The 144,179-nt window shown below is 46.3% G+C and overlaps 1 long non-coding RNA gene across 1 annotated transcript; it reads right to left on the reverse strand.

Annotated features, from left to right (window-relative positions):
• Positions 1–7,174: 7,174 nt before the first annotated feature.
• LOC138567323 (uncharacterized) lies at positions 7,175–120,580 on the reverse strand. Its single transcript, XR_011302168.1, has 3 exons — positions 120,500–120,580; positions 12,968–13,034; positions 7,175–12,328 (listed from the first exon to the last, which is right to left on the reverse strand). It is a non-coding gene; the product is annotated as an uncharacterized lncRNA (long non-coding RNA).
• Between the last annotated feature and the right edge of the window lie 23,599 nt (positions 120,581–144,179).

Consider the following 144,179-nt stretch of genomic DNA (forward strand, 5'->3'; position numbering starts at 1 on the left):
AGGACAGTTGGTGTTGCCTTGTTAATATTTGGTCCAGCGACTGTTGGTATTTTTGGGCATGGGATGATGCCATTGGCGCGTTCATTGGGCTCCTCCCCTCCTCCACACCTTCCACTGGGCATGGAGTGGCTGGCCAGGAGTCATCAGGGGATAGCCCCTGTGTGTTATCAGCATGCAGGCTACTTGGGGACAGGTAGGGGGAATGAGGGTGGGCAGTGGGGAGACATTCTATGACAACATCATCATTCCCCACATCACTATCAGAGCAAGCTGCAATGGCAGCAGTCTCCCCAATCGTACTGCGTCCTGCAGACACAGTCCCTTCAGTGGCCACCAGTTGTTGGATGTCTGTTGCTGGTGGTACCATGCTGCTTGCCTTGGTGCTTATCGTTGCCCTGGCCTGTGTTGTCGCAGTCGATTTTGGCTGCTTTGGGGTTTTTTTTGGTCCAGCAAAGGTGGAGGGTTGGTGTGGTGTTGCCTCGGGCCTGGCCTTCTTGGCAGGTGTGGTGCCAGTCTCGTCCTCGCCTGGGTACGAATGGGAGCCTGTGCTGGAGCAAAGGAGGGAAAGTGTTATTGATGGGTCTGCGGACATTGAGCAGGCATTGTGATGACTGCCATGATTTTGATGACTAGATGGTGCACTTTGGAGGCAGTGACATACAGGTTGTCTCCCTTTTGGGTGGGAGAAGCATGCAGGAATGTGGGTGCCTACAGTGAGAGTGTGCATACTGCATGTGTACAGGGTGTAGGTCAATGATGCCTGTTGGCAGTCTTCTGCTGATGTGTTGCGTTAACCCTATTAGGCAACATTGTGCTTCCCATGAAACTGGACTTCAGGAAGTTTAGCATGGCTTAATTTGAAGCACCTACCTGCGTCACCTGATGTCGGGGCTCCTCTCTCCATTTCACCGACCCCCTCGATGCTCTCGATGCCAATGGATGTGGCACATATCTCCTCCCACGGCTCCATTTTAATCAGTGAGTCTGCTCCTCCACCATTTGCCATGCCCAGGTTTCTGTTGGCAGACAGTATGCTCCTTACACGGAGCCGGAGGTCATCCCACCTTTTCCGGCACTGTTTTGTGGTGCGGGGTGTTGTTCCTACTGCACTGACCCGCTGTGCGACTAGGTCCCATATGGCCTTCTTCCGTGCTATTGCCGGTCTGGTCATTTCAGTGGAGAATACGATGTCCGCGTTTTCCTGTAGGGTTTCCGCCAACATGGTGAGCTCTTCCCTACTGAAGCGCTCCGGCCGCAGCCGATCGCAAGATTTTTTGACAACTTTCGGCATTCTGATGATGGGTGGATGTGGGTGAAGGTTTGTGGCGGGTCTCAGGGTCAGATGTGCACTGGTTGTGGAGGATTGCAATGGATTGTGTTTTTAAAGATGGCCGCCATGCTCTTTCCCGTTCCGGTGCGATGGCGTAACTTCCGGATCCGCTTCTTTACGGTCACCGCTAATAGCGGTCACCGCTATTTGCAGTGATCGCTAATATCGGTGGGTAGGGTGGCGGTGGTGCAGCTTGCATGGCATACGATGCCGGTAGGTGACGTTTTTGGGACGTTACCGGCATGGCGCAGATTACATTACCGGTATGGCGCAATGCTCGTGCCCGAGAGGTCGTAATTTACCGCTTTTAACGATTTCAGGCCAGCACAGACACATTAGTTGCGCCATGCCGGTAATGTCCATTACTTACCGCCGGGGTCGTAATGAGGGCCAATGTGTCTGTTGTGGGTTAAGTGAGCGATACCACCCCTGAGCTGTGGAATGAGGGAGTTCATGAAGGGGTGTAATTGAATGTGGGTACATGCCACAAGAAGAAGGGTCAGTGGGCCACGGTAACTGTGAATGATGTACAAATGCAGATGATGATTGACACTGGGTCACCCTACACCATTATTTCCCCTGAATTATATGCAGCAAGTTACCATAAGGAGGTGGATAACCTATTGCCGTCTGATATCAACCCATATGCATATGGGCGCATTCCAGTCAAGGTGTTGGGATACGAATGTACCACAATTGAGTTTGGGGGGCGCTCCACCTGAGGGAAATTTTATGTGGCCCACAAGGGAGACTCAGTGGCGGGGTGGGACGAGCAGGCCGCCGGGAAAGCCTGTTCCCATTTTGAGTGTGAGTATGGGGGGAAAGTGTACCCAGTCAAGGAACGCTAACTGCGGAATATTTGAAGGAGGCCTTTCCTGATGTGTTTTCCTCAAACCTAGCAATGTTGAAGGGTTTTTCCCATAAGATTGTACTCAAGAAGGGTGCAGTGCCATGTGTGCACAAAGTGAGGAGAGTATCCATGTTGGTTCGAGAGGGACTCAAGAATGAGTTAGTGAAACTTCAGGATGCCGGAATAATAGAGGAAGTGGAATGTTCAGAATGGGTGGCTCCTGTGGTGTTGGTTCACAAAGCGGAAGGCGAAATGAGAATGTGTGTGGACGTAAGGGACCTGAATGCTAAGATATGAGTGGACAGACACCCTTTGCCCAACATAAATGAATTATTAGCGCTGGTGGGATTGGCCATGTGTTTTTCTACTCTCAATCTATCCTCAGCCTACCACCAAATAGACCTCCATGTCGAGTCACGTCCTTTAACATTATTCGTAACCCCTTTTGGAGCTTTCCGTTTTTGTCGAATGCCGTTTGGTTTGGCCTCGGCATCAGCAGTTTTCCAGAGGTTAATGCAAAGGTTATTTGGGGGAATGCCTGGTGTTGAATACTTTCAGGACGACATCCTAGTATGAGGAAGAGACCGTAAAGAGCATGACGGAAGGGTATTGAAAGTGATGGAATGTTGAAGGAAACTGGCATGACAGTGAAGTGGCCCAAGTGCCATGTGGGGGTGCCTAGTGTGACCTATTTGCGGCATACCTTGGATGAGACTGGTTTTCATTCAAGGGAAGGTCTGGTAAGAGTGTTGAAGGAAGCACCTTCCCCCATTAACAAGGAACAGCTCAGGTCCTTCATGGGCCTGACCGAGTATTATGGTAATTTCATTGTCTCCTATGCTGAAAAGACAGTTAGTATGAGGGCCCTATTAAAGAAGGGTGTCCGTTTTGTATGGTCTGATAATTGCCAGGATGAATTTGAAGGGTTGAAGGAGGAAGTTGATCGTGCCCCATTATTGGGTTCATTTTCATCAAAAAGTAAGACAGTATTGACTGTTGATGCCAGCGAAGTAGGCATCGGGGCGGTGCTCGAGCAGTGGGATGATGGAGGTTATCGTCCTGTAGCGTTTGCTTCAAGAGTTTTGAGAGACACTGAGCAGAGATATGCAGTGATTGAAAGAGAAGCGTTGGCTGCAGTTTGGGTTTCAAAGCATTTTAGGACCTTTTTATGGAGTGTCCCGTACATTTTACGGACTGATCATAAGACCCTTGTGCATGTCTTAACTACCAACGGTTTGTCTAATTCTTCTCCCAGAATATCTAGGTGGATGGTAGACATGCAGGAATTTAACTTTAAGGTGGAGTATATTCCGGGAACGAAAAATGCTGTGGCTGACTATCTTTCTTGCCTTCCTAGTCCTATTAACGGACTGAAAGGCGACCAAGTGAATGTGGAGGAGCGCACCATGATTGCAAGTATAATTCCTGCCATTAATAAGGAGGAGTGGGATAAGGAAAGCGCCACTGACCCTACTCTGATGAAAATTAGAGATGCACTTAGGAATGGTGGCATGGATAAGGATTTCAAGAGTAATTATGGTCATGTGTGGAACTAATTGTCAGAAGGTCCATGGGGCATTGCCAGAGGTCAGAGGTTGGTGCCTCCCCTGTATCTAAGGAGCAGGTTAGTTGGTTTGGCTCATGAAGGACATTTGGCTAGCTCTTTAACTAAAAGAAGGTTAAGAGAATCCTACTGGTAGCCTAAAATGGACAGTGATGTGGAGGTGGAGGTGAAAGAATGTGTGGCGTGTGCCATCAGTGACAAGACTAAGGCGCCTAAACCTCAATGGGTGTGTCCGGTGGAGGTAACCGGGGAGGTATGGGCGAAGGTTGCCATTGACGTCATGGGTCCCATGGGCATTTTAAGTGGTGATCTGAGATTTATTGTGGTTCTTGTAGATTATACCTCGAGGTGGGTAGAGGCAACCGTTTTGGAGACTGTGACTGCAGAGAAGGTGGTAGCATTCCTTAAAAAGGTGTTTGATAGAGAGGGTGTACCGGCGGGCATTGTCACTGACAACGGTGTGCAGTTTGTGTCGGGACATATGCAAGAGTTCATGAAGAGCATGGGGATACGTCATCATAAAACCGCTTTGTACAACCCTGCGGCAAATAGATTAGTTGAAAGAATGAATAGGTTTGTAAAGGGCGCTATTCAATTGGCTGTGGCAAATGGTCTATGTTGGAAGAGTGTTCTGTCAGAGGCTCTCAAGACTCTCATATGCACATCTTCTGTGTTGATGGGGTGTTCACCATTTGAGCTGATGCGTGGTAGGAAGCCGGGTACTAAGCTAAGGGTGCTTGCTTTGGGTGGTGGTGCACATTTTAGTGTAAACATGCAGGAGGTACTGGAGCAGGTTCATGTGATGCCGGAGATGGTCAGGGAGCGTTATGGATGCAGGAAACCTTTGTCTGTGTCGGTAGGCGAAAATGTGCAAATAAAGAATCCTGACGTGTGCCCAAGGGTAGCAGTGTTTATATTCAACCCCGCCTAGTTGTGAAGGTCAGACAAGGTTATGTGAAATTGGACGATGGATCCAGGTGGAGTATGAGGCGAGCTGTTGTGGTTGAGAAGGGTTGTGCCGGGAGCTTGTGTGACAGAGCAATTGAAAGATGCATTCGGTATATGTTTGTGTGTGGGGGAGAAAGGAGTGTTGACGGTTTCAGAGAAAGTTCAAGCAGTTTAAGTGAGCCAGTGAGGGACCTCGTTGAGGTGCCGATGCCCGTGTATGAGAGAGAGAGGTCAGTGGTGCCTGTGTGAGGGAGAGAAGGGTCAGGGAGTGAAAATGGCTATCCGGTGCGGGAGAGGAGGATGCCAGCCAAGTTCATGGACTATGTATCAGAGACTGGTGTAAATTAAAGCTTTTGCTTTTGTGTCTGTATGTGAGAGGTGGGTGCGTAGTGTATGTGTGTGTCAGTGCTGGTGTGTGTTGGAAGTCCAGGGGGGAAGAAGTGTTATAATGCGAGTTGGAATTCTTACCTTGGAATTCCATGCACAGCGGGTGCTGTATTCTTGTTAACTTGTGTTGGGGGTTCCAGATTCCAGGAGGAACAGTTGAGGTTGCTGCTGGGTGAGTCCTGCTGGGCCCAGGGTTTATACTGACAATAAATCATTCTTAACCTCTATGAGTGTCCTTCAATCTGTACACAGTTCCCTTGCAGCTTGAGTCAAGGACGGTACCACAATGGCAACCTCGTCTCTGCGCCCTGGCTATCGGTGCGGGAGGGTGCCATGTACCTCTAACATCCGTCACACCACCTATCAGCTGTGATTCCCGGTCTTATGTTCCTTTCATTGGAGGCTTTGTAGGTCTGGGTTGAAAAGGGCAAGGGCAACTCCCTCCTTGACATCCTTTCAGGTCTCGTCGCCTTTCTCCTCCATTTGAACTGCTGTCCTGGAATGGCTGCTTCCTCGTGCGCACTGCCTTTCTTGGAGTGTGCTCTTGTGCTCCACCTTTTATCCCTATGGGGAAGGGAAAGGGTAGTCAGGTGCGTGTATTTGGCGGTACTCTGCCTGACCCTTGTGTTGGGACATGTCAGGTAAATGGGCCGGGTATTAGTCCATTGTCATTCACGCTGTGAGAAAGCGTTCGTATTGGAAAAGGGGGGTAGAGTTACTATGTATCCTACTAGTCAGGATGGGGAAAAGGTGTCCCAAGGGAGGGATACCGTGTCTCAACCTTCAGTGTCCCACTTCCACTCCATGAGGACCCCTCATCAAGGTGATCCTCCCATACTGGTCCATCCCCAGGAACTGGATCCAATAGCGATGGCCATGTCCTGGCCACCTTGAATTCAGATACCCGGGGACTAATCAGTGAGGCACCTTCAGGTTTCTCACATACCCCTTCACCTTTGCTTAAGACAATACAGGCCAAATAGGTCCAGAAGGAGAGAAAGAAGTACTAGAAGGAATCGAGTGGAAGGTATTACGTCCCTAGCCTTGGAGTCCTACATTTGTGAACAATCTTTCACCAGTTTTGATTACCTGAGAGACTGGGAACTTTTCTGTTGGTTGGATCTACAAAGAACACTTTACTTTGGGAAGAGCTTTTTCATGCACAGTTGGTTTAAGTCATTAGTGTTAGGGACAAAGGTAGGCTTTTTGAGACACGACAGTGACATACTTTATAGTTTTGCACATTCTGCCAATTTCCTTCGTTTTCTTTGAGGCAGGGCACCCCTCCTAGTTTTAGGGATAGAGAGGCATTTTTCCTACCCGTTCTTGAATAATAGAAGTTTCTGCCCAAAAACATGCCACCAGTGTGTCTGAGCCTTACCTCTGCACCCTCACACAAGCCTCCCAGGGGAAGGGAGCCATTCCCCCTGGACACAATTGGAACTTTGTTGCTACTAAGACCCAGGGGAAGGCAGTCATTCCCCCTGGATCCAGCTTGAACATTACCAGAGAAGCCAGAGGAAGGGAGTAATTCCTCCCGGCCACATCTGGAAATGTGTGCAAATCAAGACCAGGAGAAGGAAGTCATTCCACCTGGCATCGATTGGAGTCCAGAAGAGACTTTCTTTTTAAAACACCAGGAGAAGGAAGTAATTCTCCTGGTGAGAGAATTTAACTTTTGATTAAGACTCTTTAGTTGTATTCTAAGGGACACAGGTAAGGGTTTGACTCAGGCCAGTGCTTTCTTTAGTTAGGGACATTCTGACAGACCCTTTCATTGTTAGTTTGAGACAGCAAACCCTCTCTTAGAGTTAGGGATACCTAGGTTTTTGAATTCAATAAAAATCTTTGCCAACCACCATGACACATCCTGGTCAGTTACCTTCTTCTGCTCCCTTACAATCATGGAGGCTTAGGAACAGTAAGAAGAAATGATTCTGGGAACAAACTGATTGAGTAGTGGAGTAAAATGAGACCAGTGAGGAAAAAGAAGGGGGAGCGAGGCCATGGATATACTTAAAGACAATCAAAATAAAATGATAAAGAAGACGGGAGTGTGAGTCAGGCATGGTATCAAGAGATGACACAAGAGACGTAGATTTCCAAAACCTTTATTTTCAATAGTCAGGATGGGAAAAACCTGATTTGCCTTAAATCTAAGGTGGGTATGTTCCCTAATGATAAGAAAACTAAGGCAAGGGTCTAAGTCTGTCAGTCAAAAGAAAAATACTGTCTGTATCAAAATCTATGCTTGCCCTCACCTCTCCAAAGTACCAGGGTGTATGAGATTTGGCCAACTCAATAGTATTCAAAGTAAAGTTAATGTGACAATGGACCTCTTCTGCAGCTCCCTTCCCCAAGTACAAGACACTTAGATTTAGAACGTTCAGCAGGTTTTCAGGGTTCACTTGGCACCCTGAGGCCTACGGGCATGTGGCACAACACAAGAAATGCAATCAATAAATAAATAATAAACGCAGGTATTCACTTGACAAAAGTTCACAGTACATTTTCCTTGTCAGTATTCACCTCTTCAACCGGTCTCTCAGGCTTGCCTCGACCCAAGTTAGACCCTCTTAGTTGTTCTCCAATTTACACATATTCAACTGCTTCAATGTTGCTTCCTTAAAAGGTCAACCTCCAAAGGTTTGATTGGAAAAATTTCACTGTTCACTTGGTTTCTTGCGGGAGTCCCTTACCCACTCTAAACCAAGTCAGTTTGACTTTCATCTTCAGTATATCAGGCATCTTATTTCCACAGTTAGGGCTCCCCTGGTCGTGGTGCAGGTGACAGGCCGCACGTCCATCCATTACAGGTCACAAAACTAGGTGCCTTGCTTTGCTTGAGCCTTTTTTGTCCTTATTGTGGGGTTTCTGCAGCCCTCCTGGATCAGCGTCCTGTCTGGGGGGCACACCAATGCTTTTCTTTAACACTCTTTGTTTAGTTACAATTTTTTTGTATCAGTTTGGGGAATGTTTCCCCCACTTTGGTTTTTGTACAGTTTCCCTGCTGTCGTGGAGCTTCTAATAATTTCTATTTTGCTTATATTTCAGTCACGCACAGATCCCCTGCCGTCACGCTGCTTCCTTTCCTTCACAGAGACTTTCGAATGCGTATAACGTTATACGGAACCACTCTGTTACTTCATATCCTTCAACAATCTCTTTAGCATTGTTTGATTGTTAATAGTGGCTGGGAGGCTTTCGGTAACAAGTGTTCTTTCAATTGTAATCACTCCGATACAATGTATACAGTCTTTCTCACTTGCCGACAGGTTTCTTCTCATTTAGAAACTCACCGGTCATGGATTTCACCGCTACTTCTCTTTCGTCCTGTTAGCAGGTTTCCCATCTGGGGTCAGGGTCTCTCCACCGGCCCCTCAGACCCGCCTGGGCTTCCTACTTTAGACATGGAAACAAGCACCTCTTTGGCCATACGAGCTAAGGGAGTAGCGTGCCCCACATCACCCTTCTGTCAATTCCTCCAGCTCTCTGGAGACATGGCCTCCTCACCATGCTTTCTCATACTCCACCTGCCAGCTTTGCAGTGTCTTGGCCTCCCACTCTCTGTTGCCTTGTTCTGGGCAGTTTTGGCTCAGATACCCCTCCTTCTCGCCATCCGGCTCATTCCATCTCCTGAGTTTGAGTGTCCTTTTTATATTCACTTGAGTACTTGATAGGCTGCAGGTGGGCATGGTTGATGTCAATTGTCTGGCCTTATTAGTGGGACATGGCCAATAAGTATGTTGATGCACCTTGATCTGCATCTTCTTTATCTTAGTACTGTAATGGTGTTTCTCATAGGAAGTCTGCACTCCTCTTGACTTCCTTTTCTTCGTCACAGTACTTAAGTGATATTGGGGGGGAAGAGGAGTGTGTGCCTGAATATATCCTATAAAGGCTGATGGGGTGGGGGGTTTAGTAGATCACTATCAAAGAAGGGGGCATAACATGTCTCACCCTCAGGTATTCCCTCCCCAATCCCTGAGGGCCCTCTACCCAGGTGATCCTCCCTTGCTTGTCCGCCCCGAGGTTGGGATCTAAAAGCGATGGCCCTCCCCCGGCCACCTGTGTAGAAGATTGCCAGGGAGTAGTTTGGGAAAGACCCCTAGGTTTTTCACAGGACTCAAATGGGAGAAGCGATATAGAAAGGTGTGATCGAGGAGCAAGGAGAAAGAGGAACAAAGATGATGAACAGAGGAATTATAAATCGCACAAAGAGAAAGGAGATGAGAAGCAGGAAGACCAAGAAGGAGAGCTGAACAGTAGTCAATACAAGGAAAAACCAAGCAGAAAAGAAGAAGCTTAGTGGCATGGAAGAAAAGGTAGGGTCGAGCACAATGAATATTAAACGGAGCATAATGACAGGAATGGGCAGTAGAGGCAATATGTAAGGAGAAGGAAAGAGATAGGTCAAAGAGTACACCCCAAATTACGAGCAGAAGATTAAAATGGTAGAAAGGAAGGGGACGAGAAAGAGAAGGGGGATGAGTAGGAAGGATCGTAGTAGCAGGAAAACGAGAACCTCAGTCTTCAAGGGATTAAGGTGAAGAAAGTGGAAGACATCCAGTTTTGAACTGCACAAAGACAGTTAGAAACAGTACAGTGCAAAGTCGTATCAAAGGATGAGAAAAAAAGAAGAGTTAAGTATCATCCACATAGAGATGAAAACAATGATTAAAAGACAAGATAAGAGCAGAAAGTGGGGCAGCATACCGTGAGAAAAGAAGGGTATCAAGAACAAACCCTTGGGGTCTAGTAGGGCTAGCTATCGATACATTGTCATTTTCAATGGGTATGGGCAGGGTAAAATCTGTGTTATGGTTTTCGAACTGACAGGGTCCCTCATAAAATAATATGCTATGTTCGAGTGTAGTTGGCTTGGCAGTTCTTGGAGGCCATACAAGGTCCCACCGCTAAGGCTGTAGTTCCATCAACCAGCTGTTTTATTATTGTAAAAACGACCTACCTGCTCCATACATTCAAAAGAATCCTTGATAACAGGTTTCACCAGTTTACGTTTATAATAGGGCTCCAAAGTTTTGACCATGGCCAACATTTTTTTATAGCTCTGTTTAAAAGCAGGGGTGTTTACATGTTTTTTCTGTTCTTTTTCACTGAAGTTTTGAGTTTTTTCACTCTACTAGGGTCTTCTCGGTTATTTTTCACTGAAGATTTGGGGTTTTGCACTCTACTGGGGCCCAAATGTATAGCCACATACATCAGTGATGCCATCTATACTGATGATACTACCAATGGGGTCATTTTGAATATTAACAGGGTCCACCTGACTCTTCTCACACACCCGCCCCTCGCCACTTCCCTTCCGAGTGTGATCAATGCATGCATTTGTGTCAATTCCAAAGGTAATACTGATGGCCCCACCATTTTGGATGTCAAGTGGGACAGCCTAGGGGCTATCAAACAAATAATCTGAAATATCACAACGATTATCAGTTGCAACATTGCGGTCAATATGCATGCTTGTACATAGGTAATCGGCAAATGTTTCAGGGATCATTAGGAACAGGTTGTAAGCCATTGCACAAACCTCCTGAGTGGACATATTAATACATGGTTGTAACTCATCAGCCCTCAGCGCATCCAACACTGCTTCTATACAGGGAAGATTCAAATTCTCAATAACAAGCCTATCACAAGCCCCCACAAATACATCTTCGTCCTCCCACTGGCGAATGTTTTCATACTGAGGGAAATCAGGGTCATACTGCCGAATACATTCCTATATGTGCTCATTTTTTCTAAGGCTCAAATGTGCCCCTCTTGACCTTATCCTAGTTCAATAACATGTTCATTTATAGCATAATTTTGTACATGTGCTTGAAAAGTGCTAATAGTTTTGGAAAGAAATCCAGAGGATACAATTTTTGAAGACAAGGGACCTCATTACGAGTCCATCAGTAACTGTGCCTAAAATTCCAGCAGGTTACACCCGGACTCGTATTATTATTCTGCCTCCGTGATTGCCGGAATCACCGGGGCATTACAAACCCGGTGACCCGGTAATTCCGGAGGCGGAAATCAGTTAATCCCCATTCCCATGGAATCCCACATGACTCTACGGGTATGGGGACCATGGAAACACCGGCTCTGTCTATGGCACAGCCGGTGTTTCCATGTCCGCCTGCAGGCAGGTGGTGTTAAACCCGCCAGGTCAGACCTGGCGGGAGTGACACCTCCCGCCTGCAGGACTCTTAATCAACCGGTCCGGAAAGAACGGTGGTGGCGGATTTACCACCACCGTTCTTTCCGGACCGGCAGGGTCGTAATGAGGCCCAAGGTATCAAAGGAATTTATTATACCTGATACATTATTTTAATATACAAAGTGAATCATGATTTAATCAGCACTAGAATTAAAATTTACATAGAAGGAAAATTAAGAGAATACAAGTTAAATACAATTCATCCAAAAACCAAACCATTCCATCGTTTATTCATTAATCCACATGCGTCCATCATGCATCCATACACTCATACCAAAAAAAGCTAACATTTAGATCCACACATCCCAACTCATTCTTCAACTCTACTCTTGCCTCAGGTTATTGAAAGCTTTCAAGGTAGCATGTTAACCCCAAACGATCCCCTGTCACGCATGTCGGGGAAGGCATTACAAACTGTTCCAACCCTATCTGAGGTCGGGTTCCAGGACTCATTGGTAAAACAAGGCCCCTTGATGAAACATTCCCACGGTGCAAATCAGTCCCTGCTGCAGGGCCCTCTGATCTGTTGGCTGAGGCCAAAATACATGCCCCTTGATGAAACATTTCCCTGGTGCAAATCAGTTCCCATGACAGGGGGCCTCTGATCTGTTGGCCCGGGACTCAAATCCACACCCCCTTGGTGAAACAAGGCACCTTGATGAAACAATTGACAAAGCAAATCAGCCCCATGACAAGGGCCATCTGATCCGTTGACCGGTGCCCAAATCCACATCCTTTGATGAAACATTCCTATAACGCAAATAAGTCCCCATGACAAGGGCCATTTTATCTGCTGGCTGGAGCCAGGCTCCAAGGTCCATTAGTGCAGCAAAAAACAATTCTTATCCAGTGTCGCATTCCCCACACTGCCAGTGTAGTCAAGAGGCGTCCGAGCCACCCTGCAGTTTCATTTAAAGGATCTAGGGTTGCTATCCATGGGCGGACAACTCTTCATATTCCCAGTGCCAGTCAGTAGATCCTCCATTGATGGCTGTGCAGTCCCACTAATGGAATCCATTGGACCTTTAAAGAGAATACAAGAAATGGATTTAAAATACGATCTCCACATGGCAATTTAGTGTACATACATTTTTTGGGGGTTCATATGAACAATTTTGGGATTTGATTACATTCTTAAATTACATTTTTATATAAAATGTATTTGAAATTTATATAAAATGTATATAAAAACATTTTGGGGTTCCATACATTTTTTGGGGGGGGGGTCCAATTATATTATTCAATTGAATTCAATGAGGATCAAAGATTCTACTGAAGGAAATATGCAGTCTAGTTATTTGCAGGCAAGGCACCTGAGCGGGGCATTTAAACCTGAAAATAGACCACAGCTGAGGAGAAGGAAAGGAGCAGCAGAGTAGTCAAGAATGACACCGAAGCAGTTGGAGCTCCAGCAAGAGTGTGAACGCCAGCAGAAGCCGGCATGGGAAGAGGAGAAGGCATGTGGTTTTGCAGAGTACGCGCAGCATGAAGCGTAGCCATGGTCAGCTGCAGGAAGATAAGCCCAGTGCCCAGCTATATGGGAGACTTGCTCCCGACCCAAGATGAATTCCAGAGGATGTGGCGATCTAGCAGGGCCGATGGGGCTCAAGAGAGTAACCGTGCAGGTGGTAGCAGGTATGGAAGAGCTGTCAATCAGATTACCAGTCTGCTGAGGGTCCGCAGCAGCAGGGAACAACACAGAGATGCCAAAGGAAGCCGGTGAGTTGACCTGCAAGAGATGGTAAGGCTCAGAATGGAACTTTTGCTAAAATCAGACTATTTTGTATATTGAGCAAGTAGAATAAGAAGACAAAAAGGGAGCAATTCTCCATTTGTGAAACATCAACTTGGGGATATCTGTAACCCACACTTCCAACATCACAGACTATAACAAAGAGATAAAAGGGCAACAAGGGGGCAATTCTCCTTTCCTGAGACACCAGTTTGGGGAAATCTGTAACCCATATTGCCACTAACAGAAGAGACCAACTGTAGTAGTAGGTGCTTTTCTTCCTGGCAGGAGAGTGAACCAGTGAAGGCACCCCTTGTAGTTAGTCCTGGTAGGCAAGTAGAACAGGAAAGAAACTGTAGATTTGAAGAAATGTGGTTGTGGTAAAAAGGTGTTGTGGAAAGACATTTGTAACTTTATTATTTTGACAAACTGTTGCATCAACAAAGGTAGTTGCTGTGCTACCCTGACAAAAGCATTCCATTGAAAGAATAATTGTGATATGCTAATATTTGCTTTGAATCCTGAGAAAGACATTTGCCTTACCATTTGCCTTACCAGGAAGGATACTGTGGAGCAAAACAATTGCTTTGGTTTTTGAACAATTTGTGAAAGTCTCATTTACTTTACCAAGTGGAAGAACACAGTGGGTGGAAAAGATATTTTGTGATGAACTGAACAGAACTTTGTTAAATCAGAACTTTTCCAGGGGTATTCCGGAATTGATCCAAACTATACGTTTGAACTTTTTTACTGTTTTGTTAAACTGAGAACAGACAAATATTCCTTGTACATTTCGTTGTATATATTAGTGTGAGAGTCAAAGGCTGTTGGACACTAGGTCATCTTTCTTTAGTTTTAGTTTGCTAGGTAGAGATATTCTCATTAGGATAGGGAAAGATAGGCATTTTTCTCACCCCCTTTTTATTTTAATAAATGTCAAACATTGAGAAAACTATACCTTTGTGTCCGTCTCACATTTCCGACTCCTCATAGGTTCAATTACATTTTTATATATAAAATGTATATGCAAGTTATATCAGATAAATATAAAATGTATATAAACTAATATGAAAAAATGTTGGGGTCAGTTTTTGGGGTGTAATTAAATGCATATTGGTTCAGGGGCATGGGAAAAGGGTGGGGTCCTAAAATGTATCTCTTCAACGACCCCCAGCAGCTATCTCACTATGACATTAGCAAGGCCTAAACAGACACTGAAGTTTTGCATTTTAAAACTACCATTTCCACAAGACAAATCAAAGGTGCCATTTAATTATCTAGCGCAACGTGGCTAGCTGTTGAAAGACTGCTCGCTGCACTTTGTCGAGGCTACAGGCCTAGTGAAGAATTGCTATCTCTTCAAAAAACCCAACCACCCGCTATCTCGCTGTGACATTAGCAAGGCCTAAACACAACACAGAAGTTTTGCATTTTATAACTACCAGCTCCACATGATAATCAAATGCGTTGTTTAATTATCTACCGCAACGTGGCTAGCCGTTGAAAGGCTGTTGGTACACTTGCTCAAGGCTACAGGCACACCAAAAACTTGCTATCTCTTAAAAAAAAAAAACAACTGGCTGCTATCTGACTATGGAATTAGCGAGGCTCAAACAGACAGAGAAGTTTAGAATTGTAAAACTACCCTCTCCACAAGAAAATAAAACACAGTTTAAAACAAATATATCTTTTTTTTTATTTTTATTTTTTACTTTTTTATTGGTTCATACAAATCTTCTAAAGAGACAAACAAAACAACATACATTTCTTCTCAATTTCCACATTCCATAATTTCACCCTTTCACAATTTCATATCTTCATCATCTAATCAAATCAGTCTCTGTTTGGTACACAAATTTCAAAACCAACATACAAGAGATAAACCACATTGAACTTTAACTAAGGACTAAGGTTTGACTTCTAGATTAGGGTCGCAGCGTCTAAACTGTCCTTTATGATAAGAAGAAACGTCACTAGAGCATAAAGGACAGATCGGTCAGCGCCGACAAATAGTACTCTCCACCAATCTTCAACCATCAAAGTTTGTTATTTACAGGTTATAGGGCCAAAGATTCGTAATATCTGATGAACGAACCCAGAGCATGCCAATATCAAGTGTTTTAGGGTCTCAATGTTGGTGTCACAAAAGCAACACTTTAAGTCCAGATCAGCGTATTGTGGCCAGAGGCTAAAACGTTCCTTTGTTGCAAATATGTTAAGCCTAAAGTACATGTACAACGCTCTGGCATGTTGATTAGGAAAGCAATTTAGGTAACTTTGCAACTGCCCATATGCTCTGTTTTCTACAGGTACATCTTTCATTGTTTTCGGGTCGGATCTTAAAGTACAAGTATGAATCCAGTCTGATCTCCACATCATCTTCTTAGCCTGCTCAGGGTTGTCCATCAGAATCTGCATCGGAATATCGTACATTTCTAATACATCAATACATAGCTTATTCCATTGAACTAATATTGTTTCAGATTTTTCAGTTTCTGAGGATTGTAGTATACGAAGTTGAGGGGGCAGATTTTTTTGCCTTGTTTTCCTGAACAAACTTACTCGATTCCAAGCTACTCGTGCCTGAATCGAAATGTAGCCCAGTTCGAATCTTATACAGGCTGTGGAGGTACCCTTTGGTAAGCGCAACACTTTAGTCCAAAAAATGTTTTCCAATGAATTCCACAGCTCGTGTCCCCATCCAAAGGCATATTCTCCGCCATATATCAGTGCAGGTACCACTTTTTGTTGAAAGAAGGTAATAGTTGGTTTCAAAGAAAATTTACCAAATTTTTTGTTGATCTGCGAAGCTTGACAGGCCAACTGGCGACATTTGTTTTTAATTATCTCGACCCAAGGTGCATCATTTCTGCTCGCACTGATTTTCATGCCCAGATAAGTAGTGCTCTTCACAATCTTAATCGGTTCTTTGTCGAGGTACCAGTTGAATTTTTTCACATTCCCATTGTTGCCTCCTAGTTTTTCAAGGACCAAAATCTCACACTTTTGTTTATTTACTAATAGTCCATTTGCCAATAAGTACTTTTCAAGAATGGTGAGTTTGCGCTGAAGCCCTATTGGCGTGGCATCTATGAGAACAAGATCATCCCCATAGACAAGATAGTTGAGATGCGTGCCATTAATTTTAGGTGGGAGGATAGCCAGATCTTTGAAGAGCTCCTTAATGTCCGATATGAACAGGTTGAAGATGATGGCAGCAAGAGGGCATCCTTGTTTTACCCCTCTATGTGTATTTATTGGAGCTGTTAGGGAGCCTTTTAGATATAGTCTGATTTGGATTGAAGTGTTTGTATGTAGCTTGCGGATAGCAGCTAGCAAGCTAGGTGGACAATTCCACGCACTTAGCTTTTTTCCAAAGCTGATCTCTATTTATGCTATCAAAGGCGTGGGATAGATCTATTAAGGCCAGATACACTTTCGAGGTAGATCGGTGCGCTTCCATCTTCAGCAGATTTATCAGCAGAAGGTTCACTCCACAACCCACCCCCTTGACAAACCCTGTTTGTCTAGGGTCTATACGATTAGAGTCGATGGACCATTTCAGTAATTTCTGTTGCAAAAGGGTAGCGTAGATTTTTCCCAACACGTCCAATAATGCAATAGGTCGGTAGTTTTTAGGATTGCGTCTATCACCCTTCTTAAAAATGGGAACGATCACAGCAGACTTCCATGATTTCGGTGTACAGCGGCGTTGGATGATCCTATAGAACAAAATTGTACAAAAGTCTGTTCATTCCTGCGGATGCTGTTTGATGGAAAAAAATTTCAAACCATCTGGGCCCGGTGCTCTGGAATCGTGTACATTCTTAATTGCTTGTAAGATATCTTCTTTGGGAAACACAATCTCCCAGTGGGTAAGAACTGGAGCAACCCATTTTGTGGTTGTCACATCATTACAAAATAGGTCGGTACAGAAGGATATCCACTCTGTTTCTGAGACCAGATTTGCTTGCATAGCGTGTTGAGGGGCTAAGTTGGTATTTATTAGCCTCCAATATTCTCTGTAGTTTTTACTCATCATTTTGGACAGCATAAGCTCCGCGTCATTTTGTAACATATGAGCCTTATGGGACTTAATCCAATTCTTATATGCTTGTTTTATTGCTCTTTTTCATTATTAGCATTAGCATTGTTTCCCCTTATGGCTTTACGAAGATCACGACGTAGAGCTCTGCTGCGTTGGAGAATTTCAAGATCAAATCTAAGTTTAGGAGAAAAGTCGACATGTTTTAATTTATGTTTACGTTCTTCAAATTGTGACAACAACTGATGGTATTCAAGTATCTCACAGTTCTTATGAAATTCAGAAGTGATCTGGGTTAGCTCCTCAGTCTCAAGGTATAAACGAATTCTGCACGCTCCAGTTCTCACGGCATGCGGCCATATTCTATTGTCACGCTGAAAGGTGTTATTAAAACTTGCGGTCACCATATCATGATCACTGTGGGTCATTTTAATGATCTTCAAACATGTAGACCTCATGTGTAAGTTCTCAGAAGCGAAAATGTAGTCAAGAGTCGAACTCTGACTTTCTCTTCTCCAGGTCGGTTGGGCAGGTATATCACCTGCTGTTTGACCGTTTAACATAGTCATCCCACATAAGTTCATTTCCACGCACCATTGGTTTATTATGTTCTCTTGGCGGGTGTTAGATGTCTTTTTGCCGCCAAGTAGATTTAAGTGTGTGATGCAATCGATGTTAAGGTCACCACAGATGATTAATTCGAACGAGTTCTCCTTTTCTTTTAACTCATCAATTAAAGTTGTGACTTGGTCAACGAAGGTCTCAGCACCGGTGGCCAAATGGTTCCAATATAAGTTTATAATGTATAGGTTAGATGCCTGCACATTTTTACGCCCTGTGGAACCAATCATAGCTATTTGAATAAATGGAGATGGATTAAAAGATTCATAAATCTTAAACCCAGACTCTCTCTTTGCCGCCAATAAAAGCCCAGCCATAGGTCTACCCTTGAGTTGTTTAATGGCCGGGCTAAATCCAATCTCAAAACCTTCAAGGATAGCAATTTCATAGAGCCATGTTTCCTGTAAACAGACGATGTCCAGATCAAGGGCCCAAGAAGTCGAAAACAAATGCGTAAAACCTCTTGTGTTCCATGATCCCAAGGTGCAGGTTTGATGTTCTCCTTGCACCTGGCGTTACTTCCCCACTCCATTGTTTAGGGTACTTGCAAGCCAAGACCAGTCATTAACTTTATCAGTTGGATTATCCGCTCTTTCTATATCATTGTCAATGCTTGGTCCACTTACGGTCCCTTGAATTGTAATCCTTATGTGATCATTCATTGCAATTTTATCCAACGGATCAAGTTGTGGGGCGCTCATTTGTAAATGCGCCATTTGGGGTTGAGCCAAAGTTGTAGCTTGGGCATCTAATTGGATAGCTCTACTGACATCCGCTCTGCAAGGATCGTTTTCCAAGGATCGAAGATCAAAATGATTTGCTACTACGGATACGTCAAACCCTAGAGAGATCAACACCGGGCCTGCTTCCAGTATAGTGTCCACTATGAATTTTGATTGTAAATGGAGTATGACTGCATCATTTTTATCTTCGTCAAAGAAGTCAACAATTGATCTTCAGATTCAATTATTCTGAGACTTGGCACAAGATGGCACAGCATTAGCACGTTGTGACGATTTAGGATTAAATCGTCTGAAGAGTCTATGCGCTCCAAAAGTACTTGATGCAGAGCCTGTGATTTCAATGCAGTGTTTTTAGCTTCTTTCTCTTTTATATATTGAATGGGGTTCATGCTATTTGCTGGCATGTTTTGTTTGCTTTTTCTCATGTCCACTGCAGTGTGCAACTGCCTCCCATCAGATATGCGTTCAATTTGTATATTCTTCTGCTCATTGAAACTTGAGGAGACCACAGGTTGAGTCACGTAGTGACTAACCGCGTTCTTTCGCGTCTCTGGTGCTCTCCAAGAGTCATCTGTGGTGCGTGACAAGGCCACCAATTTCAGACGCTTCTCATCCAATGTTATAAAGATAGGCTTTGAATTTAAAGAACCATCTTGGGGAGAGATCGATAGTTGCAGGACTTGACAGCTTCTTGTAGCTTTATTGCATTGAGTTAAGCTTTTTTCAGTATTTGAAAAAAACATTCTGAACATTTTAGAAGCCGTCTGTACTTTTACTGCAGGTTCTGTCGTAGCAGGCATTGGTTTTAAACAGCCATCTTGAGAAGAAATAGCTGATTGCAAAACTTGACAGTTTCTTGGTGCCTTGTCACAGAGAGTTGCGCTTTTTTCTACACTTGGGATGATATTTCCAATCAAATTCGAGTCTGTATGTACATGTACTACAGGTTCCGACCTAGCAGGCAGCTCAGCTGATTGAAGGGATTTTTGAGTTATTTTCGACTCACACAATTCTTTAGGATATTTGTCCATCACACAACTAGATGCCATAAGAGCAGCGTGATCGTCAGCCGATGCCGCATCGACCTGCGGGCTCAATTCCTGAATGTCCACTTCCTCATAGATGGACATATTCAGTAGATCTTCAGACACAGCACTGATACCTGCAATTGATTCTTGAGGCTCATCCAGGATATTGTTATTGCAACTTTTGCGTTAATTTTTATTTCGTCGCCTTTTTCTTTAACAATAGTTCTGTTTACCGTCACATTGACGGTTTTGATGTTTCTTAGAAACTTACGTGAGCTGTTCACTCGTTGCGTCTTTTTAATAGATTGATTTTTCGGGGTTTTTTTCGCTAATATTCTTTGGTTTGATCTTATTTATAAGTGCACCTTGCGTATTTCTAGGTTTCTTAAATATATCATAGGGTTCTGGAGCATTACTGTGGACGTCAGTGCTTACCAGTATAACGTCCTCACAGATCGATTGACACTGATTTCCCAAGTTGGACGTGGAAGCCGTTTGAGGATCTAGAAGAGCCAAATTTCTTGGTGATTGACTTTCAGTAAGGATGTCAACAAACTGGATAGGCAAAACCTTCTCTTTGGAATGGGTAGAGTCTGCTTGTGACAATCCACTCGCACCCACTTCTCTATCAAGAGATACTTCTGAAAGCTCACCTCCAGAGATCCGTGCACTTAGATTAGATTTAGTCTTCGTGACCAAGGTAGCTCTGTGTTGTTCAACATCAATTGGAACAGTATTTGTAGTTAAAATGTCCAATTTCTCTAAAGTGTTTTCAGTTGAGAATGGGTACCTGGAACAGCTCACGGCGGTCTCACAATCAGTTACCACTTCAACGGTGCACCTTTCAAACTTTTGGTTCTTCACAACCTGTGTTTCATTTCTTTTTTGAAAGATGTTTAAGGCTTCTTTCGCCACCCCGGCTAGGAGTTTATTGTCCAGGTTGGCATTTTTAGCGCATTCAGTCATCGAGTCAAACGCCTGCTCAGTCCTCTTTTGGGTGTCACGTAGTGACTCTTTATAAGAGCTATAAACGTTCTCGATATTTCCAAGCTTGGAGTTCATTGTGGCTACCAGACTAAAGAGGTCTTTCGTGCTGTCGTTCAGATGCTCATACATTTTAAAAAAGGGGAGATTACCAATGTCATTGAAGACATTATAGTGGCTTGAAGATCTTTCATATTTTGCACCTGTACCCCTACCTTGTCCTCAGCAACTTCCTATCATACACAACGCCTTCAACGGTATGGCAACCGTCTAATTCTTGGAAAAGGGCGTTCCAGTAGGGAAGAGTTAGAAACAGACACATCTGATGCAAAGTCCGCTGATAGGCAGTACGAGTCTGGCGCTTCTCCGTTTAAAGGCAATTCATCATTTGTACCGTCTGTGTCGGTTTTAGACATATTTTTTAATATGTTAAGTTTCTTCATCTGAGAACATCTGATGCTTGGTGAAATGCTTGAATCAGCTCTTCTACGTTTAGAGAGACTCCTCATGAGAGTGGATTGGCTAGTTTGTTTTTTGAAACAAGAAGGACTGGGATTATTAGAGGGCTCAAAAGATGAGCTCAGTTCCTCAGATAACGTATTGCTCATTAATTTATTTGTTCTTTCTTTATTCAACTGAGTCAGATCCATAAGCAGCTTGTTAGCAATAGCCAAGGAGTCCCATCGATTTTCCCGATGGGGTGGAGCATTCATTTCAGCCGTGCGGATTATTGAGCTATCCTGAACTGACAGGCCGCCCACTTCTGTGTCGTCAAATGTAAAAGAAAAGACATTGTTTCCATTATTTTCATTGGCAATGACTGCCGCTGACTCCAAGCCAAGCGGCGGGGAGGGACCCAGTCTCTCAAGGGCACTGTAAAATCTGGAGCGAGGTGACCTCACACCGGGCACGTCGTCACCACTCAAACCTCCAGTGGGGTGACCCGTCACCAAGACCCCGCCGTGGCCGCATCGATGCACGTCGAGTGCGCCTCCAAGCAGGAGCCAACAGCGGGCAGCTGCCCGTGCTCATGCAGCACCCGCAGCGCCAGCTCTCGCAAGGAGGCAACCGCTACAGGCAGGGAGAGCACAGCTGTGGACCCGGTACACAACTCGCCCACCCGAGCTCTACCGCCCGACGTCAGATGCACCACGTCCGGCGTTTCCAGCAGGTGAGTCGCACTCAGCTTTGAACATATTTCGGAAGGTTGAAAACGAATTGAAGAGTTTACGTTATTCATTTGTGTCACAGCAGGATTAGTACATTCGCAGGCTCTTGTGTTTGTAACGCAGAGCGTATTTGCACTTACTTGAGGTGTAGGCAGCCAGATAGTTGCAGACGTCGGTCCCACCGACGAAACAGGTACTGAGATTGAAACAGGCACGTCCAAGTGGCTGCACAACGCGGATTCCAACTTCCATTGAGCGCGGGTCTTCGCAAAGGAGGCAGATTTTTTAACATCGCGCATGGCTCCAGTTACGGGGCACCGGGGAGGCAGACAGAAGAGGGGACGGGGATAGTCCAGGACTCCACGGACTTCCTCGGACTCCTCAGACTCTGCCAGACTCTGCGCCCGCTCTGCGGGGGAGAACAGTTTTTGTAGTTTAGACACTCTCAGCAGCAATGGAGTCAGTACAGCCACTAACACAGTAGCAGAAGCAGGGAAAGCAGACTCACTCCTTCCACTCCTCAGACTCTGCCAGACTCCGCGCCCGCTCCGCGGGGAGAGCAGTTTTTGTAGTTTAGACACTCTCAGCAGCAATGGAGACAGTAGAGCCACTAACACAGTAGCAGCAGCAGGGAAAGCAGACTTACTCCTTTCACTCCTCAGGCTCTGCCAGACTCCGTGCTCGCTCCGCGGGGGAGAACAGTTTTTGTAGTTTACACACTCCCAGCAGCAATGGAGGCAGTAGAGCCACTAACACAGTAGCAGCAGCAGGGAAAGCAGACTCACTCCTTCCACTCCTCAGACTCTGCCAGACTGCGCCACAGGTGAATATCCCCACAGGTCATATTTACAAAGCATGTCATTTGGCTAATTTTGAAAAGGAATATTCGCTTACCTTATTGTCAATGAAAGGTTTAAAGCCAGGACAGGTTCTGTGCAAGTCCTGCTGTGTCGTCCTGTGAAGAATCAGTTTTATCTCCACACTGGCTCAGCCGGTGGCCTGACCTGCGTTTGGGCAAAGTTTTTCGCTTCAAAGGGTGCAATTATACCAGCGCTGGGCTGTGCAGTGTAACAGCCAATGGTCCCATGACCTCTTTTTAAATAAGTTAATGCCCTGCTGAGTCTTATCAGATTGTGTCCACATGTCCTGCAGGGGGTTGAAATTCTGTGCTGTCATGCTGACCCACCACCACTGAATCTGAACCTCTGGCTTGAGCATTGTTCTTTTTAAGTGCACCCCACCTTGTCTGCAAAAAACATAAAGATCCCGTGCTCTGTTGATTAAACAGACATTTAAATGCACTTCTTACACAATCCTATAACCACTAGTGTTGTACTCTAAACATTGTTAGACCAACACATTTATTCACAGCTAAACTCTATATTGACAGTCATAAAAGTTATGTATCGCTCTAAAAAAAAAGGTATTTATCTGTTGTAAAATACATAAATACAGCTGTGTGCTATTCTATCATGTCGGGCCTCATTACGAGATTGGTGGCAGTCATGGCGCAACAGTCATGGCGCTATTTGCGCCATGACTGCCACCAATAACGTGTCCGGCATCAGTCTCGTTCAATGGGGACTTACCGGTGTAGTCCGACCTTTGCGGGACCGGTAAGTCCCCATTGAAAAAGCCATTCCCCATTCCCATTTGAGCCCCCATAGAGCTCAATGGGAATGGGGAAGGCGCTAGTAACGATTGCGGTACCGTTATTGGCTCTGAATTCCCTTAACGGGTCCCGTCCATAACGCCTGGTCAGACCAGGCGTTAAAGGAGGGACCCGCTAAGGGAACTCGTAGTAGGGCGGTAAGGGATTACCGGCACCGGTCTCCTTACCTGTGCCCGGTATCCCTTACCGCCCCACTCGGAGTGAGGCCCATAGTGTTTTCTCTCTTTGCATCATCACATCCGCTGTCCCAGCCGAAATCCCTAGTAAATCGTGGCTTATAAGTGCTAAGAGGACTCAGGCCATTCCATGCACTGCCCCTGCTTTCAATGGATTGACACCTCCTTCAGCCCTGCCACACTACCCATGAGTTTCTTCTGCACTACCCCGTAATATACCTTGAAGCGGAAAGTAACATGGTAGGGGGAATTAAGTGTTCTTATTAAGATCCCATGCACTATAACAATGTGAGAAAGAGAGGGAGCAGGCAAGAGAAAGAGAGACACAACACACTCAGTTAGAGATGTCCCTGTAGAGCTCTCAGCCAGCTAGCCCTGTGTGCAGGCAGAGGAGGCAAACATATGGCTCAGACCCTTGCAGGTGTGTGGGGTTAGCCACCTCTCGCCTCCGAAACCTGCTTCCACAATATAATGCTGAAGAGTTTGAGATACTGACTGGGGGCTTCTGTGCAATGCAAGTGTACTGCAGTACAGTTTAATGCAGGGCAGCATATAAAAACAGCAATGAAATGCAGGCCTGTGTTGCGTACATTATGCATTGCAGTGCATCATATAATGCATGTAGCAGCCAGAGATGAAATGATCAGCCAAGGCCGGGAAGCGCTTAGGGAACATTAAGCAACGAAAATAACCCTAGTCAGCCTGACCCGCCTTATTCTTGGGGAGTAACTGATAGAAGTTTAACTCATTTTCCAGACAATGTTTTGGGCCTTGTGAGAGTGATTCTTCCTTGACAGAGAGAGGTCACTTAGGGTGCCCAATCAGGGATGGCATGTGCTCACAGGTGCTTCATTTAGGCAAGCCTATCCCCACACCTCTGATGGATAGTTCCATCTTGAGCTTGAAGGCTGTGGTATTGCAGCATTTGTATTGGGAGGCACTGTACATTCTCACAATGTATCCTTCAACCTATTGGCTCCCCTCGCTATAATAAACGAATGCATTATTTATCTATTTCTCTTATTACTATTTATTTATAATTATAATTTTTTTTCTTCAGAATTTTGGGGGTTCGTCAAATGTATAAGGGTGTGATAAAATGTATATACAATTAATATAAAATGTATATTTAAAAAATGGGGGTTCTATTACAAAAATATTCAATTGTTTAGAAATACAATATGTATGAAATTTATATAAAATTAATATAAAATGTATATTAAATTTGTTGCGGTGTAATTACATTTATAGGGGTTCACACACACCTTTATCTATGCCCTACTTCAGGTTTCTTATTAATTTTATATAAAATGTATATTAAAATGTTGAGGGTCAATTACATTTTTTGTGGTGCAATTGCATTTGTAGGGATTTGGCGGCATGGAAAAGAGGCGGGACAACCTCTCAACTGAAAGGTTTGATGAAAGGTATCTCACCCTACTACTGTCTGGCTAATGGACAGCAGTTAAAGGGCTGCAGCCAAACCTCCCCATTCGGGCAGTTGGTGAAGGGATCTGCTCAGATTCACAGCTGTCACCAGCAGAACAAAATGCTGATGAGAAAAGGCATCTTTACAGAGTCATCGCAATTACTGCTGATAAACTTAACAGTGCCTTTCTTAAGCATTTAGGCAGTTGGCACAGTGATGATACATTTCCAAGTAAAAGACCCCCCACACACCATCTAGTTACCTACCAAATCTGTCTGCTACCTATACAATTTAAGTGAGAAATGAAATAGAGCTCCTTTTAAAGGTTCATTTTTATCATTATGTATACTAACTTGACATGCAAAAAAGTTGTTGCTTTTATGCGGCTAGTCAAATATTCTTAATATCATGTAATAGCAAGGTGTCCTTAGTACAAACATTAGTTGAGTGTGTGCCTTAAAGTGCTAAAATTACAGTGATGTGAAACAGGAAATATTTGAACTTATTCTGGAACTTGTAGTTTTCCATTCAGGATATGGAAATAAAGCCACAATTATATTCATTTGCCTTAACAACCTGTCTCCCTAAAGATATATACTTTTGATCCAAAGGAAAATAACAAGTTGATACCTTAATTAGGCTAACAAAGGGCCTCATTACGACTGAGGCGGTAAGGGGTTTACGGCGGCGTAAACAGCGCCGACCCTTACCGCCTGATTCCGAGGTCCCTTAGCGCCATGGAGGTTTTAACACCTGCTTTTAGCAGGTGTTAAAATCCATGGCGCTAAGGGACCATGGAGTTAATTACGCCACCGTAATTTACAGTGGCGTAATTAACGCCTTCCCTACTCCCATTATGCCCTATGGGGCAAAAATGGGAATGGGGAAGGGTAAATGGGGATTGGGGATTTACCGCCCCGCCAACCTCGGAATGGGGCGGTAAGTCCGCCAACCACCATGGCGTAAACATAGTTTACGCCATGGTGGTAAAGGTACGACCCAGGCGGTAACTTACCGCCTGGGTCGTAATGAGGCCCAAAGTCATGTTTTGCCTATTTGCAAGCTTTCGTGGTATTTCAACACTTCCACAGGGAGGGATGGAATGAAGCATTTGAAAAACATGAGTGTTACAGCTTAAATAGCCCCCTAGACATCTTTTTTTCTTACTCGTGCCTGTCTGTGTACATGATTTGTAGTTTCACCCAGAGAGGCATGCATTAGATGTTGAGCTCCCTCACACATTGCAGTCTTCAAGGTCTAAATGGGTCACTGTGTTAAGCGGGGCCTGGGTCAATGGAATTGAAGAGAATGGAAAGAAAGAAATTCAGCCCACCCTGTTAAAGTGTTCTCAGGAAGGCTGGAGGGGATTTATTTATTTTTCCATTTATAAAGCGCACCGAACCCGGGGGCATCAGGGCACTGTTGCACAACATATTAAACATAGGAGTCGTCATGTGAGAGAGTTCACAGTCGGGGCACCTATGCAAAGAGCCAGGTGTTCAAGCCTCTCTTGAAGGCCCATATGATTGTTCAGCTCGCAGAGCATGTAGCAGAGAGTTCCAATGTTTTGCAGCAAGCGTAGGGAATCTTGAGCCTCCGTCTTTTGTCCTTTTGAATTTAGGCTGGATAAGTAGGTTCCCATAGGCTGACCTCATAGGTCTGGAGGATTGTGCTTCCGGATTTTCTCTGACATTCTCAATCAGGTACGGTGGTACAGCATTCGACAGGCATCTATGAGTAATTGACAGGGTTTTCAACATGATACGTTCTTGTATCGGGAGCCAATGAACGTTGTTTTGAATCACCTGCATCTTCAGCATGTTGTGGGACAAGGTGCCGGCAAAGAGTGCATTACAGTAGTCCACCCTGGATCCAATGACTGACCGGGCAATGGCGAGACAGCTCTTAGGGGATAGGAAGGGTCTGGCTGCATTAATCAGTTTTGTAGTGTGGGCAGCAAAGGCGGCAATGGCATTCACTTGCTGTGTCAAAGAGAGCATAGCATCCAGGTAGATATAGGACAGGATATTGTCAGTCATGGTAGGTGCAGATGGCAAAAACTTGGTGTGGCAGTCTGCTCCCTTTGCAAGATCAGTAGTGGCACAATAATCTGCATATCAGGCATGTGGCACTTTAAGGCTGAAAGAGGGAAGGCACAACCAGTCATATGCTAGACCTATGACTCATGGAGCCCAATGTAGTAAGTTTGTGTCAAATACTAAACTGCAGGGCGTGGCCAGCCGGCGTGCTATGAACAGATAGATCTTTGGAGCTCCCGCACCACTGGGCCTATCCTGCGGAAATCCTGCGGCATAACCCACATGCAACAACCATAAATCGACAGTGACTAAAGGGGAAGAGATACATGCAGAGTAAGTCACAGAAAACCAAATTGAAAGTGGCAGCCGGTCCGAAACGAGAAGTGCTTCCAAGATGGCCGCTGGACCACAGTAAAGAGGAGTGAAGAAGACCAACGGACACCCAGACGTGGTACTGTGGAGCGTCCACATCTAGACACCAAGAGAGGGCTGCAGACACCCCCGTCCCGAACAGGAGAAGCAGTGAAAGCCCCCGTGTGACAGCGGGACCTCCCGCCTTTGAACTGGTGGTCCCGGGCTGGTGCAGAGAACGGGGAAGATGACACTGTTCCCCAGCTGAGTACATTGGGGCCATAGACTGGGAGAGTGCCGTGAGATCAGAAAACACACAGGCTGGACAACTGAAGTGCATGAAGCAGTGAACTAGCCGATGAGGAAACACAGATGAGGGGCAACTGTGGGTGTCACCGAGACCAGCAAAGGGACGACAAGGAGATCCGGAACACTGACAGTAACACAAGATCAGAAGGTGAGCAAACAACGCTAGGATCGGAACCTAGTGAGCCGCCCCCCATTACGGGGGTAACGGCCCAGCTGATAAGGGACGCAACCACGGGGCTGTAATAAGTGGCTCACATAACACTAGGGAAGGACTTAGTGGCAGCGGGAGACCTTGCAGCCTCACAAATAGCCCAGGGGCCCCACAACTGGTAACGCTGCAGTGTCTGGGTTCCACTGGGACTCAGCACAATGCCACCGACCCCCGGAGGCCGGGACTCTGGTGAAGCTCACAAAGTGACTTGGAACAACATCGGGGTAAGGGGGAAGAGGGATAGCAGCGTGCCAGAGCACTATAACAGGACCATTGAGGAAAATCACGGCAACGGATCCTCCCCGTCAGACCACGGTACGTCCGGCGGGATAAGGGGTGCAAAGCAAGATCTTAGGGGTGAGACCCGATCAGGGGTGACAACAGAGATAAATACACTTAGGTGGCGATTTAAAGGACCAACAGTGAAATTTCTGCAAATACATGTGCTAAACACTAACAGATCTGAAGTGGCACTACACTATCGGACACTTTGATCAACAGACAGCACAGTGGGAACTGGTCCGGAGTTGCCTATTATACGGACACAAGAGACACGTAGATGGGGAGGCACCGCAGGGCAAGCGGGGATCGAGGGGCTAGATCCATAATCCCAACACAGGGGAACCTGCGCTCAACATGGTCAAGGGCCAGCAACACATGGAGAAGTACACAGAGGCAAAGGACAAATTGCAAAGGCAGGATGGACCAGAACGGCAGGCGGAGGAGAGAACATCAGGAGGAGGGGGAGCGGAGTGACACTGGACTCACTAATGGAGGTGATACAGGCCACCAGACCCACCCTGCAGGAGAGCATCAAGGAAGTGGGGGTGGATGTCACCCTGGTGAGAGCTGACCGCCAGAAAGTATGCGAGAGGGTCACCTAATGGAACAGAGGGTCAGCACAGTGGAGGACGACATCCAACTCCTTAAAAACCAAGTTGCAAGCCTGGTGGGGGCGACCAGAACCCTGAAAAGAAGATCAGAGGATGTGGAGGGCTGCTCCAGGTGCTGCAACATCCGCCTGGTCGGAGTGCCGGAGAGGGAAGAAGGCCCCAGTGCTGAGCTATTCGTGGAGAACCTGGGGAATAAAGGCCTATCCAAGTTCTTTACAGTAGAAGGGGCACATAGGGTGCCGGGTAGAGCTCCACCACCTGGCACCACTCCGAGAGTGTTGGTGGCCAAAATTATGAATTTCCGAGAGAGGGATGCTATCCTACAAGGAGCCTGCAGAGTAGGCTTCTATGAAATAGGAAATGCAAATCTGCGTATCTTCCCAAATTTCACACTGGAAGAACAATGCCAAAGGAGGACAGACGACACAGTGAGGCGTCGACTTCGGGGACTCAACCTAAAATACATGATGTTCTTCCCCGTTAGACCAGAAACAACCCTATAGTATGTATAGTATGTTGGCCAGAAACCAATCGCATCATGTGACAAACATCGCAATCCTAGAATCGTCAGTGTAACCAGAGGGCGTCCATTTTGTGAAATGTCGGCCATTTGTTCTTTTTCCTTTCTGTCAAAAAGCTTTGTAAATGTATTGTATGCTTCGAATTCGCACACAGTGCGAGGCCACGGCCTGAATGCTGAAATACTAACACAGACAGGAATGTCAAACTGTGCAGAAATACATTGTTTTTCTCTCTCACTAAGTCCTTGAAGTAGAGCAGAAGCCGCATCTAATCAGTAGTCCAGGTGCCGGCTTGTCTTGCAAACGCTGTAGTAAAGGCAGTTAAACCATGAATTATATTCTCCTAGCGGTGCTCCTTCACCGAGAGTGGTATTTTCTGCTTCAGAACTGTCAGACCCTTAACTCGTGAACCGAGACACACAGATAACGTAGTAAGGAATGTTTCTCTTCTAAGAACATGATATCTTTGCCGAGCTAAGAGATCCATGTTCCTCATAACAGAAAGCTGTCTCTGCTGGCTTTGCTAGAATAACTATATTTAGACTGAATGAAGACTTGTCACAACATGTCATAATTGTCATAATTGTCAATCACTGAACTCTAGCCTGTACGGCATGTTTGTAGGCGGATCGAATTGCCTACGTAAAGATTATGTCTAATGTATATATATTGCTGCTTGAGCATTGCTCGCTCCCTCGCATCTCACAAGGTCTGGGAACACATGTCATGAGGCGTTGGGACCCAGTCAGCCTCACGACGTGTGTTTTGACAGAAAGGAAAAAGAACACATGCCGACATTTCACAAAATGGACGCCCTCTGGTTACATTGACGATTCTAGGATTGCGATGTTGGTCACATGATGCGATTGGTTTCTGGCCAACATACTATACATACTAGAAGGTCGTTTCTGGTCTAACAAACCCTCCTTTTGGCTGTAAGCCAAGAGCATCATCCATACATTGTGTCTTGATCGGACCACGTGTCCAATTCCAAACTACCCATACTGCTGTAATCGGCATCAGAAATATTAATTGTCATAAATTCTTTCATTATTTCATTTTTGTGTTGTGCACCTTCACTTAGCATGCGAGGAGGTTTCGTTTTGATCACATGTACACACTCATTTGTAATTTGGGAGCAAAGGCCTGGCAGGCATTGGGCCTCATTCCGAGTAGGGCGCAAAGGGATACCGGGCACCGTTAAGGACATCGGTGCCGGTAATCCCTTTGCGCCCTATTCCGAGGTCCCTTTGCCGGTCCCGCTAAGGCCGCCTGGTTTAACCAGCTATTAGCGCCATGGCTGCCTCCAATCTCGGAATTAGGCCCATTGTGTCTTTACCTACATTGTTCACAGTGTATATGTTTTAACAGATGAATATGTTTTCAAAAAAGTGGGTCAGCAATCAGTAATAAAATGACTTCACCAACTAACTATATTGAGTGCTTAACTACATTTTTGGTACACAGCCAGGCAGCACATGACAGTAAATGATATGCTGCCAGCTAGCCTTATATGAAAATAAAATTGCATCTGAATAATGTGCAAAGGAATAGTAAGCTTATAGGCAGTACCCCTCTTTTTGTATACAGCTTTAGCTAGCCCACAGTCATGTTCCTATTCTGGGCTCTCCCTCCCGTGTCCTTTATTCTAGATATACCAACTGCTATAATAGGGATATTTTGATTCAAATGTTTTCGAATTTATTTCATACTATGTCGATCCTATTTATTTAGGAGTTAGAAAGCACCTTTACTATTGTTCCTATTCCCGCCCACCGACCTCACTTTACTGGCTACCATCTTCATTCACTCCCTCAAGCCTAAGATGGAACATACTTTAAGCTTCTCGGAAGAACAAATTCAGGAGATCATACAAGGCCCAACCCTGTTCAACATGGAAGGCGCTCAGCAACACTTAGCCTCAACAGCCACCAGCGATGACCTCCTTAATCTTAAGAAAAAATGTTTCCGAACAGAGGTACATGGCCATTTCCTTAAAGAGTACCTGAGAGCCAACTTAGTCCCTCTGGGTTTAACTGTCCGCAATGAACCTGCATTATTCCTTGATGACAAAATATACATGCAAGGGTTCAGCAGGATAGTGACAAAATGTAGCAGAGACCTTATGGTGCTCACTATTACATCGGCCCAAAGAATCCACCAACAGATTTCCATAGAACTCAAAACTGAAGAAGCTAAATTCCTGAATGATGAAACGATAGAAAATGCCTGTGAAAAAATAAAGGAAATTGATAAAACTCTGGACACATTCATGTCCAGCACCCTGGAGAAGAAGCATAAAAAACTTGCCAAAGACATTAAAAACTTTAAACTAGAAGTAGCTTACCCTTACTTGGGTGATGATTACAAAGAAAACAAAGAAAAAGAAAGACAGCAGAACCAATCAGGACCACCCAGAAACAGACGTAAAACCTTGTCCTTCTGGGACACTTCCAGTTCCAATTCCTCAGGAGATGATCAAGCCATAACCAGAGGCAGTCACGCCACTCGTGGGCAATTTCAACAATAACCACTGATGATGCCTTTTTTAGGGCAAGGGGGTCCCAGAGGAGGCTTCTGGGGCCCACCACCATTTCAACAAATGCCTTACTACAACTTCCCTCAATGGAGGGCTCCCAATCGCGGCAGGAGATGGAGGAGATCATAAAAGAAATCCCGATCTTCAACTTATCTAGGATTACCCTTACCCAGGCAGAGAACAATCGCCTTGCTAAAGGCCTATCCTTCATACCTACTAATCATACGGACTGGTTCAAACTAGACCAAGAACTGGCCAACTTTTACAGGACTATTCGGAGAAAAATCTACTTCCAAGACCAAGACAAACCGACACAGCAAGAGGATTCTGGTCTCAGGGTTAAATCTGACTTTAACCCGAAAGACAGTGGGCCTCATTACGAGGTTGGAGGTAATGGAAAAAACGATGCCGGTAAAGGATTACCGGCATCGCTTACCGCTCCGGTGTATTCTGATCCGGCAACCCGCTAATAGCGGCACCGTAAATAACAGTGCCTCTAATAGCGGCATGGGCGCGTACACGCACCCCTTCGGGGAGCAAATACCGGCATGCTGGTAATAGGAGGATATCACAACCCATGCGGACATGCAAATACCGCCATCCAGAAGCCGGTACTCACGGCCTGCACGATGCCGGCCATACAGGCATCGCGGACCACCCGCAAACAGCAATCAGCAATCAAGCCAACTGCCACAGGTGCACACAATCACCACAGGTGGAGTCAATAGAGGCTGGGCCAGTATTAAATGAGCACACCCACACACCACACCCCTTCCAACACCAAAATAATACCACTAGCTGTTGCAATCATGGCGCTGGAGGACATGCCTATACTGCTACAACTACAGCAACAACAACAACTACAACAACAACTACAGCAGCAACAACAGGCAGCACAGAGGAGACGCAGGAGGAGAAGGAGGGTGAGACAGGCCCAGCAATTACCACCAGTGCAGCCAGCAGTGCCCCGTAGGCAGCCACCAATCCCACGCACCTGACCCAGGCCATTCAACCTAACCCCTGAGCAGATCCACACCCTGTACCGGTTGGACTGGGACACCAGCACCACCATAATGGACATGATACACACCGACATTGCCTGCCTCATAGAAATACGCACTGCCATCCCCCCGCTATTAAAGATGGTGTCTGTGCTCCACTTCCTGGCCAAAGGCACCTATCAACACACAGTGGGCCAGCTGCATGGCATTGCAAACCACTATTTTCACGCATGTTGAACCAAGTGCTGGATGCCCTCCTGAAGCACGCAAGCACCCACATATCCCTACCACGGACTGCCCAGGAGATAGCCGACACCAAAGTAGGCTTCCATGCACTGGCAGGCATGCCCAATTGTGTTGGTTCCCTGAACTGCACCCATGTGGAATTGGTAGTCCCCCATGCCATAGAGGCGGTGTACCGCAATCGCATGCAATTCCACTCCATCAATGTGCAAATGGTATGTGACTCCAGCAAGATAATCACACATTGCTGCGCCCGATTTCCCGGATCAACACATGATGCCATGGAGCTGCGCAACTCCACGCTACCCTGTCACATGGAGCGACATGCTGGACCACGTGCCTAGCTGCTTGGTAAGTTGCCCAACTGGCCCATGGCAGTGCTTTGGGGTACTGATGTGAAGGGAGGCATACTCCACCTGGGTGGGAAGGGGGGGGTGCATACTCCACCTAGGTGGGAAAGGGGGGGATGCATACTCGACCTGGGTGGGAAAGGGGGGGATGCATACTCCAACTGGGTGGGAAAGGGGGGGATGCATACTCCACCTGGTTGGAAGGGGGGTGCATACTCCACCTGGGTGGGAAAGGGGGAGGATGCATACTCCACCTGGGTGGGAAAGGGGGGTGCATACTCCACCTGGGTGGGAAAGGGGGGATGCATACTTCACCTGGGTGGGAAAGGGGGAGATGCATACTCCACCTGGGTGGGAAAGGGGGGATGCATACTCCACCTGGGTGGGAAAGGGGGGATGCATACTCCACCTGGGCGGCAATTGTTGGTGACTGGAGAATGCATGCAGAGCTAAACACTCCTGACCTGAACCTACGAAACGGAACATGACACATCACTGGCACACATTTTACCAATTATGCATATCGATGACAACAGGTAAGAGGCCACCATGGTGATAGCAAGCAATGCATGACTGAACAGCATTGCAACTGTGCCAATGTGGCTAGTGTGACCATGCATAGTGTAGAATACACAGCATGAATGGGAGGCTAAACATTGTCGTACTACCACAGTACATCCGCCTCAGCATGCATTATCACACCCTGCGCCATCTATTGAACGCCATCCAGACTACCACACCACATAACAGTATAGTATGCATCTAGGTAACAATTTTGCATACGTACAGGGACATGTGAATGCCCACACCAAATAGCTGCGGACATGACTGTGCTTCCTGAAGGTGGCAGCTCAGAGTGACACACACCTATTTGTATTTGCTTGCAGGTGATGGTGGATATCCCTTGAGGCAGTGGCTACTTACCCCTGTGCGGAACCCGCAGAACAGCTATGAAGAGGAGTACAATCGTGTGCACACCGGTACCCGTGTTGCGATTGAGCAGACCTTTGGACAATTGAAGGCGCGTTTCCGCTGCCTAAGCAGGTCTGGCGGGGCACTCCTATATAGTCCTGAGTAGGTGGCAAAGATCACCATGGCATGTGTCATGCTGCACAACATGTGCGTCTGGAGAAATTTACCACTGCCACCTGACATTGACATGCATGCCCCGGGTGAGGATGATGAGGATGGAGACGGAGATGAAGTAGCCCCCCTGCCAGTACGTGATGCACGGGATGGCCATGCTGTACACCAAGCACTGATTCACAAATACTTCTGAACCACAGGGACTATGATAGACATGTGTCAGTGCCACACTGGCTCCATGTGCACATGCACACTTGGATTGTTGGGAGTTGGCCACTGAAGACCATCACCCATTAAATGGATATGCATAAAATGAACAATGTCCAGCCATTGAATTTTTTGGCAAACAACGGGTGTATTTTTTCAAACAGGGAAAAATGTGCACACTCCATTCCCCCCCCCAACGAACTCCCTAACCCTCCCCACAAACCCCAAAAACCCCCAGTGAACTCCCTAACCCACCCTACAAACCCCTAAAAACCCCAGTGAACTCCCTAACCTACCCTACAAACTCCAAAAAACCCCAGTGAACTCCCTCTGCGACCCTACAAACCCCAGAAACCCCCAGTGAACTCCCTAACCCACCCTACAAACCCCAAAAAACCCCACTCCATTTAATGGTTCCCTTCACCCACAACCATGTGTCCCATTGTCTGGGCACTCTACTTCCTGGACTTTTTGTTGCCTGGGGGTGGCATCTCCGAGTGCCGTGCACTCCTCCGGGTCATCCGCACAGGGCTTGAGGGGACTGAGGATGCAGGTGTTGTGGCAGTGGATGTGTCCGAGGCAGGTTCCACGCCTGCTCCAAGGCGTGGCCACTGCATATGGAGCAGGATGGAAGTTAGGACTTGGGTTACTGCCCCCAGGCAGTCCCTCATGAGCACAGCCGACGCATTCACGGCAGCTGTGTTCGATGCTATGGCCACTGTGGTCCCCGCAATGGCTGTTGCAATGGCCCTCCTAGTGTCCTCCCCATCGGCAATATACTGCCACATGAGATCCAGCATTGCCTCCTGTTGTGCCTCCACCCTCGACAGGCGTGACTCCAGGGTGTTGGTGGGAGCTGGAGTGATGGGAGCTGGAGTGGTGGATGGTGCATGCACGGGGCCTACATCCTGGGTGCTGTCCTCCACAAAGGGGCACACGTCCGAATCCCTGAGGTCGGATTCATGGAGGCAGGGATCATCACTGCTGTAAGCCATCCATATTGGGTGGGGCCATATATTCAGGGGGCTTGGGGTGGGTGTAGAAGTCACAACTGTGACACCCTTGGGGTCCACATTGGCATCCACAACGTCCTCGGTGGTTGGTGGCGCAGGAAGGGATTCCCCTCTGACTGAAGGGATTCCCCTCTGACTGTTGTGGGTGTGTACTGCTGATCCTGATGTGTGTCGGCCACACTGGCAGCAGGTGTTGTTGTCTGGCTTTCCACCTGGTCAGGCACATTGCCTGTGGGTCTGGCCTGTTTGTCTGGCTGGGGAGTGGTGGTGGCGGTGGCCCTTGTCATATGGCGTGATGTGGATGCCCTTGCACTCCCCTCCTGACTGGCATCTTCCTCATCGGTGCCTGGGGTTTAGCAGAGATGCAGGTCATCAGTGATGGTGTCACATGCCAGCGACATACAATTGTGCTGTTCAATTTTCATCCATTCATGCATCCATGTCTTACAGGTGTGTGGCACTTGGTGTTCTGAGGGGGCATTTTGGCAATCAGTGCATGGCAGGTGGCATGCCGTTGATATGGGGTTTGTGTGTTGGGTTACATGGGCACGGTCCGGTATGTTGCCGCTGTGGTTATGGGATTGGCACTCAGCATGCATTTCTGTGTGGCAGGGTTTGGGCCGCAATCTTGACTTGGATATGTTGATGTGGGTGTAGGGACATGCATTGCATTGCCTAGTCTCACTTCCACGTCACTTGTGCTACGACATGGTTTCCCCTACAGGGATGTGCAGGGTCACTCACCTCCTTCTCGGGATGATGTGGCACCCATCTCCATCTCTCCAAATCCCTCAATTGACTCAGGATCGATAAATGTGCTGGCAGTCTCCTCCCAGGGCATCAGCTTTGCAGGTGAGTGGGGACCCCCGCCTGTCGCCCTGGCCGCCCTCCTGTTGCTTGACAGGATGTTTCTCACCTTCAAGCGGAGGTTATCCCACCTCTTGCGGCAGTCACGCACAGTACGTGGGGTGGTCCCCACGGCCGACACATTCCGGGCAACCTCCTGCCAGATTTCCTTTTTCCTCATCTGGGCATCACGCTTCATGTCATTGGCTTTCATTATGTCTGCATGTGCAGCCAGAGTGTCCGCCAGCATATTTAGCTCTGCGTCTGAGAAACGCTGTTTCCGCTGCCGGGGGGTCATCTTCCGGGTGGCTTTGGACATCCTCAGGATTTTCCAACACAACACAACACGAATAGATTGGTGGTTAGGGAGGATGGCAATGGATTGTGTTTTTAAAGATTTAATTTCCCATTCCTGCGCGATGACGTTATTTCCAGGTCTGGTTTTACAAACCCGGTATTAGCATGGTGGTATTACCGGGTCGGTATTTAGGGGTTTCTCCTAAGCGGTGCCGGTATCGGCGGGTCCTGTGATGCCGCTATCGGGGGTGGGAGGACCTTTAGCGGCATGCCGGTAATGACCCTGTTTTTACCGGGCTACTCGTAATGAGGCCCAGTGAGATGCCACCTACAGTTTTAGCATTTGAAAAATGCATCAAAGAGGAGATGAAAAAAGAACAAATGACCTCCACATCCAAGAGACAAAATTTGACCCTAAGCGAGCAGAAAGCTCTCAAAAGCTTGGCCGATAACAAATCCATCGTTATCAAGTCTGCCGACAAGGGGGGAAGCATTGTAGTCCAAAACAAAGAACAATACAAAGAAATGGTCATGACCCTTCTGACTGATGAAAACAATTATAAAAAACTTTAAAAAGACCATTCAGATGCCATCAAAAGCAAAATCCAGGAGATCACTCAGTTTGCAGCTTGTAAAAACTGGATCTCTGATAAAGAGGAAGTTTTCCTTAACACTTTGGAAGGCAGGACCCTGGCATTTTATGCATTACCCAAGCTACATAAAAATCAGACATCAACCCCAGGCAGGCCCATTGTTTCGGGCTGTGGTACTATTTCAGAACCCATCTGCAAATGTATTTACTTTTTTCTGAAGCCCCTCATTCAGGAAAACCCTACATACCTCAGGGACACCACAGCAACGATTCTGAAGTTTGAAAACCAACCATTCAACCCCACGGAAGACCTATTGGTGACTATGGATATCAGCAGCTTATATACCAGCATACCACAAGGCATGGCGGTTGGATGCATCAGAATGCACTTAACCCATCATATGTAACAAAAGAGAGTGCCCACTAATTTCAAAGTGGAATTGCTGGAATTAGCTCTCACACATAACTTCTTTGAATTTGATGGTACATTTTACATGCAGATTTGTGGCACCGCTATGGGGGCAGCATTTGCACCCAGCATGGCCATTATTTTTATGACCGAATATGGGCACAACTTTGTTCTGAATATTGCCAACCCATTCCTTGACAACATCATACTTTGGCACAGGTACATAGATGATGTTATTTTCCTCTGGAAAGGAGAAAATAAAAATCTGGCTGAGTTCTTCAATTGGATCAATAACTGCACTGAAGAAATTAAATTCACCATGCATCACAACAATTCAGAAATACATTTTCTGGACCTGACCATCAGGCACCAGAATAACAAACTGGAGTGCACCCTTTTTAGAAAAGAAACCAACCGTAATACCATCTTACACTATCAAAGTCATCACCCACAAAATCTCAGTAACAATCTACCTTACGGTCAATTTCTACGGATTCGCAGAAATTGCACGGACATCAATGAATTCAAGACACATGCATCCTTTCTACACAATAAACTATCAGCTATGGGCTACCCTAAAAAACATTTGCACAATACTCAAAAAAGAGCAAGATACACTCCGAGAGAATCCCTACTTACCACCAGAGAGAAAGACCACTCTGGAGAGGACAACATCACCTTTGTGACTACGTTCTGTCCCAACACAACCAAACTGAAAGGGGTCATAAAGAAATTCTGGCCACTCATTCAATTGAGCCTACCGGGTGAACCACCACCAAGAATGGCTCCTAAAAGACCCAGGAATCTCAAGGACCTATTGACTCATGCCAGAGTAAACAAAACCAGTACCAGATCCTCCCTATGGAACCTTAGAGAGATAGTAGGGCATCATCCATGTGGGAGCTGCATGGCATGTAAATTTACCCGCAAAATAACCTCTTTCCCCATAGGGAACACACCTGCACCACTTCTCTAATTGCAAATCGTTAAATGGTATCTATGTAATTGAATGCCCATGTGGGCTGAGATATGTGGGGCAAACTTCCAGGCCAATTCACAAAAGGATCAGTGAACATAGGTCCAGAATATGGTGTAAGAATATGTCTGCACCGCTGGTTCCACATTTTTCAGAACTCCGCCATGGCCCAGACAACTTCCTCTGGTGTATAGTGGACAAAGTACCACAAACAAACAATCCAGCCAACTCACTCAACTACAAAGAAGCTTGGTGGATGTTCAAGCTAAAATCAATAGCATTGGGACTCAATGAGGCACAACCATTAGGCCCGCCAACATGAAACAAACATCTAGATCATGGACTGCATTACAATATTTGGCACTACACCTCAGATATGTCATTACATTGATGTTCTATGTTAGCCGTCATGCTAATCTTACCACACTCCCTGTGCTCCAACCACTTGCAATTGGCAAAGCCCTTACCCACGGGCTTGTGGCCACAGCATTTATCCAGTATACCCACTGGTCTAGGGCTTGACTTAGTTTTTCCCTCATCCTTCCTCCACCAACCCCTGTAGTATACAGGGGCATACCCTCCAACACACCAGTCATTAGTTATTTCATCTTGGCTGCTGCGTGCCACTGAATGGCATTGCCTAGAGCTATAACAGGCTCATGCAAGATGTCCACATACAGCTACCCCAACTTCCCATCAGTTGAAGTTGAAGGGTTGGCAGAACAGCACCTGCGCGCATGGGTATAACCGCAATGGATAGTGCCCTTATACCTAAAGAGGATCGCTTGAGCACACCCAGATGCGAACCTCTCCTTCGACACTCATATGTCATCTTCATTCTTTATTATTTTCTCCCTTCCGCATACCTCAGAAGTTTTGTACAACAGTGAACATCGGTACTCGCTATGTTCCATAGGCTCTCGCGCAGGTGCCGACTGCTTCTCAGAGACACTATCTCTTTGAGTCCCAGTAACTGCGCATGCGCACGGAAGCAGCATCTCGCTCCAGATGCATGCGCAGTCCCTTATTTCCACACAGCTCCACCAGTAACTGCAGACTGCACACAACAGTCCTTTACCGGGGGAGCTGTTCCATGTCGTACTATTGCGGCCTGGCACCCTTGTGTCCCGCATCTCGTGGTGGTGAGTCCTGGGCTGATTTATTTTTGGCCCTCCACCCGGTGTTCTGCTACCTTAGGAGCACAACCTGAACAACAGTCCTGACAGTTTTTTCTGTCTTTCTCCTCTTTGTCTACTCTTACTTTCTTAGACACATAGCTGAACGTATCCACCTTCGTGCTGCACCTCCACCATTGGGGAGTAAGAAGATTCAACCACCCCCCATTACTTACCCCACTCCAGAACACTGAGGTACATTACTACTATTAGTCTTAAACTAGATGTTTGTAATTAGAACTTTTGCCCTCCTCTTTCCCGACTTTACACAACAATTTTTGTGCACTATTGTGTGTTTTTTATTACCCTCCGTCCCATTTCAAATTACCAAGACAGAAAGGCAACTACACCTGTTACTATTATTGTTAAGGTCAGTACGAGAATGGAATTGTGCTTTCTATTAACTAAGTTTTTTACTCAGTGTTTTAAGTCTGTGTACATAATGTTGTGACACTCAAGCAGTTAGTTACACACACTAGCCCAATCGTATGTATTACTCCTTTTCACTCACGGTCCCCTCTGCTTCTTGCAGGGGAGCCTGTGCCTTGGCTCCGGAAGAAGGCTTTTGACATCACAAGCCGAAACATCTATGAACCTTAGTGCAACCCTTAGGTGCTCTTGGGTTCACCCCATCTGGGGCTTGATTTAACTTCCAGACGTCGACTCTTTACAAGGTCACCCTCTAGCCTGGCTCTAAATAAGACTTTTGGTGAAGAAATAGACCTCTCCAAGGTCTTATCTCCTAGATGTAATATGCTGAAAACATTTCCACCTAAGGAAAACACAAAACAACATAACATCTTTTTCTTTAGATATGGAGCTTCTAAATGACAAATCTGCATGAAGCAATGCTTTTGTTTGTTTTTTGTGGAAACTCCTTGTTTGTGAAAATAACTAACACTGTTGGGACTACATTGGTATCTGTACGACTCTCAAATCATGAGATAAGTTGCATTGGCATGAAGTAATGCCTTGGTTCTGTTTTGATATTTGTATGAGCATGAAGTAAATGCCTTTTGTTTGTTTGTTTTACCCTGTTGGGACCACACAATTTGTAAATGTCTCTAATTATAAAATAACCTGTATTGTACCCTGTGAACTTGAGTTGTGTCTTTACCTACATTGTTCACAGTGTATATGTTTTAACAAATTAATATGTTTTGTATACAATTGTATGCAGCAACAGCAGAAAATGAGGATTTCAAATATCATAACCAAAATTACAATTCGTTTCCATCCCCATGATCGCAGCAGTTCCCAGAACCATGAACTTATATTCAGATTCCAACCACCTGTAGGAACATGAATTTCAGAACTTTTTTTTTCTTGCTTTAAATATCGTGAGGGAGGAGTCACTTATGAATACACAGCACGCTGACCCCACCAAATTGCATACCCCACCACAATCAGCCAAAATTATATCAAGGACCATTCTGTTTTGAAGTGCAATTAATCTGATTGCTTTTTGTTCCAATGTCATATTATAGAGTATATCTCTAATTCCATTTATCATTTTTTCTAACACCCTGGACAGTTTCCGTATATTCCGCGAATGTATTGCTTGTCCCCAAAATGGTATAAATGATTTCGCTATATCCCCTACGATTTGTCCTGCGGTATCATCTCAATGTGGTCGAGATCTAGATAATTTTGCTATCTCAGAAGTTTTGGAATGAAATACACCAGGCAGAAGTATACCTAAATAACAGGTCCCTTAATGAGTTCTATGGGTAGGCCTGATCTCCACATATAAAATAGACAGAACCTCCTATATATAATGGTTTTTCTTCTTGCTCAAGCACAGCAATATTCATGTATCTAGTGAATGTTCCCACTGGGTAGGAACCCTTTTTCCGTAAGCAAAATGGGATAGAACGTGGACTATGATTAATAGTATAAGAGGGAGGCACAGCATTGTTATTTCCTACCGGAGCCATTTTAAAAGTGATTAGGGACTTGTAAGGCCTTGAGAGCCTATCTACTGGACTTGTTGTTACCGGGTTTATTTCGCCTCCACTTGTAAATACGGAACAACCCAACGGTTCCAATACCAATCTTTCAAATTCATTTATGTTTGTTCCATCAAACTGACCAGAAAAAATAGCACTCTTAATGATGCATAACAGGCTTTATCAATTGGACCTATTCAAGATAGCATGGGTCATATTCATAATCAGTAGCAATGTATTATTGTCATACCCTTGTCTATGTTTCACTTCTTGTGAGGGGAGAGTATAAGAGAGCACATGCACTGGGCTGCTTGTAATAGGAGCATTGGTAGCAGTCACAAGAGAGTTCAAAAGATGTACAGTTTCTAGATACCAAAATATTGGGATCAGTGTAATCAAAATGCAGAGCGGTATCATAATCATTAGCATATTATTCTTTCCGAACCAAGTCTTTCTAGGAACAGGCTTTGGGGCTCATTCCGACCCTGGCGGTAGTGGGTTAATGGCACCCGTAAGGATGCTGGTGCCGTTAACCCCCTACCGCCCTATTACGAGGTCCCTTTGCGGGTCCCACCAGGGCCGGCTGGTTTTACCAGCCGGCCTTAGCGGGAACCGTTAAGGGACCATGGAGCTAATAACGGGCCCGCAATTTGCGGGCCTGTTATTAGCTCCTTTCCCATTCCCATTGAGCCCTATGAGGGCTCAAATGGGAATGGGGAATGGTTTCCGAAATGGGGACTTACCGGGTCCGCATACGTGAGAATTTCCCGGTAAGTCCCCATTCTGACACCACGGACCCGGACCCGAGTTTGGAGGCAGCCATGGTGCTAACCGCACCATGGCTGCCTCCAAACTCACAATGTCCCCCTTAGTCTCTATTTCTATATCATTAACAGCATTGGTGCAGGAGGGAGCAGGAGCGAATATAGGTATTGTCTGTAATGTTTATTTCAGGAAAAGTTTTTCAATGTCCGTCGAGGAAAGTTCTCCACAGCAACACAGGTTAGCAGCAAAGCATTCAGGCCAGTTCAGGCTAGCCTTCTTAACAGATGACAGCAAGCTGATGTGAATTTGCACAGAGCTCCAAAAAGGCAGGAGCAAGTATCAATTTGATAGTGTCGGTACCATATGCCCCTGCTTGTCCGTGCTAGGTTGCAATGGTCCTTCACTTCTCAATGGTAGCACCGGGAAACCGCGTGTCAGAGCTTCAATGGATACAGCTTGATACAGCTCATACGCTCCTTTTCCCTAGGTCTCCGTTCCCACTTCATCCATGCTGGGAACAAAGGCAAGACAAAAGCTGATCACTTCTGATTTTGTGAACGTAGATTGCACCTCAGAGCTCCAGGTACAGTATGATCGATGAACAATGCACTCTCATTTCCAGATGCAAGATCAGTGCCAGCTTGCGATAGCTTGCGATGCAATGAGTGACGATGAGGCAGCAGTCAGACAAAGTTGAGGCACCTTTGGCCTTTTGATCTTTGTTGCAATGTCCCCATGGCCCTTTTGCGGGTTTAGGAAGCACTTCTGACAGTGAACTGGCAATTATATTTTTGTGATCAAGTGCAGCTGTCTTTCTTGCGATGTCAGGATCATCAAGCTCTTTCTCATGTGGCAAAGAAAACGGAACTCTTTTCGTGTGTGTTGCGTGGATCCAGTGCTTGCATCCATTCACTCGGACTGCAGTCTGCGTAGCCAGTAGCACCTGGAAAGGCCCCTTCCAGCGTGGTGCAAGTGAAGATTTTCTTTCAAAATTCTTGATCAACGTCCAGTCCCAAGGCTGCAGACAATGTCCTGGGCCGGTGTATCTGACAGGATGAGCCTCCTGCACCTGCTTATGAATCAAACGCAAGTTTTGAGTCAACTGTCTGCAGTAATCAATAAGTAATGGGTACTCTATATCCCTCAGCTGTTTCGGCGGAGGGGGATTCCAAACATTCGCTGGTCTCCCCGTCACAATTTCGTAAGGGGAGAGACTAGTCCTTGCCTGTACAGTTCTCATAGAAAGTGAAGCTAGTTGTAATGCATCGGGCCATTTCAAATTGCTCCCTGCACATACTTTACTGATTTTGTTTTTGAAGATACCGTTCTGACGTTCCACCAAACCGGCACTCATCGGGTGTCTGGCCGAATGGAATCCTTTATCAATCTGGAGACCTGCACAAATTTGCAATATCACGGCCGCAATAAAGTGCGGGCTGTTATCTGACCATATGACTCGGGGTAGCCCGAAACGGGGAAAGTATTCTTTTAGCATGGCTTTAGCTGTGGACATAGCTGTACAATCTTTCAGGGGATTTTCTAAATGTGCAAACCACCACGAGAACATACTTATAGTTTTGGCATCTCGCCATTTCTATGAAATCAAAATGGATGACTTCAAACGGCATAGACAGTGGGCCAAAACTTCTTACTGGTGTCACTGTTCCCTTTCCAATGTTATGTTGTAAACAGGTCATACAATTCTGAACCAATCTTTCAGCAGTTTTTCTAATGTGTGGATTCTGCCATACAGAATCCAGATGTTGAATCATTTTTCTAGCACACATGTGTGTTGGACTGTGGGCCATAGTGACCATTGCCATTACATAGGCATTTGGCAACATCCATCTGTTATTTTGTTTGTCTACCCAGCAACCTTCAGAATCTATTTCTGCTGGACTCTCAGACCGGTTTTTTATTTCATCTACAGTAACTTCTGCTTGCATTACCTTAACTCTGGCAGTTCCATTTTGTGTCATGCAGGGTACTTCTTCTACATTTTCAACATACATTTTTGTGTGTAAATCAGTGGTAGTTTGTTTCGCAATTTTGCCTGCAAATGCATTTCCCTTTCCAATGTTACATGTTACTTTTTTATGTGCTTCACATTTCATTATTGCTAATCGCTTGGGAAGCGCAAGTGCTGACAACAGTCTCACTATCAAAGTGCCATGTTGGATTTTGGTTCCGTGTGATGTCAGGAAACCCCTTTCAGCCCATAATCAACCAAAATTGTGTACCACCCCAACGGCATACTGACTGTCAGTGTATATGTTTACATTGAGGTTTGCAGAGATTGCACATGATCTTGTTAACGCTATTATTTCTGCAGCTTTTGCTGAGTTATATGGGATTCTTTTGCTTTCTACAATACTTTTCAGTGTCGTGATGGCATAAGCAGCAGTTGATGTGCCATCTGGTAATTAAAAACAAGAACCGTCACAAAACAGTTCTCCATTAGGCTCTTTCTGTGGGGTGTCAGTTAGGTAAATTCTTCCTTTTGTCTCTTGTTCAGTAACCATTAAACAATCATGGTGGAATTGTTTTTCACCCCCTTTCTCATTTGGAGGGGGCATTAACTCGGCAGGATTTAAAGCGCAACACCTCATAATTTGGATATGTGGTGCAAATAGAACTATTTCATACCTTGTTAATGTGGCTGGTGTAAGGTGTTGCGTCTGCGTTCTATTTAAAAGAATGTCCACAGAGTGAGGTACCATGACGGTTAAAGACGGACCTAAAACCATTCCCTCGGTTTGTTTTACTGACGCAGCGGCTGCAGCAACAGCTCGTAAGCAGCGCGGCAAAGCACATGCAACAGGATCCAACGTGGAAGAGAAGTAGCCACATGGTCTATTTCTCCCTCCTTGTTCCGGAGTCAAAACAGCCAAAGTACATCCAATATTTTCATGCACAAATAATTTAAAACTCTTGTCATAATTTGGCGTGCCCAAAACTGGAGCCGAACATAATGCAGCTTTGAGCAGGTCAAATGCTTCATGACATTCCATGTTCCTTGGCAAAGGTAAAGTAACATCTTTCCTTGTCAATGCCACTATTGGTGTCACGATCACAGAATAATTAGCGATCCACTGCCTACAATATGAAGCCATGCTAGGTAAAGCACTGACTACTTTCTGCGTTTTTGGAATAGGCATATCAGAGATGCTTTCTATTCTTTCTGGTGTCAATCTTCTTCCCTCCTTCGAAAGGAGGTAGCCCAAGTAGGCCACTTCCTTTCCACAATACTGGAATTTTTTCAACGATGCTTTGTGTCCATGTGCTGCTGGATGTGTGTTACGCTCACCTGATTCCCACGGGGGCGTCGATCTGGACTGGCCCGCTGTTGCTTCCACCAGAGTAACACGTAGAGCCGAGATGACGGACTGGACAGACCCACTTAGCTTTGTTTGTTGGACTCGTACGAATATCTTTCTGCAATGGTGAAGGGGAATTAACCTCCCGTAATCTGAGCGTTAACCCGCCTTCCCACTCCCCTTGTCAGCCCACAGAACACTCCTGAAGTTCCCTCTTAATCTCACCTGATGATTTGGAAAGATGAGCTCTCCATCCTGCGTCGAGCGCAGGGGCGCGTAGACGACCAGTTACTTCACTGGCATGGAGGAATTGGCGAGTTCCAGTATTGACTCTAAGTCCAATCGTTCGTAAGAGTTCAAAAGTCTGATCTTCACTCTGCCAGATTCCTTGCAGGTTGCAGATTTAAACCACTAGAAGAGTTCCAAGTGGCAATTGGTAAAATCCTGGTAAGTCTATTGTAGTTCTCCCCTTTGGGGCCGGGGTACAGCGATGATGCAGAATTAACTGCGCCGACCCGAAATGAGGTGAGTACCCCCCTTTGGTAAATCAGGTAAGTCTTTGGGGTTAGGTTGTATTGTCCTTGTTTTCCTCTTAGGGGCCGGGGTGCGGCGGTGATGCAGAATTGACTGCGCCGACCCGAGATGAGGTGAGTACCCCCTGTGGTAATCAGGTAAGTCTTTGGGGGTAGGTTGTATTGTCCTTGTTTTCCCCTTAGGGGCCGGGGTGCGGCGGTGATGCAGGATTGACTGCGCCGACCCGAGATGAGATGAGTACCCCGCTGTGGTAATCAGGTAAGTCTTTGGGGGTGGTTTGTATTGCCCTTGCTCACCTATTTGTTCTTGTCTCCCCCAGGTGTTGAAGAATGGCCTGGAGATGCTGGGTTCGCGATGGAGTAAAGGAATGCAGCCCCGGATGGTGAGTTCAGCGCGGCGCTGCGAGGCATTGTGAAGGCTTCTCTCTTCCAGATCGACGATGTGCTGGATCAAGGATTCAGGTAAGGGTTTTGTTCTGATCTCTTCTACTTCTCCTTTTCTTGTTCCAGGTGTTCAAGGGCTGAAGCGGGCGTGGCTGAAGACTGGAGCTGCTGAAGACACGGTGAGCGTTACGCTGCAGCACGCAGAATAACGCGAAGCACGTGTGGCTGTCCGGGTGTGGCTTAAGTAGCCTTGGAAGAAGTTCCAGGTAAGTATTCTTCCACAGCCCCACCCGAGAGGAAAGGAGTCCCTGAGGTAAAATAGTCCCTCTAAGCCTCATTTGGCTTGTGGCTTCGTGCAGCATGGTCTGCATCAGTTAGGTATGCAGCATGGTCTGCATCAGGTAAGTTTTCTGTAATGAGCCTGGCGCCCATGGTGCCAGGACTGACTTTATTCTTATGAGCCTGGCACCATAGGCGCCAGGACTGTAGCCAAATAGCCCCTAACTGGGGTTTTTGGGCATGCTTCAAGTGGCATGATGCCTGCTTCTGGGGTTGCTGGGCCTGGTCTGGCTTTCCGGGGGCAGGCATCGTGACAATGTGTCAATAATGCAACTGTACTTTCTTTACAAATTTCTTCTGTGTTTGCTGCTATTAATAAATCGTCAATGTACTGTAATAAAACACAACCTGTCAGTAGTTATAGCATATCTAACTGTTCATTTAATGCTCGACTGTAAATACTTGGACTTTCAGTGTAGCCCTGCGGAATTCCTGTGAATGTAAATGAATGGCCTCCTAGAGTAAAAGCAAATAAATATCTGTTATCTGGATGCACTGGGATACTAAAAAACGCATTCTTCAAATCTACAACACTAAAATATGAATCAGAAGCTGGAATCATAGTCAAAATCGGAGTCACATCCGGGACTAATGGAAATTGCGTATCAACCACTTTATATACTCCACGTAAATCAATTATAAAACGGTATGGTATGTCATTACCTCCTTTCCTGTAAACCAGAAGAATCGGACTATTGCAAGTACTACCAGAAGTTTCTTCAATAACGTTTCTTTTAATCAAATCTAATACAATGCATTTGAACACTTTTTCTCCCTCAGCCGAAATTTTATATTGTGGAATACAATGTAATTTCTTCTTTCAAAACAATCTGTACTGGCCCTACTTTCAAACAACCAACATCATTTTCGTTCACTGCCCATATACAAGCCGGTACTTTACTCAATTCAGTCGGTAGTGGCTTAGATAAAAATTGCGATACAGTAGTCTTTTATAGTGACATTGTCAAATAAACTCCATCAGGAGAACAATAAATGACTGCATTCAATTTCTTCAACAAATTTAATCCCAACAAATTCTCACCGCAATTTTTAAGAAATAGGCAAGACTATGGACCTAGTGTTATAGGTACTGGTTGTGACACTAGACTAATTACTGGTGTACCTGAGAACCCTACTGAGACATTCTTATGCCCTGACAGTGGTATATATGGAACCCGCTGATGGTGAATTGAACATTTTTGTGCACCTGTGTCCACTAAAAAATGTGCTCCCTATTCCCAACCTTCATTTCTACGTAGGGCCCTTTCTGGTCTACGGGGATAGATACTTGTTCCAACCCCTGTCTCGGGCTATCCTAGTAGAACAGTACATCGTCAGATGTAAAGTCGCTAGAGTAATATGCATTGGACTGATTGTCAAAAATATTCCCACCATTTGTATTGTTTCGCTGTTGGTTCTGATTCTGATTCTCCTGGTTATCCTGAAATTGTGACGCTCTTTGGTTTCTATTCTGTCCTTGTATTCTGGAGGATCTCTATTCTGTCTTCTGTCTTCTCGGTAAAATGCCATTTCTATTCTGGATATGCGGCCACTGTGCTCGCCAATGGCTTTCTTGTCTACAATAGGCACATTGATTAATCCCTATTGGACCACTTTACACGTTGGACGTTAATACAAATTGCACTGTGGACGGTGCGTTCCCACCACCTCTATTATTGTTCGCTACTTGCTGTAACAGTACTTTTGTTTTAAAATTTCCTTTGTCCCTCAGTTCCTTTTCCGAATTTACTCTGTTCTCATATTACTGGGCCATATTTAATACTTCGCTTTGTGTTTTTGCTTGCCATGCACTTTCAGATGTCATTATTAAACTTTGAATTTTCGGTAGCAACCCTTGCACAAACTTATCAACAAACAATCTCTTCCCAGGTTCAGTACTTAGATCTTGACCACTAAAATCTGCAAATACTTCTTCAAATCGACTAAAATAATCCGTAGCTCCTTCCTCTTTGCCCTGCAAACAAGCAGTCAATTTCTCCCAAACTATTTGCTTTTCGGGTACCAAAGTTTTCAATTTCTCTACTATTCGCGATGGTAAAGCCAACATTACTTGCTGTGGCTTCTCTCCAGCCTTTCTCTCACTATCAATTCTAGTCAAATTCTCCCATGTGTCACCTAATATCGGCGCATCATTTTTATTTCTAACCTGTTTCCATATGTCTACAGGAAGAATCATGGGAAACAATAAATCAATGTCACTCAATATAAAAACAGACGAATTCAAAACAGATTCAATTTCCTTATAGAATCCTGACGGGTTCTTCCTAATATCAGGGATCGTCTGCTTTATAGTATTTACCTCTTGCCTCAAAAAGGGGAAATGTAAAACTGTGCGATATAATGATCTTCTATCATTCGCGCTGGAGACACTCCAGAGGCAGCAACTTCTACTTTTGGGACAAAGGTGGGAGGCACTTCCCTCATGGGTAATTGCAAACTAGGAGATTCTACATTTGTTTGTCTATTAAGCAAGAAAGCTAAATCAAGAGAAAAAACAGTCATTCCAGTTTCAGGCAAAAATGCTCTTTTGTAAATGGTAATTAAATCAGCGGGACAACATATATTATTCTTCATGCATTCATCTTGTAGGTACTCTACCATGACCTGTAATACCTTTCTCTGCATTTCTGGTGTATACTGACTAAACGTATCATGCACTTCAATTGGGGAAATGGAGACATCCGTAAACCATCTAAGCCGCATTTCGCGTACAAATTCGCATTTCTTCACTAACAGGTTTCAATGGCGGAAAAAAACATTGCTGGACATACGACATATGCGGTTTATCTTTTTTCATTCATTCTTTACGCAATCGATCAAGTTCTCTCTTAAACACAAATACTCGGCCTACATGTTCTCGTACTTTCGTCGCATTATCTCGCAAATTCGAAAGGACAACCAAATCACGCATCTCTTGCAGTACCACTATATCGGTAAAATCACTCCATATTTTCACAAGATAACTCCCCTGGATTCTAACGATACCTATTGTTCACCAAGGCCTCTATGATCAGATATGGAACTTTGCACAGCCACTTCATTGCCATCATCAATATACGTTTCTGGCCATTCTTTTAGTTCTGCTTTCCTTTCTTTGCTAATCGTACTACGAGTCAGTCTAATGCTTCCTTGCGCAGGCCCCATCTCTGTAGAACTGCCTGCTAACGCGGCTAACTCATGCCCTGAGGGCGGTGGAGGAAAGGATGTCACAGGCGCAGGGGGAGAAGAACTGCTTACTGCAGGTGCACATGGAATAACGGGAATGGGAGGTACATAAGGAGGAGGTGCAACTAGGTCAGTACTTTGGTGTTAATTTCTTCGCTCATTCAATATTTTGTTTATTAGTTCATCTGATGTTTGCAAGTCTTGCTGAGGATATATTTTCTGTATATCTAATTGGAAAGCCCTGTCCATGTTCCTAATGGCTTCTGTCTGCTGATGTTGGTCATGCTCTAGCAATTTTTTACCTTCGTTTTATGTCTGTGCGCGTGTTTCTCTCTACTTGTCAATCGGAGATTAGCTTCCTTCCTCCAGTATCTTACAACGTCGAACGCTGCTGGTCAGGCCTTTTTGCGTAGCAATACTGATTCTAGGTGTTCTATACGTGCTAATTCAAAGCTCCCATTATTAGGCCACTGAAGGTCTGATACATGTCTGGTCTGCCTATGCCAAATCGCATTAAACACTATTGCCCCTATACCATACTTTATGTACATTTCATGTGACGCAACCCTTCCAGTGGCACGACCTGCCCAGTTTCCAAAGATTGTCTACCGCAGTGAAAAAAACTCACTAAACAGGAAGACAATTTCTCAGGCATGGTTAATTCTTACCCTTTTCTTACCCTGGGCGTTTGATGTTGCAAGAGCAACACTCAACCAATAACAGGACTTTTAAGAATCGGGGCACGACTCACCTGATCAACCAATTTGTCACTCAGGATGCAATTCGTCTGTATACAGACGCAACCAAGAATCACTGTGACTGCGTGTCTGGCTCAATCTGCCTCATTCCAGGACCCTCGCCTTGATGCTCTCTGGGAACTGCTCGTCGATCAGGGATCGGCTGTGTACAGATCTGCGGCGGAGTCTCTCATCACTTCTACCGGGGCGCCCCGAACACCTCCCGATCCCGGCTCAACGGCTTTGTCCTCAACTCATTTTTACTTTCTTCAATTTCAACGTATACGATGGAGCATTAGTCCTATTCGGGCGACACACGTCGTGAGACGTTGAGACACAGTCGGCCGACTGAGAATACTTTGAAATAAACCAGACTTGTTTGGAAAACGAACCTCGTGTCTGACGTGTCACTTGGATATATGGTTATTTTGCCTTAGTTTCCATATGCGGTCTTTATGGCCTAGCAAAGTTGGTGGAGGTCCTATCAGGATGAAAGTCATGGTTCTTCACGTCCCCGAAAGAAGTGTGGGATTGGCTGGATACTTCATCACACAGCAGAGATCCCCAAAATGGAGGGGATGCAGCAACGATGCAGGCCACTATAAGGGAATGAAAAGGGCATGGATGGAGGCTTGAATATGAGACAGCCATTGAGAACTAGTCACCTGAAAATGGAGGAGAGTGAAGTACGAAGAGGAGCTGCATCGAAGGGGTGGTGATGGGGGGAGAGTGGAAGCCCCCCACACCAATACGACACCATTGACTGCTCTGGAGCCCTTAGCAGAGTTTCTACGGCAGGAGATGGCAGAGGCAGGGATAGGGGTTGGAGCGATCCAACACAAGTTGCGGGGAAAAGGTGGGTGTCATGATCTCTGCTTCCAAAAGGTCAGGGTTTTCCCAACTCCCTTGGAAGCAGATCCATAACCCAGGTTCCGAGTGCCAACCAGTCCCAATTGGGACCTTTTGGACCCAGTCCTGGCGCCAGTGGCACCAGGCTCATGAATATGCCCAGTCCCAGCGCTGGATGCGCCGGGCTCATAATGCTTGGGTGGACTTACCTGCAGCAGACCATGCTGCTTACTTGCCTGCCAGTTGAGCCTCTGATCCTCTTCTGTTTGGAACTACTTTTCCTGTTGGGTGGGGCAGGAGCCACTCCCTAGGTTCAGAACACTGGAACTCTTCTGGAAAGCAGGAACTCTTTTCTTACCTAGGCGTGGCTATGGAAGGAGACACCTAAGCACTACAGGAGGCTATTTAAACCACACCCGATGGATGAATCTTGCTTTGCGTTATTCTGCATCCTCTGCAGCAGAACGCTCATCGTGTCTTCTGCATCTGAACCTGGGCCTAAGGAAAAAGGCTTACCATCCTGAATCCAGTCTTCAGCAACACCTATAAAGACAAGAAAGAACAGGTTAACATTACGGTCTTCAGTGACAGCTCTTCACTTACCTGGTCCATCGGCTGTCACCAACGCCTCGCGCTGCATGCCGACATCTGAAAGACAAAGGCTTACCTACTCTTCGTGCGCTCCGGAGGTCTTCACACTGCATTCCGGCATCTGAAAGACAAAAGCTTACCAACTCTTCGCACGCTCCGGAGGCCTTCGGCGCTGCATCCCGCATCTGAAAGACAAAACAAGGTGCGTTTAAAGACATTGGGGAACTTTAATACTCACGTGCCATTACTCCTTTCCACATCTAACCCAGTGGGTATTCCGGCACCCTGCAGCCGCTCCGAACTTGTACCTGCAAAATAAAAAGACAGTTAGAGCGCATCGTGAAGCAGGCAACAAGCGCTTACTTACGTGCTTCCAGGCGCTTCTATTCATCACACGGGCTCCATCTTCAACTCACTTCAGCCCGTCATCCACCATCGCCGGAACCCTGCAAAACAAGAGACATCATTACTAAAGACTTTAAAGACATTAGAATTACTCGAAACTTACCGTCCGTGCAGTAAACGACGGACAGCAGTCCTCTGAAGTCAAGAGGCCTGCTCCCCTTATCCAGTGAAGAAACTGGTTACAGCACCCTGCCCCGAGGCAGATGGAGAGCACGGCGTTCACTTACCTAAGGTGAGAGCGTTAACCTTTGGGGTTCTACAGGAGAAGAGAAAGGGAAGAAGAGAGAGACATTCAATAACCCAGTTCATTAATCCCATATTTTCTATCTGCAGACATCTTACCCTTCGAGTCAGACATACAGTGCACAAAGGTCCAGCCCAAAGAGCCAGCCGTGTGTTACACATCACCTTTGAAGATACGGTATACGCCCAGTCAAGACCGGCGCCTCTACGGGAATCAGGTGAGCGTTACAGAACGCAAAGCCTACCACAAAACTCCCGTCCAGGCGCTATGGAAACCTCGGATACCGACCAACTAGCCCAGTTACTTGGGGAACTAAGGGCAGAAGTGCATGCAGCCCGTCAGGAAACGAACGCTCTAAGAAGGGAACTGATTATTTCCAAGGAGCGAACAGATGATCTCGCTAGACAATTGCTACAGTCACAAGCCGGACAGACCCTGTTACCCGCATCTGGGGGAAATCTTCCTTCTACATCCTCTATGAATCCAGTGCAGATCAACCTACCTGGGAATGTACCTCTGGCTCCGCCCGAACGATTTTCTGGTGACCCAAAGAGGTTTGCAGTATTTATCAATCAGTGCCGGTTGCATTTCTTATGCCGGCCAGCAGCCTTTCCAACTGATCAAGCTAAAGTAGCTTTCGTGCTTTCGTACCTTAGTGGCAATGCGGCAGACTGGTCGATCCCTCTAGTAAATCAAGATGATCCGGTCCGCCATGATTTTCAAGCTTTTCAGCTCAGTATGGAAAAACTGTTCGCAAGACATTCACAGGGGCAGGCCTTGGACAATGAGCTTCTTTCGTTGCGACAAGGTAATCAAGACCTTTTGGCTTATATTGCGTCTTTCAACAGACTGATAGTGGAAACTCAATGGCCTGAGGACAAAAGGATTACGCTGTTTTATAGAGGTCTACGTGGAGAGCTCAAAGATGTGTTAGCCCAAGTAGTGAATCCCCCACAAGATTGTTCGGACTATATAGACTTAGTCGTTCAAATAGATCACAGACTGCAGAACAGGAAGGCCGATCGTTCCAAGTTTGATGCTCGAGTATTTTCCAAACCGCCAACTCCTTCCAAAGGAGTAGACTCCGGGGAACCCATGCAAATAGGGGGTCTGAAAGGTCCTCTAACACAAAAGGAGCGGGAAAGGAGAAAACAGTTGCAATTATGCCTCTATTGCGGAAACTCAGAGCACTTTCTTCGAGACTGTCCGGTGAAACCTGCCAAGAAGGCAGTAGGAGCTGCAGTTACCAAAGTTACAAACTCTGAGCAGGGAAACGACCTCGCCCGACATGAATAGAGGTCCTCTTGCCGAGCGTGAAAACCAATTCTGTGACCTCGCATTTCGTGATACCTATGGTCCTCATTAGCCCTGATAATCCGGATCGATTACATGCAATTGAAGCTTACGTCGACAGCGGTGCCATCGGCAATTATGTGGATCATGAAATGGTTTTGAGGATGAATCTAACTCTTTGTCCCAAGGCTGTAAAGGACGTCATTACTACGGTGGATGGTACGGAGATAGCCTCCGGGCCAGTAACGCATACCACTCAAGAAGTGACGCTAGTAAGTCAAGATGGAGACCATGAGAAGATCGTGTTCGATGTGATCAAAGCCCCTCAGTTTCAGATTATTCTAGGAATACCTTGGTTAGAGAAACACAATCCTCTGATCGATTGGCGAGCAAGAACGGTCCAGTTTCCAGAATGTGTCTCTACTTGTCATCCTCCACCTGGTGTTGCACTGGCAGCAATTTCTTCAGAGACTCCCCAGTTACCTCCCGAATACCTAGAATATCAAGATGTTTTCCGGAAGGATCAGGCTAACTCTCTACCTCCTCATAGGTCTTATGACTGCCAGATAGACCTGATACCTGGATCTACTCCTCCTTGTAGTAGAATTTATGCCCTCACCGAGCCTGAGAACCTTCACCTTCGACAATACCTGGATCAATACCTGGCAAATGGGTTTATTCGTCCTTCCAAGTCCCCTGCTTCTTCAGCTTTGTTCTTCGTTCCAAAAAAGGAAGGAGACCTTAGAACTTGTATAGATTATCGCTCCCTGAACCAGATCACCGTTAAGAATAGATATCCGTTACCTTTGATCCCTGAACTCCTGGACCAAGTCAGAAAAGCATGCATATATACAAAGCTGGATCTTAGAGGAGCTTACCACTTGGTACGAGTAAAAGAGGGCGATGAATGGAAGACGGCCTTCCGCACCAAGTATGGGCTATTTGAATATCAGGTCATGCCCTTCGGACTTTGCAATGCCCCGGCCGCCTTTCAATATTTTATGAACGATGTCCTCAGAGAGCTCATAGATGTGTGTGTTGTTGTTTACATTGACGACATCCTCGTTTATTCTTCATCGGAATCTGAACATCGGAAACACGTGAAAATGGTCCTCGAAAGATTGCGTCAACACAAACTTTTCGCTAAGTTGGAAAAATGTGTTTTCAACGTGACTGAAGTTGAATTCTTGGGATTCATATTATCACCTGGCGGAGTGCGTATGGATTCAAAGAAGGTTGATGCAGTTCTCAAATGGCCATCACCATCCTCCGTAAAAGGTGTGCAAAGCATGTTAGGCTTCGCTAACTTTTACCGCAGGTTTATCCCCGAATTCTCTCGAATAGTCCAGCCCATCACTGCCTTGTTAAAGAAAAACAAACGTTTTGAATGGTCTACCGAGGCGGAACAAGCTTTCCAGGATTTGAAGACTAAATTTATCTCTGCACCAATCTTAAAACACCCTCGCCCCGAACTCCCCTACATCGTGGAAACTGATGCTTCAAGCCTTGCCATGGGGGCTGTTCTATCACAAAAGGACCCGGTAACCAATCAGTTGCATCCCGTGGCATTTTGGTCCCGCAAATTCTCGCCTCCTGAAATCAATTACACGGTTACTGACAAGGAACTTCTGGCTATCAAGTCTGCCTTTAAGGCTTGGCGGCATTATCTGCTGGGGGCCCGACACACCGTTACTGTGGTTACGGATCACCGAAACCTGCAATATTTGAAAACCGCAAAAGCCCAATCCTCTAGACAACTCCGTTGGGCATTATTCTTTGCCGAGTTTGACTTCATAATTACCTATCGACCTGGTACAAAAAACGGTAAAGCTGATGCCCTTTCTCGGATGGGAGTGGAAGAACACTTGATCAACCCTAAACCTGTACCAATCATTCCCGAACAAAGAATTCTGGGTGTAATCGCCACACAATCCATAGAGGAAGTTAAGGATAAAGCCAGGCAACTTGTAACTCCAGCAGACATACAGAATTGGCATCTACAGGGAAAGGACTTTGCAGTAAAGGACAATTTATTTTATTTCCAAGAACGATTATACCTACCCAGCACAGATTTACAGAAAAAAGTAATCTCTTGTTATCACGATTCTTTAATGGAAGGACATCCCGGTATAGCCAAGACCTCAGAAAAGATCAAGCGCTACTTCTGGTGGCCGTCTTAGAAAAAAGAAATCAGAGACTTTATAATGTCCTGTGGAGTATGCGCCCAAAACAAGAGTCAAAAGGAAAGACCAGCAGGCCTCTTACGCCCTATTGACATCCCACCTCGCCCTTGGCATACGCTTTCTATGGACTTCATCACCGATCTACCTCCATGCTCCGGATACAATACGATTCTAGTAATCGTGGACTTATTCTCCAAGATGGCGCATTTCATTCCGCTCAAAGGCTTGCCAACAGCAGCAACTCTGGCCCGAGAATTTCTCGAAAACATCGTCCGACTGCACGGTTTTCCTTCGGTTCTAATTTCGGATCGAGGTAGTCAATTTATTTCTCATTTTTGGCGAAGTTGCTGTCGGTCGGCTCAAATTGATGTGAGACTATCGACCAGTCACCACCCTCAGACCGACGGACAAACCGAGAGGACCAATCAAACTCTGGAACAGTATTTACGCTGCATGCTGCAACAAACTGAAAAAACTTGGAAAGACATCCTTTGGATAGCCGAATAAGCCTACAATAACTCTGTCCATTCGGGAACTGGGAAACCCCCGTTTTTTCTTTTGTACGGCAGTCACCCTCGAACCTCGGAGTTGGATCCCCTCCAAGATCTTGAAACACCAGCAGTAGACTACCTGCATTCTACAATCACCCAAGCCTTTAAGGAAGCTGTTTCTCACCTTCAAAGTGCTAAAGAACAATACAAGAAAGGAGCAGATCAACATCGGAAGGAAGCCCCTCAATATCAAGTAGGGGATCAAGTCTGGTTATCCACCAAATATCTACCTCTAAAAGGACCACGCACATTCAACCCAAGATACCTTGGTCCCTATTCCATCACTACCATAGTAAACCCAGTAGCGGTCAAGTTGGACTTGCCCCCGCACATGAAGATACATCCGGTCTTCCACGTCTCTCTATTAAAACCCGTGCAACCTCAAACCCGACTAACTAAATCTCCAAAACCTATCCTAGTTGATGGAGAACTTGAGTTTGAAGTCAAAAGCATTCTGGACTCCAAGATCTCCAAATCTAAACTATTTTACCTAATTGACTGGAAAGGCTACGGCCCCCAAGAGAGATCCTGGGAACCTGCTGAATATGTCCACGCTCCTCGCCTAATCAAAAGATTTCACCGAACATTTCCTGACAAGCCAAAACCCCCGGAGAAGCCCAGTTTGGGAGGGGCCTTGAGGGGGGGTACTGTCATGATCTCTGCTTCCAAAAGGTCAGGGTTTTCCCATCTCCCTTGGAAGCAGATCCATAACCCAGGTTCCGAGTGCCAACCAGTCCCAATTGGGACCTTTTGGACCCAGTCCTGGCGCCAGTGGCACCAGGCTCATAAATATGCCCAGTCCCAGCGCTGGAAGCGCCGGGCTCATAATGCTTGGGTGGACTTACCTGTAGCAGACCATGCTGCTTACTTGCCTGCCAGTTGAGCCTCTGATCCTCTTCTGTTTGGAACTACTTTTCCTGTTGGGTGGGGCAGGAGCCACTCCCTAGGTTCAGAACACTGGAACTCTTCTGGAAAGCAGGAACTCTTTTCTTACCTAGGCGTGGCTGTGGAAGGAGACACCTAAGCACTACAGGAGGCTATTTAAACCACATCCGATGGATGAATCTTGCTTTGCGTTATTCTGCATCCTCTGCAGCAGAACGCTCATCGTGTCTTCTGCATCTGATCCTGGGCCTAAGGAAAAAGGCTTACCATCCTGAATCCAGTCTTCAGCAACACCTATAAAGACAAGAAAGAACAGGTTAACATTACGGTCTTCAGTGACAGCTCTTCACTTACCTGGTCCATCGGCTGTCACCAACGCCTCGCGCTGCATGCCGACATCTGAAAGACAAAGGCTTACCTACTCTTCGTGCGCTCCGGAGGTCTTCACACTGCATTCTGGCATCTGAAAGACAAAAGCTTACCAACTCTTCGCACGCTCCGGAGGCCTTCGGCGCTGCATCCCGCATCGGAAAGACAAAACAAGGTGCGTTTAAAGACATTGGGGAACTTTAATACTCACGTGCCATTACTCCTTTCCACATCTAACCCAGTGGGTATTCCGGCACCCTGCAGCCGCTCCGAACTTGTACCTGCAAAATAAAAAGACAGTTAGAGCGCATCGTGAAGCAGGCAACAAGCGCTTACTTACGTGCTTCCAGGCGCTTCTATTCATCACACGGGCTCCATCTTCAACTCACTTCAGCCCGTCATCCACCATCGCCGGAACCCTGCAAAACAAGAGACATCATTACTAAAGACTTTAAAGACATTAGAATTACTCGAAACTTACCGTCCGTGCAGTAAACGACGGACAGCAGTCCTCTGAAGTCAAGAGGCCTGCTCCCCTTATCCAGTGAAGAAACTGGTTACAGCACCCTGCCCCGAGGCAGATGGAGAGCACGGCGTTCACTTACTTAAGGTGAGAGCGTTAACCTTCGGGGTTCTACAGGAGAAGAGAAAGGGAAGAAGAGAGAGACATTCAATAACCCAGTTCATTAATCCCATATTTTCTATCTGCAGACATCTTACCCTTCGAGTCAGACATACAGTGGACAGAGGTCCAGCCCAAAGAGCCAGCCGTGTGTTACACATCACCTTTGAAGATACGGTATACGCCCAGTCAAGACCGGCGCCTCTACGGGAATCAGGTGAGCGTTACAGTGGGATAGGCAAGTCAAAGGGTCTACGATTGGGGAGAAGAGAGTCAGAACCCAGATGGGAGTCACCCACACACCACAGTTGGGGAGTTTGAGGGAAGGAAGGAGGGGGCGGGGGTGGTGGGTAGAAGGGGGCAAGGGATGAGGGAGGGGGAGTTGGGGCAGACGATACCAAGTTGGGGTTGGGTATCACTCGGGGTACTGAAGTAGGACTGGGATGGAATAAAATGATTGGGGCAATGGCCAAATACGGGAAGGAACGTCTTTGGAAGAGGGTCAATGGGAGGGGAATAAGGCAACAAACTGAAGAGATAATACCTTGGTATAGAGGGTTGGGATATATCTCCTGCTTAATAACACGGGGGAACGGGGAGGATTGAAAGTTGGTTCCTGGAATGTTCGGGGGCTGGGCTCTAGACAAAAAAAACAGAGGGTGGGGGAATTTCTGAAACGCCATGGAATACAAGTGGCTTTGATACAGGAAGCACAGATGGGAAAAGGGTATTTAGTGACCCTGAGGAAACTATGGGGTGGACAGCTATTTGGGACGTCCTACTCAACCCAAGCGAGAGGAGTGCTGATCTGGGTGGCAAGGGGTGGAAAAGGTCCTGGAAGACAAGGTGGGGCGAACAGCGATGGTGGAGGGTATATGGGAAGAAACCCGGCTATGTCTAGTGAACTCCTACGCACCCAATGTGGATGTTAAGAAATACTTTCTGTTGGTCCTGCACATGGTTGGGGCTTACAGAGGGGAAATGATCTTGTGGGAGGGGACTTAAAGTGTCACCTAGACCCGCACCTGGATGGAATAGGACGGAGAGGTCAGAGCAAGAAAAATATGACGAGGTCCCTCCACAGGGTAATAGAGGACCTCGACCTGGTAGAGATATGGAGGGAGAAACACAGTGAGGAGAAAGGGTTCTCATACTACTCAGGGGTGCATGCATCGTACTCACGTCTAGATTACCTCCTGACGGGGAGGGAATACTACCAGCAATTTGAGGACCCGGAATACCTAGGACGTACCCTTTCAGATCACTCACCTTTGGTGGTCAAACTAATAGGGAGAGGTGGGAGACCCCTGCGTCAGTTGTGGCGAATGCATGGAGCTGCTTTGAAGGATGGGGCGTTCACCTGTGAGATACGTAGGGGGATTGGGACTTATTTTAAACTAAACGAGGAGTTGGTGGATTAAATGGAAATGCTCTGGGAGGCTTTCAAGGCAAATATAAGGGGAGTGTGCCTCCCCACAATGGTGGGGGATGAGGAAAAGGTTACAGGAGACATTTGCGCCAATTGGAGAGACAGGTGGTGGAACTGAATAGGGAAGCAGGGGATGGCACCCAGGTGGCAGATAGATTGGCACCATGTCTGGAGCGCTACCACAACACACTGGCGGACCTGGCACATTTCGACATTAGTAAACGGGACACCCGGCTACATGGAGAGGGGGATAAGGCCAGGAAGTAATTGGCATGGTTGATAAACAGGGAGAGCCCAAGGAGGGGGATAACCCAAATCAAAACCAAGTCAGGGGGAACAGTGGGCACCCAGGACAGGATTAACGAGGCATTTAGGGAGGTTTATGAGGACTTGTATATGAGCTACAGTAGGTATGTAGAAATAGGTGCGGAAGACCTGATGGACATGGTCCGATTGCCAAAACTAGGAGAAGATGGAACTACAAGCCCCAATAGAGGAAGGTGACATTTATGGGCAGCAAGCTCTATAAGGAAGGGCACATCCCCAGGCAGTGATGGATTCCCCATCGAATTTTACTCAGAATATATAGATCTCCTAGCCCCAAAACTCAAAGTGTACAACTAGGCATTTGAGGAGGGGATCCTCCCAGAATCTATGAGGGAGGACATAACAACAGTGATTCTGAAGGAGGGGAAGGACCCACTAGACAGCATATCGTATTGACCCATATCTTTATGGAACGCTGATGGGAAAATCCTGGGTAAAATACTAGTAGCCAAACTGGCGACAGTGGCTCCACAGCTGGTCCATTTGGATCAATGTGGGTTTATTGGGGGCAGAAACACGACTGCCAACATAACCCGTCTCCATCATGTCATGGACCGTGTCAAGTCCCGTTCACAGGCCCTGGCAGTGGCCTCCTTTGACGCTATGAAAGCATTTGACTCCCTAGAATGGAAGTGGCTGTTTCGAGTTTTGAGGAAGTTTAGATTTGGCTAAAGTATGTGTAGATGGCTGGCCCTACTGTACAACAAACCAATGGCAATGGTCAGAATGAATAATTGGATATCTGGGAAATGGGAACGGGGCAGGGGGGGCCGTCAGGGCTGTGCAGTGTCTCCAATACTCTTTGCCCTCGCTCTGGAGCCCTTAGCAGAGTTTCTACGGCAGGAGATGGCAGAGGCAGGGATAGGGGTTGGAGGGATCCAACAGCTAGTGTCATTATATCCGGATGATCTTCTTTTATACGTCTCCAACCCGCATGATAATTTACTAGCATTACTGGAGATCTTGAAGAACTTTCACCACATGTCGGGATTCTGCATTATCGAGGGGAAATCAGTCTTGTTCCCTTTGGAAGGGCTTCGGGAATCTACCATACAAGACCTCCCAATGGTAGGGATAAAATGGAAGATGGAGTTGTTTAAATACCTAGGAATACAAATATTTCACGACATGGAGGATACTTTTACATACAACACAGGCAGGGCACTCTCGAAGATGGGAGACTCAATACAATTCTGGAAAGACCTCCCACTTTCCCTCATTGGTTGGAGTGGCGCTATGTAAGATGGTGATTTTACAAAGATTGCTTTACTTCTTCGCCAATATACCATATGTGGTGAAAAAGATATTTTTCAAAATGCTAGATAGTAAAGTGGGGGAACTGTTATGGAATACGGGGAGGAGGAGGGTGTCCCTCTCAATGCTACGCAGAGCTAGAATTGAAGGTGGCCTAGGCCTACCCGACTACGAGAAATATTATATAGCAGCACACCTACAGGAGGTGTTGTATTGGGGACAATCGGGGGGAAACCCTGAGGGGCCTGTTAGGGCAGCTACCCCTGCATAGGAAGGGAGTTGAGCTACTGTGGAATCCAGTGGGGAACAAGGAAACTTCGATCATATTCGAGGCAATAAGGGAAACGTGGAAGAAATATGTTCGGAAGAATGGGCTGCAAGGTCTTTATGATGGATACTTGTCTTGGGGGGTTAACCGGAAACTACGATTGGTAATAGAGAGGGCAGGGGTACAGCGCCTTCAAGGGAAGGGATGTGAGAAGGTGGGAGACCTGTTTGAGGGGGGCAAACTACTGACCTTTGTGGAATTGTCCACAAAGTATGACCTGCCAAAGGGCTTGTTTTTGGCAGATGGGGCTGTAGTCCATAGAGTGGCAGAACTGTGGGATGGAATTCCGGAAGAACCGGAAATGAGTCCGCTACTACGGGTACTGGTAGAACAAACGGGGGGCACAGCTAGGATCTCACGCATTTACAAAACCCTACGAGAAGGGGAACCTTCTGATAGCATTGAAGGTGAAGGAGAAGGAGAAATGATAGCATGACATAGGGTACCAGATCCCGAAAAGGAATGGGAGGCAGTTTGGGAATCAGTCTGGAAAGTCTCACGAAATGCTTGATTCCAGCTGATTCAGTTTAATGTGTTTCACAGGACATATGTGACCCTGTCCAAACTAAAGGCAATGAACAACAGCTTCTCAGACGAATGCCCCAGATGTGGTAGGGCCCAGCGGGATTCTGGCACATGATCTAGGACTGTGGGGTCATTACACTCTACTAGGATAAAGTTCTGGAGGAGGTGAACGGGATAATGGGGTCAAAACTAGAGTGTAATTCGAAAATATGCATTTGGGGGATGCTCCCAGGAGGGAAAAAACACAAAACACACAATAAAATGATAAAGTTTCTACTATTACTGGCTAAACGATGAATGGATATTGCATGGAAACACCCCCAGGGTCCGGTACTATCTAGGTGGGTAGTGGATACCCGCAGATGGGGGATAGCCGAAACAATGATACTACAGGGACTGGGCACCGCCACAGAGGGGTCAGAGGTTACAGTACAGTGGAGCCAATTACTGAATGACCAGCTGTCCAATGACCTGAAACCACCTTGAAATACTCGATACAAGGGGAACGACGGACAGGGGAAAGAAGAAGGATACATGACCCGACTGGGGCATGGTCCCGGAGGGACTGGAAGATCAGAAATGCTGATGCCCGCAAGCAGGGGAAGAGATGGAAAGAGACCAGGCCGGACTACTTTTCGAATACGAACATGTGGTGGGGAGTGGGGGAGGGAGGGAAATGTTGAATACCTAACGTCTGTTGTTTGTTATTATGAAAATGCAAATAAAAAATGTTTAAAAAAAAATACTAAACTGCGATTATGTTACACCACAATCATGAGGAAAGGGTGGTGTTTGACTTGAGACAGGGGCCCTGACAAGTCTCTATGAAGCTTTTGGGCGGGGGCGTTTTGAGGGCAGATGGAGCTGGGTTGGAGGGAGTCTGGCAACAAGTCATTGCCTTAGGGAGGCTGGTGGGGCTGGTGAAGTGTATTTCGCAAGTAATCACTGTACAACAATATTGTTGCAGTCCTTGAAAGCCAAAACTTAAATATGTGTACCAAGTAAAGCTCAGAAAGTATGTGATCAAGGCCTGAATTGCACAGTGTCCTAAAATCCTTGCTTCCTTGCTTAACCAAAGTGGGTGATCCTAGACAAATAATGTAATTGCACTGTGGCTTAAGAGCCAAAATTGGATTCCTTGAGAGTTATAAAATTCCCATTATAAATCAAAAAATCTTCCTTATAAAAGGTCAGATTGAATGATTTTAGGGACACAATGGTGTCCCCTCATGCTTCTGTGTGTGGCCCAATCTAGAATTGTGTAATTTTTGTATTGGCTCTCCCTCTCACCCATAACAATTTATTTGACAGGCAGATATATAGGCTCACCAGCCAGTCAGTGCAAAAGAGATTCTAGTATAGTGGACTGGCTGTGGTAGAATCTACATTAATTTCCTTCTCTGTTGCTGCCAATCACCAAAGTTGCTTGGGCTGTCGAGAGTACTTCCCCACAGTCAACTAAGTGAAACTCTTTAATCTGCCCTGTAATGTTATGCTCTTTGGTCTTGCATTGCACACCTTTCAATGTTTCCATAGGCTCTTGCTGTTTTATGATCCGTAAGAGGTGGAGTAGGGGACTGCTTAGGAGTAGGGGAACAGGAGAAGATTGATTTAGAGCAATGATGATACGTGCAGATCTGAAAGTCTAGAGTTTACTGTGGTGTACAAGTTTAAATTATTTTGTGAGTTGCCTGGCGCAATGGTTAATGTACGCTCCAAGTTGTTAATGTAAATTGTTTGTGTGTTTATCTGTGATGTCTGTCATAGTGTTGCTTAAATAGTCTGGAGAGATACAATGGTCAATCTGTGGCGAGTTAGTGTGTGTATATAGGGACATTTAGTGTGGACACACGTCTTCAGGTGGCGTACATTCCTTTGTGCAACCTGTGTTTTTTTGGTGCTGGAGTTGTGTTGTTTGTCACAGTGGGAGGTAGAATGATTTTGATATGGGTATTGTTATCATGTTTTGCCTAACAAACCAACCAATTTCTGGGGAAACCTTTTTCACTTTGAAAGCATCACATTTTGGCACATTTCTTTATTGATATCCTGGCAAAACATTAATTCTCCAGCTTATATGCCTTATTTTGCAATATTGTATGATTTTAGGCTAAGTGATGCTACGTTAGGTGACACTATGCCATAGCACAAATTCAGGGTCCATAGTTTCTCTTGAGTTATCGAGGAGCTCCCTTCTGAGTACCCATTGACACCGCAAATATACTCCAACTGTAGTGTCACTCAGGTTTACATGTGTTATGCGAAACTGCAGATGGACATGCACCATTAACTAGCAATTGACAAAGACACTATTTGAAGCATTAGTCTATCCCCACCCCTGGAAGTTTTGGTGTAGTCGTAGCACTGGCAGCAGGCATGGCAAACAATACATGCATAGCTCTTTCCTCTAAAAAAATCACAGCTCTCGTCTGAAGTGACACAGATGATTGTTTGATGTGCAAAGGTTGGGTTTATGATGCATACCTTTGTTGAATGATGACTACAAGCAGATGGGTTTACCACAAAGATTTTTCTTGGGGGGTATAAGTCTTGAACTTTGTAAGACATGTAGGACAGTTTAAGGTGGGCTTTGCAACATTTAGCTCTCCAGATGTTTTGGACTACAACATTATCAGCCCTTGCTAGCATAATCAATGATGAGGAATCCTGGGAATCATAGAACAAAATATCTGGAGAGCCACAGGTTGCAGATCCCTGGTTTAAGGGCATCGCCAGTTTTCCAATGTCAGTTGTGAAATAATTAACCATTCCTGGCGTTTGGGCTCATAAAAAAGAAAATAACATTTAAAAAAATGTTTGTTTACATGTGGTTGTGTGTATCAATGTATGCACTTGATTGTGTATGTGTTTGGCGCAAAAATTAAGTTTATGTGCACTGACAGCCACATAATGCACACCCTGCGGCAATGGTGCCATGTATTGAGACAGACTGCAGGATCTTATTTAGGCACTAGAATGAAGTTGGGCAGTGCAGGCATACCCTTTTGAGCCAGGCCTTATTTTTGGGCACTAGCGGCATGAGAATGTGTTTCACAGTGTGAATGCTGGCATATATTTATTCAAGACCAGCCTAATTACATTGTTTGGACACAAAAAGCCTGAAAAGGGGACATAGCTCATAATCTGGTTTGGATAGAAGCTGCTTGAAAGTGGGGAAAAACTGACATATGTTGTTGAGAGAAGCCTGTTTTGTCTTTAGGGATAGCCAGCCTCAACGCATGTTACAAAACGTTCATGTGTATTGTTGTAGTGTTTCATGTGTTGCCCTGCAGAACTGAGCTTAAATCCTACATTGTTTCCCAATTTTTCAGAATATTTTGATGTGAAATGCATGATTGCAGCACATTATTTTATAAAATCTCGAAGGGGAAGCACCAGCCCAAATCTTACTGAGTTAAGCTTAGGCATTCTTGTGACTGGTGTATCAGGTGAACTAACAGTCCTTCTTCCCTATGGACCAGCCAGAAAATATAATACAATAATTCCTGGTCAATCAATAGAGCAAAAGGTCAGGAGGAAGAAGGTGCTGCCAGGTACATGGTAGAGTTGCAACCAACAACCAGGCTGCAGAGTGGAGAGGGAACTGTACCTCTAGGGAGCCAAACCAGGGGCAGCTGGGGGTTGCCTGACGGTGCCCACACCAGAGCTCCTACCCTGGGCAAAGCAGGAAAGCCCAGGCCTTTGAGGGGCAGGTGGCGAGACCCTGACCTCAACAAGTATCCCCTTGAACTCCTGCAGCTCCCAAAACCGCCAGATTGCCAAAAAGGGGAGCTAGTGAAGTGGGAGCAACATCAGAGTGAAGGATTATGGGACTTGGAGTCCAAAGACATTTTGGTAAGAAAATCTGAGCAAGGTGAAACACGAGTAAGAGCATAACTTCCAAGGTGAAGGCAAACCTACTGGAGCAGAGCAACGGACCGAGGAACAAGAATAACGAGTGGAGAAGCCCAAGAGTGCCCTGCAGGAGGTTGTTGCCCCCAAAAAGCTGTGAAAGACACGTGGAGAAGGCCGAGCCCCAAACAAGAAGGCTGTATTTTGTTTCAAGGATGCCAAAAACCCCTGCAAGTGTTTTGTTGAACTGCTTGCTTTAAAAGGTCCGAGCCCTAATGAGGGAGACCAATGTGAACTTGCGCTGTGAAAGGATTGAGCCCGATTAAGGGAGACTGATGTGAATTTGTGCTGTGAAAGGTCCGAGCCCGATTGAGGGAGACCGATGTGAACTTTTGCTTTGAGAGGTCTGACCCCAACAGAGGGGGGCCGACGTGAACTTTTTGGTGAACCGTGTTTTGGAAATTGGAAAGTAAAACTTTAACGTGGAAGGCCAGGCGGACCTCGATCCACGTCTTGAACTGCCTTTGTGTTAAGAGCCTGCGCCAGAGTGTGTCATCTTGTGTACAGGGAACGCCTTACCCCATGCTGTCCAACGTGGGGAGGAGAGCTGACTCGGCGATCTTTATTCTTCATATTTGAACACTGACTTTCCTTTGCTTACATATTCTCCTTTTCACACTTTTGTACAAGATATAGGGCAGGCATTAGGTTTTTGTTAGTATAGGCCATTTTGATTTGACGGACTGAATTAGGAATGTGTTATTTATTATTTGATGTTCGAGCGTGCTCCCCTCCTAGACATAGGGCAAGATAGGCATTCTTCCAACCCCTTTTCCGAGAACAATAAAGGTTTTACAAACTTATCTTTTGTGTCTGTCTTTCTTTTGATACCATGCCTCCCTTGCAGTAGCGAGCTAACCCCGAGTGGCACGAGGGCGCAACTAGGGCTATTGTCTTCTTTCAAAGGTACAATTCCAGGGAGAGTTCCACAAAGCCAAGGTCAAAAGTCACCAGAGTTCCAAGAAGAATATCCGAGTTACCAAGTCCAAGTAGCATCCAAAGCTAGGGGTCCCAATGATCTAAGGTATCCAATAATCAAGGCAGCGCTACTTGTGAAACATGTGAGGAGCAGTGAAGCAGGGAACAGGAGGCATTTATATATCCCAGCATTGCAGCACTACCTGCTATGTCGTATAGCATCATGTGACCACTGGATGAGAATTACTATGGCGGGTGAGGAAGCCTTGTTCGTTGCAGTCTCTCCATGAGCCACCACCAGAGCTGCCAAGTCGCTGACTCGTTGCCGTGCCCCGGCACGGGAACACTGCTGCAGTGCCACACATCTGCGAACACATTGAGTGGGTTGCGCCTGAGAGGTGTGCATATTTTGTTAAAGGCGGAGAAACCCTTTACACCACGCAATTTTACAAATTCACCAGCTGCAATTACGCTAGACTGTAGTGAAATTATCGGTTTGTGTCATGGAATCTCATGAATATGGCTAGTTAGTTCTTGCTACCTTTTTTAACCACTGTGGCGGGTCGGAAGAAGAAGGCAGACATTTGAGGGACAATTTGACTGTTGTTTATTAAAATAATAAGGATAAGGCCTATCTGTCTCCATTGCTAGATGGGTATCCGTGCCTATGTAAATAACAAAAGGTGCTTGTCATTCATCAGGAAGTCCCAAAGGAATATGTCCACAGTTCAAAACTAGTTCTAAGTGACCCTACCTCTATCTTTACTAACTATGTAATTGGTTATTTATAACGTGCTTAATACCCAGAGGTTTCTAAGTGCGGACCCGGGGATCAAACCTGTGTTGCTGCACGTGGTCTTGCTTCCAAGGCGAGTGTGTTGCCCCTGAGCTATCCTCCCGAGTACTTAAATTAGATCACTGAAGAGGCGGTCCTGGCAAACTGTCAGATACTGATCGATACCATTACCCGGATCTCTGCCCACAAAGGAGACAAAAGAAAGTACATTAAGGTCCAGATCTTGAGTAAGGAGCCGCTTGGATGAGAGGTTAGAGCAGGAGCATTTAGAAATAAGGCGGGACCGCACCTTTCCGGATATGGAGCAACGCATGCAAGTGTTACAGTTCTGCTTCACGTGAAAAACCAGCCCACTCTGGTGACTGCGGATGCTTGGAATATTTTCAAAATACAAAGCCATGTAATAGGTATAAATAAAGAGGTCAAATGGATGTAAATATCTTTACCAGGTCTAGTATATCATGCTGAGGCTTTTTTCAGAAATACAGATTTTGGACAATCCCTTATGCATACCTCTTTAACAATAGGTGATATCATGATTGATTCAACTCCCTATTGTATGGACCCTTCTGTCACTATTGTGAACAACTAAGATTCGTGTTTTTGAGAATGTATATACATTCGTCCATGAATGTTTTTTAATAATTGAGGCATGTTGAACAACCATGTTCCTTTCAATAGTCTGTTTATACACACGTGAAATGAATATTACTTTTTTCCATTTGTAATTTCACTTTTTCCTTAAATTGTTTTTTTATGGAACTAAGTATAATTCAGTCACACTTATTCATAAGGTAAGATCTAATTTAAAATGTAAGTACAATTTCCCTTCGCAGTGTCTCAGGTCCACTGCACATACCCCCTCCAATATGGCGGCCTTCTCTGTTCTCGAGCGTTAGGAGGAAGTTTATTTATCTGTTATTTCTTTAGTTTTATGAAACTCTTGATAGAACAGGTAATTTGAGCAGATCATGTGGTTGATGAATATCCATCAAATATGACGCCTAACGTGAGACAGTGAGGCATTCTTTTCTAAAGTGGCTCTAATTTGTCTGCCTCCATATTTGGAGACTATAGAAAAATGCAATCCGTTTGAAGGTATGTTTTCTTTTCTAAATAAAATAGGAAATATAAACATCACCACATTGTATGTGGTGAATCTTACATTGTTATGCTTAGTGGAATCTGCTGTATTTTTTACGGACATAAAATGAAGAGTAATATCCTTATTATGAGTTAATAATTACTGAATGGGGATGATTGAGATGAAGGCAGAATTTTTACCATACACCACATTGGACTACTATCAAAAAGAAATCAAGGAAACCTACTTGTCTTTTCATCATCATGAGGTTAGTTTTAATGTTCCATAGCAGTTTTCTTATGCCAGATACTCCGAGTGCTAATGAAGGGATTTAAGCACCTTTGTCTAAGTCGCCCCATTGTTGCACCATTCACATTGTCGAACGCTGAAGAGTAGTTCAAATAAGTCCAGAAAATGCTGGTTTTGAACCAAAAAACTAAGGGTAAAAGTTGTGACTCACTCCTGTTTAACCTAATACACAATATAACTAACTCCACTAATGAAACCTATTTTAGTTATTCTGTTACCCCTACAAAATGAACATTCAGACAGGTGCCACAACAAACAGATTTTCCCAGAAGGACCCATGATGTTGTGTGAAGCACCAAAACATGTTCATGTCGGAATAAATAGTTCTCCATTGTCTATTTAGAACTTTTATGTGGGGCTCATTTTGTATATACATATACAAATTGTTGAATCTACTTAATGTCATAAGATTAAGTTTATGTTTTCAGCAGGTCGATGTTGTTAGTTTTCTTGTATTTTAAGTTTATGAATCTTTGAAAACTGATAACCATACTTCTATGAGGCACAACAAACAAACCCTGTTTTAGTCAGTCTGTTATAATGGTGTTTGGAACCAAATATTTCTGGAGGAGCTTGAGAATACATATTTGTGTTTAAGCAACACTGTTGTTTACTTGTCACCCGAACCACTTTTATTTGTTGTGCATGACATTAAGGGCATTTTTATATGTACATTGGCTGTTTGACTGGGATTGGATAACATGTCAATTCCCTGAACGGGTCAACCGATCCTGCAATTGCCCCACTGTCAAGGGGCAAATGGAGGCCCTTCTGGGAGTGCAAGGTCCTCAGGGAAGCTGGAGGGTTCTCTGCAGCCTCATCTGATTCAAAGTCAGAGACTGAACCCAAACTTAGCATGTCCTCCTTGTTTCCTGGGGAAGAATAAGGAGCAAGAGGCACAATCCTTTTACCACCAGGGTGGAAACCACAGGCATGGAAAACCTGACTGTGGCTAAGTACAGTGCCTCCATGTCATCTGCCCCAGAACCGACTAAGTTCCTCCATGTGTCCCCACTTCTGCTAGCAGTTTTGCCCCAGCATGGAATGGTCCTCTTGGGTCTGATGACCACACTCCTTGTTGACCATACAATGGTAGAAATTGTGCAGGCCTGCATGCAAAGCCTAGCAACGGAAGATGTGAGAAGAGATGGTGGCATCGAGCGTACCAAAGGTTTCTTCCAGGGCTTGAATGATCGCCCCCTGAAGGCCAAACACCTTTCAAGCAATAGTTCATCATGGTGAGGCATTGAGGGGGTCTCTGCTTCCATGAAGGTAGGGTAGTGTGATGCTGGAAATGCATTGGAGGGACAGGGCCTCCATGTCCCTGTCCTGTACTCCTTTTACATGTGTGTTCTGTGTTGTTTTCTGCACAGGAGTCCATGTGGGACTCCCGGCAGTGCAGCTGTTCCTCTTTCTGGTTGTGGTGAACAGACCCTTGGGATACCCTTATGGTAACCATGGGTGGGGGTCCAACCCTGTACCCCTAGTGTATGTTTTTGGGCACCTGTGTGTGGCCCACAGAGCAGGCTATGGGCTGGTGGCAGCTTCATGCTGAATTTGACAGGTGCTCTGAGTATCCTCCATTTTGGGATACCCAGGCCCCGCCATTGTAATCAGTTGATTCCTGATGGGAGACAAGATGGCCCCTGTGGCCCCTTGCGTTCCATTGCCTGTTGCCTTGTTTCACAAAGTCCTGGGAAGCCCTGACTTTGTTCCTTCCCTTGATTGGCTATTGGGTGGAAGTTCCATATATGGTATTGTGGGGAAGTCCAGGCCAGACTGGCTGGAGCCTTCCCAATGACTGTATGTTGTCGGTACACCCTTGGGGTGGGACCTGGGTGAATGGCGTGTGTGACCAATATACATTACATATTATGGGTATCTGGTTTCTGCTGTGTGACACAATGACTGAGACAGCCCTGCCGGAAACTGGTATGAATGCAGTGTGGAGTGCTGAATGGCTGGGTGCTTGCCCCAATCCACATTCCTTGTTGTGAGGGTCTGGATGGAGAAGAATGGCCTGAATGCACCGTGAGCCTGATTGGCTGCCTGCCTGCTGAATGCCCTTCTGAATGATTGGCTACCTGAGCCTGGCTCAGCAGTGTGAATGAGAGACAGAACAGTATATCTTGGGACCTCTCACTTACTGGAATTGTTCAGAAGCTGAAGTCGCAACTTGATGCTTATTCTTGAAGCACAGCTGGAAGAAGAAGGCTTTGCTGTTGCTTTCCTTCAACGCAATCTGAGAGCTGTCGTGTCTCCAAGTACTGATCCAAGAGAGGACTTGGCTAGGAAACCTCTTCCCGAGCTATGAGGGAACATCGTGCACCAGCTAACCTTCACCAAGGCTCCCTGGAAGGCAGTCCTCGAAAGGTTGCCGACCAGAGATGGGGACCGCCGAGGAATCTGAAGTGAAGTGCCAGGACATTGAGGCCGTCGACGACCATCACCATCGACCGAGGTTCAGAGGACCGCTGTAACCTCGTCGACTGGAGCTGCAACGCTCGATTGCCTAAGACACTTTGAATCAAGGACTCCCTTGCTCATCACCATCGACCGCTTTGTCCCGCCAGAGAAAGTCAAAGTCGCTGACAAACCGAGGAGAATTCGCTGGTGGGTTTCCCACCACCCGAAGTCCACAAAGACAATGCCTAAAATCTGAAAGCCAGCCATAGTCGAATCCCGATCACCGACGCGACTGGCTCTGTTTGGCTCCTGCTGACTTGCAGTCTGGCAGATAGCTCTGACACCTGCTAAAGACAACTCCTTCCTCAAGGTAGATCCATCTGTTTCGCCCTGTGGAGCATAAGGCCTCCTAGAAGGGACATTGGCATTGATAACAGTGCAACCAGGTTGTTATTGTAAATTGAAATTGTATGTGGACAATTCAGCGAGCCGCGGCTGTCCAGTAGCATCCAGCTTCACCGACTTTACCACATGTTAGGGGGTTGTTATCCATCCTCACTGTAAAAGTGGCACCATAGAGGTAATCCTGGAACTTCTCTTTTTTTTATTTTTTATTTAAAACATTTGGTTAAACTAAAATATTTTGTGCTATAAAACAACCAGTCACTATTCCTTACTAAATTCATATACAAAGAAATAATGCAAATCCATATCAACAGACACATCCAAATAAAATCTAAAAGATAAAATCTTTAAATAATCGATATACAAACAAAATTGCCGGATTCATTTGTCTAATTACATTAAAATAAAACACAATATCAACATATGCTAAACCGCGGCATCGAAAAGAGCTAAAACTTCTATCCATATATAATAAGCTGCAGCCACAATCACCAATGGATCTGCTCCAAAGATGGAACTCCTAAACTGGTGGGACCATCCTCACTGTTTACAAATTTCAAATAACCCTTTTGGCATTTACTTCGCAACACTGGGCTTTGTGTCCGTATGTGTCGACTTGTTTCTATTTCCAGGTGACACAATCTGCACAGTCATTTGAGGTAACCCTTGGACTTCTCTATAACTGCCAATCTCAGATTGTTCTGAATCAGTTTCAAAGGATCCCTCCTCCTCCTCCTCACCTGAACTGCTTGAACTTGGAGTAGGCAACTTCTTCCCTCCTCGGCACCGGTAATCCTTTTTCTTTTTTTGGAGGTACGGTCTACCTCGGCAGGAAGCCAAAGTGACATGATACCGTACTGGCAGGCCTGTGACCATTCTCCCGGGATAACCAAAGTAGGGGAAAAAGCCTCCTGTGGCGTATAAAAACCCTAGTTGCAGATGATGGAAGCAGGAGAGTATGTTCCAAAAGGATATCGGTAGGTGATGTAGTCACGAAAAGGTCCAGAGACGGGGAAGTGTCCGAGTCAGATCCTGGAGAAAGGAATCCCTGGAGGTAGAGGACTTTAGAAGAAAAGTTCCCGAGAGTAGCAGAGACAGGAGTTCTACCAGCGGCAAAAGATGCCGGAGAATCAGAACAAGTAGCCTGAGTCAAAGGATAAGGTAAGCAATCCAGCAGACCACAGCAGAGAGAATGCGGGAGCGCCGGCACACAATAACAAGGAGGGAGACGCCAAAGAAGCGAAAGCAGGCAAGGAGAGAGCACCGGCCACGAGCAGCAGAGAGGGGAGAGAGACACTGCAGGCAGCGGTGGAGAGAGAGAAAGCCAGTCGCGAAGGCGGACGGGTTATACAAGGGGAAGCAAAGACAGAAAGAAACACAGAGAAAGCAAGGAGGAAACAGCAAAGCCGTAAGGGGAGAAAACAAAGCGCAGCAGCACCCAAAAGAGAAAATCACCTGGCAGCCATCTTGGGAAAGATTAGACCGCGGATGCGGACAAGTTGTGATGGCACATTCAATGGAGGCGTGTCCTCCAGTGATTCCACAAATGCCAGTAGCCTCGGCGCGTGACAGTATGGCCCCTCTTACTTCTGGGACTTCCTGGTTTCCCCAGGTGTGCTTTGAAGTAACTTTGGACTAATTTGGGGGCAGGAACAAAGGACCAAGGTTCCCATGAATTCTCTGATGTGGAGAAACCTTTCCAATTGATCAGATACTCCAATCTCCCCCTGCGATACGGGGAATCACAACTTTGGGAAACCTTGTACTCCTCAGCTGTCAAAGTGGGTTTGGTGGGAGAGCGAGGAATAGGACGATCCATAATGCCAGGAGTGGAATACAGGATGAATGTGTCGTAAACTCCTGGGTAGACTGAGGCGATATGCCACAGGGTTGATCTTAGACAGGATCGTGTAAGGTCCAAGGAAGCGAGGTGCCAGCTTTGAAGGACGTACCCAGCGCGGAAGGAATTTGGTAGATAACCAGACCCGGGAACCTGCACTCCACTCAGGTCCTTCAGAACAAGATCGGTCAGCCTGTCTTTTATAGGTGAGTTTGCTGTTTTGGAGGCTTGTAGAGCGGTCTTGTGGGCATCTGAATCTGACATGAGTGCCAAAGAGTCCTCCAGCGAAGGTATGTTGGAAAACCGAGAGGTATCAGGAGAGATGCTGCAAGAGTGTTGACCGTAGGTACAAAAGAATGGGCTCATGCCTATAGCGGCATGTATGGCATTATTATATGCAAATTCTGCAGTGGGCAAAAGGGAAAACCAGTTGTCTTGCTGTTGGTTGATAAAGCAGCATAAATACTGTTCAAGGGTGCTGATGAGCCGCTCAGTTTGTCACTTGGTCTGGGGGTGAAACCTAGAGGATATAGCCCTTTCCATCCCTAGTCTCATACACAGGGCCTTCCAAAACTTCAATGTGTATTGGCTGCCTCTATCAGACACAATCTTATCTGGCAACCCATGGAGACGAAACACGTCTCTGATGAACACTGACGTAATCTTGGAAGCCGAAGGTACGCCAGCAAGAGGAAAAAAATGGGCGATTTTGGAGAAAGAGTTGATGGTCACCATGATACAAGTACAACCCTGAGATGGAGGGGGATCCACGACGAAGTCAGTGGAAACGTGACTCCAGGGAGGTGAAGGAAGAGAGCCCTGCTCTACAAGGCCAAGAAGTCTTTGAGTATGATGCTTGCTCCGGTCACAGACAGGGTAAGCCTTGACGTAATCCTCAGAATCAGCGGACATACCAGGCCAGAAAAAGGAACACCTTATCAAATCCAAAGTACATCTCTTTCCCTTATGTCCAGCCATACAACTGTCATGACACCAGGTTAAGACAGACCGATGATGTCCCTTGTCTGGAATGTACAAGTGGTTATCGAACACAACAATCCATCCTTTTCTCATAGCGTATCCTTGGGAAGTTTCGTCTTGTGTTTGGGCAGCGTATGGTAGCCTCTCTAACTTGGCTGGAGAAAAGACGACACTAAGGAAAAAATCCTATTCCTGGGAAACAGAAGTTCTGTGGGGTGATCTGCTGACTTGTCCTGGGTTAGGCAACGTGAGAGCACATCTGCCAAGGTGTTGAGACTTCCAAGTAGGTAGGTTATGTTGAAGTCATATTGGGCAAAAAAATGCACCCATCTTGCCTGCTGAGAATTCACACACTCCATCTGTTGGAGTACCTTTAAATTCTTGTGGTCTGTGCTTATGGTAAAAGGGTGGACCCCTCCTTGTAGCAGGTCACACCACTCTTCGCAGGCTAGTTTCATGGCTAGTAGCTCCTTTTTGATAACCGAGTCATTTTTTTGCTGTCGGTAAGGGTCTTTGAAAGGTAAGCTACTGGATGTTCTACTCCTTGATGTTCTTGGAGTAGCGCTGCTCCTACGGCAGAGTAAGACGCATCAGCTTCCACAATGAATGGTCTTGTTTGGTCAGGTTGACGTAGTATGGGAGCAGAGAAAAAAAGGCCTTTAAGGTGACTCAGTGCCTTCTCCGCTGCCTCTGTCCAGCGAAAAGGGGTCGGTGTCTTCTTGAGGAGACTGTTAATGGGCAACACAATGTTGGAGAAATCAGGGATGAACTTTAGGTAGAAATTTGCCAGTCCCAAAAACATTTGAACTTCCATTACCGAAGTCGGAACGGGCCATTCTAGGATGGCTGTGACCTTCTTGGGGTCCATCATGATACCTTGGTTGGATAGGATGAAGCCCAGAAATGGGATTGTGGAAACCCCAAACATAAACTTCTTGGGTTTGACCAGGAGTTTGTTGGACTGAAGCCGGTGAAGAACCTCCTTCAGGTGATCTTGATGGTCCTGTGGAGAGGTGGAAAATACCAGGATATAGTCCAGGTAGATTATCATGAAGTGGAACAAGATATCAGAGAAAAGACGGTCCATGAACCGTTGAAAAACGGGGGCACTGATGAGCCCAAACAGCATTACCTTGTCCTCATAATGCCCGAATGGGGTCTGAAAAGCTGTTTTCCATTCTTCTCCTGCGCGGATGCGAAGAAGATGGTACGCGCTCCTAAGATTTAGTTTGGAAAAGACAACTGCCCCTTCGACTGCCTCTAGGATGTCAGAAATGAGAGGCATGGGTATTGATCTCTGACTGTAACTTTGTTGAGACCCCTAAAGACAATGCTAGGCCTTAACTCTGCGGAATCCCTCTTGGGGATAAAGAAGAGTGAGGCTCCCGCCGGGGAGCGGGATGGTTGGATCTATCCGTTTACAAGATTGGCAGCCAGGTATTCCCGTACAACCTTCTTTTCCTTGAGTGATAGGTGATACATCCACCCAAAGGGGACCAAAGCCCCAGAAATCAGGTCAATGGTGCAGTCTTCGGGACGGTGAGTAGGCAGGTCTTGGGGAACCTTGAATGCAAACACTTCCTGGAATTCTGTGAGTTCCACAGGCAAACAATGCACTCCTATGGAGGAGTCGGCAGTAGCCACCGGCTTGACAGTCTTATAACCGGTCTTTTGAAGGCAGTTCTGTTTGCAATAAGCTGAATGGAATCCCAGCAGGTTGTGAGTTCAATCGATTGTCGGAATCACTGGGAAATGGGCTGCTCTGATGATGTCGAACTGAAACCTTTCTGTGCGTAAGAGAACAGATACCAGAAGGTCTTCAGTGGTATAGGTGATCAATTCAGAACTCAAGGGCTTTCCATCGACTCCTTCCACCTTTTGGTTTTCTTTCAACTTGATTCGTGGAGTCCGACCTTTTCACTCGTATGGTGTTGACAAAGTTGCCAGCAGCACCACAGTCAATGAGTGCTAAAGAGTCCATCTTGCGTTCACCGACCTTGAATTGGATAGCCACCACCATAACCCGAGAGTCTTCAGGTGTGCCTGGAGAAGAAACAGTGAGAGTGACGTAGGGACTTGCACTTGTACCTTAGTAACTCGTCCCTCCTAGGACCGAGGTCGCCCATTTCCTGAGTGTCTGGGTGGCACTTCGGGACAATCCCTGAGGAGATGGGTCTCTGAGCCACAGTACATACACAGGCTCTTTTCACGCCTGCATGTCCGTTCTTCAGAGGTCAGGGGGGTTTGGGCAGTACCTATTTGCATGGGTTCTTCTCTACTCTGGTGAGAGGTGGACTGATGAGCTGTAGGTACATTGTGTTCTTGTGCACTCTATGGGCCTGGGCCCTTCCTTCTTTCCATCCTCCGTTCAGAAAGATGGTAGTCAATTTGGAGGACGGCCGATAGTAGGTCTGGGAATGAGGGTGGCTGCGTTGTTCTGGCAAGCTCGTCCTTAATTTCTTCTTTCAGGCCTCGTCGGAATATGGTGTATTGTGCCTGTTCTGGCCAGCCGGCTTCGGAGGCTAATTGCTTGAAAGTAGTTATATATCTGAGCAACTCATCAGATATGATGGATGTCCAGTAGCTCTTCAGAGGCGACGAAGGAGGTCTGGGGTCTCTCAAAGGTTTGTTTCAGCAGAGTGAGAAATCCCATGTAGTCAGGGAGAACAGGATGTTCGCCAGTTAACAGTGGAGTTGCCCAGGCTAGAGCGTTCCTAACCATATTGGAGATCATATAGCCAACACGCGCGTGTCCAGAGGCATACGTACTTGCACTGAAGGTTAAGTGTACCAAACAAGCTTCTATGAACTCCTTGACTTTTTTAGGCCATCCATCTAACTTCCCAGATAGAAGTGACATGGTAGGATGGTGTTCACGAGCCGTAACCATTTGGCGGAGAACAGTGTTTTCTGTCTTATGGTTCTGTACTTGTTGAGAGAGTCCTTGCACGGCTGCTACTAACACTTGGATTTGCTCAGCTGTTGCCATCTCAATCTGTTGGCGTTGCAAACTGTCAATCTCAGATTATTCTGAATCAGTTTCAAAGGATCCCTCCTCCTCCTCACCTGAACTGCTTGAACTTGTAGTAGGCAACTTCTTCCCTCCTCGGATCTGGTAATCTTTCTTTTTTTTTGTGGAGGTACGGTCTACCTCGGGAGGAAGCCACAGTGACCTGATACCATACTGGCAGGCCTGTGACTACTCTCCTGAGATAACCGAAGTAGGGGGAAAAGCCTTCTGTGGCGTACAAAAACCCTAGTTGCAGATGATGGAAGCAGGAGAGTATGATTCAAAAGGATATTGGTAGGTGATGTAGTCACGAAAAGGTCTGGGGACGGGTAAGTGTCCGAGTCAGATCCTGAAGAACGGAATCCCGGAGGTAGAGGACTTCAGAAGAAAAGTTTCCCCGGGACCCTTTGAGAGTAGCAGAGACAGGAGTCCTACCAGCGGCAAACGATGCTGGAGAATCAGAACAAGTAGCCTGAGTCAAACAATAAGGTAAGCGATCCAGCGGACCACAGCAGAGAGAATGCGGGAGTGCCGGAGCGCAATAACAAGGAGGGAGAAGCCAAAGAAGCAAAAGCAGGCAAGCAGAGAGCGCCGGCCATGCACAGCAGAGAGGGGAGAGAGACACTGCAGGTAGCGGTGGAGAGAGAGGAAGCCAGTCGCGAAGGCCGACGGGCTATCAAGGGGAAGCAAAGACAGAAAGAAACACAGAGAAATCAAGGAGGAAACGGCAAAGCCGCAAGGGGAGAAAACAAAGTGTAGTAGCACCAAAAAGAGAAAATCGCCTGAGTTGCAATGTGCCAGCAGCGGCCATCTTGGGAAAGACTAGACCGTGGATGCGGACAAATCGTGATGGCACATTCAATGGAGCCGCGTCCACAAGCGCCAGTAGCCTCAGTGCGTGACAATAACAGACCACTTCAATGCCAGAAATTCCAGCTTGTGGACTGGGTAGTTATTTTCTGCAGCATTCAGGCCTTGGCTGGAAAAAGCAACTGATCTCATCTCACCGTTGGTCTCCTGCTAAAGGACAGCTCCCAATCCATCCAGACTCGCTGCCATGTGCAAGATGTAAGGCAACTGAGGATCCACATAGGTCAGGACTGATGCTATGGTGAGGGTCCCTTTCAGCTCCTCGAAGGCCTACTGGCATTGGTCAGTCCATCTCTCACCAAAGGGCACCCGTGGATAGTATAAATAGTCCATAGGGTTGATGGCAGTCCTCCGGCTCCTCTGGGTAGGTGGCTATCCTTTGGTGAGGTCCACATGTGGCTGGGCGATACTGGCATATCCCATAATGAACCTACATTAGTAGTTACAAAATCCCAGAAAATTCTGTAACTCCTTCAAGGTCTGAGGTCTTGGTCAGGTGAGGAGGGCATCCATCTTTATAGCATCACACTCCGATGCCATTTATGGAGACTATGAGCCTCATGGGACCGACACCCTTCATTACGGGACGCCCTATTACGAGTAAATCCAGGCATCCTTAGCTGGTCCCGCGAGGGGACCAGGGAGCTAATAACGGGCCCGTTATTAATAGGCCCAATATTAGCTCCCTCCCCATTCCCATTCAGCGCTATGGGGGCACAAATGGGAATGGGGATGGGTTTTTCCAATGAGGACTTACCAGGTCCTCCATGGTTGGAATAGCCCGGTAAGTCCTCATTGTAGGAACCCGGTATGGAACCTGGTATGGAGGCAGCCACGCCCTTATTAAGGGCATGGCTACCTCCATACTCGTAATAAGGCCCTATGTGACCAATGTATTTTACACTCATGTAGCAAAAACGGCACTTATCCACACTAACATTTAGCCCTTGCTCCCATAACAGATCCAGTACCTTCATGAGCCTCCTGTTGTGTTCCTCGAGGGTCCTGTGAACACAATGATGTCATCTAGCGAAACCAACTAGGTAAACCAACACCTCTAGAAGGTTCATGTCACTGACCACTTCTCCATAAGTCGTTGGAACATGGATAACCCCTGTGGCATCTGGACGAACTCGTAGAATCTGAGCGGGAATATAAAAGCTGTCTTCTCATAATCCGCTGGATGTATCGGTACATGATAGTACCCACTTCGCAAATTGGGGACCCGAAAACCACGCCATCTCTGTCAGGCAGTCTATGCCCCTTCCACCCCGGGCATGGTGTAGTTCAGGTGTTAATGTTGACAATAGTAAATGCACATCCGGATATCCCCATTCTTCTTTCGGGTGATGTCAATGATAAGCGTAAGGGATTCTGGACTCCTTGATGATCCCTGTCTGCAGAAGATCATCTAAGTGGCAGCAGACATCCTTCACGTCTCCTGGGGACAGGTGTCATAACCGCTCCCTGGGGGGCATCTTGTCACTCACACGGATCCAGCATTCCACTTTGTGGGCCTTGGCAATGTCCCAGGGGTTGGTGGAGAATGTCTGGGCATGCAAGGCAAACTATTCCCTCAGATGGTCCTTGTCCCTTTCCAAGATTGGGGAATCTCCAAAGTCCAGGGTCTTCGGATCCAGCACCATCTTGGATGGGCTGGTGGCAACACTCGCTGGGGCTACATAAGTGGTCAGATGGAACTGTGCAATGATGGTGAATCCTGGTAAGTGGATGGTCCTATTGGTCACAGTGATGACCGGTACCTTGATGGTATTCAGGTCCGCGTCATACGTTGTCACAAATTTTCGCTATACCCGTAAACCCCTCATGAGCTCCCCACGTTCTGGTGCCTCCATCACCAGATGTCTTGGGCCTGCACCCTGCTGAGTCGCAGTCTCTGCTAGGAACCATTACTGTGGTGTGTGCCGGAAAAGTGATTTGTACAGGTTCAACAGGTGAAGCTCTGGATGGGACCTCTTTCTGCAAGTACACCTGCTAGCGCATGGGGTGCATGGACATTGTGCTGTCATATCATGGTCCAGCTACCTCCAGACATAATTAATTCCACCAGTGCGTTGACACCATCGGTGTTGCAGGTCCTTTACTTTGACTGCTTCTGTTTCTGTCGGTTTAATGAACCTTGAATGTCCTGCTTGCTTAAGTGGCAAATTAGTGCTCTTGGGCTCAAACTCTTGTCTTGGCTGATAAAAGATTGAAATAGGTAAGTATTTGCTTATGTGGGACACACTTTTTGTTAATTTTTTTGTGAAAAAGTCATGCTACATAAATTCTGTTAGTCCTGAAAGCGGTCACTCTGTCTCCACTCTGGTTTTGTTTAAAACGAACATGCTGTAATTTCCATTCTAGTCTTCCCCTCAAAACCTTCAGTCTGAGTACTCTTTAATCCCTTCTTTCTTCTACTAGAGGCAGAAATATATTCTATACCTGTTCGAGCCCCACCTTTCAATCCATGTTATGGCCCCTGAGCTTCCTTCCTGAAAGGCCGTTGCTGCCGCCCGCGTTCTAACTGAATGGGGCAACCACCCTGGCACATGGTCTTGGCTGAGATCAGCCACAAAACCAAGATTGCAGAACTGTTAGTTCCCTGTTCAACCTAAATGCGCCCTGTGGATATTTATAACCACCAGAGGGTAACCCAGCCGGCCTCCTCCCTCCTGCCCCAGGCATCCCTAACTCTCAGGGCCTGATTCTGACCTTCTGATGAGAAGTGGAAAGGCCCAGTGCCTTTAGTTGGCCCAGGGCTAGCCGGGCAGGCTCAGAAATAGCGTTATCTGCCGGGGTCCACTAATGTCCCTGGCAGCCGTGTCCGCTAGAGGACAAGGCTTTTTTTATAAAGCCTGAAGCTCTCGCGAGAGCTTCAGGCTTCAGAAAAAAAATCCTTTAATACATAATGGTGGCACTGGCATTTGCGAGGCATCCCTTCAATCAAGAGATGCCCATGGGTCGGCGCCACCATTATCGAAGCTGGGAGCCGAGGCCTTTTTTTCTAAAGCGTTAGGAAAAAAAGACCTCTGCTTCCAGAGGCTTCACCTTTTCAGCCTTAATGGTGCTCCTGTCCCTCCCCAGGCATGATGCCTATGCAGAGATCAGCACCCTCTCCCACAGAGGGGAGAGGATGCTGATCTCTACAAAGGGCTGCCTGGCAGGGGTGCCTGTAACCCATTAAACCGGGGCTCGTCAAGGTGGTGTGGCCTAATGAGCCAGCAGGTAAACCCCCACCCACTGTTAGGTCACACCCCCTGGGTGAGCCCCAGCTCATTTTCCAGTGCCACTTAAGGCACTGGAAAAGCCAACAATCTACCTGCCTGCTCCCAGGGCCTGATTCTGAAGTGCATGTAAAATAAGAAAACGCCACTTGTTTTGTCGCTGACAACGGAAAACCAAAAAAATAAATGGAGGAGGCAGCATTTTAACCGCTGCAGGGTCATGGCCCCTGCAACTTGTTACCCTCCCCTCGGAGAAAGGGGAGGGCAGGGGGCGGAACGGCGCCAAGGCGCCAAAACAACCCAAAAGCCTGCGAAGGGCTGAACAAAGGAAGTGGGCGGGGCGAGCCGCCTTATAAGCAGCAAGGGTCCGACTGCAGAACATCTCGCTCTGGCAGTGGGACCATGCTGACTGGCCGTGAAGAAGGATTTCGTTTCCCACCCACCCACGAAAGGGCAGGGAAGGAGGGTGACACCTGGACGTCACTGTCGCAGGACGGTCAGGATGATGTACGGTGTTATTGGCGGTGTTTGGGCAACCAAGCACAAAGGATAGACTCCGGATGAGCCAGAAGGAAACCGGAATGGGTCTTCGCTCTTCCGGACCAGCGCCTCTTGGGGGCCTAAACTGCGGGGGCGTCTGGTGGTAATGAATAAGGCTCAGCTTCCCCCAAAAAACGGCGCTCTCCCCACCCACGACACCTGCACGGGCAGGATAGGCTCAGGTACAAAGGGTCGGGGGGTTGGGGTCTTACTATACAAAAGTATAGGGGGAAGCAAGGGAAATCCGGCAAGGAGCAAGCGCCACACTTGCAGACGGAAGTTCACAAAATGTGTACAATAATTCTGTTGTGATGGAAATAAAACTGTGGCCACGTTTGCCATATGAAATACTGTGTCATGCCAATTAATTGTGGGGAAGTAAGAAAGCGCAGCTGGGGGCATGTGCAAAGGAATAATTGGCAATAAAGGCTAAATGGACAAATGCAGTGGTTAATGAGAAGTACACTTTTCTAAATTGCATCGTATTCGTCTTAAACCCGAAAGTTCCGGATTGGAATACAATCCACCACTTTTGGGCACTGTGTGAACTCCTCGTTTTACCGCTTAGCAACCCCATTACCAACCACAGCGGTGGTTACAAAGGTATTCTCCTGCCTTTACGCCCTCTTAGAACCAATTTTAAAAAAGTGCTAATGGCCCACACACTGGGGGTGTCGTTAAAAAAAAAATGTTGTATTGGCGGCATTAAACGTTGTTTTTTTTAAACGACTATTAAATGCCACAAACTGGCAGAGGGAGGCATCACGAAGCAGGTGCTTTAAAGTAATTTGAAGCAACAGGATTTTAAACCTGGTGGAATTTCAAAGGCATTCGTACCACAGGGCAGACAAGTGTAATCAATATAAGGGACAGTCTCTACAATAGAGGAATGCCGTGATTTCTACTTTACAGAAACTAAACTTGGATTTGCACGCACTGTGATACATTTCTTAATGTAGAAAGATATGTGTTTGCTGTTCCCAGTTGCTCTGCACACGGTAACTCTGTAGTGCTTCTTCTGCGCCCACTTTACATTTATCTGGCATTTATCTGGCAGCCATCTGCCACACAACTCCCCGCCACTCCTTTCATCCTTCGAATGGCGGTTTAGGGCCCGATTGTGTGGTGCATGTGTAGCTAGGAAAGTGTTCTTCCATGAAGGAGGAACAATTGCCTTAAAAGCACCTTATTCCAACAAAGAAAGAATGGGGTGCAGGGACATGAAAGCCTCGGCGTTTGCATGTGCTGGATTTACGGCCGCACTATGGCCCAGGCATGCAAGGCAGGGACTGCGAGGGGATTCTCCTGGCAGAGGCCTGCGTTTGCATGTCAAAAAATAAGTTAAAACTCGACTCCTGTTAGGTGCCGCTCACTTCCACTGCACACGTTTTTCCTTACTACAAATTAAATTTCCCAGTCTGCAGCACCCCTTTTCTAAATTACTGACATCTTAAAGAAATGTTTGCAAATTGAAAAAGTAGCAATATGTAAAGAAATGCTTGTAGTGCCACTGGAGCACACGTTTCTCCCACAGTGAGATGTTGTAACAGCTTTTGCTGCACAAAAGCACAACATCTCCCCTCCAGTCCTTCCACCCACTGAATGTCTATTTCTCTGTGGCATTTATCACGTCTTCAGAATCAGGCCCCCAGTGCTACCATTCTGGGTTGGGTGGAAGGAGTGGAGGGGAGATCTGCTGTGGAGCAGGTACAAGCAGTAGAGAGAGGCCTGTGGCCATTCCTGGGGCACTGCAACTCTTTCCTTGAATAAAGCGGTGTTCCTTATTTTATGTAAGTGCTGCCCTGCTATGGCAGGAAAAAGAACGAACGGAAAAGCTTCCTGCTGCAGTTCCAATGGAGTTTGGGCCTCATTCAGATGTCCATGTAAAAATAGAAATGTGTTGTTCCAAGCCAGAACAACACCTTTCTTACATGAACCTTAGTCTGACAGGGAAAGAATGTGGTGCAGGGACATGAAAGCCTGGGCTTCTGCATGAGCCTGATTTACGGCTTGACAACAGCCCTAGCAACCATGAGGAATGCAGGGCAGCCACGTGGAGGGGATTCTCCTCCTAGCAGCATTTCGGGTACAATTTTATAATACAATCAAACATGTATGGCTTCCTTGGTAAACCCAACTCTATGGGTCATGATGCGGATTGTAAAACGATGGCCTGTTGGACCAAAAACGCACCCGTCTGTCAGCTTCATTGGCCAGATAACAAACGCTAGCCATATGGGAATAGTTCTAGGGCCATTACATTTTTGTCCTGCCTTTATTATGCCAAGACAACTCTCTGCAGACCACTGCTGGCTCAGAACGGCCCAGAACCATGTTCACCTGATGCTTCTGTGTGGATCGGAATTTCTCATTAGGGTGCCAAAGGAGCCCCCACAGCTGCAACTCATTAAAGCCTTTCAAAAAAGATCGCCACATGCAGAGGTCCCACTGAAGACCAGCTCTGGGTCTAATTAAATGTTGCCTCTTGGCAGAGGTCTTAGCTAAATGCAGGGACGTCATTTCACCAAAATACCAGGGACAGCGGAAGTGACATCACATGACCCTTCACCTCTGATGCCATCATAGGAAGTGATGTCATTTGACCCCACCCCAAAGTGACATCATGGGAAGCGATGAAACAACCTTTCACCCCTTGACAAAATAGAAAGTGGCATCACATAGCATTATTCCTAAGTACAGTAGAAAAAATATGGTTGCAATAACACTATAATGTGACATACATTTCATACAAGAATGGATCACCATATGTATCATTAATATCGTTGTGTATAGGCCCATGTTACTATGAATGCAAGCAGACATTCAAGGCCAAATGATAATTATGTGTTATTATATAGCACTTATGCTAACACGCTTTATACAGAACAAATATACAGACACTATCACCCAACCAGTGTTGGTACTTATTTATCAACCTCAGAAGGAGTTGAGGTGTTTAAGAACAGACTAAATCAGTCACTCACCCCCTGAAGTGTGCCTGAAATAAACCTTTAATAAGTCTAGCAATTATCGTATAGAATTACTGAAAGACAAATTATTTGTTATTCCAACTCTTTCTTATTTAGGGTCACTGCTCAAAGTGTTAGACTTGTGGAACCCCCTATTTTGTCTAAGAGGCCTGAACAAGAAAGCCAGCCACTATAGAAATAAATAGCCACATAGTGCTGGCCACAGCCCAGGAGCATAGACCTAAAAAATGCCCCAGGCCCCGGGCCGTACGAAGTACGGCACGATGTAGGGCCTGGGGGGTTAGGCGCAGGGTGGGGGAGAAACGGAGCGAAAGCCGAGGGGATGGGCGGCCAGATGGCGCCCTCACCCCAGCATTGCCAGGAAATGGCACAACGACGCCAAGGAAAGGTGTGAGGAGAAACAACAGGGGGGCCGGGGGAAGTCCAGCCCCCCAAGGGAAGAACAAAGGAGCCTGGGGGTATAAGTAGTCCCCAGAGAGAAGGAAGGAGCACAAACCAGGTAAGGAGCTCACCTCATTCGGGTAAACTCCTAGGGCCTGGAAAAGGGGGATGAAAAACGTTTACTCTTGCGGGTTCACTGTTTTTATTTCTCTTTTACGTGCAGGCTCAAAGGCAGGCATTACTTAAACCTACCGTTGGTTGGGATCGTCCGTCGGGTCGAGCCGTGAGGAGAAGACCGCCGGGAGCGGCAGGACCGCCAGGAGCTGCAAGCGCGTGGAGGAACAGGCAGCCGGTTTCAGAGGTGCCTTGCGGAGCAGTGAGGAGAAGACCACTGAAGCTGAAGTCGTCGTCCGGTGCAGGATGCCAGGTTTGAAGTCGGAGGCCGGCGGAGCAGGCGTCGAAGAAAATAGCAGCCGAGGCACGGAAAATCGCCCAGAATAGCACGAAGCAGGTCGAGGACGGCCGGGAAGACTCGGGAGGAGATCTGAAGTGCATTGCAGCATACCGCGGACCGAAAATAGGGACTGCCCCGCCCACAAAGGGAGAAACAGGGAGGAATCCTGCGAACCTACAATTTTAGGTAGGCGCGGCAAAAAAAAAGGGGGCGGGGCATAGGAGAGCGGCAACTTTCGAACAACAGTGGGCCAAACAAGAAAGCGTTAAAGAGACACGCACAAGTTTCGTTTCGCGTTGTCAAGCGGCAACGGGGGAAAGGCCGGCCCGAAGCGGAAGCAGCATATTTAAAGGGGCAGAAGTACAGTGGAAAGGACAAGCGAGCAGCAAAAGCTGGACCTAAGGAGACACACACACAGCAGTCTCTATGGCACAGTCAGTAAGGGTTGAGACTGATGTCTGAAGGGTTGGGGGTTCGAGCCACTGCGCCAACTGCAAAATTCTGAAGGGGGTGTTAAAAGAAATTACAATTTTGAGGAGTCACAGGGAAACAGGAGAAACACGAAAAGGCAGTCCAAGGAGAAGAACAAGTGTGGTAACAGCAAACTGGGCAAAAGGAAAGCAACAGAGCAGAAAGGAAGAATTGAAACAAGAAGGATGGCAGTAGAAAGAGAAGAAGGGCCCAAGAATTCAGCGAATGGGCAAAGAAGGAGGAGAAGGAATATGGGGCACAGTGGGTGCTGGAGGTAATGCAAAAGGAGGAGAGGGCAAAGGCAATGTCACCTTTGTTGTTTATAGAGCCCAGCAGGAGCAAGGAGAAGAAGTGCCGCAAGGACAATAGAGGAGGAGAGAAGAGCCAAGGAGATCGCAGGACCAGCCAGAGGCACTCAGGAATAAGAAGAAGAAGGAGAAAAACAAAGGTACTGTGAATAATGATGTGGGGAGGAAAACTTGTGTCACTGGTACGGGTAAGTCACCCAGAACCAATGGCAGAAGGGGCAGAGGCAATAGGGGACCCAGGGAGGAGCCGGGGGGTTCTTCATCAGAGGGCAAAAGCAGCGAGGATGAAGAAAGGGATCACCTAAGGGCTTGGATAAAATGGAGAGGGGTAGTGAACAAGGAGAGGCAAGGAGGGGCAGGGTGAGCGGGGGGCAGGACCCAGAGAAACCCCGGTCCCAGCACCGCAGGGGGAACTGGTAGTACCAATACCAGGGGGGTACCGCAATGTACCATCCCACAACCGGTAACACCAGTAGGTGCAACAGCAGTACCAGTGGCAGGGAACCCACCTCAGGGGGTGGCATCACCATTGGCACCAGTAGTACCAAATCCAGGGGGGGGTACAGCAAGGTACCAATCCACAACCGGTAGCACCAGTAGGAGCAACAGCAGTACCAGTGGCAGGGAACCCACCGCAGGGGGTGGCACCACCAGTGGTAACAGCTACAGGCACAGAAGGGGGACCAATCATGACGAAGTATGGTAGACCAACAATGGGGAAGGACGCCCAGGGCAGGTCCGTGAAGGCAATGGCTTGGTATATAAATGACAAAGTAAAGGAAAAAATATGGAGAAAGGAATTGATCGACATTTATATGCTGCTAGATTGTCAAAAAAGGGGGATGAATGCGGCATTGGAGGACATAAGGGAGGATGAGCAAGACCTACTGAGGAGGGGAGCAGTGGTAAGAAGTTTTGACAACGGGATGGCAGCCTTCCAGATAATGTCCACAATTATATTGCAGAAATTCCCAGAGGACGGGGTAGCATTTGTCGCGTATCAGCAGAGGGTGTTAAAAGTATACAAGGCATTCGGGGGGGATGCATTGCAGGAATATGACCACGAGTTCAGAAAGGAGATGGGCTGCTTTCAAGATATGGGATGGGGCAAAGAGCAATGGCATGGTATAAGAACGACAAGGTGAAAGAAAAATCTGGAGGAAGGAGTTCTTAGACATTTTTCCCCTTTTTAAGAATGTCAAAAGAAAGGAATGAATGTGTCAATAGAAGACACAAAGGAGGATGAGAAAGGCTTAATAAGGAGGGTGACAGTAGTAAAGAGCTTTGAGAACTGGGTAGCAGCCTTGCGGATAATATTCACCATTATATTGCATAAATACCCAGATGACGGGGAAGCATTAGTAAAGTATAAACAAAGGGGGTTGAAAGTGTACAAAGGATTTGGGGGGGGGATGCTTGGAGAGAATACGACCACGGATATGGGGTCGGGACGAGGAAAACTTTAACCTATACATATTTAACACATTGAAGGAGAAATGGGACCCCAGGGAACAGAATTCAGGTGGGCAACAGAGAAGGCACTATTGGCAGAACGAATATAGGGGCAAGGACAGGTATAATAGCAGAAGGTACGGAAGTAGCTATGATAGATCCAGGGAGCAGAATTTCGGGATAGGCAATAGGGGTCACAGAGAGGGTGGCAGCTGGGGCTGGAAGTGCAAGTTCAGCCGCAAGTGCGAGAAATGTAGAGGAGACCATAGCAGCACCAGGTGCACCAGGGCAAAAAGCACCCAGCAACAGAAGCAATGTGAAACGGAACTAGGGGCTGGGGCGAGAAGGGGGCCACACCGGTCAACATTCCAAGAAGCTGTGGGGCTAGGCAGGCAAAGGGGTATGGATGGCGAGGGAAGATATATAATCAGCCATCCGACTGTTACTGAGTTTCCCGCTGGCAGGGGAAAAGAAGAGGGGCCCAACGCAGACAATCCAAGGTTTGGGGATTGAAATTGACTAAGGCAGGGGATAATGCCGGATTCCAGAAGTAAAAATGGCAGATCTGCTGGAAACAATAAACAACCAAAAGGGAGAAGCAAGGTAAGAGAATGGCAGTCATTAGCAGGGAAACTAAACTTTGCTGAAAGGGTCATGCCACAAGGAAAGGTTTTTCAAAGAAGCATTGAGCTAAGGACAAGAGGGGCCAAGATGGGGCACCACAGAGCCAGGATAGGAGGGGGAATCAAGAGAGACATATAAGTTTGGGGAGAATTCCTAAGGGCATTTAATGGGTCGATCATCGGCGCTCGCCCGCCAACGAAGAGGGAAAAAGAGTGTTGTTCACGGATGCAGCAGGAGGTTTTGGGGCAATACTAGGGAGAGAGTGGTGCGCGGAGAAATGGCCAAAGCCATGGCAGGAGGCAGCATGGAATAGGAATATCACGTTGATGGAACTTTTTCCAAGCTGGGTAGCATTGCGTGCAGGGGGAAAGGAGCTAAATAGCAAAGAAATGGCGGGTTGGTCGGTAACATGGCAGTGATGCACGTGTTGAATAAAGGGAGTGCATTGTGCCCAGTGGTATTGGAATTAATGAGAGCCATCACGCTGGAATGCCTAAGAAAAAATACATGCATAAGGGCGAGGCACATCTCTGGAGAAACAAATGTGGTGGCCGACGCCTTGTCTCGGTTTCAGGGGGAAAAGGTTCAGGGAGCTGAGGCCGGACGACAAATGGGAGAAAACGCCCACGCCAAAGAGGGCATGGGTCCCATTGAAAGCACTGGAAAGCAAAGGACGGTTGACTACAAGGTTAACTCAAAAGGAAAAGGAAAACCACAGGAAACAGAACGGGCCACAGAAAAGCTGGCCAGGAACGCCCCAACGTACAAAACGGGGGGAAAGGCTCAGGGAGCGGAGGCCGGATGCAAAAAGGGTGAAAAAATGTGGAAATAGTGGAAACAGGAGTGCAAGATGTGGGTAAAATTGCAACAGAGAAAATGTGTGAATCTTTGGAAAGGGGCGTGTGCCAAAGGAAAAAAGAGCTGGGCGGAGGCACACTTAGCCGCAGTTGCATACACCGCAAAGGTAGCCGGTGTACCAGATCCAACAAACAGCCCACGGGTAAAGTATGCAATGAAGGGTTGGGCGAAGTTAGAAGGGAAGAAACCGGGCAGCAGGAGGCCCCTGAATTTTGGGAGACTAGTGGTTCTGTTGAGAATATTACAAAGCACATGTAGCAGCATATATGAAACAGCCCTGTTCAGGGCAGCATTCGCCTTGGTATACTAAGGGGCCTTCAGGGTAGGTGAACTAGTAGGCCGTAATACGATAGCAGAGGATGGCCTGGCAAAAAGCGACATTAGCATAGGGAGCAATGGCAGGTCCTTAATGTTGAGGAAAGCCAAAACTGACCAGGCAGGAAAGGGGAGAGCTATAGACCTCAACTGCATCAGAGTGAAGGACCACTGCCCCAGATGCATCACCCAGGCATTACTAGATATCTGACCAGAAGTCGGTGGGCAATTGCTAATACATAGGGATGGCAGCGCACTCAGCAGGTACCAGTTCAGGGTGCTGGAGGAGCAGGGATGAGATAGAGGCGCTTTTGGGGGGGACCTGAGCGGCCGAGGCAACACCCACTCAGGTGTGACGGCACGTGTCCAGGAACGGATGCCTAAGGGTAACAAAGACTTGGTGTGAAGGAGTTTTGGGCATCCACAAAGCTGGACACGATGTGCCCAAAAGCACATTATTGTTATAGATGTTTTTTGTGGATTTTCTGTAAGAAAATAAAAAGCCTACGGCCTATAATTTTTCCACAACAGAATTGGTCTGCAATGTTATTCCATAGCTAGGGGTCATGTAACACGAGCAAAGGGAGCCCACACTACTCAGCCTATAAAAATACAAATAATTTTCTTTTTTTTTCCTTTTTTTAGGGGTAGCAAGGGAGACCTCAGGGGTCGCAGTTTCGACCCCTGGCAACCACGAATTGACTTCCCTGGCTAAATGCCGTGTAAACAGTGCTCCAGCCGGTTTGAGGCGGGAGGCAAAGCCTGTGCAGTAAATGCTCTACCATGGTCATTTGCTGTCTTGTCCTTCACTAAGTTTTCAGCTATGTCAGTAATTGGTGCTCTTATATTGTCCACTTTCAAAATGCAGGTCCCCCACTTGGTGTCTATTTTTGTCCATTATAAAGGGCCTGGCTTGGGCATAATGCTTTTCTGACAGCACTTCGGATGACGCAAGCAATATGGTGCCGTCGCACTATACTTTTTGGCCAATCAAGAGGAAGGGATCCATGTAGTGGATCAAATCCCACTGAGTTCTAACCTCCCAAGCTTCCCACCCAAGTGACCTAAGTGTCTCAAACGGGGCACGTGAAACTGAACATCCCGCGGACATGCTGTGGTTAAAATAAATGTTGCCCTGCCAATGAATACCTAAGTGGAAACTCCATAGGTGTACCAGCAGAAAGTGCGTCTCTACACACATGGGCCACTGGTGCCATTGTTTCATCAAATATTAAATTGGTATACTGTGGTATTCAAATTTCTTTAAGCTGAACCCTCCCTTAAGTAAAAAGAGTGTTGTCACCAGCCCCGCCAGATGGATATCTGATTATATTTTCGACTAAAAGCAGTCATTGTACTGCCTTTTTGAAGAGCCTTGTGTCTGCCTAGTCATCCTTTGGCTCCCTTAGGGGGCCAGTGCCAAAGACAGCATTAGACAGTGGGTAGAATTCAGCGTCCTACCCATCAATGTGTGAGCCCCCTCAGGAGGCTTCCCCATCGCTCACTAGGAATGGACTGCAGCCAATAGTATGGTGAGGGGTTGGCCACTACGGTGTTGCTCCTATCTCGCCTCCGTCAGGGTGTGAACTTCCTCTGGTAGTGTGTCATTCCTAGAGTAAAGTCACATCAACCAAACTCTACTGTTATGTAATGTAAATTTGTCTTATACAGCGCCTTGCTGCCAATAATGTTGGTCTCGCTATGCTTTGCTCTTTTAGAAAGGAGGGCAGGGTGTGCTCCTCGGATAGCGGGAAGGCAGATGCAGAAACCTTTGGTGTTGATGGATGCAGGTCGGAAGTACCTGTGTACCGCTATGAAAATCTCTATGCTGTTTGTTGGTTGGTACTGACTGTGCAGGTTAGCCATATAGACAGCCACCGGATTGTGAAGCGCAAAAACAAACAACATGGTTATTGATAGAAGATGGATATTGTATGAATCTGTTAAGTACACTATACCTAGGAGTTTGTCGGAAAGAGTGTGGGAGGTGTAAGGATTCAAGATTTTAGTATTGAGTATTTATTTGAGGGATGAGGAGGGTGGTAGATTTCAGCTTCGTCTCATGCTTTACGTTTGTGGTTATGGCTGTCACAGTGGCATTTTTGACACTGTTATTTGTGTAGAAAAGTAAGGGTGGTGCAGCATGTGTATGTATTGATGTTTATACTGTATTGTTCAAGGAGTCAATTTCAGTCATGCTGTATTTTAAGTCTCCCATTATAAATATGGGCCAGAAGCTTTAGAATTCAGCGGTCCTTTGTGAAAACAAAATCAGATGGGTTAATGGTGACCCTCGTGAGCTGTGGCCGTCTGATAGATATGGGCAGAGCATGGAATGGGCCGGAACACGGCAGAGCTGCGCCCGACAAGACATGTTTTGCTGCCCTGTCCCCAGACTCGGGGGGCTTGCCCAAAACTCACTGCCTGCCGAATCTTCTGTGAGCAGCCTGCTCGATGAAGCCTGAGTTGCTTATGCGAGTGCATGGCAACTCTGCTTCAGAACAGGATACTCCCAGCGAGATCTGTCCTGAAGCCTGCGTTATATATCACATGCTCCAGCAACCCACGGTTCAACAGACAGACACTTTCAGTAGACTCAGCATAGAATTGTGACTACAGAAATTGCGAGCACCTCATCATCCCGTTTGTGATCATGCTACCAACTAAAGCAGCCAAGCAGCCTGATAAACTCCCAACTATTACAAAAAGAAACTGGAAAGCCATCAAAGCAAGCAACTTAATAGAACAACTTGAACTCACAAAACAAACTACCACTAACCTGGACAAAGCTGACCTCGACGAAAAAACAGAGCTACTTAATAAATGGATCGCTGAAACAATTGACGCCATCACCCCTGAAAAACCTTTCACCCCGTCACGAAAGAGAGCAATGGCACAATGGTTTACCCCAATGCTCAGCACCATGAAAAAGAACAAGAAACCTGAACTGGAATGGAGGAAAGAATGTAACCAAACACAGAGAGCACAATTCCAATGACAGAGCCGATCTTACAAAAAAGAATTTCAAAAAGTCAAAAAGGAACACTATGACAGCAGAATCAACAAAAACCTGCCAACACCCAAAAAGAACTGTTCGAAATTATAAATGAAATACTCTAAAGTATAGTGAGCAGGGTGTTGCAGGGGACACCCCCGCAGACCCTTTTTAATGTTTTTTTCAGGTTTGCTACAGGGGTGTCCCCCGCAACACTCCGCTCACTATAGCACACAGTATAGTGAGCGGGGTGTTGCAGGGGACACCCTGCAGACCCTGCAGTCTTTTTTTATACTTACCTACAATGCTACCACCAAAGGTTTGAACTTTTGGTGTTCGAACCTTTGGTGGCAGCATTTTTCAGACTTTTTGTACGGTCAGACCTTTTTTTCGGTCCGATCATACAATTCCATCAAAACTACTAGAAACTTACATCTACACACTAACACAAAAACACGTTGAAAAACACCAGCTGCTGGACGAGGCGCAAGTAGGATTTAGACCCACGAGGGGAACAGAAACGGCACTCCTATCTATCTGGGATGACCTAAAGACAAATGCAGACTCCGACACAAAATCTGCCCTAATTCTACTCGACCTCTCCGCAGCTTTCGACACAGTCAACCATGACATCCTCATCAAGAGAATAGAAGAAATAGGAATAACAGACTTAGCCCTACTCTGGATAAAATCATTCCTAACAAATAGAATGGAAAATGCCTGGATAAAACCCTTCTAATCCGCTCCACGGGACACCGACTGTGGAGTACCACAAGGATCAACCCTATACCCACTGTTCTTCAACATCTACCTGGCTCGGCTAATCAAGATCATTAAAAATACAACCTTACGTGCTACAACTACGCAGACGACACACAAATCATCTATAAACACAGCGCTGGGAGAATGTCTCAAAGAACTCTACGACTGGATGAACACAAACAGCCTAAAACTTAACCCAGGCAAGACATAAATCATGATTGTATCCCAAAACCAGGAAAATAACACTTATGTCCCATGGCCCACAGAACTAGGAACAGCAACCACACCATCAAAAATAGTCAAAAACCTGAGAATCTCAATGGACAACGTGCTAACATTAGAACCACAAGTAAATGCAATAATCAAAAAAAATGTTTTCCTCCTACACTCAGGTAAAAATAATCCTACTATTCCTGCCCTTCACTCATAAGACACTGACAATCATCGCCCTTATCATGTCAAGAATTGACTACGCCAACAGCCTCTACCTCGGAATGCCAGAACACCTTCTGAAGAAACGGTAAAGTATCCAAAATACAGTGTTTGCACCATTTGTGGACGTCCTCATACCTGGCGGAAACACGTGTGACCTCGTAGGGTCCTGCAATATGATTAGATGAAACAGTTGCTGGCTATGTGCAGTTGCGGGTGATCAATCATGAAAGGGAAAGTTAATGCGCTCTGTGCTGGAGTAAGAGTCACTGGCTGCAATTCTGAACATTTTCTGTCAGCATATTTGGTGTGCAAAGTCTACATATTCGAGACTGATTCGCAGGAAAATAAGGAAAGCATGGTCTGACCGATAGTACTGAAGCCAAGGAACTTATACTGCACTAAGAGATAGAACTGTGCGGCCATCAGTAGAATATAACCGAAGAGGTGAACCGGGAATATTCACAGGGCTGTGATCAAAAAGATAGACCTCAAGAAATTGGTCAACTCTTTGAGTGGAGTTAGGATTTGTCCACCACATCTGGTTCTCCTCCATGAATGTAAAGTGGAGATGGTGTGGCTCACTCCAGTGCATGTGAAGCAAGACACAATTGTTACTTTGTTCCCTCGTGCTGAAAAAGGTTGCATCACCAGAAGGACACTACTGGTGATGTGTATTTTTTGACAACTGAAACATGTGTCGACTGTAAAATCTGTTGGAATATTAATATACAGACTGTGTTACCTTAACTCAAGAGAGGGAACAAAATATTATGTTAACAAACAATTGTGAAAAGTGACAGATGATGTACTGTCAGTTTGTATAAAATGAAGACACATTGCTGTAAGGAGAGTATGATTGAGAATTAATGGTGGGGAAAAGAATGTGAGCAGAATTTTGTGAATGGTGTGATTTTTGTGGAACTGTACAATGAATTGTGTGATTATTACCTGTTTTTTTAAAAGACTAATTTTTTGCAATAAAATACATATGAATAATGTTATGAAAGAATTTGGTGAATAAGGATTTGTTGTCATCCTCCATCCACTGGCCCACTGTGTTATTTTGTAACAAAACGCAGTGGCCAGACTCCTTCTCAAACTATCAGGAAGAGACCACATCACTCCAGCACTAAAAATGTTACACTGGCTTCCAGTCAAACAACCAATCACATTCTAAACAATGTGTAAAATGCACAGAGCAAACCACCGCCAAGGAGCAGAATTTCAACAAAAGAAAATAATGATTTACAACCAACCAGAACACTCAGATCATGCAACCACATCCACCTTGAAGCAAAACCTTACACAAAGAAAAGGCTAGGGGGAGCCTTCTTCTCTCACCTGGCAATGAAACCTGGAACACCTTCCCGAAAGACATCCAAAATACAAAAGGCCACCTCAAATTCAGGAGACTACTCAAAACCTGGCTCTTCGCCACAGAACCAAAATGAATCTGTTACCTGAAAAGCCAAGCCACTTTGTCAGGCTAAATCCAAGGGACGTGACCGCCGCTAGAGACAAAGAAGGATTAAACACTAACACACACCGACATGAAAGGGAGTGCTTAGAACTCATCGGGAGGGGACCTCCCCCTAGGAACAAAGGGAGACGATGCTAGACAGAGCACTATCCTAGGCAAAAAAACAACTCATAACCGTAGCAATCTCAAACCTGGCTGGGGGAGGCCCTCACCTTCTGTTCCTCCCATGGAGCACCAGACAGCCTCAGATATAGGCTGCCACCTCACGCAGAACCGGGCAAATGAACCACAGCGAATGCTCCAACAGACAGCAAGACCATAGAAAGAAACACAAGACAGATGCCAAAAGCATGAGAGAACCCCACTAACCCAACCGCTAAAACCTCAACTCTTGCCACAAGCCTCTCAAATGCTAAACAAACACAACCACTCTCCTACACCCCAAACCATAAGCACTTCACTGCACTGCAACAACAAAACAAACCACACATAGCATTGCAGAACAGCACATGTGAGCCCACAGATCTGAAAACCGCACCCATGCTCAGCGAACGGTACTAAATGAACTGAAGCCGTCAACAGAACAGCTCTAATCTCGCTCTACCTTAATCCCGCTAGACCCATCAATTGAGCCTACACTCTTAACTTTCAAATCCGCCAGAGCACCGGGGGACCACTCCGGCGTTGATAGTGCACGGTATAAATATCCTTTAACATAACATAAAATTGAGCCTGATTGTGCCAGACAACCTGACTGTACCAGACAGCGTGATTGTGCAAGATAGCACCATTTCACATTTAGCCAGATTGTGGAAGCTAGCCTGATTGTGCCAGGTAGCCTGATTGTGCCAGATAGCGCATTTCACATTTAGCCTGATTGTGCCAGATAGCCTGGCTGTGACAGATAGCAGCATTTTGCATTTACCCTGATTGTGCCAGATCTCCCACATCAAGATAACCATTAGCGAGCAATATCTCACAACTAGGTAGACTATACTCTGTGCTAGCTAGTCCACATAAAATTTCAGATATGAGCCAGCATCACAATTAGACAGAATTGTGAAGATTAGCACTGCGTCATATCTATACAGAACTGTAATACTATCTTGCGTCATATCTAGACAGAATTGTGAAGATTAGCTTGCGTCATATCTAGACAGAACTATAATACCAGCTTGCATCATATCCAGACAGAATTGTGAAGATTAGCTTGCGTTATATCTAGACAGAGCTGTAATACCACCTTGCATCATACCTAGACAGAATTATGAATGTCAGCTTGCGTCACATCAAGACAGAATTGTGAATGTCATCTTGCACCACACCTAGACAGGATTGTAAAGATTAGCTTGCGTCGCATCTAGACAGACTTGGGAATGTCAGCTTGCACCACATCTAGACAGAATTGTGAAGATTAGCATTGCATCATATCTAAAAAGAATTGTAATACTAGCCTGTGTCATACCCAGACAAAATTGTGAAGATTAGCCTCTGTTACATCTAGAGAGAATTGTAATAAGAGCTCACATCACATCTAAACAGAATTATGAAGACTAGCATTGCGTCACATCTAGATAGAATTGTGAAGATCAGCATTGCGTCACATCTAGACAGAATTGTATACTAGCTTGCATCATATCGAGACAGAATTGCAAAGATTAGCTCCAATCCCATCCAGACAGAATTTGTGAAGACTGGCATTACTTCAGATCTAGACAGAACTGTAATACTAACTCGAGTCACATCCATACAGAATTGTGAAGACTAGCATTGCGTCACATCTAGATAGAATTGTGAAGATCAGCATTGCGTCACATCTAGACAAAATTGTGAAGATTAGCATTGCACCACATCTAGATAGAATTGTGAAGATCAGCATTGTGTCACATCTAGAAAGAATTGTAATACTAGCTCGAATCACATCTAGACAGAATTGCGAAGATTAGCATTGCATCACATCTAGACTTACTTGTAATACTAGCTTATGTCACATCCAAATAGAATTTTAAAGATTAGCTTGTGTCACATCTAGACAGAATTGTGAAGATCAGCATTGCATCACGTCTAAACAGAACTGTGAAGATTAGCATTGCATCACATCTAGACAGAATTGTATACTAGCTTGCATCATATCGAGACAGAATTGCAAAGATTAGCTTGAATCCCATCCAGTCAGATTTTGCGAAGACTAGCATTGTGTCACATCTAGATAGAATTGTGAAGATCAGCATTGCATCACATCTAGACAAAATTGTGAAGATTAGCATTGCACTGTTATGCTCACCTGATATCCCCACGGGCGTCTGGAAGGCTCGGAGATCTGGAACCCTGGATGCTTAGTTGCCCAGTGCTGAATAATGAATCTTAGTTATTTGTAGGGTGAGCTATCTGTCCTGCGTTTCGTGTGCAGGGGCGCTTGACGTTTGTTGGCGAGCTTCCCGAGTTGCTTCACTGGTGCAGTACGCCTTCCTTGGGCCCAGGCCTGCTGTGACCCCGAATCTGCTGGTAGGAAGGTAGGTTTGTTAATTGTAAGTCTTTGTTCTGTTTATGGTGGGAATTCGTTAATGACTTTATCTCCTTCTTTTCAAGTGCGAAGGTCTTGATGCTGGCTTGCCGGATGGAGAGGCACGTTTCTAGGTAAGAGAAAGCGCAAAGCGCAGCGCCTTTATTGTCTTTTAAAGCTAACCTGTGTTTTCTTCTTCTTCTCCTCACAGGCCACAGTGGTGCTGCGAGTGGGTGAGAGCGCGATGAAAAACAGGCCCCCGGAATCCGTTAAGGTAAGTACGGCGCTGTGCGGTTGCTTAATATTGAAAGCGAACCCGAATATGTCTCTCTTCCCTTGCGACTTGTGGTGCTCCAGATGGAAGCGAGGCGTAGTGCGATGGAATTCAGGTAAGACTGATGGAATTCGATGTTTTGGAAGCGTGCGTTCTAATATTGTTTTTCCCTTTCTCGTTATTGCAGGTCGCAATGTTCGAACAGCAGCTGTGGTAGCGGTTCGCTGGAAGTCCTTAAGCTAGTACTCACAAGTGAGTGATGTTTCTTCTTCTCTCGGTTTCCACAGATTGCAGCCCAGTTGAGATGCTGAGTGCTGGATCGTGTTTTCTCAGGTAAGACAGAATAATCTTGTTCTTGTTCTTGCAGGATTACAGGAAGATGCTGAAGACCAGGAGCTGGACACGGTGAGCGTCACGCTGCTGGTTGAAGAATAACACGAAGCGTGTTCTGCAGTCAGTGTGTGGTTTATATAGCCCAGGTAAAGTTGTACCAGGGAAAGTAGTTCCAGGCCTGCCACACCCAAAACACTAGACCGCATGGCTTGGTTCTTAGAACTAGACTGTGTGGGTGCTTCCGTGTTGGATTTAAAGGCCCATGTACAGAAATGAGACTTAGTTTGAACAGCCCTTCCTTCCTACATATGAGCCTGGTGCCAAAGGCGCCAGGACTGGCTCCAGGAGCCCTTTTACAGTGGTTTTAAGGCCCTCAGGGTTCTGGTGGGAGCCTGCTTGTGGCACAACTTGTGACCCCTCACAGTGGTCATGACTTGCACCACATCTAGATAGAATTGTGAAGATCAGAATTGCATCACATCTAGACAGAATTGTAATACTAGCTCACATCACATCTAGACAGAATTGCAAAGATTAGCATTGCGCCACATCTAGACAGAATTGTAATACTAGCTCACATCACATCTAGACAGAAATACGAACATTAGCATTGCATCACATCTAGACTTAGTTGTAATACTAGTTTACTTCACATCCAAATAGAATTTTAAAGATTAGCTTGCGTCACATCTAGACATAATTGTAAAGATTAGCATTGCGCCACATCTAGATAGAATTGTGAAGATCAGCATTGCGTCACGTCTAGACAGAACTGTGAAGATTAGCATTGTGTCGCATCTAGACAGAATTGTAATACTAGCTCACATCACATCTAGACAGAATTGCAAAGATTAGCATTGCGCCACATCTAGACAGAATTGTAATACTAGCTCCTGTCACATCTAGACAGAAATACGAACATTAGCATTGCATCACATCTAGACTTAGTTGTAATACTAGTTTACGTCACATCCAAATAGAATTTTAAAGATTAGCTTGCGTCACATCTAGACATAATTGTAAAGATTAGCATTGCGCCACATCTAGATAGAATTGTGAAGATCAGCATTGCGTCACGTCTAGACAGAACTGTGAAGATTAGCATTGTGTCGCATCTAGACAGAATTGTTTACTAGCTTGCATCGTATAGAGACAGAATTGCAAAGATTAGCTTGAATCCCATCCAGACAGAATTTGTTAAGACTGGCATTACTTCAGATCTAGAAAGAACTGTAAAACTAACTCGAGTCACATCAATACAGAATTGTGAAGACTAGCATTGCGTCACATCTAGATAGAATTGTGAAGATCAGCATTGCGTCACATCTAGACAAAATTGTGAAGATTAGCATTGCACCACATCTAGAATTGTGAAGATCAGCATTGCGTCACATCTAGACAGAATTGTAATACTAGCTCGCATCACATCTAGACAGAATTGCGAAGATTAGCATTGCATCACATCTAGACTTACTTGTAATACTAGCTTACGTCACATCCAAATAGAATTATAAAGATTAGCATTGCGCCATATCTAGACAGGGTTTTGAGCACTTGCATGTGTCGCCTCTAAATAGCGATGCCGCTAAGCAATCCCACTAAACAATCTCTCCCCTCTGCATACAACTCCTACACTCTACACAAACACACCACACCTCCAAAGCACTACAAGTCGCACACAATTCACTACATCGCAAAAACAAAACATAACGCACATAGCCTTGCACAACAACACACGATTGCTACCAACTGAAAAGCACACCTAAACTCAGCGAACAGTGTTAACCGAACCGAGGCTGCCAACAGCACATCACAGCTCTTTTGCTCTTTTTACCGCTCAACCTTACTTAAGCAATAGAACCCGAGCGGCGGGGGCATTACCGACTCAGGTAATGCCCCAGGGCCCATAGGTAAGGACCCGAGTTAAGCGAGGGCCTTATCGAAGGCCCTCGGGCATTACCAGAGTCGGTAATGCCCCCGCCGCGAGGGTTCTATTGCTATTAGTATCCCGGCCCGCAAAATTTGCGTGACCGGGGTACTAAAAGCAATTTCTTTCTGTCCCGAAATACTGCAGCGTTTTTGGACAGAAAAAAAACGACCAAGAAAATGGCCGCCGCAATGGAAAGGGAAAACGGAGTCCGTTTTCCCTTTCCATGGCGGCCATCGGGAGCGGTCGCGCTGGGAAACAAGTGTTCCCAGCGCGTCCGCTCCCGAAAAAGGATAAAAAAAAAAAGGCAAGTGGGGTTGGGAGGGTGGGAGTGGGACGGGGAAAAATAACAAAATAAAAAGTACCTGCGTCCCCAGCGGGGGACGAAGGAAGCCCCCAGCAGTTTGGAGGCGCAGAGCGGAGATGGCCCCGCTCTGAGTCTCCACACGGGTGGAGGCTTCCCTCATCGCCGCCCGGGGACGCAGGATCAAGAAGGTTAGTTGGGGGGCGGGTGGGAGAGAGGGGAGGGAAGGAAAAAAAAAAGACTTACCCGAGTCCCCAGCAGGGGGCGAAGGCAGCCTCTCAGCCGCGGGAGGGCTCGGAGCGGGGATGGCCCCGCTTCGAGCCTCCTCATTGGCTGTGGGGCTGCCACGCCCCCCGCCAGGACAAAGGCCGATTGCTTGTTGGGAATAGGGAATGCTTGTTGCATTCTGATTGTCTCTCGCTTGGGTACTAATAACCCATCCCACCCTCTTCCTTTTCAAATCCGCCAAAGCGCCAGGGGAACACACCACTTGGTCAAGTGATGAAATCTATTAAAATAAGGCTTGCGGGCTCCAGAGCACCTATACTGCCCTGCAGAACCCCTTGGCTTTGCAATACTGGTACCTACCCACATATAGTTACCCCGATGCACAATCAGAATAGAATTCAGCCAATCCTTGACGTACATTAAAAAGCAGCATATGTTATTTGTATTACAAGGACAGAATTTCCTACTTTGGCATATCAAAGTCTCCGGCGCCCTCTCTTGGTGAAACTTCATATCGTCACCCATATAAGTGCGGAACTATGGTTGAAACGCGCATGATAATCGAGGGAGATGGTGGGTATGGGTACAATCTGCCAATGTCTGTTGCTGCGTTGCAGTATGTGGCTTTCAGATTTCCGGCTAACCAGGGCGGATGAAGATACTCATGAAATCATTTCAAAATGATGTCTGTTGTTGGTCGGGGAGGGAGTGGCGCAGACCTGCCTACATTTGAAAATCCCAAACTCTGAGATTTCTGCAGCCTCTGGCCCGTCCAGCTCTCACAGCACCTCTAAGTACTATACACTCTGCTCTCCAGGGCCGGCCTTAGCACCCGCAGCGCCCTGGGCGAAACAAAGTTTGGCGCCCCCCCTCCCAAAACGAAAAATACACACGCCAATCTTGAAACACCTATCCAACACAAACAACACACCATCCACACACATTAAAATCAAAGGCCCCTACACAACATGCGCACACCATCCACATGCATGCAGTCACCATCCACACACATTAAAAGCAAAGGCCCCTACACAACATGCGCACACCATCCACATGCATGCAGTCACCATCCACACACACACATTAAAAGTAAAGCCCCCTACACAACATGCGCACACCATCCACATGCATGCAGTCACCATCCACTAACATTAAAAGCAAAGGCCCCTACACAACATGCGCACACCATCCACATGCATGCAGTCACCATCCACACACATTAAAAGCAAAGGCCTCTACACAACATGCGCACACCATCCACATGCATGCAGTCACCATCCACACACATTAAAAGCAAAGGCCCCTACACAACATGCGCACACCATCCATATGCATGCAGTGACCATCCACTAACATTAAAAGCAAAGGCCCCTACACAACATGCGCACACCATCCACATGCATGCAGTCACCATCCACACACACACATTAAAAGTAAAGCCCCCTACACAACATGCGCACACCATCCACATGCATGCAGTCACCATCCACTAACATTAAAAGCAAAGGCCCCTACACAACATGCGCACATCATCCACATGCATACAGTCACCATCCACACACATTAAAAGCAAAGGCCCCTACACAACATGCGCACACCATCCACATGCATGCAGTCACCATCCACACACATTAAAAGCAAAGGCCCCTACACAACATGCGCACACCATCCACATGCATACAGTCACCATCCACACACATTAAAAGCAAAGGCCCCTACACAACATGCGCACACCATCCACATGCATGCAGTCACCATCCACACACACACATTAAAAGTAAAGCCCCCTACACAACATGCGCACACCATCCACATGCATGCAGTGACCATCCACTAACATTAAAAGCAAAGGCCCCTACACAACATGCGCACACCATCCACATGCATGCAGTCACCATCCACACACACACATTAAAAGTAAAGCCCCCTACACAACATGCGCACACCATCCACATGCATGTAGTCACCATCCACTAACATTAAAAGCAAAGGCCCCTACACAACATGCGCACACCATCCACATGCATACAGTCACCATCCACACACATTAAAAGCAAAGGCCCCTACACAACATGCGCACACCATCCACATGCATACAGTCACCATCCACACACATTAAAAGCAAAGGCCCCTACACAACATGCGCACACCATCCACATGCATGCAGTCACCATCCACACACATTAAAAGCAAAGGCCCCTACACAACATGCGCACACCATCCACATGCATGCAGTCACCATCCACTAACATTCAAAGCAAAGGCCCCTACACAACATGCGCACACCATCCACATGCATACAGTCACCATCCACACACATTAAAAGCAAAGGCCCCTACACAACATGCGCACACCATCCACATACATACATTAAAAGAAAAGCCCCCTAACAACACACACACATCATCCCCACACATACATTAAAAGAAAATCCCCCTACACAACACACGCACATCATCCACACACATACATTAAAAGAAAATCCCCCTACACAACACACGCACATCATCCACACACATACATTAAAAGAAAAGCCCCCTACACAACACACACACATCATCCACACACATACATTAAAAACAGCACTTACTTTAACGTGGGTGGCGAGTCGGAAGGCAGCAGGATTGCATGCAGGCCAGGCACAGCACCAACAGGATTCACCTGACCTAAGTAACTGGGGCAGTCTGGCAGAGGCTAAAGACAGCATGCCAGGCCCTGGGATTTAAGAAAGCCGCATTGGACCAATTAAAAAGCCCCCTCGCCAAAGGGCAGGGGGCTTTTTAATTAGTCCAATGTCCGTCGGCCACCTGAGAGGCGACAACCCGACACGTCACCAAGGTGCACCTCCTTCTTCTTCTTAATTATCGGAGGCGTGGGCGGACCCACGCAGGCGCTTCCCCATCCTATAGGATGATGTGCACCGTACCTGCTAATTATTATTTAGCTCCATTTAAACTCACAACTCCTCCCACCTCCCCGTCTGCCTCACAAAATCCAACATCACACTACTCCTCCTCCTGCCTCTCTCCCATCACCTCCCAGCAAAGCCCTCCCGCTCAGCTCAGCCACACCCAACGCAGTCAACCGAACCCTCATCAATTCTCTCTCTGCAACATGTCTCTCACACCTAATCAAAAAATGTCCCACCGTTTCAGGCACCCCACACACCGCACAGTCCCTTGATTCACGCTTCCCTATTCGGAATAGACAGTCATTCAGCCCCACATGCCCTATCCTCAACCGATTCAGCATCACCTCCTCCCCCTCCTCCATTCTGAACTCCCTGCATCCACCTTCACCGACACTTTCCCACGAACACCGAACATCCACCTGCCCTTCACCCCACTCACCCACCTCTCCTGCCACTCATCCAGGACCCGTCTCACCATCACAGCCTTCACCTCATCCACACTCAAAGGCAACCTCACATCAACCGCTCCCCTCCTCATACCCTCACCCGCCGCCAGATCCACCAACTCATTTCCCAAAATGCCACTGTGACTGGGAACCCACGCCAACTCCAAATCCATTCCCCCACGCACACACCGATCAATCTTCATCCTAATGTCCAAAATCACATCCTTCCTATCACCATCCCCTGCCACAATCGCCTGCAACCCACTCAATGAATCCGACAACACCACCACTTTCTCATACCCCAACTCACACACCCTATCAATCGCCAATGCAATCGCCACCAACTCAGCCGTACAAGTAGACACATCATTCGTCAGTCGTCCTACTTTATACTCCCCAATGCTTTCTAGATAATACGCCATTCCCACTCTCCCAGACACAGGATCCTTTGAACCATCCATAAACACCTTGTATCCTTCCTTTCCTGCCACATACTCCTGACCAAAAGCTTTGATCTCACCCCGCATACCTCTCTTCTTCGACACCACATTCGCCAACTCCAAACACACCTTTGGAGATCTCATCATCCACCTCGGCCTTCTCTCCAAATCCGTATCTGTCACAATCATCAAATCACCCACACCCCACTGCACTCCCTTCTCCCACATGTGAAACCCAAAAGTGCCCCCCTTCCTCCTCCACCGATCTCTGTAATAGTCAAACTTCCAATTATACTTCAAACATTCATGCACCGGATGAGCCACACTCTTCGCACTGCACTTCACCCACCATCTCATATTTAACGCATCCCTCCTCAACCCCAATGGCATCTCCTCCACAAGCACCTGAACCGCATTCACTGGAGAGGACCTCATCACACCCGAACACACCCTCAATGCCCTCGCCTGTACCCTATCCAACCGCAACTTCTGACTCGACGTATAACCCACTGACACCTGACACCCAAAATCCATCACACTCAAAATTAACCCCTTATACAACATTCGTAAACACTTCTGTTGCGCACCCCATTCTTTCCCAGTCACCGCCCGCAACAAATTAAGCCTGCGTTTACACTTATCCACCACACCATCCACTTGCACATTCCAATTCAACTTTCTATCCAGAATCACCCCCAAGTACCGAAACTCTTCCACTCTCTTCACCCTCACACCTTTCAAAACCAAATTCAACTCCTGCTGCACTCTTCTCCTTGAGAACACCATACTTACACTTTTATCCACAGACACAGAGAAGCCCCATTTCCCACACCACTCCTCCATGCGTACCATCGCAGCTTGCAACTGTCTCTGCACCAACAACAAAATCCGCCCTCTTACCCAGACCACACCATCATCCGCGAAGAAATCCACCTGACACCCAATTCCCGCCAAAGCCCGAATCAACCCATCCACCATTGCATTAAACAACATTGCACTAATCACACTTCCCTGCGGCGTCCCATTCTCCATCTTCCAAACTTCAGACAGCACCCCCCTCACTCTCACCTGAAAGGTCCTATCTGCCAAAAATGCCTTGATCCACCGAAACATTCTCCCCTTCACACCCATCTCCAACAGTCTCACTAACAACCCTCTCTTCCACACCATATCATACGCCTTCTCCAAATCCAAAAAGAACGCTCCCACCAGCTCTCCATCACATAATGCCTCCTCCACCCCAGTCACTAATCTCACTAATGGATCAGCCACCGACCGATTCCTCCTGAACCCACTCTGAAAGTCACTCAAACACCCATCCGACTCCAAATAAAACCCCAATCGCTCAAACACCATCCGTTCCATAACCTTACACAGCACAACAGTCAACGCAATCGGCCTATACGACTTACGCTCTGGAGGAACCTTGCCACCCTTCAAAATCGCCACTAAAATCGCTCTTTTCCACAACTTCGGCAAAACTCCACTCTTCCAGATCTCATTGAACAACGCTAATACCTCTAACTTACATTCCTCAGGCAACTTCTCCAAAAATACATACATAACTCCATCCACCCTAGGGCTAGACCACTTCCCCTTCCGAATCACTCCATCCAACTCCATCATCGAAAACGAAACCTCATATTGCTCCTCCCAAGGCCCAACATTCGCCACCACCTCCCGCGTCTCCTCCTCTACCACACCCATTCGTATCCTCACCTCTTCTGGGAAGTTCCTCGAACTGTGAACCCCCGCAAAATACGCCCCCAACAAATTTGCCTTATCTCCATCCTCACTAATCACCTCTTCTCCTTTCAACAACACAGACATACCACCCTGCGGCCTCATTAATCCGACATCCGCTTGAACTGTTTCCAAACCTCACTCACACCAGAATCACTCCCCAGGGACCCACAATAGCCCCTCCAATATCCTCTCTTTCTTTCCCTAATCACCCTCTGCACCACCGCCTTATGTTATGTTATGTTATGTTAATATATTTGTACCGCGTCAAAGCCCGTAGGCATCCAGACGCCGAGAGCAGAATACTGTAGCAAGAACTACCACGGGATTACTCTAAAAGAAAGAGATAGGTTTTTAGTTGTTTGCGGAAAGTAAGGAGGTCTGAAGTTTTATGCAAGAATGTTGGCAGAGCATTCCATGCTTTAGCTCCTTGGAGGTGGAAGGCTCTACCCGTACCTCGGGTGAGTTTCACTCGATGTTGTATAAGGAGATTGGCGTCTGCTGACCTGAGATTTAGCTGAGAGAGGCCTTAGCCTTCTTATATGCCACCAGATCCACCAACATTCCCGTTCTCACCGCTCTTGCTCTAGCCTTCTTTCGTGCCGCCACTGCTCTTGAACATTCCACCGACCACCAAGGAACCTCGATCTTCCCACCCTTCCCCTTCTCAATCTCCGGAATTGCTGCCACAGACGCTGCTCTCATTCCCTGCACCAGATGCTCATTCCATTCATCCACCCCCCCCTCTCTTCCCCTTGGAACAATCAAATCCCGACACACTCCCTTATACACCTCACAATCAGCCTTCCTAAAATTCAACCGACTCCCAGACATACGTGACCTGGTCCCTACCTCACAGTCACCAAAATAGCAGAATGATCGCTCCCCATGCCCCCGTCCTCACGCACCTCCCAATCACATTCACCCGCAATTGCAGCAGTCACCCAGGTCAAATCCAAGCACAACAGCTTCCCAGTCCTCACATCCAACCTCGTACCCGACCCATCATTCAGCAATACCAGACTCAATTCATCCGCCATGTCTTCCAACAGTTCTCCATTTGTATCTGTCCTATCACTACCCCACAACGTGTTGGCACTGTTAAAATCGCCACACAAAACACACAGTCCCACATGTCCTCTTATCACTCCAGTCAACACACCCACTTCCACCACCTCACACGGATTATAATAATTCAGCACCAATACTTCCAATCCTCCTACCTGAATCCCCGCCCAATCACCTCTACTGCTCCATACACCACAATCTCCCTTGCAATCAACCCCTTTCGAACTGCTAGAGCCACACCCCCCCTCTCCCCTCCAACCTATCCTTACGAAACAACTCAAAACCTGGTATCACAAATCTCAAATCACCCCTCAACCACGTCTCCTGAATACAAACCATGTCAACATTCAATTCCTCACACAACACCGCTTTCAAGTCCTGTCCATTCCTCAACAAACTCCTCGCGTTCGCTGCAAAATCCTCATGCTGGCACCCCACTCTGCTTCCGCACTTTAGCAACCTTCTTAAACACATCTTCTTCTGATACATCTACAACATTCAAAAACCTCCTCCCAGCTTCCACCACTCCTTTCGTAAGATCTGATGGACTGATAGACACATTCCCCTAAGGTGCACCTCGAGATCCCAGGTGCTCCTTGGTGACGGGAAGGGCGCCCAGCGCCTCTTGATGACTGGAGAGGCGCCCAGCGCCTCTTGATGACGGAAGGGGCGCTGGGCACCCAAAAAAATGTTAAAAAAAAAAAATCCAAAGCGACGCAACACCGAGTGCTCTCGGTGCCGGGGCGCCCTACCTTTGAGACGGTGAGTAGGGCGCCCCGGGCGGTCGCCCGGCTCGCCCTGGCCTAAGGCCGGCCCTGCTGCTCTCCCTACGCTCTCGGTTAAAATAGGGTCTCTCTCTCTCTCCATCTCCCTCTCTCTTTCTTTCTCTCTCTCTCTCGCTCTCTGCCCCTCACCTGTCCCCACCAAATGAACAGAGTTTAAAAAACGTCCCAGTTGGGGCCCTGTGAGCTTTGCTGCATATGAGCAGCGTTGTGTGTATCTCACTGGAATCCCGTGGTCGCTGCTGCGGGAAGGCAGCGGCCGCATTTTATTGCAGCCCCTAATAACCTGCACGTTTCAGGCTCTTTGCCGGGGACCTGGAGAAGAGCATGAAAACCCAGAGGTTCTGCGACAACTCCGGAAGTTAGGCAGTCTGGGTGGCGTTCAGAGGAGCGGTGTAGTAGGGTGCTTTCCTCCAGCTTGCCGAACCCATATGCCAGCAAACAAAAATGCACTGATGCGGGGAATGTCTATATTGGCACAAGTTGTTTCAATAGGTGCGGTTATATACCCCTGGAGCTCCTGTTTTATCACACAATCAGTATTTTATAAGCATATTTCTGGAGAATGATTTGGTTTGTTTCTCATGCATTACATTTTGTAAATCTTCTTTGTTGGATTGCCGTCTCCTACGCAAACATAATGATAAGAATGTGGCCTGCTTAGTCACTATATGTATGTCAACATTCTCAACTTGTGCCTTGGTTCTGTGGCAAAGTATTAAAGAAAGCACTAAAGAAAGGGTGGGTTTGTTATGCAGATTAACAAGGGACATGTTTTTTGTCCCCTACACAGCATAACAAAGAAAGGCAATCAACGGAGAACTGAAACTCTCAATCACTACTTTAAAAAAAACATTATAATGTTTTTGCCATTGTTGCATGGGCCCCCAAGGTGTGGCGGCCCACTTCATTTAAAACAGTTGACAGGCCATGAGACCATCCCTGCTGCCAACCACATACAAAGCCGCCAGAGAACAATATTGAAAGGACACTAAGGACACAAGACACGTGCCCAGAAGAGGTCAAGGCATCTTAAAGCCGTTTAAATAGTACTGGGCCCTGGGAACCATGTGCTCACCCAGGACCACCTTTGGAGAAGCCAATCATCTGCCTGGAGTCTCAGCTGTGAGCACCCAGTCGTTCCTCACATCCCTGGATATTTTACAGCTCTCCTTATTCTTCTGTTTGCAGAGAAACCTAGAAACCGTAGAAGGGTTTGCAACTTTTGGCTCTCCAGATGTTTTGGACTACGACTGACTACATTTCCCAACAGGCCTACCCAGGATAGTGAATGCCAAGGGATCATGGGAGTCGTTGTACAAACAATTGGAGAGCCACAAGTTGCAGCTTTCAGTTTAATCATTACGCCAGTGGTAATTGTTGATAATTGTAACTGCTTTACGTAAGCCTACTTAGCCAGGTTATTATTAATATAAATCGGTAATGGGAATGAGGAATAAACCCAACACAATCTGTCTTCGCAACGTTTATGCTACTTAAATTAGATACTAGATATCCACTGTTCTGTGTCCTCATCTCAAAGTTCTAGCCACCAAAAAGAGGCCCTACAGGAGGACAAGGTTCCTGGGAGTGACAATGCATCCATCGTCCCCTTCCTGTGATTGGTTAGCAGACAGATCACATGGATGGGGACGCATGCGTTATAACTGTACTCAGTTGCATCTGGTACACTGTTAGACCAACCATAGGAGGGCGAGGAATTGCTTTTGGTAGATGACCTCAACAATCAATCTAAGAAGGGCTACAGAGCCAGCACTGGCCATGGTAAGGACAGCCAGAAGGAGCAAATTACTGGTGGCATGTAAAGGTGAGGGGAGAGCGGACCTTGGGGGCAGAGCAGCAGGAGACATGTTTATTGGGGTAGCCCAAGCCGCACGCGAGAAAGCAGCACCCTCCCAGGGAGAAGGCTGGGGAGTTTGAGGAGAGGGAGATATAGACAGGCAGAGGGTGGGGAACTGCTCAAAGCTTGACAAGCAATGAAGGAGTAGAGGCACAAGATGTTGGCGTAAACAGGGGAAAGGGACAAACTGGAGGGGGTAGGGCCCTTAGGAAGACAAGCAGGTTAGGCACGTGGTGAATAAAGAGGGGGGACGGGAGAGAAGAACTTTACTTAAGATGAGGGAGGCAGAGGGAGGCAAGTGCATTCAGTGAGAGGTTGTGGCGAAGATTCTGGGCAAACCATCTTGGAGTGGCCCTCAAGCTTCAATTAGGGTCTTTCACACACAGGAGGACCATTGATCGCGGGGGAAGCCCTGTAATAACATGACACATCTCCCTCTCCAACGAGAAAACAAAAGGCAGACGGATGGCCAAATAAATAGCCAACGTAATTAGTACATTATGTAAACTTTGAATCTCAGACGCGGCCCTCTCCTACACTTTCTGAGGCGGGGCCCAGGTGGAGAAGCAGGACCCTAATGGGCAGAGCCCTCCGCCACTCCTCAAAAACCTAAGAGAAGAAGCATAACTTGGCATTGCTTGGTAGGTCACCACTAGTAGGCGTCTGGGAGGGCATCCAAATCAAAGCAATGACGACATAGGTCACCAAGGTGGATCTGCCTGTGAAGGGGCAAGCACCACATGCCTTATATTCCAGCCATCACTGTTTTCCAAAATGACCCAATCACCTATGCTCTCCCTTGTTCTCTTGGGGCTTGATAACCATGCCAAACACTTAGCGACCCTTCCTTGTTTATGCACACCGGCCCACTGTCATGAGTTAACATTGTTGGACTTGGCACGCTGTCTATGGTCCGTTTCCTTTCTTTTAGGCTGCCTGTTTGCTCTGTACTCTCTTCTCAAGCACCCTTTTCATGTGCAGGATCCACATAAAGATACATATCTTGTCCTGTTACCAGCTCAGGCACAGGTTCATGAAATGCAGACAGCCATGCATAAGCTGGAAGGGTGTCACTTTTGTGGTGGTATGGGGTGTGATACGGTAAGAGAACAAAAACTTGACAAAATTCCAACTGTACTTTGTACACATCTGCACTCGTCCCTTGAGGTTCCTAGTAAATCGCTCCACCAAGTCTTTGGGATTTGGGGTGGTACAGTGTGTGTTTAATATTTGGGGCAGAGGTAAACAATTGAAGTTGTAAGCTACTAGCCAACCATAAAGAGTCACACGCCACCTCAATTCTACACAAACAGCACACGATTTCTTACTCGTCAAGAGTCGGTTATGATAGGCAATGGATAGTTGCGAGTGCACATTTTGCAGCCTGGCAGGGAAACCCAAGAAAACACACATTTCCTGTGAGATAAACTGCACCCATTGCCTGACACCAACATCTCTGGTATTTCTTCTTTTACTGATACTTTCTCGAAGTACCCTTAGACACTAACCATGTTTACTTCCCTGTTGGCCTGAACAACTGGCTATCTAGTGTGGTAATCCACTAAGCTAACCAGATATTCACATTCATGTGGATCAACGTGTCCTTTGGGCTCCGTGGGCGTCATGTAACACGTCCTACAATTGCCTCATGGATCAGCCCACCTTCTGGAGAGGACCGTTTTGCAAAAAGCAACAACCGCAGGTGACACACGGTGAGAGCAGTGCTTTTGAGCACCGTGAGGGCAGGGGGTGGGAGTGAGTCAGACTCGGGCAGCTCCTTGAGCTGTCGGGCATTCCCTGCCTCCCACCATTGTGCTTACCGCTGTTTAACGAAGTTTTGCACTTTATATGCGTGCTGACTGTGCCCATACTTGCCCACACTTGCTATCTCAGGAATCTGGAGGATTCTATCTGTGGCCGTGGCTGTGGCCGTGTATGCATTTGTTCTGCCTACCGCTTAGTGTGTCTGGTGCACATTAATGCGAACTCAAAACGCAGCTGGAAACTTCAGCCCAAGGCATAGTGGAACTTGGAATTTGGTGGGCCACGCTGGTCAAAGTGCAGACAGTCTGTACTAGGACCAGTGACTACTGATTATTGAACTTCTTAAACACTAAGTGGCCATTACCTGAATGAAATCGTATCTTTTGCATATTTGCACACTTGCTTTTTCTTTGCTTCATTAAATTCTCCGGGTGGGGTTGCAGGTTCTCTCATCCCCCCACCGTTGTTTTAAAGAGGGCTGCGAGGACAGCTAGGGCTTCTCTCCCCCTCTGGAACAACTAGCTTAGTTGTTTGAATATTGACTTGAAATATTGGTTATATTGTGTTTTTGGTGAGATTTTGCTGGCAAGGTGGAGTGCATTTTTTCTTTTTATGCTTATCACGCTTAACATTCCACTTCCCTGAGTACTCACGTCTGTCTTAACTCTGTATATTGTATCTATTTAGTAGGTTTTAATTATTCATTGTAAGTACTTTAGGTTTATGTTTTAGGTTTATGTCATATGCATAACTGTTCCATTGCATAATAACACCCTTGCTTACCTGATCACTTGATCAGTTTTACGCCAGTGCGCCTTCTATATTTCCTGATTTAACTAATTGTAATAATGGGGAAAAGGAAAGCTGGGGATGAGGGCAAATTGGGAGGAGTGGGAAAGAGAGCCAAAAATGTAAAAACTGTGAAACCAGCCAAAGATCCCATGAAATCTGTTTCTAACACCTCACAGAGGTCTCTGGACTCTTATATGGACACAATGGGCAGTAAAAATGTGAGATGTATAAATGCCGCAGAAAAAGTTACCACGGATGTAGACCCTGCGATCGATGGACATTGTAACCCCAATAGCAGTGGTGGCAGCAATAATAATGATGTAACAGATATAGTGGAAGGGGTTTCCCAAGGGGGCTGTGAGAAGTTGGTTAGGGGGGGAAATACGGTAGGGGCAGGGGGTGCTCCAGAGTCACATCTGGGTGTGAATCTGCCGGGGAGCTCCTGGACAAGTAGTTTGAGGAAGTCCATGGATTCCAGCTCTGACTTCGAAACTTCACGTGATGGTGAGGATGACAAGATTTGCCTGGAGTCCCTGTTAGAGGAAAAACTGAAGCCCCTCCAGATGGGGCTACAATCACTCCAGGCACTTAAGGCGGGGGTTTTAAGTATGTTAGCAATAATGGATGATTCCATTAGGGCCCTAACCTCCAAGGTACTGGACTTGAGCACGGCTCGGGATGGAGAGGAGAGGGGAGCTATGCTGCATGGTGCCTTGCCGAAGGGTGAACTTACACCAAGCTGTGTCGTGGTGGGGGTGGGGGTAATCAAGGATTGCCAACTGTTGTAGACAGGGAGATAATTCCGGGAACGATAGAATACCTGGTTGACCAATAATTAGGGAGGGGAAGGGGGAAGGAGTTGATAGGTGAGCCACCAGCCCTGGGGAGTAATGCACCTCCGGGGGCGGAGGGACCAAACCATTCTAAATTTGCCCCCGGCAGCCGTACCCTATGTAGGGATAATCACAGGCTTACCTGGGCTTCCAAAGGGCAGTTTCGAGTCAACCGTTTCGCTGATAAATAAAGCAACGCATTGGATCAACACTAATTTGTTTGGGTTTAAGGTAGATCCCTCCATCATTCTTATGGCAAGAAGAGTTGGCTGGGTTGGCAGCAAGCCCAAGAAGGGGGAAGATGATTGTGTAGTAGTGACTTTCTCTGACCCAACGGTGGCGGGTTATCTTCTTAGCTCCAACCTTGCACGCGATCTTAGACCCACTGGTAGTAGACATTTTAGTAGTCTACTTTCCCTGGACTACTTTTACTCGGGGTTGGGGAATGAGGTAGTCCCGGAGATGCCCCAGGGTAGTGTGGAGGGAAGGGGTGCAAGGGGGCGAGACAGGAGGGGGATGGGCCAATGGTACCCCTTATTTGATCGTAGTAAGGGGGAAGGTTGGAGGTCGATCCCCATAACAAGAGGGTCGAATGGTATAAGGGAAAGGGTACCCTCGTGTGCTCCAGAATTGGCCAATCGTTTTGAGGTTCTCACCTCCTGTGAAGATTTAGACTGACAGTTGGGTGTTTTAGGGTGCCGGGAAGCCCAAGAGCCAAGGATGGTGGCGAAGGGGACAGGTAAAATCCCAAATAGGACACACTCAGAACTGCACATGCTATCTTGGAATATTGCGGGGTCAAGGGGAAAGATAGATAGGGCTGACATTGTGGAGCTCCTACAGGCAAATGAGGTGATTCTCTGGCACGAAACATGGGCACTGGAGGCCCTGAAGCTGGATGGCTTTGCCTCTTTTGGGATCCCAGCCACAAAAAAGCCAAAAAAAGGTGAGAGGTAGATGTTTTAGGGGTCTGACCATCCAAATAAAGATCTCTATCAACTGTAGGCTCAAGTTGGTTGAGACCAATTTGGATTTTCTCCAGGTAATTCACCTCTCCCCGGTAAGGGGAGAGCAGTTGTGTATTATGAACTTTTTTAATAGCCCACACAAAGCAGAGGTGGGTAAGCTTGCTAAGGTTAAGGTGTTCATGGAGGATTTGCTGGCCACCAGCAGGAGTAGACATGAATTGTATATATGGGGTGGTGACTTTAACCTCAAAATGGGTTTGGGCTTACCTAATTATCTAGTAGATCCCTTAGAGGACATGTCCTTAGGCATCCCTGCGCCGCAAATGAGGGATACCAGGGACCGTGTAAAAGGTCTGCAAATGTACTCTTGGTTGATTGAATGGGGGCTGCGGACTGTGAATGGTCGTTTGGCTCCTGATATTCCTGGTCATTTTACCTTTAACAGTCATATAGGTTCCTCAACCATTGACTATTTTTGCATTTCTGTGGGACTATGGGAACGGGCCTTGAGTTCTGAAGTGTTAGTAGATGTGAACATTCACCACCATCCCATCCATCTGACTCTGAAGGGGGATGGGGGCACATCTAATATTGTAGCCTGCCCAGTGAAAAGGGTGGCTCTGGGTTCCAGGAGAATCAAATGGGGGAAAATTAGGGAGGCTAATCTGCATCTAGATTCGATCTCTGAGAATATAGCCCTAGTTCTTGGTATTCTGGATGACGGTACACCCCCTGGCAAATTGTGGATCAATTTGTTGAATTGGTGAATGCTTTGTCTAAAAGGTTCACAACTGTGAGTAAGGTACCAGGGAGGGCACAGCGTAAGGGCTGGTTTGATGAGGGTTGCAGTGTTGCGAAGATATCATTGTTGAAGATTCTGAAAGCTCCGGCCTCTAGTAGGAGGGATATTTCATATGCCAGAGCCCTATATCGGGCAGAGATCAAGAGAAGGAAACTGGAAATCGAAGGGGCAGCTTGGGAGTACTTTCTGGATGCGTCTAAATGCAAGGACCAGAGGGCTTTTTGGTAGTTTGTGAAGAGGGGTCCCTGTGGCTTTATGGCTGATGGGGCCAGTGGTACTAATGTGGAGGAAGCAGCCTGGTTGGAACACTTTGGGAGTCTGTTTAGTGGAGGGAATATAAGGGAAAGAACTGGTCCAAGCCCCTCCCACCTGAAGTTCAGGCAGGAGGATGTGTCTAGAGCCATCAGCCAGCAGGCACATAATCGTGCCCCCGGCCCCGATGTGATCGCCTCCGACATGTTCAAGGACCCCCTGAATTTGTGGGCACCACATTTAACAGTGGTGCTTAACGCATGCATGGAAACGGGTATCTACACCCTGTCTTGGAAAAAGGCCATTATTTTCCCTATTTTTAAAAAGGAGGATCATGCTAGCCCACTTTCCTATAGGCCAATTTCGCTCCTGGATACCTCCTTCAAGATTTTTGGGAGAGTGTTATTAGGTCACACAGAAAACTGGCTCGCGGAGGAGTCGGTCTTATCTGATATACAGTTGAGTTTTCGCCCCGGGGTTGGGACAACGGAACAGAGTCTTAACCTATATCTCCTGGTGGCTAATTCAGTCTTTTGCAGGGGTGAGGGGGTGTACCTGGCGTTCATGGACCTGAGCACGGCCTTTGATAAGGTATATAGGAGGAAACTTTGGGCTGTGCTCGGGTCCATGGGTTGCCCAGGGAATGTTTTGAAGGTGCTGGTGGAGTAACATAGAAACAATGAGGCCTGCGTGCGCAGTGGCCCGGGGGTCATTGCATGGCATGTTTTAAGGTTGGATGCAGCGTTCGGCAGGGCTGTGTCCTGGCTCCAATTTGCCTTTGTTTATATATCAATGGGCTCCCGAAGGACTTGCTTAACACAATGGCTGATCTATTGGTTTTGGGAGGCCAGGCCTATCCTGTGCTGGCTCACGCGGATGACACTGTATTGCTAGCCAGGACCCCAAGAGCACTCCAGATTCTCATTGACGCATATGCAGCATTCATGAGTAATCTGGGGCTCAAAATCAACACAAAGAAATTGGCTGTAATGGACTGTGTGGGAAGAAAACGGCCAGCAAATATGCGACCTATGCTCTGTGTCGGAGAAGTAATCCCAAGGGCGAAGGTGTTTGACTATCTGGGGATCCGATTTTCAGAAACATTCGCCGGGAAGATGCACCTAAACAAACAATCAGCAAAATTAACTCAGCAAATAGGGGGAATCTTTCGCTTTATGTCACGCTGTGAGGGCTAACCTCTGGATGCTGTGGTCAAGATCTATGTGTCTCAATCAAAGGCTGTTACTCTGTATGGTGCACAACTATGGGGCCTGCAGAGGGCAGATGAGATACAAATAAAGGAGAACCAGTTTCTTAGGAGATTTTTGGGTCCCCCAACTGCTCCCCAGGCTTATCCATCCACAGGGAATTCGGCTTGGAATTTTTGGAGGACCAGTGGGCTTTGGCCCCGATAATTTTTTGGGTCTGAATATGGACAAGAGAATGTGCCTCCCTCTGCCATACTATAATAAGGTCAGTAATGGCCAGGGTGGGTTGGAGAAAAATCCTGTGGCTCAACTACATTGATAAAGCCCTTGGAGAAGCGAACCTAAGTACTCTTTCTCCACCAGTGGCTGTTCTGAAAAAAGTTATAAACGTGTTCTGGGAGAAGTGTTTGCTATGAAGAGACTATTCACTGAGCATGAGAGTAATTCTGATAGTGCATGCTTTGATTAGCCGGCCGAATGAGATCCAACTGTACCTAATTTGGGGCACTAGTAAAAAAAAGACTGCTGGCTAATCACAAGGGCAAGGTTTGACTGTCTTCTCCTTAGAGATAACACAGTGCACTGGAAGGGCTACCCGGATTCGGCTGGGTGCCCAGTGTGCGGGCACAACAAGGAAGACCTGACCCATTTGTTACTATTTTGCCCTGTGTACGAGGGGATTTGAAGAGCAACGTTATTGCCAGTTTTGAGGGAGGCTAACATTCACCAATATAGAGCTGCCATTTTGTTTCTTCTGAGCGCTGACTCTGTTCTGGCTTCTTGGGCCTTACTCACTTTCCTGAAAAGAGCAATGTACTTCAGAAATGGGATACTGAGGGTACAAGGTGAATACCGGAGTGAGTTTTTACTCTGGCTTGTAATGGGAATGGGAGTCATATGTTGCAGATCGCGTTTTTATTGCGTGCTTGTCAAAGAATCATTGAACTAGATTTCAAGGGAAGGGTTTTTTAACAACAATTAACTGTGATCATTGCTGTGTAATGTTTTATGTGTTTTATGGATTTTGAATCCGAAATAAACATTTTGACTGACTGACATCTATCACTACTCTCTGCCAAGGTCTGAAAGGAAGACCAACTGGAGGCATTGGTCATACCCATGGAGCAGCAGCCCTGTCACTCATTTGGCAGGGTCCTCACCATACAACTGTCTTTTCCATCTTGGAGTCCATACCCAGCCACCAACAGTCTGCATCAACTTCCTGCTGGTGCCATTAATGCCTGGTCTAAGTGAGCTAGCGCCACAAACCAGGATGTAATTGATGAAGGGGGAATCACATTTTCACCACACATGATGTAATCTTGCCTCACACTTAATTCTGAAAATACTTCACAAAAGGTGTTGATATCATATACGTCTTTTTGTCGCGGGATGTTTTTTCACAAGGTTTTTTACTGCTCATTTCTTTTTTTTTAAACCATCGAACTTTTTTGCAAATGTGGGGGTTAGGGCTCGAACCCCCCCCAAAAAAAATATTCGATGGTTTAAAAAAAAAATTGCAGTAAAAAACCCCATGAAAAACATCCCGCGATGAAATGACATGGAGCCCATATTACGCTGGGGCAGCTAGCCTTAGAGACAATAGTGTTTTATTTTGCTCATCTCCTCATTAGCCTTTTAAGCATCTTACCACTCACTCGCAAAAATGGCAAATTTTCCAAGCCACGGTACTTCTGTGAAGGATTCCGCAATGTTTTACATCCATGCTGCCTCACACTCTGGATTGCACAGAGGTAAACCCTCCTAAATAGCCAGTGTGTACAAGCGATCTGCTTCTGTATTGCTCTTTCCATCTTGAATGTGTAGCATTGTAGTTTGGTCATTAACCTCTGTTACCTAGAAGCAAGTTCTGCCCCCGTCTCCACAGGGACAAGACATACAGACAAGGTGTATGATCTATCCTGGTGATCCCCTTTCATTCTCCCAAAACATTCTTTCCTTTCAGATGTACACAGAAAATGTTCACCCAATTTCAACAATGTTCGCATCAGCTCTGTTTTCTGGATGAAAGAGTACACAAACTGGGAATAGAACTGAGCTAGATCCAGGAAAGGGTGCAGTTGTTCCATATTCACTGGGATAGGTGCTTTCTCAGTAAGCGCCTCCAAAATGTGGTTCAACGCAACATTATGTTCAACCTGACTCCATCTATAGGCCAAAATGTAATTCTGTAAGGAAATGATACTCACAATGCTCTGAAAGAGGTTGAATATGATGTGCTGAAACACAGAGGCAGCGCTCTCCAATCCGATGGGGGGTCTATAAAATGGATAAAACCCATTAGGAGTGATGAATTCCTTTAGACACTTGGACATGTGATGGTGGAAAACATGGTATTATGCACTGGTCATCACATGTGTACTGAAAATCCCGGCCTCCTTTAATAGAGCGAATTACCCTTCGAGGTTATGTAAGTGGTGGAAATCAGTCTCTACAAATTGATTAATACCAAGTAGGCCAACACAAAGTTTCAACTTCTCATCTGATTTATTTGTTAGTACAATGGGGGAAACCCACTCAGAGCTCACCATGGGCTCAATTACATACTTGGCAACCAAATCAATTAACACATTTGTGAGCTGTCATGGGCCCCTTGCACCTTACTTTTAACAGAAATTACATCTTTCCAAATAACTATGTTATGGACACATTTTTTAAGAATGCAGATTTTAGCAACATGCTCACCAATACACAGCACTTGCATTCTTTCTTTAGGGTAGATTTTCATTCCCAGCTCACTCTGATGGATCCATCCCAGGATGGGGGCCCCCATGAGATGCAGACTACAACTTTGAGTGGGTGCAAGTTTTCCTCCACCCCACCCTTCTGGTGATATCTCTGACCTATGCAATTAACAATAATCAAACACCTCTCTGAAGTCTTGCACCCCAAATATTGTGTATTTCAAACAGTAGTAATCCATGTCTTCTTTATTAGTTCCATTGGAGGATACCTCACAAAAAAAGCCATTCAGGATCATCCCCAACCATGGAGCGCTGCACCATCAAGACAAAGCCTTTAATCACATCATACCTTTCTGTATCTATTCCTGGCATGGCAGACCCATGCAAAATGACCTTTTTCTCCACATATTTTAAAGCATTTATCCATGGCAGGACTTTGTCTGAGGTTTCTCATGTGGTCTAGATTGATACCTCTAAAATATGACGCTCTATTAGATGCCACATGCTGCAAGGTGTTATTTCGTTCTTGACCTCGTTGAAGGAAGATTGTTTGAAGCAGTGGCAGACACAGTGTCTTTCCTCTCACACACTCTTGCCTGGATATTAGCCACTCAGGCTTTGGCTTCCCCTGGCAGTCTCAATAGTGGTTGCCAAGTCTGGGTTCACGCCAGTCCATAACCATTCCCTTAAATACTCATTGTGTGCACTCATGAGAAGTTGATCTCTATGCATTTGGTCAGGTGTAATCTTCTCAAAGTCGTCTTTTCGCTGGCAAGCCCCCTAGAATCCATATACATCAATTCCCCCACCAGTTTGCTGTTTCCTGGAGTAGTAATTGAATCACTCCATGATACAATTGTTTTCTCCCAAACTATCTGTCCTCTAGCCTCTGGAGACACACAGAATATACATTCTTATCTTCTTCTCCTGGTCCAGGATGTAAGTGCTTCACAAGCCTGAAGGCCTCTGACCGTATCATGGTTCTTAGAATGGATACTTTCCTCATGGTGTGAAATTCCTCGCCATTTTGTGTAACCACAAACTCCTCAAAGAAGTTCTCTTCGTAGTTCCCATTCTATTCATCGTCTCAGGTTCTTCACAATGCAAAGAGAATTAACACCCTTATTTTGGCTTCTTTCCCAATGTTCATCAACACCAGGGGGACTGTCTCCCTTCTCCAGGCTGTTTTCAGGCTCTGCTTCACAGCCAACCAGTTTCACTACCCTGCCAGACACTGTGACTATCAAGATCAATGATGACTTTTGCATTTTATAGATGTGGGTCCCAGACTCACCTCTCTTGCTTATACTTCTTCTTAGATAGATTTGGTTTACTCTCCTGCCAAGTACTATGTTGCATCCCAATGGTTCATTAGGTTATGTCACAACTGTCAGGGTCCCAGAACCTCTATTATCGGCTCCTTTCGCCCCTTCTGGCTTGCCACTGCCTTCTTGGGTCCCCAGTGCGTTTACAGCAACCCGAGTGCCTGTATTCTTGGTCCACGAGGGTTCTGGCTCTTCCTCGACACCTGCACTCCGCTGTGGGGTTCTTGTGGTGTTCAGATACTTCCTTCGGTCTGCGATGGCTGTGCAGTACTATTCTTTCCCTTTGTGGCGCAGTACTCTCTCACCACACATCCCAGGCTTAGGAACACCTGGTGCCTGTCTGCCCACTCGTCGTCTGATCCTGGGACAGCTCCAGACCTTCCAACTCCTCGCTCATCGCCTCAACCTGCTTCCACTGCGTGCTTGCTCTTGTGGTTCCTCCAGGGAGCGGTAGCCTCTATCTTGAGTCCTTCCTTCGTTTTTATGCTCCCACAATAACCGTATAAACTACTATGCTCCCTTTAATTCCGTGGGGCGCTCTTAATGGCTCTGCACGTCCCAGTATGAATATGGTCACTCTCTATTGGGTTTGCTGGACTCTTCCTCTTCCCATTTTTCCAGTATACTTCTGGCAAGTAGTCCCTATTCTTACTCGTCTCAGTGGTTCTCACAAGGGATGGACTATCTACTCTACAGAAGCACATGGAAGTGTGGGTGACTGGTGTACTGTGCCCAGGAAATGAGGATGAGGGTGGTTGGGATATATTTTGGACATACCACATTCTCCCCAAAGAGTCGTCCCTAGTCCCATAGGGGGGGTCATCCCCATGAGATCCTCCCGTAGAATACCACTCCCAGGGCGACTATCTGCTAGTGGCCGCACCTCCCTGGCCTCATGGGAAGGGGCTCCTCATAGGAGAGAAGGGACGACATCCGAGGATCCGTCAGAAAATTGCCGAAATCCTTTAGTAACAGGGGAGTGAAGTTTTCAAATTTTAGAATGTATCATACTGCATTTAATCTTCAAAAAATTATTCAAGCATGGTTTTTACCAGTTGATCACATGGATAAACCCTCCTGGTGTATTTTGAAACAAATACTAGCTGTGCCTTTTCCCATTCAGGATATTTATTACATATAAAAGAAATTCTAAAAAGGGGCTCCTGGTTGCGACCCTATTCTACCCAGGAGGGCTAACAATTAATCAAACACAAATTAACAGGGTCAATGGAACCAACCCACCTACAGCTTAAGGTAAATGAACACATCTGGACCAAAAAAGTCTCAATTCATTCAAAGATTTTTTATATGTGTCAAAAAATGGCATGTGTCTATAAAAGACAAAACACAGAAGACTCGATAAATACAAATATATGACAATAAATTATGCAAGTAGTGTTACCCCAAGGTGACTGCCTTGGAATGTGGTTCATACAGAAAAACAATACATAGCCTACTGTCAAGAAATGAAAATAACAGGGGTCACAATGATATACAAACAAAACAATACATAGTGCTACACTGCACAATCATATACAGTGTAGGTTTTAATGCTGCATTTGTAAGATGCGAAGTGAGCCAAGAGCACTTCCTATCTGGTGCCGCCAGTAAGGGGTGAGGATGCAGAAGGGGAGAGGACAGAGACCATATGGGGGGTCCATAGGTTAGAAGGAACAGCAAAGAGAATGTCAGTGATAGTCTGTCTGGAGGAAACATTGATGTAGGTGTCTGCGATGGGCAGACCTGGGTTGAATCTCTTTGTGAGAGAGGGAGGATAGGAGATGGAGAAGCAGTTAGAAAAAACAGGGGAGACGGAGAGCACCATGGTGTGTCACCCAATTTTGATACTCGCTGACTTTTCTACTGCAAATGCAGTAGCGGCGTTAAGGATTCCCAATTACCATGATGAATTCTACCTGTTCTCGCACTCCAATGGAGTAGTGATGACTGCAGTGCTCACGCAAAAGTCAACCTTAGAGCACAACAATGGCTTACTATAGTGGATATTTAGACCTAGTGATGTGAGGACAAGCGAACAAGCCTTGGCTGCTGCTGCATTTGCAGTAGAAAAGTCAGCGAGTATCGCAATGGGTGCAGCACCACACTTTATGTGGAGCATGCCCTCTTTGCGATTCTCAAAAAACCCAAAAGCACGTTCACTACCCAGAGAGCATCTGAATACAAGGTAATTATCTCAAATCCAGTGATAAAGGTAGTAAGGTGCAGAATTGCAAACCCAGCAACATTTTTAGCTGAACCAGTGGCGGAGGGAGACTATGTGCACGACGGTACTACGTACATTGAACACTGACGACATTCCTAAATTGGGGGAGAATGCCCTTGAGGGGGAGAAATGCTTTTCATTGATAGGTCAGAGTATAGACCAGACGACGGGAGAAAGGCATACTGGGACAGCAGTGGTGAAAATGAAATGTGATGGGACAGCAGAAGTAGTAATAAGCGCGAGATTGCCTTCACATTTTCCAGCACAAGCAGCAGAATTAGTGGCTCTCATAATGGCATTGGAATTGTGCAAAGACAAGTATGTTACAGTGTATTCCGATTCGGCCTAGATGACGTCTACAGTACATGCTGGACTGTCACGATGGCAGAGGAGGGGCTTCCGACATACTGACGGCACACTGGTGCAGCACACGCCCCTATTAGGCAAACTAGACATGCTACAACTCCCATCAGGCATAGCAGTCGTGAAGTGTGAAGTGTCAAGCACACACGAAGGGGGAGGACCTAGTCTCCTGTGGCAACGAAGCAGCAGAAGCAAAGCATGCAGCATATTTTGCAGAAATAAATGGGTTTGATACTCCATCAAACACACGTACGCATATGCACAATATGATATTGAAGGAAGGGTATAGTTCACTACCTGCCATGCAGTTAATGGAATTTCAGGGCAAGGCACCATTAGAAGAAAAGGAATTATGGGTGAAGAGGGGTTGTTCAAAGTCCCCTACAGACTCATTATGGAGACAGGCGAGCACAGGCAAGCTAGTGATCCCAGTAGCATTGTTGCCTATTGCGCTCACGCAATGGCATCATCCCACTCATTTAGGTAGGGACGTACTTGCTGCACACATTGGGGAAGAGTGGTTCTGTCCAAACATGGAAGAGCATGTAGACGCATTTATGGAAAACTGTACTGTCTGTAAAAAGTTTCATGCAGGCCATACTTTACGCCTAGTGCGAGGAGCAATACCCCGCCCAATTGGGCTTTCCAACATCTCCATGTAGACTATGTTGACATGATCCAAGCATGCCAAGGCTACCACTACATGATAGTAGTTGTATGCCCATTTTCCTGGTGGATTGAAGCTGGTCCCTGTTCAGACCCTGATGACCTCAGAGCTGCAAATTCCTCGTTATAGAGTTATTACCGCGATGGGGGTCCTGCGGTGTAAGAACCTGCGGTCTGACAATGGACCTCATTTTTTAAATGAGACCTTTGAGCATATAACGGCTCTTCTGGGGATTAAGCACAAGCTCTCCTGTGCTTTTCACCCACAAGCAAACGGAATATGCGAGTGCCTCAATGGCCTGCTAAAAGTGAAAATAGCCAAAATTAAAGCCAAAAAGGGATGGCTTCATTGCCTGCCAACAGCTTTATTTGCTTTGTGCAACCAGCCAGTATCTGACCACCACTTAACTCCTCTTGGGGTGGAGGCTTGAACTTGATCCTCTCACTAGAGCACTGACTGATGCCCACAGTTCTTCTGTTGTTTTAGGAGATGACATGCACAATTACCTTGCTTCGATGATGGCTAGTGCCTCTTAACTCTCGACAGCTTCAATCCCAGCAGGAGAGGTCGAGGAATATTGAGGACGACAACACACCAGAAACAAACTATGAACTTTTGTAACAACCACTACTTTATCTAGGAGATTCTGTTTTCTTGTGAAATGTTGTCATGCGTTGGTCCAAGCCAAGGTTTGAGGCACCATTTCTTGTAGAGCAGGCCACTAATCATGCTGTTAAGCTGAGTGGCAAAAAGTTCTGGAATTACATTGGAGACATCAAGCACTGCCGAGGTGGAAGCTTGTCCCGCCAGAATGAAGACGATTTGATGCAAGAAGAACAAGACAAAGAAGAAGCATTGCAGAGAAGATTGACTCGGTCAATTACTAGAATTAGATTAGGCACCCTGTCTTTTCTCAAACTAGGTATTTGTCACAAAAGTAAAAAGACTGTTCACATACATGACTCTGTACCTGCACACAACCTTTGAGGAGTCATTTATTAGATTTGTAAAGGATGATCCCGCCTAAATTGTTTTTTCATGCTTTTCTGCTTCATGTGGCACAAACCAACCCACGTCTGACTCACAGAGACCCCTCTTTCACAACGTTATTAAGTAGTGCTAGAGCCAGTTTAGTGTGGGAGCGGTTATTTTATGCAGCACCCTCCTCAATATTTTAAACGAAGGGCTTAACCTAACACACTAAAACAATAACAACGTGTTTTTGAGGATTTGCAAGGGATACTCTTGGATTTCCGGAACAACACAGAGGACATTCGGTACTACAAAAATGGGAACTGTAATTCGAACTGCTGTATTGATGTTTTGTGCCCTCTGTTGTCTCTACCTCTTCACCCTCTTTGCATTACGAAGGGTTCTATTTTCACATGCACATGCTTTGCCCCTACTTACGCAACCCCATGCATGCTTTTACAGAAGCCATATCTGGGCAGATCACAAACGCTGCCAAAGAAGTCAAAAGACTTAAACGCAGAGTAGACGTAGACTTCAACCAGATAAATTCATATCTAACTGATTCGCCCTGTATAGCCAACAACATGTGGTACAAACACATGACCAAGGTTGGTAAAGAAACTACGAAGGAGAATGTTATGTATTCTCTCTCCTCCCCTATGCCAGTAGTACATCCAGTACGTTTGTAGCAACTGAAATAATAACCGCCAGAGCACAATGCCCCATGCATCTGTCGCTCTGCACCACCAGAGGCTACATTAAGATGGATGTCGTGGAAAACATTCCTGCATGAAAACAATTACATCTCTACTGGCACAAACAAAGGAGAAGCAAAGATAGTGACTCAAAAGGAGTTCCAATGCCCCAAGACAGGACAAAAGGAAATAGGAGGAATGCCAGTATGCTGAGAAAGGCCACGGCTATTAGTATATGGGCAAATCTACGCAGCAGAAGGGTAGAGAGAGAATGGTTGGGAGCAAAGCACTCGCGCTCGTAACAGTTGCAGTAGAATTATTACAAAAGGAAAATAACTGCCTCAAGTAATGGGAAGCAAGTGCAAAGTTGCTCACATGGGCAGAGAATGAAGCAGGTCCTATGCCAATTCTACCACTCAAGAGTGCTTCAATGTGTTTCCAGAATGACGGTCGAGTGAAGGTTCGGAAAATAAGGGATGCAAGCAAATCCTGTAGATACCTGGCATGAGGGTCCGTACTGCAGTAGTAATCTACTACTGGGTCTGTGAGTCAAAGGCAAACATGGGAGGGATATGTTCTCTCCTACAGCTAAACACCAGCATTAGTAGAACCCCGGAAAGACATACAAAATAGATGGATTCCCTCAGATGGATGCTCATCAAAGGAAGAAGAGAACTGTAACACTGACAAAAGTCAAGAGAGGGAACTATGCGTCATCAAAAATGGAAGATGCACTGGACGCAATACCACCAGACCACAGGCTGTTCAGCAGAACCAAAATGTTCTTTACATCCATCGTTCCGACAATCCTAGCGAATGTGAATGCCAAATGGCTCCAGATCATGCAATGGCAACTGATGCAGATAATAAACTCAACCGTTAAGGGGTTCAATACCATCAAAGAAGAATTGAGAGCTGTCGGGTTGATTGCCTTACAGAACCGATACATTCTAGACCTTCTTACAGCTATGGAAGGAGACATTTGAGCAAATACTGAGCCTTCTTGCTGTACATTTATACCCACCCACGATGAAGAGAATGGGACCCTGACAGAAGCTATCACTCAACTGTCAGACCTGCACGCTAAAATGGAGGCAGAGACAAATGCTGTAGGATGTATTTACTAGATACCATCATGGATGGCCAATGGACTGAAAGTACTGATAGCCGCATTGATACTAGTGTTATTCACCTTCTGTGTCATCAGAGTGGTGATGTGGCAGAATTACTATGCTATGGTAAGCTACATTATACTCTCGGTCATACATTTAAGCCTCAGATACTCCATTTTGCCTTTGCCTGAGGCCTCCCTCTGCATTCGGCTCCTCCGACATGCCCAAACCCTGCCCGGTGAAGATTAGACCAAGACACTGTAACAAGGCAAAGGGATACGTCAGACCTGCTCTTCCGTTTGCTCTCTACAAGTGTAGCATTAGCACCATATGTGTTAGGTAACTGTAGTGTTTCTGCGAAAGTGCTATAATATATTAGTGATTGATTATGATATGCTATATGTACTGCGCTCTAACGGTGGTCCCTTCAGAGCTCTGTGTGACAGCTGCCGGGATACTTGTCCTTCTGTATTTCTTGCTTATCAGCTGATAATTTCTCTGTATGCTGTTTCTTTTCTATCTAATACTAGAAGCTCGGTTAACCCCTCAGTGCGGTGCCTAATCTCATTATTGCTGCAAGCCGAGGCCAAGGTGACCCTTGGGAAGGAACCCCCTTTAGCTACCATAGTGGTAATATCGCAATGCAGGAAGGCTACTGAAAAGACTATGGGGATGGAAGTATTATTAGATTTAGAGACAGAAGAAGACGAAAAACCAAAGACATGTAATGCACTGAAATCTCAGCTGATGCAGTGTCCTCTGTTCCTGTCAGGGACAGTGTTCGAGTTCCCCTTCAACACACGGGACTATTGGGGGAAATGGGTATAAGCGATCCTATTGCAGATTGCAGTTATCTGACCTGGAGTTTGGATGACCATGCAAAGTACCATGGGCATCTCGGAGGAATAACAAAGGTCTAGCTCCCAAAACTGTACATGAATAGAGAGAGTCTTCTGGGGAGTGTGGTCGACTCATCAACCAGAGGAGGGATTGAAGTCAAAGGTCCAAGTATGGCCCTCATGCCCCGCACCTGACTTGCAGTCCAAAGGGAGAGTAATGAGAGGTGTACATAACTCCTAGGACCTTCATCACCATCGTCGATGTATCGCAGCTATGAGAGACCATACCCGACTGACAATATGGAGGAGATAGAGTTGTCATTGATCAAACAAGTTGACTGACTATAACCTCGAAAGGCTGATGACGTCAACACTGACATCACGACGTAGGTGCACGTAGACATGAAGCATATAGGCATCCATGCACGAAGCTACATCAACATTCATTTGTTGATTACTGCTAGACACAAAACAAATGCTTATGACTCACGCAGACAGAGGACTGACCCACACACATATCCTTTGCTAAGCAGAAACAGCAAGATGGCAAGAATACAATATCCAGCTTGCACAAGCTTAACTACGACTAACACAGAAAGCCATAAGAACAAAGATGAAAGCCATAGGTGCACTGAAGTGAATGCGGAAGGCGAAACAGATGTCGAATACATGAGAAGCTGCCAGCTTGATTCAGCTAAAGGCAGATAGACAGGGCTTCCAGCACAGACACAGTGCACATCCTAGCCGAGGAAGCGCAGAGACGGAAAGTTTCCAGTTTAACTAGGCGATAAGACACCTGCAAGGAATATAGCTTAAAATCCTCATAATTACAAGCAGGAGAGCTCCATTCCATGGTGCCTACACACGTAGCCTGGAAGAACAGCACAATGCATATTCACTCGAGGTAGATGGAGAAAAGCTGTTCCCATCGATCCAGCGGTGGAAAGATAGAATTAGTACACAGGTTCAAAATTGGATGTACTCTCTCAGGACTTAGGCGATCAGAGACGGCAACATGATGGGAACATACAGCGCCTTCATGATCCTTCCCATTGCCATGAAAAGGTTCACTCAGCCTGGTAGCTGTCCAAGGGCCCAATGCTGGAAAGACACGTTTGTCCAATCCTTAGCTACCTTTAACGTTAAGGCATATTATGTTGCGCTGGCCAATAGTGTCTCTGCTAACCTGCAACTTTATATTTGTTACATGTAGGGACGGTCCTAGGAGGAGCCACCAGATATTGCGATTCAATAACCAAACTAACCCCTAAGCAATATATATATATATATAGTTTTCCTAACTGACCAATACCCATCCCTGGTAGGTTCTGGGGGATGAGACTTATTCTTGTGACGCCACTTATGGTTAAAACGGTGTGACACACGTTTGGAGGACAAGAGCTCTTGAAACGACATGCTGTTCTAGTGTGATCCCTGTCATTTTGTTTGCTAATAAAGACAGTAAACTTTGCCCTATGGTTGAGTCTTCTGTTCTTGCAGTGGGGATTTTGTTGGGGTCCAAGTACCCTCTTGCTGGTAATCGGGCTAACCACTATGAGTGCCCTGCCGCTGCTTTACACATCACCCTCTACACCACTGCATATGACAATAGAAGTTTAATTGATCTCGCCTAGCAGTTGATCTGGTTGACAATGGCTTCAAGAATATGAACTAGGATATGGTGCTGAGAAGGTTGTGTTGGTCTAGAGCTGCAAAGTTAAGTCTAGAAGTTGTTGGTGGATTACTGGATCCTCAACACAAATTCCTTGTTTGGCAATGAGATGGATCAGATGCTACAAAATATCCAATTGGATACAGCTTGGGTGATGGGTTCTCTTTCATAAAGACATCTCTCCTTTCAGAGCAGATTCAGGGGAAGAGGTCATGGCTGCTTTTTAAATCAGCAGCAAACATACCAGAGCAAGAGACGTCAGCACTTCAGACCTACTTCCAGGGGTAAGAGATCTTAACGAAAGGGCTTGCAGCCAAAGGCCCAGACCCCTAAACAAGCTTAACAACTTGGAAAACCCTTCTTTCAACCAGCCCCCAGTGGGAGGATGTTCTACTAGTATGAAAGAGAAATAGGTCTTTTGAACTATTTCACTACTGTTACACTTTGACATTTACAGAACACCCACCTTAAATTCCTCACAGGAACACCCACGTCTAGAAATCTTTGCCCAAAGTCGCACTTACCATACCTAATGCAGTAGGTCCAGCAATTGTTAAAGAAAGACCCAATAAAAGGAAGTGCAGAGACACCAGAAAAACCAAGAAGTTGAATCCAATTATATCCTAGTCCCAAATTAAAGGAAAGAGTGAGAGGGATTTATACCCACCCTGGACTTAAGACAACACAACAAATTGAGTAGAAACATTACATTCAAGATGGAGAATCTTCAGGGCATTCTTCCTTCTATGAAAAGAGAGGCCTTTGTTTGGTTTTTCTTAGCCCCCTCTTTTGGGCTTTCATCTCCCTCCCCCCAGCATGGGGTTTGATTTCTCTCAGCCCACCTTGGGCTTTCAGCATTCTTACCCCGGCCTGGGGTTTGGTTTCTGTTGGCCTCCCCTCTCCCTATTTCCTGGAGCCATGGCATAGCTCTTTTCCATTCATGATGCTCCTCAGGAGACACAGGGAGTTCAGTGACAGGGGCACCAGTTCCTTGGTTTCCTTCTGGCATTGCATGTTAGGCGGACCTTGCCCTGCCATCCCTCAGGCACCCATCGAGGTCGGGATACCGGTGTCTTTGTATGGCATTGTTCCGTCTCTCATACAGCGACTGCTTCAACGGGGCCGGGTGTTTCCAGCTCTTGCTCCAGCAGGGCTTTGGGCTTTCCTTTCCCTTTGCCACACCTGGCATACACTCCTGCGCTTCCCGTCACACCTTCCAGGAGGTGGTCATCTCTCCTCTCTGCTCCAATGTGGATTGGTCATTTATCTCACTCTCTGAAAGGTGGCAGGTCGGGCCATCGTACCCTCGTTCCCAATGAATGCTGTTCTTACAGCGGGTCAGAAACCACACAAACCATCCTTACAGGAATGCATTACAGAAGTCAAGTCCCATATAGCCAACAAAGATATTGGGGTCTTGAGAATGGGGTGGATTGCAGATATCCCTTTATGGAATCTCCTGTACACAAAGGCTGGTCAACCCAAATGGGAATTTAGCTTGCTCTGTCCCCTGGGGGATGTTAAGCTTACTAGATTCTCACCTCCCTATTCCCCAAGAGGGTGGCTCCCCTCTTGGACAGAGGGGACAAGTTCCCTGGATCCGTCACAGCCACCAGGTACCCAGACGAAGAGGCAATAGAGGAGGGGTTCACGTAGGATTGGACCATCACATTCCTGTACCCCTTCCCTCTGATACCACTAATAGAGTGCTGCGAAAGCTCAAGAAGGATCTAGCAACAATGTTCCTAATTGCTCCCAAGTGGCAGGGAATAACCAGGTGCTAAGAACTACTCACTTTCTCTCTCCATTAAGCAGCACATCCTGCTACACCCTCATGCCTCTCTCGTGTCGCTAAATGGAGAGCCAGGATCTTCACCAAGATGCAGCGTCTCCGGCTCTTGAGCAGTGCAAGTTCTAACATCTAGAACTGTCAGGAGTGCAGAGACCTCTTGGTCACAGCACGAGGCTGGCTAACAAAAGAAAATAGAAAATATTTTCTGTTTGGTGCAGAAGAGCAGGATCAACCCCCTTTTTGTGCAAAACTGAAAGAATTTTATTGTATCTCCTTTCCCTAGCAAAGAGTGGCCAACAACATTCTTCAATTCATGTTCACCTTGCAGCAATATCCTGGTATAAATTGGACAAGAACCATGGCTCCTTATTCAGGGAGGATGTTGTTCGCAACTCCATCAGAGGCTTGCTAAGAAAATGCCTCCCAGTAAGGAGACTACAGTCTAAGTAGTAACTTATCATAGTTCTTTCCAGATTGTTGCAAGCACTTTTTGAACCAACGCAGAATTATTCCTTAGAAATTTGTCTTGGGGAACGTGCCTTTCCTGGTGGCCATCAAGCCGGCCAGTAGCGTCTGAGAGTTACATGCCCCATCATCTTCCAATCAACACATCACTTTTTTCAAAGATAAAGTAGTGTTGAGGACAAATCCTAAGTTTAAGAGATTTCAGCATTTCACTTGAATGAGTCAATTCAACTACCAGTTTATTTTTCAGTAATTCACTTCTGCAGAACAATTACTACATACACTAGATCTAAAGAGGGCTCTAAAGTCCTATCTACAAAGGACTGAATCAGGAATGGTGTGCCGCCAATGATCTTTGTCTTAATGTCAGTAAGACTGAGATCCTCCTCATTGGGACACCTGCTCCCTCCTTTCCTACATCTATCTGGCCGCCCACTCTGGGTCCTCTTCCGGCTGCTTCCTGTGAGGCTACGAACCTTGGTGTCATCTTCGACTCTACCCTCTCTTTCTCTCTTCACACCTCTGATGTCTCTAAAAAGTCAAACTATCAACTGCACCTCCTCAGAGGTATTCTTCCTTTTCCCACTTTCCCTCAGAAGCTCACTGTCTCCAGAGCTCTGGTCCTCTCTAGGCTGCGCTATTGCAACAGCCTCTTTCTAAATCTTTCTGCCTCTACTCTTCGACCGTTACAACTTATCCAGAACAGGACTGCAAGACTTGTCCTTGGCCTCAAGCCCAGGGATCGTACCTCTGCAGCTCTGAAATCTCTTCGCTGGCTCCCTATGGATGCAAGGATCAAGTTCCAGACCCTCTGCATCGTCCACAAGGCTTTCTGAGGCCTGGGACCGCTCTACCTCCAACTTTCTCTTCCAAAACATCTTCCTTCTCGAGCTCTCCACTCATCCACCTCCAACTCTGAGGGTCAGACGCTTCTCCAAGCAGAGATGTGGGCAGATCTACCTGCTCGGCTGAGGCCTCCCTCTGGAACAGCCTCCCTGCCTCTCTCAAACTTTAGTAGAACCACCTCCTGTTCCGGAAGCAATTTAGGAACTTCCTCTGCGCTTCCGCTTTCTCTCTTCCTCTCACCTGCTGATGCACCTGACTGCTCCGCGCACTGGTCACCTGGTCACCCTCTGAACTCGATCCCAGGCTCCTGCATGTCCAGGTGCCCTTGCACTGCCTCCGGGCTCCCCAGCACTTAAGGGTCTGTATCTAAAACCCGGCAGTCCCTTCTCTCGGCCCTTGAGAGACACCCGCTGGCTGCACTTGTGAGTTAACTGCACTTCCCCTCCCCTTCCCCGCACTTGCACAATCTGACTGACACAAGGCCTAGTAAGATCATTATTTTGTCCTCCCTTTGTTTCCCTCTCCTTGTCTTGTCACGCCTAGAAAGACTTAGGTAGAGGTACGTTATAAATGCCATATTATTAGAAGAACGGATCAACTTTTTGTGGTGCAAACAAGGGGTAGGGCATGCATGGTGGATTTGTAGCTACATTATGCATTGCTACACTATCAGCAAGAGAAATCTCCCCTTTAAGGCAATTCCTAATTCCACCAGTGGAAAAGCAGCAAATGCTGCTTGGCTGCCGAATATGACACTACAGGACATTTGCCGAACAGCGGCACGGTGAGCGACACATTCACCTGCCACATTTGCATCGGCAGAGATGCAAGGAGACCAGGTTCTTGCAAACAGTATTGAAAACTCTTTTCAGTCCTCCTTCTTTCACATGAAATTATTCTTATATTTCAGTCATATGCTAAGGAAGTGAGTCTAAAAAGTGATTCTATAATGAAGAACAAATTACTTACCCCAGGTAATGTTCTTTTGACTGGATGTTCCTCCCACGTATTCCTCATCTTTGATGTACTCCGATGACCTGCTTGCAGCTCGGAAACTTTTCTCAGCAGAGGGCGATGTGCGTCGTCATTGACCTTGTATCCCTCGAGAGCTTCCACCCTCTTTGAGTATAACGCTGACGCTGGCATATATGGCAAGCACTGCACCCGTTGCCTCAGTTCGTGTTTTTCCTCTCACCAGCACAGCTGTCTCGAAGATGGGAATACTTGAGAGTTAACATAGAGGAAGGCGTCAACCACAGAAACTCCTTCATGACAAAGGGGAAGGATGGGAGGGTGATTAGGAATACTTGGGAGGAACATCCAGTCGAAAGAACATTACCAAGGGTAAGTAATTTGTTCTTCAAATGGAGTGTGCCCTCCCACGTATTCCTCATCTTTGATATTCTCCCATAGCAGTGTGTTGCAGGAGGTGGGCAAGAAGAGTTTGATTTTTATTTAATTTTGGTTTATGCTGTGTAACACAGCCTTTCCAAATCTGGATTCCCGGCCCGAAAGGGAATCTAAACAGTAATATTTTGCAAATGTATGCACAGAAGACCAGGTGGCAGCATTGTAGATGTCTTGTAGCAGCACCCCTCTCTGGAGGGCTGAAGAAGTGGCTACACCTCTGGTCGAGTGAGCCCCGAGACCTTCGGGAACCTCTTTCCCGGCCAGGTTGCAACATTCAGATATACATAGTATGATCCACCAATACAGTGTTTGTTTAGTAACCGCTTGTCGCATTCTGTGGCCCACTTAGCCAACAAATAGTTGGTTGTCCACTCATATCTTAAAAACTCTGTTGATATAAAAGCTCAAGGCTCTAGAGTCAAGTCTGTGTAATCTCTCCTCCTCTTCAGATGGATGAGGAGGATAGAAAGCCGTAAGACAATCTTTTGTGTCAAATTAAATTCTGACACCATTTTTGACAGAAAAGAGGGATGAACCCTTAAAACTACCTTGTCCTTATTAAGACCATGAATGGTGGTTTAGAAGACAAAGCCTGAAACTCGCTCACTCTGCGAGCAGAAGTAATGGCTGTTAAGAATACAGTTTTCAAAGACAACATCCTAACTTAACAAGAATGTAATGGCTCAAATGGAGAACCCATAATGAAGCTTAAAACTAGGCTGAGATACCAGACCGGAATAATAAAAGGAACCAGTAGGAAAATGTTGGTCAACCCTTTCAGAAATGGAATGACTATTGGAACCTTGTAGTAGGAACCTTGTTCCGGAGAGCGCTTGAAAATGGACAGCGCAACCAGATAGCCTTTGGCGTAGCAACCTGTAGCTCCTGATGGGTTAAATGTAGTCGAAAAGACCAAACTGATGGTGTGTCACAAGTAAATGGATCATTTCCTTTATCTCTACACCAGCTTCAAAATGTGTTCCAACGGCAGCAGTAAAAAGATTCTGCTGCTGGCCTTCTGGCCAAAAGAAACACCTATATGACATCTTCCAGAAGGTCCCAATCTTTGTATCTCAACCTCTCAGAAACCATGCATGTAGATGTGTAGATTGTGGGTCCTGATCTCTGGATGAAGAATGCGCGCCTCCACCCTCCCCCTCTTGCAAGAGAAGGTCCTTCCCCTCTTTGTGGAAGATGAATGCAAGCGCAGATGGACATTTTAAGAAGTTCCGGGTACCACACCCTCCTGGCCCAGTGTGGGGCAATCGGGACCATGGATTTCCAAAATTTTCTTAGCCTCCTCAGAACATGAGGAATGACAGGGACTGGCGGAAACGTGTACAGAAGTGGAAATTTCCAGTCCACTACAAACGTGTCCCCTAGAGCTCCTCACGGGGAAATACCCTGGAGCAGAACTGTTCGCACTTCGGTTGACACTGGTCGTGAACAGATTCACTTGTGGGAGACTGTGCCCTGCCTGCTCAGAGCGTCCGCCGCCGTGTTCTCTTCTCCGGCCAGATGGCCAGATGAACTGCTGACAGAGAGATTCCTTCTTGCAGTGGCCAAAACAAGAGCTGCATTGCCTCTCTGCACGGAGGCAATGACCCCACACCTCCTTTCTTGTTGAGGTAATGCATTGCCACTGTATTGTCTGTCATTATCAGGATACTCTTTACTCGTACAGAGGGCAGGCAGGTCATCAGCGCTAGTCTGATTGCCCTCTGCTCCAAAAGGTTAATATGCAGTTTGGACTCCAATGGAGACCAGTGTCCACTGATTGTTAGACCATTGGTGCGACTTCCCCAACCTGATAGGGAGGCGTCTGCAATCACCATAATCTCTGGCCATGGTCACCAAAAGGGTTCCCTCTTCAACACATTCTCCCTGACGGACCACCACAGGAGATCCTGTGCGACTCTGTTCAAGATCCGTACCAGATCAGTCATCCTGCCGGAGAACTGTGACCACTGAGTCCTGAGGGCCCACTGAAGAGACCTCATTCTCAGACGGGCCTCTGGCACCAGAAAAATGCAGGATGCCATGATTCTGCACAACCTCAGAACATAGAAGGCCTGAAGATTTGAAGCACTTTGAAATGTGTTTACCGTCTGCGCTATGTGCATAGCCCTCCCCTCGGGTGGCGAAGCTTTTCCCGAGGAAGAGTCCAGGACAGCTCCAATGAATTGCAGCTTCTGGGAAGGTGTCATGTGGGACTTCTTGAAGTTGAGGGAGAAGCCCAGCTTGTGGAGAGAATGACAGGTGCTGTCCAGATGTTCCAGAGCCTGTTCGGGTGAACGGGCTATGATCAGCCAATCGTCCAGGTAGGGGTAGATGCGAATACCCCGCCCTGTAGATTCGCTGCCACCACCACCATCAGCTTGGTGAAAATCCTCTTGCCAGAGGTCAGCCCGAATGGCAGAACTCGAAACTGATAGTGAGAACTGCCAACGACGTATCTGAGGTATTTCCTGTGCTTGAGATGAATTGGCACATGAAAATAAGCATCTTGAAGATCCAATGACACCATCCAATCCTGGAGCTGAAGGGCCTGGAGGATCTGCGAGAGTGTGACCATCATGAACTTGTCCGTTCTTTTTCGAGATCAGAAAATAAGAGAGTACCAGCCTTGATTTATTTCTGCTGTAGGTACCTGTTCGACTGCACCCTTCTCCAACAGTTTCTGAATTTACTGAAGAAGGAGCGGATCTGGTACTTTGAAGGACTGGTCTTGAGGGGGACAGTCTCGTGGTCTCTTTAGAAAAGGGAGGCAGTAACCATGGGCGACAGTTTGTAGTGCCCACGCATCTGTTGTATTACTTCCCCATTCTTTCAGATGCTGGGGTAACCTGCCTCTCACCACTGTCGAATGTTTCAAGTTTTCAAAGTGGTTTGTGGCACCGGTTTGAACCCTTATGGTCCTTTTAATCGAGGCAACATATTGTACGATGGATGGGATGGAGAATCTCACACCAAACAAGACGGACTCAGAAAGTTGGCAAAATGTCTCTGTTTTATTGTTAATTATCTAAAACAGGGAGCACAACAAACATCAACGGACGTCACACAGCATAGTCTCAAAGCAGGTCAGAAAAAACAGTGCTTATATAGCAAAAACTCGTCATACGTGATCTCATACTACGTGGCAAGCTTACGAGAGATCGTAATAGGACTAAGAGTAATATCTAAGTATACTTTCTATAAGGAATTGGATTGTGACTGGGTCTCTTTAGTCAGGTGGGCAACTTATGCCCTCCCTTAGTGCAAGTCATCTTCCACTGTTATTACATCATTGGCTCTCAAACCATAAAGCCTTTCGTTACATGGCCCTCTACAATTGGTTGGCACGCTTGTACCCTTCTGGAACATTTGATTGCCTAGCAGCACATGAGCTGGTACCCCAGGTGCTGGTGGGTGGACTTGACCGTACCTCCCCACCCAATTAGCCCAACATCTCTCATTGCTCATGCCTTCTGCCATTCAGATTGTCTTTGAACTTGGCCTTGTAGTCGCTTTTCTTCTTTGGGAATATAAGGGAGTGTGAGCATGTTCTTATCAAGGTTCAGGTCTACATGCCCACTTCTATTTCCATCCTGGACTCACGTGACAGTAGACCATGAATCAGCCCATTTTATAGCATTTAATTTCTCTCGAATAAAGAAACTTGGCACTCATGGTGTTCTCTCTTTGCAACTTAACAATGGATGCCTCGGTGTCTCACATTCACTGTTCTTCAAGGACTGATAACCAGTTTTGGCTGCCTTAGCCTTTGACAGCATGCCCAAGCAGCCTTTGTTTGGTCCTCCTTCGAGCCTCGGCTTATTTCTTTGCTGCGACACAAACACAGTTGTCAATCCTCCTTTATCCATGGGTTGAGCTTACTAACATTGTGGCATCGAATGTCCAGATTCTATATGTTATATATATATATATATATATATATATATATATATATATATATATATATATTGTCGGCACCGCCTGTAGTCTATTCACTATGTATAGCCAGCCTTTACGATTACTTAGTACAGTTATAAAATGGCTTGCATTTTCTGCAGTGCTACTTCATACATGCAATCTTCATTCCACACATGGAAGTCTTCTCAATTCCTTATTTCGCCATCCGATTCTATAAGGTCTATGCCTTTTCTTCTTCGGTCATCCTTGTTAGTGCGTCACGCTCATTTCTTGCGACGTCACCAGCTTCTCCTTTTACATCTTCACACTTCTTCGGGGATCCCCCTCAGGAGACTGTCATCTCTTAGGGGATACATCACATAGGGTTTCCTAAGTGGATAGCTTATCTCAAAAGCTTTTCGTGTAATCGGCCCCATCACTGGCGTTGCCCTTGTTGCAATTTCCGGTTTCCAACATATAGGCAGAATATGGGCGGGACGTCCTGCAGAGGCATTCAACTGCTCCTCTACACTGCCCCCTCTGGTTGATTTATCGACCACTCCTTCACCAGTCTCCACATCTAGATATCCTCTCTTGAAAAAGTGCTTCTTTGGAGTCTAGACCTTCACTACTCCCTTCAGGGATCCTGCTGATTTTACATGTTCATCAATGCTCCAGGTCATGTGGCTGCATTGTCCATTTGGATTACAGTAGATCCATCTTCCCACGTACTTCTTGTGATTTCTTGGATGCAGGAACTTCGTTCCCTCAGGTGCTAAAATGCTGGCCTCTATATATTTTCTGATTTCTTCATCTGTCAACTCCTTGGGTCCAAACCCTGACTCGACATTGATCATGATCTTCATTCCTACTGCTTTCTTTGCTGTGTTCTTGCACTGTGTGATTATAGCCTGATCACACAGAATCCAAACATTATCATCACTAATAATGCTGCGAGGAGCTTGAAGATATTCGCCATCCATTGTGGAACCCATGAGAAGATAGACGCAAACCAGCTGTCATCTGCAATATCTTCTGTCTCATCTTCCATTTTGCTGTGCAGCTTCGTCAGCAACGATATGGCCCCTGTCAGGGTCCCATTCTCGTCATCATGAGAAGGTATGAACGTGCAACCTGATTCTCGGATTTTGCACAAAAATCTCCATCCATTGCTTTGATCATATCAAGGACATATCTGTTCTGGAGGGTCATCAGCCTTATGGCCCTCAATTCTTCCTTGATCGCATTGAATCTGTTTATGGTAGTGTTGATTGTCTGCAGGAGTTCCCATCTGGTAATCTGTAATCATTTGGCGTTGGCCATCGTCTGGATCGCTGGCATAAAGATAGTCGTGAAGATCGAGGCAGTCTTGCTGAATCGCCTATGCTCATAAGGAATGGCATCAAAGGCGGCTATCGATTTAGCAGAGAAATAATTCTCCCTCCTTGTTCGATTGAGGAATTCAAGTGATCTCTTCAAATGGGCATCTGCTTTTGGAAACTCTCCAATGTTCAGGTCGCTTTGAGGAATCACTAACGCTGGAACATGAATAAGCACTATGGAACACATCCCTCCCCAATCCTTGGGCAGCTTCATGTAAGCTCTGGACCCAAAGGCCCAGTAGTGATCCATTAGAGCTACTATCCCATCCTTCATGCCTGGTAAATCAAAGATTCAGCCACACTGATGATTTACTCTAACTTTCCTTGTGCCATTGTTTCGGAAACACAGAGCTACACTGGCCAGAGGTACTATCTGCAACGGTCCTCCTTTATCGTCGACCCACGTCCACAACTTCACAATTTTTTCACCCAGTGGTGCTTGCATACATTCTCTGCAGTATCTATAACTGGCTCATAATATCCCGTTAGTGCTGCTGCCTTGCACACAATCAGGCCTTCTGCCCATCTTTCAGGAGTCAACACGATTCCTTTGTTTTGCAATTGACCTCTTTCCTTACATCTCTGCATCACTTCTTGGTTCTTGCCTTGACAATCTAGCATCTTATTTTCTTCTCTTCTGATTCCTGCTCCATTCATTCCAGGCTGTTCATATTTTATCACTAAATTCTGTGTTTCTGGTTTCTCTCTTGTTTTCAGATCTTGCACATAGTTATCTTCTCTTTGGGATTTCTTTTCAGTTATCCATATTAAGGATGCTGTTAGACCCTGGAACTGTCCTTGTGTCTGGAAGGGTGAGATGCGTCAAGCAATGAGCTTTTTGCACTGGTACCTCTGTAGCTATGAATATCTTTGAAGTCTCCATAGCATACGGTATGAGAGAACAAACCTAGCAACTCTCTTTGGAAGTTCTCACTCCCACCTTTTTCATGTGCTGATACCACATATTATTACCCAAGTGTGCTGTACTGTCTAAATATGTGTTAATCCCATTATCATCTTCCTCTGCACTTCTCCTTTGTCTTTCCCTTAGAATGTTAGCAGCCCATGCAAACAACTCTAAAGCAGGTCTGCTCTGGGCAGAAAACACCTGAGAGCTTGGCTAATTGGTAATGGGCAAATCTACACGAGTCCCTAGAGTGGGAAGAATCAACGGAACCTCTGCTTTACTTGGACCAATAAAATAAAGTGTGTGAACCAGAAGAAACAGGAAAACAAAAATAGAAACTGTGCATGCATATTACACACCAGAATAGTAACCCACACCATTTATGGCATTCTGGAATTTCTTGGGCTTGCTCATTTCTTAAAACCGTATTATTTTCAAGATTCCTAATTTTTACTATGCTCAATTAAGGAAGAAAAATCACTAATCCGGCAACTGTAGGATATTTGGTACTTGTAGTAGCCTCTCTACGATTGCTAAAAGCAGCCTCCTTATTACAGGGCCATTTTTACGTGGATATTTACATCTCTTCTAACAAGGGCAGAACAAGCTAGAAGAATAAACACAAAAATTGCAAGCACGATACGATGCACATTACTTTCAGGGAGAAGCTGTCATGATCACATCCATGGTTCATAGTCTAGATTCAGGAGTTCAGGCCAGGCGGGATTCTTTGTATAGCTCAGTAGGCTTAAGGTGGGCGTTAGACTGGCACACATGGCATTCTCACAATTCACAGCATTAAATAACCATAGACTTCCATAGGGATTCAATAGCTTTTCAGTACCCATAAAATGGCCGCCCAGTGAGTCATGGACAAGTATCAGCAGAGATCTAGACATTTGACACTGAGGGCTACTTAAGCCCTGCATCCGCAGTAACGCATGCTTCGCGTTTGGTCCGCAGACAGCAGTGTAACGAAACCCGGTGCTTCTGCTCACAGAACCTGTAAATTCAAAGGAAAAGTAATATTAATACTTGGAATAGCTCACAGAATATCTATAGACCACAGACAAGAATTACCTGATCAACGTTTTCCGTCGCCGCAGTCTTTAGTAGAAGAATCTTCTTTCGTCACAGCTCCTCTTCAGTCATCAGTCTCCGTTCACAGTCGCAGCACATTCTGAGGTATTTTTTCAGTTTCCGAAGACCTGTAAAACAAAAGGTACCATAGTTATAAAACGAACATTACAGTGTTAAGAGTGAAGATAATTCCTACGCACATACGTACCTGAAGCTCCACAGAGTTTTCCTCACAGTTGTTAACCATGCTCCGCAGTAGAAGGTTGTAGTGTTTTCTGACAAGACAAACTTACGTTGTGCAGCGTTCTTCTTCCTGAATATGCGCACAAACCTTCCTGTCGAAACTCCTTGCCAGGATACCGAAAACCCCTTCATGTTTTGTGCGCTTCATTTGTAGCGAGCGCGTCAACTTTCCACAAGAAAAGGTTTTCATATTCTTTTCCTTGAAACTTCGAACTCTTCAGAGACAAGACACTTGCCTCCAGAGTCTTCATGAGTTCAACAGCATCCTAGTCTTCAGAGACTCAACTTCAATGCGCCCCTGTGTGATAGCAGGATGGAGAGCTCCCTAAACACAAAACACAGGTGAGGAGAGTGTGGGTCTTAGAATCCAGAGAGGGGGTAATTTATGGGTGGAAGACAGACATAGAATTCTAGTCGTTTTCACCATTCTTATCAATTACAGCGCCTCCCATCTTGTTATCTTCTTTCTTGACAGGAAACACCTTTTAGGCTTCAGTTTTAGCAGATCAACAGGTTTGGAAATCATTACGCTCCTGTGGAGACCAGGTAAGCGTTACAGACACATAAACTCAGTCAAACAAGTATTCAGTAAGAAATGAATCGGGGTACTGCTCCCGCTTCCAATTATAGAAACCAAACTCGAAATCCAGTTCAGGCACATTTGTGATACGCCTATCTATAAGGAGTGTCCAGGGAGAGCCACAGACCTAATGCAAATCTGCATTTATTGGTCAATCCATTGGTTTATCGTCCTTCTTTGTCATCGACCGAGTCTGCTCACGCTGAAATTCTTCTTCTTGTCTTGCTTCTGTACCAATGGCTGGGGGTGCTGCGGCCTCTCCAGTGTAGAACTTGACATCATTCAGGTGGATCCAAGCTCGTCTGCCTTGAACCTTTACTGCTGAGGGAGTAATGTCCTCCACCACATAAGGTCCAATGAATCGTTTCTCATGCCACTTCCTAGCAGAGTTTCTGATCAGCACAGTGTCACCAGCAAACAGTCTCGGTGCTGATAATAATTCTGAAGATCCAGTTGCTGAATGGTTTTCATCCGTGTTCTGAGACCGACCCCCCTGACTTTTGAGTTGATCTGAAATGACAGAGATACTAGCAGTCATACATGTCAAATATTCATTTAATTCATTTCCTAAAATTTTTGCTGTACTCTGGGCATCACTTCTACTCCTCGATGGAGGAGTTAAAGGCATTCTCATTCGTCTTCCCGTCACTAGCTTGTGGGGTGTGAGGTGGTTGTCCGACCCAGGCTGATTCCTTAGGGCATGTAAAGCTAGGGGTA

Source organism: Ambystoma mexicanum, chromosome 2p (assembly GCF_040938575.1).
Source record: "Ambystoma mexicanum isolate Mex_15411 chromosome 2p, UKY_AmexF1_1, whole genome shotgun sequence".
Taxonomy (NCBI): domain Eukaryota; kingdom Metazoa; phylum Chordata; class Amphibia; order Caudata; family Ambystomatidae; genus Ambystoma; species Ambystoma mexicanum.